Here is a 143,104-nt window from a genome sequence, read left to right as displayed (position 1 = left end):
CACGATGGCGCGTAAAGAAAAGCGGCGCTTCTGTCAAGAACAGTTGAGACAAGTCGGAGCAGAAGCAAGCAGCAATTATGCCCTTGAGAGGCTTTGATGACTTTTTCTGCACTAACAAATAATAGGGGAGGGTACCATGTGAAGTCTTGTTCTTTAGCCAGCAGCAATGCCTTCAATGAGGACTCTTTGATCCCTGAAATTTTCTATAAAGGCCCAATTTAAGTTTTTCAAGAACTTTTAAGTATTTTCTAGCGGTTTGAAAACATGACCAATAACATGTTACACAATACATACACAGAGATTGTTAACTCTCAAGTCAATTGTATTTCTACAGCTCATTAAAAAACAACTGCAACTGTAACATGGTGCTGTAAGTAAATACCAGACATAAAAAAACAACTGATGATTACAAAACCAATAACAGTAGATAAGTAAATAGTAAGTTGACATATTATTTTGTAATAAAAATATACTTCTTTAAAAACAAACTCCAGCAGTAGGCCTACTTCTCTTTGTCTGTCACAGTCCTTATGGTGGAAGCGGGTTACTAATTTGGTAGTAAGGAAAGAATATTTTGTTGTCATAATAGTGTAAATTCATTTTGATTTGATTCGATTTTTTACATTTCTATTGTACTGAATTTAATTCCTTAAAGCGGAAGTCAACCCAAACATATTTTTTTCAAGAATGTGTTCTATACAGGCCCACTAGTTGAAACAAGGCATTCTGATAAATATTGCGTTTGTGGAATAAAAATGAATCCACCCGTTTTTACCCATCTCTGGGGGCGGCTATTTTGTCACTTCTGTCGACTGAAAATGACATCACAACTGCTCAGGCTCAGGCAACAACTAATCACGGCTCACTTGTTTTCTGAAGCTGAACCATGATTGGTTGTTGCCTGAGCCCTGACTAGTTGTGATGTCATTTCAGTCAACAGAAGTGACAAAATGGCCGCCCCCTGAGCTAGCTCAAAACGGGTGGATTTTGCTGCTTAACTCATATTACACAAACACAATATTAATCAGAATGCCGTATTTGAACTAGTGGGTCTGCATAGAACATATTCTTGAAAAAAATGTGTTTTTGTTCACTTTTTCTCTTTAAGGGGAAATTAAATGTTCACTGGCATGTGTAATAATAATAAATTATTTACAGTTTGATTTTTTAAAAGAAAATACAATAAAAACAATAGTAAAATTGGTAATCCACTGTCATTATACAAGTATTGTCTATTTCATAGTTGTCTCTAATGTTTAATTATCCATCCATCCATTATCGATACCGCTTATCCTCACAAGGGTCGCAGGGCGTGCTGGAGCCTATCCCAGCTGACTTCGGGCAGTAGGCGGGGGACACCCTGAATTGGTTGCCAGCCAATCGCAGGGCACACAGAGACAAACAAACAGCCGCACTCACAATCACACCAAGGGGCAATTCAGAGAGTCCAATCAACCTACCAAGCATGTTTTTGGAATGTGGGAGGAAACCGGAGTACCCAGAGAAAACCCATGCAGGCACGGGGAGAACATGCAAACTCCACGCGTGCTAGCCAGTCGACCACCGTGCCGCCCGACACTTTTGTGGTATGATAAGATTTATTTTTAATTTTACAATTTTACATCAAATAAATTCAAAAATACATTTTCTTCTTCATCTTCGTGTTGTTGTTATTATTATTATTATTATTATTATTATTATTATCATTATTATTATTATTATTTAAAAGTAATATAAAAATAGTTCCATTGACTTAAGAATAATTTAATAAATACATTAGAAAATAGCAAAAATGCATATTTCATAATATAAAAGTCTACATTGATATAGTAATCTATATAATAATTTGACTTATTTTAACTTGTAGAACTTTTTTCTTAAATCAAAATGAAGTAGTACATTACTAAAAGCAATATTAAAAATATGAAAATGTCATGTTATATATCAATTTTGATGATTATTCTTTCTGAATGTACCATTATTACCGTTTTAAAAAATAATTGGCATTAAAATGTCCTTTTTTTTTTGTTATTTTTTTTCAAAAAATTTGTTTTACCATTAGAACTTTTGCAATTAGCTGGGATAGGCTCCAGCAACTCCCCGCGACCCTGTATAGGATAAGCGGTTTGGAAGATGATGATGATGACTTTTGCAATTATCAATATGATCACATCTACAACCAACTATTATTCTATCTAATGTAAATTAACGAATCATAAATTTCCATTATTTTGACCATTTTCCTTTACTTTGTTTCCCAGCCTCATAATGACAAGTGTGGGGTCAATTTTCCAATCCAAATTAAGTTCCCTTATTAACGTAAAGATTTAAAGTGCACAATGCAAACTGTAACTAAACTGCAACATCCAAGCATTTATGAGAATGTGAACCGTCCTGAGAAACCGCGTGCCGCTCCCGCTGTTCTTGGCCGTGCATCCATCCCTTTTGCATGTCTTTGCATGGGAGTTGTTGACGCTCGCATCAACATAGAGATTAGTCAGGCCCCTTGGCAGACGACTGACGCGTCGGTATGGATGTTGTGCAGACCGCAGATAGTGTCGAGCTCTGTGAGGGAGTGCGGAGGTTCTGCCAGGGTCAAGGCCAACAACATCCACAAATCTACCATGTTCTTTCTGGAACCAAAAATTGCTGTTGTGCCTCAAACGGGTAATTAGTAGACATCGTACAACATTCTTTTCCCAATGTCTCAAAAGGACACATCATCCCATGCGATAAACCGGGATTACACTGTGATACACTGGATAACATGCATGATTCACCAGAATTATTTCACATATTTGCTGTCTCCTGAAATGTCAGCCTTGTGTAGGTGGATTGGATTATATCCAGACTTCACCCCATACTTATTCAAATACATAACAAAAAGCTAAAAATCACATCCAACAGGTGTGTAGATCAGCGATTCCGCCAATGTGATGGGCCAGTCCGCCTATCTGCCTATGACGGATGCCCATTTTGTAGGCGATAAACGATAGACGGCAACTTTAAAATATAGTCGGACTACGCATGGTCGGAAGCCCATTTTTTTCCGCCGATGTCATCGTCTATTTTCGCGATAACAAACACCCATCCCCCACCACCAGCCCTGCTCCCGCTGGCCGATATTTGAAATGCAAGACTCACCGCGGTATGGAAGCCTCAACGCGCCCGGCGTGTCCTTTAAATGCGGCGAGTCTTCCGAGGTCCTGAAAGGTACATAAAAGTAAAAAGGAGAGGTGCTAAAAGGAGACGCATTTAGTCTGGCCGCGGTGAGGCTTTCGTTTCAAATATCGCTTTAAAAAATGCTTAAAAGATTTTCAAGGGAATGAGTGAAAAAAGCATAGTTTTTAACCTGGATTTAAAATCGTTTACACTTGGGGCTGACTTCACTTCCGATGGCAACTTAATCTATTTGCATGCAGCATAACAGCGAAATACTGCTTCAACATGTTTGCTTTGAAACCTGGGCTCCACTATTTGACCTGAGTCTGCAGACCTCAGAGCCCTACTGGGTTTATATTCAATTTGCATTTCCTTAATGTATTCAGGACCCAAACCATTCAGTGATTTATAGACCAGTAGCAGATTTTTAAAAATCTTTTCTAGAAAGGAGTAGTGAAGGTAAGGAGATGACTAGAAGGAAAAATGAGGGTAGATGTGTAGTTGGGCAGAAATTCAGGTATCCAAAGTCAGTTTGACTTAACAGCATCAACGTTGGTAGACATGACTGTCATGAGTATTACCACAAAAAAGTCTTTGGTTTGAAGCGACCATTTTAGGGTCCTTTTGTAAAAATATACATAGGTAGTATGTGCTGTTTTTTTTCTTCAGAACTCTAAAGCCAGTTTCAATGTGAAATGAACCTCAATCGGAAGCAGATGTATCGACACTCGGATGGGCTGACAACTGCACCTTATAAGAACATAAATCCAAGACATTCTATTCTGATCCAGATGTTAAACCTTGTCTGTCAACGCACCCCCACCCCCCATTGTTGCCTCATGTATTGTATGTGCAGCACATCGCACAGTTTGCACCTGTCCTACCAGCAAAGCGGCTGCATGCGATCTTTAAATGGGCTCATTCTCCACCTGAGACTACTTTCAACTTATAAAATGCACCAAAGTGGACAATGAAGCTGTTAAAAAAAAATTATTGTGAAATGCACTCCCCCCCCCCAACACACACACACCCAAGGGTTTCAGAAGTCAAACATTTACAGACACCAAAAATAAACTTCTTTTCCCCTCAGTCCATCATGTAATTACATAGCAGGGAGAGTTATCGTTTGGTGTATGTTTGCAATGGGAAGGGGTTTGCGGGCTGAGAGCTGGGGGCGACATTTGTTACAATATAATTAAAGTAGACTTGACTTATTGTCTTTTCAATGTAAAAAATAGATGTCGTTTTTGTGTTTTCATAGCTGTTCATATATGTTTTGTAATGCCTGTTCATGGAGTTGTTCATCCTTGGTGATACAGTTCATTCGGTTTTATGTGCGTGTTTCTCAGAGGTGGGGGACTCGAATCACAAGATTTGTCTAGAGTCAGACTGAAGTCGACAATTTTAGGTCGTGGGACTTGTTTGGCTGAAGCAGATGTAAGACTCTAATTTGACTTTGACATGGTATTCGTGAGCACTGCATATGGTTGTTAATCCCTGTTCACATATAGTAGTCGTTGATCCCTATTTATTCCGTTGTCATTCTTAGATATAATAAAAACTTGACCAGATGGTTCTCATACTTTCCTGTGCGAGGAAAGTGAAACTGAAGCGACCGCAGAACCAGACAAAGAACACGTCAAAACTCTTCTCCATGACTAGCACGTTTGTTTGTCATCTTGTTACTTTGTTCTTACTTGGCCGATGTCCTATTTGCATTAAACGTTTTAACATTCTGATTAGTGACTCACTTCAATCTGGCTTTTGGTAGCCGCTTGCATGTGTCTCCTCTGTAAACCTGTCAAGGAGATAAACTCCATCCCTCCTTCTTTTTAACTGGCAAATGTTCAGGTAACCTTCCACTCTCAAGTCGACTTATGCAATTCCTGTGCGAGAGAGGTATTTTATTGAAGTGGTCGCCTGTTTGCCCTCGCATTAAACGGCCCCAGGAATGCATCCCTGCGTTTGCTTGAGGTTGTTTTGATGTGCATTTACAAAAAGGAACTCATTCACAGCTTGCCGCGGGGAAGTCAATGGCTTCGTTTGTCCTAGCGGGTAAACACTCACCCTGAGGGAGGCCCTCAAATATGGACCTCGCTCCATCTTGTGTGACAATGAACAAATTGCCATTGAAAAGCACTTACTGTGCGATAGCGCGCCATTGTGCGCCCCTTGTACACAGCTGAGTAAATGAATGAATGAACCAGAGCAGTGGGGAGGAAACAAAGATGGCCTTGAACTGTACGAGGCCATGACAGACATGTTTGTTACACGTCACGATAACAGCACGCCAGAGAAGCAGGATGGACACAAACTAAAGTATTTTCCGGATTATAAGACGTACCTTTATATGAGCCGCACGCACTCTATTTAAAAAAAAGAATGAAAAAAAACATATAAAGCCGCACCTTTATATAAGTGCATCTATCTATGTTGAAAAATGTGATATTTACTGCATTTACAGAACGATTTTGAACTGTAAATGTACATGTACAGCATGTACCTGAAGAGATTCTTTCTTGACAGTGCCTTTTAACACGGCAGCAACTTTGCTGATTAAAACGATACAGAACCAAGGGAGAATGAAGTACTTATCTTCATTTCACTGCCTGCTACCAATCCAGTGTGTCAGTTAATGTTGCTCTACTTCCAAATACCACGTAATTCATAACCTAGTGCGTAGCGTCCTCGCCTGTTGAACTCCTCCACATGCAGTCACATCCTGTCAATGGCAATTGTTCTATATTGTATTGTAATTTCGGATAGAGCGGCCCTAGCGATGGAAGAAAAATCCACAGAATAGCCGCGCCTTAATATAAGGCACAAAAAGCTAGGGAAAAAGTAGTGCCTTATAGTCCGAAAAATACGGTACATGCCTGAAATGGATTCTATGTATTACCTGCACAATCAAATGAGATCCAATGCAAGAGATGTAAAAAACATTCCGATTTTTCCAAAGTAATGATGTTTTAAAAGTTAAGCCAGGACAGCATCAGTCACCAATGCGAAATTTGGCAGGCATGTATATTTTGAGTTGACCCACAAAAAAGTCTCAGGAAGCCAAGACAAACGAAGTCTGACATTTGGATTTGAAGAAGCCATTTTATTGGAAATCTATGTTGGATAGTGTCCCCAACGATTGTTTTGAAAATTCCGACCGTCGGGACAACTTCACTTATCAGTATTAAATTTGGTAGGCATGTCTATCATGAGTATACCCACAAAATGTCTCAACAAGCCATGCCAGAAAAATACAGGAAGTGTGACATTTTGGCTACTGTAGGGTGACTTTGGTTAAAATATACATTTGGTAGCTTCCGTTGCAATGTTTTCTAAATGTAGCTCCCAAAGATTGTCTCACTCTGCAACATGAAATTTGGTATGCATGTCTGAAATGAGTAGCTCATTCAGTACCAGAGATTGTCAGAACCTCTTTTACCCTAACGTTTGAAAAAATGTGAAAAAAAACATAAATAAATTCCTGGGATTGAATGGTTGGACTGTGAAATGACATATAAATATGTCTTGGGGGTTGAATGAGGTATCCACAAAAAGTCTCAAGAATCCATGCCTGAAAAAAAACTAAGCATCCATATTAGGGGCATTTAATGAAAATTTACTTTTGGAAGCATCTCCCCGGATGTTTTTAAAAAAACATGTTTCACTTTTCATAATGAAATCTGGTAAGCATTTCTGACATGACTAGACCCACAAAAAGTCTCAAAGAGCCATGTTGTTTCACGCTTAGACACTGACCTTGGTTCCTTACCAGCATGCTGTCATACCCTTCCGTCGTCTGTCATTCGCCTTTTTGTTGTGGGGAGAGAAAAATAGTAAACGTCTATAGGCCGCGGTCCGCCTCTAGTTTCAAACGCCCGTCCGTCGGCGAGTCCAACTAAACTTTCAACTTTCATATAATGGTCTCAAGAGATTTTAGGTTCTGACTGATTGAATGATTGAGACCCAGGAAAAAGTCTTAAGAAGCTATGCTTGAAAAGACACAGAAAATCTGCCATTTTCTTTTGGGGCAGCCATTGTAGTGAAAATATAGTTTGGTGGTATCTTTTGGTTTTGTGGGTTGTCAGCTTTTGAAGCTAGTTTTAAGATGAAATTTGGTAGGAATGTTAATCACAAGTACACCCACAAAAAAAGTATCACGAAGCCATGCTCGCAAAGACACAGAAAGTTAGCCATTTTAAGGTTATTTTGACCATTTTCGAGTATCCTTTTAAAGACTGTCTTGTGCTGCAGATTTTTCTTGATTGTTACCGAATTTGAAACAGATGAGTGGGTAGAGCCTAATGGCAAAGTTTGATGACTCACCATAAAACCCATGGATATGTTTTTTAAAATAAATAATGTTATGTTTCTTAGAGTTGTTCAATCCTGCTGATATGTTTGCTACTCCTTGTTTAGATAGTAGTCATCTGTACATGAAACAAAAACTTGACCAGATAGTTCTCGTGTAATCGTACCCTTAGATGCACGCAAAGTGAAGCTGAAATTAATGCAAGCTTTTTAACATTGCATGATTACAGTTTTATCAGAACTGAACAAAGAAGACTTTTCTCCTAACCGTCTTTTTTTATTGTCAAGTTACTTTAAATTTCTACAAAATACTTGTTGTTCTGATTCTGAGAACTGATTCGGCCCTGATCCTTCTGGTGTAGAAATCAAGGTTGTCTTGGTGATGCTAAATATAAGACTATTGCTTGTAAACACAACTATGGTACACATGGAATGTGCTTTTAAAGAACACAAAAAAAAAAAACACATGGCACAGAGTTCCATGCATGTAAGTCTGGATCTGATAGCTGAATCAAAACACACCCTGCAGTGACTCACCGCCGCTGGACCACTCCGGGATGCCTCGTGAGTGTGTGTTTTGTGCAAGGCATTCCCAGGTGGGGTGTGATTGTTAGAACTGTCTGTCATGTCTGTCACTGAGCTCATCACTGGTGGACAGAGATGGGAAATCCAGGTCCAGAAAATAAAAACCCTGTCACACTGTGGCAGGATTTTTACTTTCTTTCTTTCTCAATTCTTTCCAGACATGTTAAGAACCACATAAGCGAAACATTTCAAACAATATACTGTAGGTATACACACCTATCAATACACCAGATATATCTAAGTCCTTTTCAACATGCCCGAAAAGGGGTAGGAAGAAGTACAACCCCCTGGACCTGGATTTCCCATCTCTGCTGGTGAAGGTTCTGGCGGTCGGCATTTGACAGCATTTTCTCACAGTCGCCAAGCTCCGCCCTCCCTCGCTTTCTCCTTGCCGCCACTCTCACGGTGTCGGAGCGTGTGTAGGTGTTAAGGCCTCACATTCCACACGCTCATACTTCACGTGAAACAAGTGAACGCTTGCGTGACCAAAAAACACAATGCCACAATGGCTAAAGCTTCAAGCTGAAAGTCGCGCTCGCAGTGTTCTTGTTCACATTCATTGAAGCATTCGTAAAGATTGGTAACGTATGTTGATGCTTCAAGCTGGTTTGGCTACTTGTTACTAAATCAAGGAACCAGGTTTGCAAGGGCCAGATTTAAACTTAAGTCAAAAAGGATGCCACATGCATCGGTATAAGGCAGTAGAATCATTCAATCATTCCCAAACAATTCAATTCATTGGTGCTCATTTGAGCAAATTTCCTAGTAGGAGTTCACCAAAATAGGAATCACAATAATATGGCTGTTAAGCTGACTTTCTCTTCAATTTCATGCATGGTTCCTGCAACTTTTTTTGTGCATCCTGTTCTAAATATAGATGTCCAACCAATTTTGTGTCAATTGGTGAAACTTGTGTCTGGGGCTGATTTTTTTCTCACAATGGCTCTCACTTTCATGGCGGGTGCTAGTAAGTGAGTTTTGTGGGGTGGTCATGATGGGGACTCCTAAACCAAAGCAGGATAGAGATGCTTGTAAAAATTGGTGGGTTTTTGTTGATTGATGTTGATTCATTCATCAAAAGAATAAAATTAAAATTAAAATCAAACTCAACTCAACTCAACTTTATTTCTTGTTGTTAAAGTGCTCTAGAAATAAAGTTGAGCTGAGTTGAGAAAATCAAATTCATAAATATATTTGAAATTTCCATCCATCCATCCATTATCCAAACCGCTTATCCTCACAAGGGTCGCGGGCGCGCTGGAGCCTATCCCAGCTGTCTTCGGGCAGAAGGCGGGGGAAACCCTGAATTGGTTGCCAGCCAATCGCAGGGCACACAGAGACAAACATCCGCACTCACAATCACACCTAGGGGCAATTCAGAGAGTCCAATCAACTTACCATGCATGTCTTTGGAATATGGGAGGAAACTGGTGTTCCCGGAGAAAACCCACGCTTGTCGTTTTGTTGGCTAAGGAACCAATTTGGCAGCGTCAACTGAAGTTGAGCCTCACTACACACTGAAAAAAACGATTTTGACAGTGGTAAATATTACCCATGAAAATCATGTAAAATGTACCTGATTATTTTAGGCCAGGGGTCACCAACCTTTTCTGTGAGCACCTTCTTGGCAACTGATTAGTGCAAAGGGCTACCAGTTTGTTGCACACCTCGGAAATAACAAATTTGCTCAAAATACCTTTAATCATGCTGTTATATGTTACCATAATATATCTATAAAACGATATTCAAATATGTGAAGATATTGCTCATTGTGTAATGATTTCTCACAATAATTAGGAACCGGTAAATATTAATATGTAACACTTTATTTCTATAAATCTCTGCGGGAATTTCTACAACATTCCTAGGAAATAACTCACTATAAGGCAGTTGAATCATATGATTCCTCCCAGCTGACAATAATAATAATAATAATATAATTTAGAGTTAGAAAAGTGTACGATTTTGTAGCATAAGGAACCGTATTGGGTAACTTAAACATCTGTCAAAATGGATGCAACGCGCCTCATGATAAGGCAGCAGAATCACGTGATTTCTCTCAGCCAATCAGCAAAGAAATTTCATGACACCAAATAACAGCAATTAAAAAAGTATATAATAATGAAAGAATGTCACAAACATGTGACGAGAAATATCAGTGTCGACTGTATCGTTAAAGTCAAGAAAAGTGACTCTATTTCTGACTGTGCAGACAGTTGGGCTTGATTGTACTGTAATCTTGATACCACACTTAAAGCATTTCTGGCCCACCAAGCCGTCATGATTAAAAATGCTTCACATTTTGGTGACCCACTTGCAAAAAATGTAGGCCAACATGCGTCAGCTAACCGCCTTTTTTGACTTCTCAGGGTCTCCGACACTGTTTGTTTTTCTCTCAAGTGGACACGGATTGCATTCTGTTTAGCTCGCCGGTCGGATGGTGAGCATAAATTGAAAAGAAAGTTGTGTCAGTGTAATGGTATCATGATGTTTTTCTACCCAGTGTGGGAATGCCAAAATTGTAGCTCTTCTGCAGCTAATTGATCCAGCATGAAAACCTTCTCAGCCTTGTATATAGTGCCTTCTATGGTGAGTCACGCATTCATCGATCTATCCATCCATCTTCACAACACTGCGTTTCCTCCCCGGGACAGGTGTGTGCCATGTTTTTTGGCATGCCCCGCAGATTTGAACCAGTGAACCTTTTACTGCGTGGCGGCATTGCTAATCTAAGCGTCCGCTGTGCTTCAATTAAACACTCATTCTTCTTGCAAAATAACATAAACATTATTGATCTGAGACCAAAACTGGGATCAAATACCTAATCATCCAATCAGATTCAACTAGTGTTATCGATCAACCGTGTTCAACCGGTATTGACCAATGAGAACAAAGCCGGAAGTGCCCAATCAGATTGCTCCGCTGTCATTGATCAAGGAGATCAAGGCCTGAATTCTTGAATGTCATTGGCTACGTTTACATCAAAATTTGGACAAAATTTCTTTAATCCGATCAGAGTTCGGATTAAAATTATGATCGGATGCACTGTTTTCATGGACACTAAAAATATTGCTCCAATTAGGATTTACCTGTTCATGCATCACACTTACGATCGGACCAAATGATCAGAGATGGGCACTTTACCCTATTTTGCTAGTCCGTCCTCCGTCCGCGGCCTTGGCACCCTTCCGTCATCGTCCCTCTGCCCTTATTAATATAAACAATCGTCCTTGTCCTTTTAAAGCGCTTTTGTCCTTACATTCCATCAGCCTGTCCCCCACAGGTTTCATAATTCAGAAACATTATTTAAAGCTCATTTGCTAGCTAATTTCCTATTCACATCCACATGCCGGCTGGGAGTATCGTGAGTGGACCGAATTGTTTACAAGTGCTTAAGTCTCAACCAAGATAGCATTTAGCTAGGGGGCATCATGAGGAATATTTAAGATTGCGTTATAACGCAATACTACTGCGTTTTATTGCAAATTTTTCCATTATAATGCAAAACGTTTTCAGTTTGAATTTTATTATTTCACAATAAAATAATTATTGCAAAATAATGCATTATTTTAGGAGGAAAGAAAGAAAGACTTCCACTTCTGGGTCGTAGCTTTAAGTGTACCGCGTTGCTTATATGAGCATGAATGACGGTTTTGGAGAGATTTTTATGCTCTAGAGATGTCCAAGTCAAGGACATACTTCTCATGCAAAGGGATAAAGTATGTACTAAATCTTAACAGTTAGTCAACAAAACAAAATTGCTATACTACAGAAAATGGGCGTCCTGTGGCGTAATCCATGGTATTACATGTGTTCAACCCCTAGAGGGCAGACCATGCCTATGAGTATGGCTGTGACAGCAGACTATGCCTCTGAGTGTGGTATTGCAGAAGAGAATAGTGGTCTTCCTTTTTAAAAGAACCCAACACAACACGTCAGTTGGTATTTGGCCCCAATAAGGACGATTACAGGGATGGACAAAAAACCCACTTCCGTCCTTGCTTAGTACGTCCTTTTTAAAAAACCAAAACATCTCGTACTCCGTACTCCATCCCCAAAATTGGGATCCGTCTGAGAGAGACGGACGGACCAATCCTGAGACAGAATGCCCATCTCTGCAAATTATATTGACAAGCGTAGATTGACCAAATATACCAGAAATAGTAGTAGAAGAAGAAGAAGCCATAGCGATTTCTGTGTCAACAAACATCGCTGCATCCATTTGTACTTTAAACGTTAGTGTTATTTCGCATATTTTTCACATTTGCGCTGTTAGGTCGAGTTAACACTTCCTAATGTCTTACGGCCGAAACGTGTATACTGACGTCACAGGCATGCGTTGTAAAGACGGTCTGTGTTTTCATGCGCGCCGATCGACTATCAATCGACATAAACCATCCCTCTCGTTCTGAATTAAATTTTGATCCGAATAGGCTTGATCGGGTCCGAATATTCTGATTGGCGTGTGTACATGAAGAATTTCCATTTCGATCGACCTTTTAGTCTGAATAAATTTGTCCATGTAAACGTAACTATTGAACAAGAGATCAAAGCCTGAAGATTCAAAACACATTTATGCTTTCATTAATCACAAAAAAAAAACCCTTAAGCGGCTCATCAGATATATTTGATGTCATTGATCATCATCGATCAGATTGCTCTTGTTTCATTGATCAAAGCTATTAAAGCCTCTAGCATCCAATTGGATTATTCCAATGCTAATAGCGCAAAGCCTTACGCATCCAATCAGATTGATCTGATGTAATAGATGTAGTATTCAAAGCCTGAAGCATCTAATCAGATTGATCTAAAACAGCATCTGCATGAAAAAGGGACAAAAATAAAAGATCAAAGTGTCAAGCCTCTAATCAGCATGACCTGAGGTCAATGAAAAAACAAAACAAAAAAAAAAAAAAAAAAACAAGGCCTTTATGGTCTTACATTGATCCGGTGTTGCAAAAAGATCATAACCCCAAAATTACCAATCAGATTGTTTTGTGTCATTGATACGAGATCAAAGCCTTTAAACGTCCAACCTGATGATTTTTATGTCATTGAGAGAAAAAACATCAATCTTCAGCACATGACCTGATTGGTCAAAGAGATGGAAGCCTTCAGTGTCCAATCGCTTGATCCAATGTCAGTGATTAAAGAGATTATAGCATTAGGTGTCCAAACAAATTGATTCCTTGTTTCTATAATTGTCACAGGTTTCGTTCACACGACAGGCCGTGAAGCCCAATTCAGATTTTTTGTTAAATCTGATCTTTTTATGTACTTGTTCACATCTTGTACACACAACTTTTAATGTGAATGCATTAAAATGTGATATGACCCACAAGCGCACAGTGACGTGCAAAAAAAAAAAAACATATGTCACATGGCACAGTGTTTATGGAAGTGAATATGTTCCAGCATGTAGGAGCTCGTCATACCCACAGGTGAGCGATGCGGGAGGAGGTAGAAATATTTTGGAGAAATGAGGCGATGCTCCTTAATCTCCTTCATAAAACTTCAGCACATAATAAATAAATCGTCTGCATGGCTGAATTACTCCTATCACCACGCATGTCAACTTCATGCTTCATATTGCAAGTGGGACTAAATTCAAGTCAAATATAAAGACAACACTGTTACTCAAAGCAACTTCGCAGATTCACGGACGATTGTCACTAGTGTTCCTCCCAAGCACTCTCCCTCGCCCACACGGAGGAAATATTGGGCTTTTGATGATGTTTAGTACGGATGTGTGGAGATGAGCGTTCATACTGTAGATACATATCTCATGTCACATACATATCCGATTTATATCGTCATAAAATAGAGTCCCAGGTCGGATTTGAAAAAGTCGGATGCATTATTTATTTAAACTTTATCTATTAAGGCAGTTGAGAACAGACTCTTTTGCAGTACTGCCCTAGCAGTAGGCAATAGGGGGGCTCATGTGCGTTCTGCTTAATTCATATACGGCAAACACAATATTAATCCGAATGCCGTGTTTTGACTAGTGGGGGCACATAGAACATACTGTAAAGAACATTTTTAATTTGACCTCCTGCTTAAGTTTGATTTTATTGTACACCTTATTTGCATTATTTGACAATCTTTTATTTGTTGGAGAATTTACTGTTAGCAGTTTGCAGTTTTTCATATTTTATTTCAGTTACCGCATGCTCCTGTTTACACCAAAGAAAAACACTTTTGTGTTTTGCATTTTGTTCCCGTACTATGCTCAATGTAAACCCAACGGTAACCTTAAAACCAAGGTAGCTATTGAAGTCCATGTGCGCGTGGTCTTGATGCATTGGCGTGCAAATCTGAATCCCATTGTATCAGATCACGTCAATTTCAGGGAAGGGTGGGTATGTAATTTCAATGGGGACATGTGTGCCGAAATTAGAGTGCGGCGTGGTCAGGGAGGGCCGGGGGGGCACGATGGAGCCGGGGGCCTGTGGCTAACGAATGGCTGCGTACTGCGCTAACACACTGTGTCTTTCCACTAGTCGCGACGGGCGCTTCTGATGTGGCCGACCGCCGTGCCCCTGATGACGGGCTCGCATGTGTTCCTTGACCCTGACCATAATGGACACGGTTTAGCCGCCGGAACAAAATTACAGCCCCTCTGGAATGCTGCTGTTATTATTTTTCCCTTCCTCCATATGAAATTTCAATGTGCAGGCCATTATAAAACCAGAGCAGCTGAGCCAAATGTGCACGTAGGAGGCTAATGGATGATTAGCAAGGGCAGGGATGGCCGCGTGGGGGTGACGCATGTTGAATTAGATGAGAACAATCAACACATTTGACTAATTCCTTCCTGCGAAACTGCCTTCTCTGATAGGTTCCACTCCGTCTCAATTGTATCTGTCACTAACTCCCGGTTAGATGCTGAGGAAATGACTGCTAAGATATATCCAGTAACTCAAAGAGTACCACACAGAGTTTTGCCTCATCCTGAAAACACTTTTTCATCACAGCACTTTGAGCGGCCTGCTACTGCTGCTTTTGTACGAATCGTCACGACAATGAAAGTTAGGCAGGCAGTGAACACACCATATACCAATGCTTGGAAAGACATGACTGCACAATTATCTTTAAACCTGGTTGGAACTGGCAACAAATCCGTTTCTTTTTAGTAACACATTGGTATACGCACTTGTATAGAGCAATGCCTCCAGAAACTGACATTTAATCACAAAACAAGTGGTGCCGTTCGTTTAGCTGTCATGCAACACTCATATCGTTTTCATCCTGAAAAAACATCAGCACAACCAACGGCGGCTGCTAGAAACGAGTCAAATGTGACTCATAAATTGAAATTGCTTGATATATTTGGCCCGACCAAACTTAATGGGGATTTTATAGGCCGCTAAATAGAAGAACCGCATAGGTCAACTCTAAAAAATCTAGGCCAGCGTGGTCGCGGCATCTGCTTAAAAGCTTGACACCGAAGAGGCTGCACCCTTCGGGCAGCCTATGGTAGATGCTAGAACAGGTGGCGAAGCTAATTAGGCTCATTAGGATTGTTTTTTCTGAACTTTGAGAGAGGATTTTGTTTTTGAAGTGTGTAGATAAAGATCACTGAGATTAGCGCGGCTTGGATTCAAAGGGGTCATTTTGAAGAGGAAGGGGCGAGGGGATGGGAGAACCCCAAGGGGTGCTGTAGCTTTTTGTTGCTCTCACCTCACTTCTCCTGTCTAATCAGGTGTGTTTGAGAGGGGAGAGAATACTTCAGAGCTGATTGATAAGGTAGTCAGGACAGGTATGGCAGGTCATGGTAGGCAGGTAGTGGATTGGCTACATACCTTTGCTTTGCGAGATATGTGTCATTGGAATCAGTTCTGCTTTGAAACTGATTGTGACTCACCTTTTTTAAAATGTACAGACATATGAGGCTCATTAGTCACATGGATGGCAAATCGACCCCAAACATGGAAATATAGAGGTGCTAAGTTTACTTTATGCATATGTCAAATTCCACCATTATGGCAAACTGAAGTTCACCAAACAACATGTGAAAGAGACACCCTATAAAAGCTACTTAAAAGGGGAAGTCAACGCAAACGTTTTTTTTCAAGAATATGTTCTATGCAAGCCCATTATATTGTGTTTGTGGAATAAGTGTTAATGCACTCGTTTTTAGCCATCTCTGGGGGCGGCCATTTTGTCGACTGTCGACTGAAAATGACATTACAACTGCTCACAACGACCAATCACGGCTCAGATTCAGAAAACAGGTCAGCCGTGATTGGTCGTTGTGAGCAGTTGTGATGTCATTTTCCGAAGACAAAATGGCCGCCCCCTGAGATGGCTAAAAACGAGTCTATTTTGCTGCTTAACTTATATTCCACAAATGCAAAATTAATCAGAATGGCATGTTTCAACTAGTGGGGCTGCTGGGAACATATTCTTGAAAAAAATACGTTTGGGTTGACTTCCGCTTTACAGTTTATTAGATAGGGGATTAGGACATTTTACATCCATACCACGACAACACAAAACCAAACAAAACAACAACGACAAAAGAAAAAAACAACACAATAACACTTCACAAACAAATTGGAACCGATGTTGATCCCAGTTAGTAGATTCAGACAAATTAGAGGTACCTTGTAATTAATTCAGTTTTTAATTTCCTCCTGAAGATGGGGAGAGTTTGTAGTTGCGGTTGTCTGCAGACAGTATCATTTCAGTATGGGATATATGAACAGAAACGGTGCAGCAACACTTGCAGATAACTAATTTCACTATACGCACAGGAATATATTCTTTATCCTCTGTGATGACAACTAATAATCCTGCCATGCTGAGAAGCTGAGAGAGGAACTGACCTTACTTTACAGCAGTGGTTCTCAAAGGGGGGTGCCTGTACCCCTGGAGGTACATAAAGCCACTCCAGATGGTATGTGCATTTTAAAAATATATTTAAAAATAGTATCAGTGCAAAAAATTTGGAACAAATTTAAAATATTAATTATTGACATTTATCGCAACAATGGTAGTTAGCACAACAAAACAAAACGATTTGCTAAATTATTTTTACGTATCGGTATATCTTTAAGATGGGGGACAATACAGGGACAGTTAGTTCTTTAAACTCTTAATTCTTTGTTGAAATGCGGGAAAGCCAATTTTCACATTAGCAAAACTTAAAATATTTTGTTGAATTGCCCACCTTAAAATTTTAGTTTGTTGCCTTGAAATTTTGACTTCACTCAACATTTTTTTTTAAACAATGCACCGAGAATGACAAAAATCTTCAGTGAAGCACAAGTGTCTCAGTAAATGCAAAAACACTCAGTTCAGTGCAACCCTAAGTGAAAAGAATTCTTTTTATGTGCACAAATCTTTATTTATAATTAATGTAATTATACTTTTTTTTCCAAATAATTCTAGGGATATGACTACAAATTCATTTCAAAGTTGAATAAATCAGACACTCATAGCGCAGCACAATGTTGTAAATCATTTCATTTCACTGGGGAAAGATGATTTGAAATATGCGTGTTTTCAATTACGAGCACGGTCATAGAACAAATTAAACTCATATATCAAGGCACCGCTGTATTACACATTATACAGTTTATAACATACGGTGATGCCTCCAAAACGGATTTTAAAAAACATGATTACCAATGTGTATACTTTGGAACAGACCGTGCATGGATGCTAATGCTAATGTTTTCCAGAGCAGCTAGATTGAAGGGTTTAAGGATGTGTTTGGAATCGTTACTAATTACGTTTCGTACATACACCTACTAAATTGTCCTGTTTTGACCTGCAGTGCACTGCTGTACTGCCACCGGCATGTGAGTAAATCAGCTTGTGGCGCTTTTGTTACTCAACTAGACGTGACAATGAGCACACACTGCTGAAGTTCATCATCGAGGTCAACACTGAGCAGCAGTACCTGGAACAGTAAGCAATCAATGGGAAGAACAGATTAGCTGTTAAATGATTACACATTTTTTGTTGCTTCTTTACTATCAACTTGTTTTCTTTTTGCTGTAGAAAAAATGGAATTTCCTCACTTGTGGACTCCCTAAGAGTTTCCTGTTGCCTGTCAATCATTAACAGCACAATGATTTGCATTAACAATCCTTTCATGTGTGTTTAAGGCCCTGATACTGAATTGTGATAACACGTTCAACCAGGAAGCACATCCTGGGCCAATTCTTTGATACACTGGCATAATATAATGCGTTCTGATACAGGACAAGTACTTTGAGAAGAATGAGGGATACACGCAAAAGGAAACAATTATAATGAGAGAGATAAGAACAAGGTGTACTTTCTCATTCTCACACTAGAAAAAAACAATTACATAAAATAATCTTTCCTGGTTGAAATGAATGGAAAAGCCTCCTACTCCAAAACCCTGCAATTTTTGTGTTTGTGCTGTTTAAAAGGAAAACTAGCACTCTACAATTTTGTACTTTATTAAAACAGAGTAATAACATTTAAATAAAATGTAAAGTTGGCAGCATGGGTACCCTTCAGTCGTGTGTCATTCGCCTTTTGTTCCGTGGCGGTGGTGGTGGTGGGGGGTCAGTACCCATCTGTAGTCCTGTCCGCCTCTAATTTTAAACGCCCGTCCGTCGGCGAGTCCATCACTGACCACAGCTTGCGACAAGGATGCACGATTAAATCACTTTAATTATGTATATTTATGTCAGAGATGTAATAGGATGTGCTGATGTTGTAACATTACGCTAGTAACATGTTAAAAGCCACAGTTAGTCAACAATATAACAATCTTAACTTGCGACCACATACAGTATTTAGCCTGTTGGACTACAGCCACTTTTCTTTAGAATGTTATGATAACCTGAGAATTATTTTGAGTTGAGTTGTGAGTTGAAGTGAGTTCACTGCCGCCATACAGCACTCATATCTCAAGTTTAGCTCGCAAGTCAAAGCAAATGGTCTAAATTACGCCCCGTATCTCCAAAAACTCTTAAATTGGGCCACTTGTATCTCAGACAGCGCTGTATTTTTTTTTAACCTACTGAAATCAGATGGTTTTGGTATGCATGTCGCGTGCAAAGGAGCTACTGCCACTCTGCCAAAGATGTTGCATACAAGCAATTAAAAGTTACCTTTCTACAGTATAATACGTCTCCTTCAGTGGATGAATAAGCAGATGAATCACAAGCATCAGCGTTTTTCCTCCAATTGCACAACTCTCGACTGCTGTACAAATCCTTCTAAATAAGAGGAGGCAATTACACGTTGAGAAATGTGTGTGTGTAATTGCAGTGAGGTGCATTAAGTCTGACAGCACACGCACGGACTGTGGGCGGCCACACCTGCACATCAACAACACTTGTGAAGCCGCCGCAAGACTTTTAGAAAACGGTGCTAATTGAGGCCCCAGATTAACATTAAGGCACATCTCAGTTTGTGTGTGTGTGTGCATGTGTGTTTGTGTGTGTGACATTTATTGTCTAAAAGCTGTGCGACACGTGCAGCCTTTCTGTAACCGCTCGTCCCACCTCCTCACACCAAAAAAAAAAAAAAAAAAAAAAAAAAAGTGGGGACCCCACCTCTAAATGCACAGTCATCAAACCTGCTATTTCGGGGTTTGAGCGTCTTCATGTGGTTGGATTTCTATATTCGGCATCCCCTCACCCCGCTGCAAATTACACAGGAGGAATAATCTGCAGTTAGGTTATTATAACCAGCACAAAGTCAATTTAGCACCCCCCCCCCCCACCAACCCTCCTTCAAGTGTAGAGGATGCACCCCAAACGTCTTATTTGGGGCTCATCTGCGAGCGGTTACGGCACCAAAGCGCCATATGGCTGCAGGCTGGAAAATTAGAGAGCTGGCGGGTCCTTTTCCCCGCAAGCTGATTGGGTAAACACTCATGGTTTGTCAAAGCGGTGGGCTTCAAGTTGGGGGGTTGTGGAGGTGAGGGTGGTCTCGAGGCCTAGCTGGCTGGTCTGCTCCTTTTCAGCCCCATGTCCAATTTAGGGTCACAGGAAGCAGTTTGAATAACAGCAGCACGCGCCTGTTTCTACAGTGCCAAGCCATTGAGTGACAGGAGCCCCCCCATAAGCCTTCAAGGTGTAAACAAGTCCAAATGCATTAAGGTTGGGAGCGCCAGCTCAAACTTCATTCGGTCGCCTTTTTATCCGTGCACGACCCAGCAGCCTTCACCACGAGGTACAGTAAACGTATAGTGAAGTAAACTAAAAGTCAACATAAAACTCAAGTAAAGTTAAAATAGAAAAGCAAAAGTAAAGTGCAAAATAAAAACACGTCAATAAAATGTAAAGTCAAACTAAAAAAACAAAGGTAAACGTAAAAAGCAATAGTTAAAGCAAAAGTCAACCCAAACTTTTTTTTTTCAAGAATATGTTCCCAGCAGGCCCACTAGTTGAAACACGGCATTCTGATTCATTTTGCGTTTGCGAAATAAGTGTTAATCCACTCGTTTTTAGCCATCTCCAGGGGCAGCCATTTTGTCTTCTGTCGACTGAAAAATGACATCACAACGACCAATCACGGCTGACCTGTTTTCTGAATCTGAGCCGTGATTGGTGGTTGTGAGCAGTTCTGAATGCCGTGTTTCAACTAGTGGGCCTCCTGAGATCATATTCTTGAAAAAAAAATATGTTTGGGTTGACTTCCGCTTTAAAGCAATAGTGACAATTAAACAAGGTAGACAGTAAAACTTAAATAGATGAATAAAAAGTAATGGTAATACAGGAAGGAAAAAATAAAGTGAAAAAGTAAAAAGCAAAGGGAGCCAAAAAATTAAAGAGTAAAGTCAAAACTAGAAAAAAATTCAGTTAAAAGATTTTTATTAACCATCTGTAAGCAACTGTAAAGTAAAATCTAAAGTAAAACATTTGAAGTAAAAGAAAAAAAAGAAAAAGTAAAACGTCAAAAGCAAGGATTAGTTAAAAAGTAAAAGCAAATGGAAAGAAAACTTAAACGGAAAGAGGAAAGTTAAAGTAAAGTAAAAGTTTCATTTAACAAAAAGTTGACATTTTGCTCGGTTCTGTGTGAAAGGCAGAGGTGAATAAATGCTTCATCTTTTATTATGGCTCCGATGCGGCAGCTGCTCTCGACGGACATGATTCAAGGGAAAACCCTCCAGCGTTTGATGCCGCTTTTCATGTTCTCAACACCTAATCCCTGTCTCTTTCAAACCATTTCACAAGACGAGCTTTCAAATATGATGCATGGCTATGATTTTAGCAGGCAACAAAGCCACTTGTTGCCGCCTCGCTCGCACCCCGTCACCGCCAAGTATCCAAACCTTGGATTTTTGTTGATTGATTGATCTGCAATTACGTTACTGGAGTGTAAGTCGGACGGGGACAATGGTGGAGCAGCATTGGCTCGTGCGGAGTGACGCTGATGTCAAACACATGTTTCCCCCCGCAGCCTATGCGCGGAAATAGCCGGGCCTATTTCGAGGGCTGGTTAGCATGCAGGCTCCACAAGGCCCTGATGTTTGCAATCTGCGAGTTGCCACAGAGGGTTTTTACATGATCAGTAATTCCCACCCCCAAAAAAAAAAGCGGTCAGGGCCCAAAGAATTTTGCTTTGTTTTGCTGCTGTTGCCATGCATATGTGCTAAAATATGGCTTAGGCATTAGGACAGCACAAAGAAAATAAACAGACGTCAAGATCACATTTCCAGAGGAATGGGAAAAGAGAAAAATACCTACTTTGTCGGATGCGAGGAGAAACCAGAGGGCAGCCCGGAGGTCATCTTGTCTTGAGATTTCATTCTACCCTGCATAGATTGAAGAAACCTTGCGCTAGTAGTAGCAAAGCAGGCCCCGAATATAATACAGAAAACAGAATATAACTCATCCATTGTTTCAATCTGTCTGACATTGGGCAACACATTTCACTCAAGAATGCCTGAGGGGGAGGCAGAGAAGTGGAGTACTGTCTTAATCTCTGTTTTTATTGATTTGGTTTGGATCAGCTTTAGGTTTGTCATGTTTTCCCTGTGTAGGTTTTGTTGTGTCTTGTCTTGTTCATTTGGTTTTTGTTTCCGCCTGGTCTCATCAGCCCGGTCCCTTGTGTCTACCAGTCAGTTCACTCAGTCACTCGTTTCTTGTGCAGGTGTTCCTCGTTGTCTCGTCAGTTTGCTTGTATTTAGTTCCCTAGTTTATTTCTGTCTTTGTCGGTTCATTGCTTATGTATATGTCATCGATAGTCATGTTTCCACCAGTCATGTCTCGTGTCCTATTGTCGTGATTTTTTTTTTCGGTTTGGTTAACTTTGTATTGTGACCTTGTTTTCCTTTTTTGGGAATACTGTATTTTTCTTACTATTACTTGCTTGGGAGTATAGTCACATCAAGCAAAAAAATCATCATGATGAAGAAAAAAACATGTGTAAGTCCCATTTTGCGGGGAAATTCAATTTGACAAAAACTGAGACCAAGAACAGTAGAGCTCAATCACCGTTCCCTAATCAAGTTGACAGCAGCGAACGATTTCCGCTTCCAACTACGGAAAGGTTTTTTTTCCCCTTAACAAGAATCCCACATGGCATTGTGGTAAAAGGTAGAAACGGTTATTCCAACTTTTGTTGCTAGAAATAGTAAAGTCCTTGTAGTCCATGCCACATGCTAATCTAGCAAGCTATCTGGGGAGATGACCCTGTATTGTTATTTTTGTCCTGCTTCTATTTCCTCTTCTACTTTGTTGTGGCAATTAGCAAATACTTTTGGTGCATTACTGCCACCTACTGAAATACAGTGCGTGACAGTATTCAATGATTTATAATGATTCAAATCTGAAAATTCTGATTTGGCCACAAGGCAACGCAGAACCTCTCCAGAGTTAGAAGCAGGAATTTTAAATCCAACCGGAATTCGTTCGTGGCAGTCAACATGATTCGAGAACTGAGATTTTTGGAGTCCAGGCTCTAATTTTAAGATATTGTCGCTGTCCTGTGAAAAAAAACTAACGTCCATTTTTTTCATTCTTTTTACTTTTACATTAATGGGGTTTCCGCGTTACAAACATCCCATTAATGTTGAAACTAAAGAAAAAAAAAGACAAAACTGGACATGCGTGTTTTTCACAGGACAGCGACGATATATAATATACACCTGAGTATAAGACACAGGACCAGCCAAACTATGAAAAATATGTGATTTGTAGTCCGAAAAATACGGTAAAAACTTTTTGAGATCCCTCCTGCTCCCCAATCTTGCCTCCCTGCTTCCCTGCACTTGGGTCCTACAACACCACGAAAATCAGTTTGTGACAAAAGCACCCCCAGAAACACAACCAAACCTTCATATTTCATAGCTGGTACAATGTTATTTTCTTACTATGTTTGAGATTTCATTTTACCCAACAGAGATTCAACGCACCAAACGTGAGTTTAACCTAACCGTAATCCAAGTTTCACAGTAGGTATGGTCTTCTTTTCTACGTATGCTTAAGATTTCATTGTACCGCGCAGAGATTAAAGGGACCCAGAGCCGAATGAAGGATGAAAGCATAGCAGCCCGAGAACATAACCGAGCCTCCTCCATGTTTCACATTCGGTTCAGTGTTCAATTCTTTGTATCCTTGAGATCTCTTTGAACCCTTACACAGATTCAAGTCCCCATGTGCTGGATGTGCCTAAGGTTTTATGGCATGTTAATATTCATTTTGACCAACAAGTTAATTCACTGAGCATTGAGGGCACAACACATTTTGCCTGTGCTCTGTGCCCAAAAAGTAAAGAACACATTCACTTCTATGAAACATGGAGGAGGCTATAGATTATATTCTGGGCTACATTGCTACATGTGGCACACAGTGTCTTGAATCTGTGCAACTACAGTAATTGCATTTATTTTCTACATGAAATCATATATTTGGACAAACGGGGCTATCTTGGGAGCAAAGCATTTCCTAAACTATATAAAAGAATTTGAAGGAAATCCATAAAAGCTTTTGAAGTTCCATGCAACTGCCAGGTGTTCCATGCTATTCAGACTCTATTGTGGCCCCAGAAAAGACTCGTCCATTCCCTGGGCCCTCCAGCGACATTTATGTGGAACCTTTTGTGTGTCTTCTTTTTTTTCACAATTCATCCGTTTGGAACATGACAACTCACCTTTATTTGTTATAAGTGGAGATGTTTGCTTTTCAAACCTCAGGCTTTTTATTGCTCTATCACTTCCACGCAAACCTTCAGCGTGGCGGGGCATGTCGCAGCACCACTCCGAGGTGGTAGTAGTTGGCATATTTGTAAAGTCATCCCTTTTGTCTTTGGTTTGGATAAGAGCACTGGAGGATGACACATTTATTAACCGGCAAACAAACAGACCGCTAGCGAGCCGCTAGTGTTATTTGAGGGTTTTGTTTGTTTTGTGTGTTTAGGATGGCGTGACAGAATCCAGGGAGGCTTTCCAGGAATAACAAGAGGAGAACTTCCAGGTTCTCTTTCCTATATTAAGCTCTTTTTGAAAATAAATATGCATTTACATTTGTGCCAAAGAAGCCATTAGCATTCACCGTACTTATTTTATTTATAAGCATAAATGACATAACCTACTTTTTTTTTTTATATAATAGGCTGCTGTTCTATTCCACATCTTTGTTGAATTTTGTGGTTAAATATTTTCACGTTCGTGCTGAGATAAGCGAAGCAATCTTACTTTGTGCAGTACTATTGTTTAAATAATCAGACCAAAATTTTGATATGTGATATCCAATATATTTTGAAAATAGATTATTCTAGTAATTCATATATTTGTTTGAAATTATTTGGGGAATTTCTGACCTAACATATTTTCATGTTAACTCATTTGCTGTTAGCCTTAGCCTTAAAGGGACACTTGTATGAGCTTAACATTGGCACTTATATAATAGGTTTGTATGTAAAAGTGACATCAGTACTAAAATGCCCACCTCAAAAGACTCTGTAGTGGTTTAAGGGCTTTTTTTGTGATTAGGTTTATGACAAATTTCCCCGCCCCTTTTTGGGGCGTCGCTTATGTTATGTTTTAGGTCTCAGCTGTCCACGTCACAGGAGGGAGCCAAGCGTGGTAATATTGCTCGCTTTTTTTCAGTTCTGTTGTATAAAACGGCGACCGATAGCCACCTAAATGCAAATGCACATTACTACTCTTGTCCACTTCAACCTGGGAAAGTATAAAAGTCTTCTGCACAATAGTTTGGATTTATTGACATAAAACGTGATCTCATCATGATCACCTCCACAAAATCAAAAATACTGTGGCGATCGCCTCTCCACTTACACAGGCTGAAGCGGACAAGAGCATGAATGCGCACACGAACCCCGACTGGTTTATATTTCGGACATTTAGCTGCGCTAAACTCGTGTCAACTCCCAGGAGGGAGACGGCGGCCTGCAGCGAGCAGCAGGGCAGGCAGATTGGCACTTTATACCCCCACCCCCTTCCCTCCCCGGCTAAAGGTAGGATAACGGGACGGCTAATAGCAACAACTAGCTTCAGGCCGTTAAAACAAAAGGCGTTAGCATAACAACATTAACTCCTTACTGTCCGCGCAGCGTGTGGAGGTGATCATGAGCCTGTGTCTTCATGTCGCGGGGTTGCCTCCCAAGCAGTCGCGTGCGTTGTCCGACACCGCTTGCAGCCGCCAGAAAGCGTCAATGTTCAGCAAACAAAATGTTCCAGCGAGGAGGCTGACTGCACAGCCGAGTGTGGCTGCATTGGAACGTACCGTTGCGGCTGTTACGTTCCATGGTGTGTTGTCGGTCGAAAAACTGTGGCCATTCCTCATCCAAATAAATTTGCACGTCCACTCATTCCCACTTCAGTCTCTGTAAATATCCTGACTGGTGTTAAATGCCTCGCTCGTCCGATCAGCTAACCGTGATCAGCAAAGAAGCAGTGTGTTTTTTGGGGGGGGGGGGGTTTCAAGCAAAGAAGCAGTGTGCGCTCGTCCCAGCATAAATCTATGTAGCTCATGCTCACTTCCACATTACCTCATTCTCATAAATCAGCCACGGAGTGGTTAATTCTTTTGATATGTTGAAGTGGTCATTAGTAAGGATGTCCACATAAATTTTGGTGCCAATTGATCACCATTTTTGACGTTATAAGCAATAAAAGTACAATGATTTCCAATGGAGAGTTTGTAATCCGTCCCTCCAGTGACTCCGACCGAACAAGGATAGAACGGTAGGGGGCGCGGCCAATCTCCTCATTAACAAGAGGCGTTATTCATGGAGTCATTTCCTAATTCCTCCCAAATTTATTGATAAAATAGAAAATGACAACTCTTTCCATTTTCCTGATCAAAAAATATATAAAATGAACTTGTTAGTGAAAACATGGCCATCCCGGCCCCACCATCCCTTTAAAGGAATTATCTGCCTGTTATCTGTTCTAATTTGACACAGATTTATAACAGCCCTAAAATAATAAGAACATTTCTAAATGGAAATAACTTATTGGATAATTGCAAAGTGTAGTTTTTGGACTGAATCTGAAAACCATGTGTGGGAGCTCCGTGTGCAAACCCAGTTTGTCTTTTTTTTTGGTGTCTTTTTTTATAGTGTTTTAGCCACAGACATGCAAAAATAACACTGTGAAAAATGACTTCCCCAAAAAATGGACAATTTACCATTTATAAAAATAGAACTAAAATAATCCTATGGATTTATTTGGAGACTACTTGGGAGGTCCCCCAGCCGCCAGGTTGGGGAACTACCGCAGCAGCAGCAGCAGTAGTAATTCACACGGCGTGTGCTGACAGGAACGAGGAGGACACACGCACCAACTCCACTTTGCTGATCCAGCAGAGTCAGGAGCGCTTCTGAATTTCCAAGATGGAATTCAAGCAGGAAAAACTCTTGGGAAAACGTATTCGTGCCAGTTAAATATAAGGACGCTGGCTAATATTTACCTGTACGTGAGCTTTGGACCATCGTGCCCAGACACAGCGTTACATAGTCAACTGCTGAACCTATCTCTGTTGCTAACCAAAAACTGCAGAACCTACTGAGACATGCAACTTACTCTTGATTATTATATTATTGGAATGTTACCATTTAATCAGTTATCGTTAATAGGGTAAGATGCAACATTCTTATCGAGCTGCCTTAGCACTTTCGCTACTAGGGTTGCTATCTTACTTCATGCTAACTGTACCACCTGCTATCATGCTAGCAATTGACTACTTGTCATTACAATAGCAACATGACAAGTGGCTGTGGAATTTTAAAAAATATGTTAGTGTTTTAGCAGTTCTCATTTGAAATAAAGTAGTACCAGTACCTTACTGTTAGGGAAGATGTGAAATTCTTGTCGACCTTATCACTTTTTGTACTCAGGTATCTTGACAAACTTTTAGAATGTTAGAATTTTATCAGAAATAGTATCTGACTGCAGGGCAAAATGGAAAATCCTTATCAATCTGCCTGAATGTTTTTGTTCATCAGTTCCAATTTTGCTATATGTTAGAATACCAACAGTTTGCACAAGTGGTGCAGAGATTTCACGTGTGTGTCAAGGTCAGCTAAATTGAACACTCAGCTACGTGTGCGCTTTAAAGCAATATTGTTGCAAAGTCTGCTGGAAAGTTCCCCCAGTGCGGCCCAAGGACCACACACACAGTGTGCGGCCCCGCAACCGCTTCTCTCCGTGGGAAGGAAGTCAGTGGCAATCCTTCACCTGTCAACCGTCTCCAGGTGACTCATCATAAGCCGCCATGGCGTCGCCATCATGGAGGCAGCCCGCATACCCGCGAGGAGTTAACGATAGACTCGACTCTGACGTCATGAGTTGGCGTTGAGGGTTTCCCTCTGTTGCCAGGCAACGGTGGAAAAAAAAACCATGGTGTTCCTTTTGTTATCACGGCACACCTGTCCAACAGTGGTTACCAGTTGCCTCATGTATTGAGCAACTCTCATTATTTCTTTACAAGTGCTATCTGTCATAAAATCGTTTGTGTGTCGTCGCCGCGGCAACCAAACAAGCTCTCGAGGATGACAGGTGCTTTGGCTAGAAACTATGACTCATTCTCAAGTAATTTTAACAACTGCAAAGTATATTTTTAGTCTAAGCATGTGGGAAAAAAATGCCTTTTTGTTTTGCCTTACTTACCTTTGACACGTTTTGGTGTGATGTTATCACAAAAGTGTATCAGTGATGCCAAAGAGGAAACCATTGGACCATAAATCAGTGTGACATAATGATAGCGTAGTGATGGAGAGCTCTACATGGCGTTCATATGTCCAGGCTGCTCAGTCGTTTACTGCTGTGGATGTTTCTAGTCATCAACGGAATACAGTCATTTTGCCCCTGACATACAGTGGACCTAGGGAACAGGTGCAAATATGAAAGCAGTGTATAATTGACACCCATTGAAATGCATTGTAAATGTTTTGTATTTTTTGAACTGAGTGAAATGAGGAAGAGGAAGAAATGGTTGTACCAAAAAAACAAAGTAAAAAAAAAAAAATATATATATATATATATATATATATATATATATATATATATATATATATATATATATGGGGTTTTTTAACCTATATATATAGGTTGGCAATTCTGACAACAATACAGTAGACCTATAGCTCTTGCTAGCGTCGTGTCAAAAGCCATGCTGGGCAGGATTTCACAATTTGTTACATCTACTGATAATCAGTTTAGGTTCAAGGCTATGTTAGGCACAGACATGTGTATATATGCATTGAAAGAGATTGTATAGAAATACAAGCGACAGAAGTCATTTGTTTTTATGTGTTTTTTAGATGCTTCTAAAGCATTCAATAGGGTGAATCACCGAAAGATTTTTATGAAATTGGTACAGAGAGGTGTTCCCAAATACATTGTGCAGATTTTAATATACCGGTATGAAAAACAAACTATGCAGATTAAGTAGGGGAATAGTGAGCCCAGCCCATTTAAAGCGGCAGTCAACCATAACATATTTTTTTCAGGAATATGTTCTATGCAAGCCCACTAGGTGAAACAGAGCATTCTGATAAATATTGCGTTTGTGGAATAAGTGTTACTCCACTCGTTTTTATAGCCATCTCTGGGGGCGGACATTTTGTCTTCTGTCGACTGAAAATGACATCACAACTGCTCACAACGACCAATCACGGCTCACATTCAGAAAACAGGTCAGCCGTGATTGGTCGCTGTGAGCAGTTGTGATGTCATTTTCAGTCGACAGAAGACAAAATGGTCGCCCCCAGAGATGGCTGAAAACGAGTGCATTTTGCTGCTTGATTTATATTCCACAAATGCAAAATTAATCAGAATGCTCTGTTTCAACTAGTGGGCCTGTTGGGAACATATTCTTGAAAAACATGTTTGGGTTGACTTGCGCTTTAATGTTAGCAATGTAGTCGGGCAGGGTAGAATTCTGTCTCCAGTTTTATTCAACTTGTGTATGGATGAACTCTCAACAAGGCTCAAATCATGTAAAGCTAGTTGTGTGGCTGGAAATTTGCTTGTGAATCATTTATTATACGCTGATGATTTATTAGTGTTTAGTCTGAGCTCTACTGGCCTACAGCAGCTTCTTCACATCTGTACTGATTATGGTTCGCAGCATGACAAAATATAACTCAACAAAGAGTGTGGTTATGATTTGTAGGGCAGAGGAGGACAAACACATGAACTACCCTCTTTTTTATCTGTTAAACACAGTGCTCACTGTAACTGATAAGGTTAAATACCTTGGGCACATCACTCTCAATATGGCGGATGATGATGGTATTTACAGAAAATGTAGAATCTTGTATGCTCAGGCTAATATGCTGATGCGCAGATTTGGTTCATGTACTGATGATGTAAAGTTGACTTATACATATACAAGTCATATACACCCCTGTACACAGCCCACCTCTGGACTCAATACAAAAGAGCCAGTAGGTACAGGCTATAGGTGGCCTACAATGACGCATTGCGGGTGCTCTTGGGAAGGCCTCGATGGAATAGACAAATAAGATGTTTGTCTCTGCACGAGTGAACACTTTGCTAGCGGTACTACGAACTCTAATGCACAGTTTTATTTGTAGGCTAGGAATGTCTCAGAATGGAATCCTGGTACCACTCACAAATATTGGCTTTAGTGCAATTCGCTACCAGTCAGACATGTGGAAACACTGCTATGCCTGTCTTTTTTAAATGTGTGATTATTTATTTTTTGTTTGTGTTGTGTTTTGCCAAAATCTAAAAAGTTCATTTTATTTCTCATTAATGTACACTCGGCACCCCATCTTGACAGAAAAAAAAACAGTAATGTAGAATTCTTTGCAAATTTATATAATTATATAATGCAAATATCATATGGTCATCAGTATTCACACCCTTAGCAAAAAAGCTTCATATTTAACTCACAAGCTGTCCATTTCTTCTGATCTTCCTTGAGATGGTGCTGCTCCTTTATTGGAGTTCAGCTGTATTTAATTAAACTGATTGAACTAGATTAGGAAAGGCTCACACCTGTCTATATAAGACCTCACAGTGCACGTCAGAGCAAATGAGAATCATGAGGTCGAAGGAACTGCACAAGGAGATCAGAGACAGAATTGTGGCAAGCCAAAGTTTCACTTTTCAACAGGACAATGACCCGAAGCACACAGTAAAAAATAACAAAAGAGTGGCGTCAGAACAACTCTGTGACCATTCTTGACTGGCCCATTTTTTTTCAAGTTGTTTTCAAACGTTTGGATAAAAGAAGGTCTAAAAATGTCTGGCAGTGAATGAGTTAATGATGATCTGTAATTAATTCAGATAATTAATCTATTTTTAATATCACTTAAAATTGCTGAGAAAAGGCCCCCATCGTCTGTATGTAGCTGTATTTATGGTGGATATTGTCGCTGTCATGTGAAAAACACATCTCCATTTTTTTTCATTTTCTTATTTTTACATGAATCATGTTTCCGCGTTACAGACATCGCATTAAAGTGAAAAATAAAAGCGTTTCCAAAATTGGAGATAAGTGTTTTTCACAGGACAGCAATGATATCTTGTTTTCAATTACCCAGTCATTTGCCAACTTGAGGAACTGTTTGGCACATTTGGCAGTTGAGTCCCTGATTTCTGTTTTCACGACGATCAGTGCAAAATGAGTTGAAGTTCTACTCACCATCAATAAAGTGTATGGTCACCCCAAAATAACCGTGGTTGCGAGTTGAGGGCCAGTAATCTGCGGTTATAGCAATGCATCCCCAAATGTCAAGTTTTGTTTTCTTTTCACCGCCATACATCTTGCTGATTTTAGTTATCAGTGCAGTCCTGCACGGCGGTTTGTTTGGTCATTGGTCACCTCAATGAATCCTTTGTCTTCAACCATGTTGATCGGCCTGCAGTTCATCACTATTAGCTTTGCAAGAGCAATTCGGTGAAGTAACAATCGTGAGTATGTGGTTAATCGTTTTGAGTTTTAGTAGACAGTGCCTCAAATTTAACACTTACAAATGTTAAGAATGTTTTTCACTACTTGTACAGTTGGTAAAAGTTTTATGGTGCCCACAGTTTCACCCTAGAGCAGATTTAATTAATTCCACCTCCATTGTGTGCTGAAGATCACAAAGGGCCTCCGTTAAAACGTTACGACATGCCAGCGGAGCCCCTTATCACCAGACGGCGGCGATGGGAGCAGACGAGACGCCGTCTAATCTGTACGCCGCTATTAGCGGCCTCATACCAGCCGTTCCAGATGCGACGATACACATGCAAGACTGCCTATCATCTGTTTCACAACTGTCGTTGTGAGTGCACTCTACTCGCAGGAGCACCTCCAGGCGAGACAACTCAGGTGCACTTCAAAAAAAAAAAAAAAAAAAATATATATATATATATATATATATATATATATATATATATATATATATCTCGCAAATTATCTCATTAAGTTGACAGGATGAGTTACATGTTTTGGACACATATCCATGAGAGACATATGAAAGACAAAAACATTAACACTATAGTTAAACACCGCTCAACTGATTTGGATGTAAATAGCCGAAAAACTTAAAGCTGAAAGTCTGCAGTTCAAACATCACGTTTGTTTCATCTCAAATCCAATGTGGTGGTGTTTAGGCGAATAAGATGAGATGAGACTGTATGTTAGAAAGAATTTTACCATTTCTAATTCAAAACAGGACCCAATTACAGGGCAAGATGTAAAACCCCTATCTTTCAGTCTATTTTCAGCTGTTATCTTGCTCTATGCTAGCATAAAAAATGTTAGCATGCAAGTATTTGATCATTTCTTATTTGAAATGGTACCATACTACAGGGAAAGATCGAAGTCAGAAGATTCACCTAAAAATGACCTGTTAAAATGCTGAGTCTGGTTGGAATGGCAAATTTGACCTTATGAAAACACACTAGTATTTACTATATATATTTAGTATTTCGAAAATCGGATGATGGTTCTGTTGGCATTTTTTGGGTGGGTTGGGAAAAAAAATGTGGATTGTTTTGAATGTGATACAGCCTACAGAAAATTTACTCAAAACACCTTTAAATGATAGTAAAACAATATACTGCCAACTTGATTAAAATTTCCAACATATTTTCTTGACCCTTTAATTTTGTCTGCTACTCTCTCTGATTGGCTGACACTAGGGCTGGGCATCCCTCCACAAAAGATGATTTGATAAGATTCAAGGATGTAATGATTTTAAAATGTAATGATTTGGTTCCATTCAAGGGATTAACAGAGATGGGCAATTTACCCTATTTTGCTGTCCATCCTCCGTCTGCGACCTGGGAACCCTTTCGTCATCGTCCCTCCGTCCTTATTGGTAAAAATAATCATCCTCCGACCCTGTCCATTATCGTCCTTTTAAAGCGCTTCCATCCTTCCATTTCGTCAGTCTGTCCCACCCAAAAAAAAACAAATTCTGTGCATGACGCCGTGGGAGAGAGGCTGTACGGTAGAGGTTTCCATCCATCCATTATCGATACCACTTATCCTCACAAGGGTCGCGGGGCGTGCTGGAGCCTATCCCAGGGGTCTTCGGGCAGTAGGCAGGGGACACCCTGAATCGGTGCCAGCCAATCGCCGGGCACACCGAGACAAACATCCGCACTCACAATCACACCTAGGGGCAATTTAGAGAGTCCAATCAACTTACCATGCATGTTTTTGGAATGTGGGAGGAAACCGGAGTACCCGGAGAAAACCCACGCAGGCACGGGGAGAACCTGCAAACTCCACACAGGGAGGCCGGGGCCGGGATCAAACCCACGACCTCTGAACTGTGAGGCGGACGTGCTAACCAGTCGATCACCGTGCCGCCCGGTAGAGGTTTCGTCATTCATAAACATTGTCGATAGCCGATTAGGCTTACTATTTTATCCGCCTTGACAAAAAGGTGGCCAGACTGACGCCGGAAGGGTACACAGGCTCCAGACGGATGGCGATAAACTTAGTGGCAAATTTGAGTAAAATGTCCACCTCTGGTAACATCCATCTAAATCTGTCTTTGTGGTTTCTCTACTCAGGTTGCTAACTTGCTATAGATTAGCTTACTAAGTGTTAGCATGCTAGTGTTTGATCATTTCGCACTAGAAATAGGACCTGACTAGAGGGCAAGATGTAAACTCTTGACAAAATGCATGATAAAATGTTTCACGTGTGGAAATGGGTTTCCACAGCTGAAGAGTTAACAGATGCTACTGTTACAGTCTTACGTGGAATGGCCAATCAGTTCAATAGTTTGACGTGACAAAATAGTAAGTATAGGACAAAATTGTTGACGTGGACCTTGGTCACCTGTATATGGTGACTCATCATAACCCCCACCCCCCCCAAGTCCCTATTTTTAAGTCGGTGATCTCACTGGACCGCTGCACTGTGGTCCAAAATTTGAGGTGAGCTCAAAGGCCACAGTGTGCCGGGAGCATCCTGCGACCATTTGCCACAAATTGACTCACATCCTTTTTCCAGTTCGCCGGGCCTGTTTCCAGAGCATAAACTGGTGCTAAATAGACAATGATATCACATGTTGGGGGGTGGCGGGGGTGGCCGATTTATGGAATGCACCTCCATTAGGAGGCTTGGAAAAACCATCCTATGAGCCTCAAGGTGCTTGGTGGATTGCAATGCCACAGCAAGTGTCAGGTTTGTCTGGAGTTTAAGCGTTTTGGCTGTGGTCAAGTGGTTGGGAATGCAGCCTGTAGTGCCGCAGGTTTGAGTCCCTACCTAATGATTACTCCCAGGGCACTGAACTTCTCCAGTGTGTTACTAAAGACTGAATTTACACAACATGCTACAAGTAAAATCCTTATTCACCGTGATTACTGTTTTTTGTGCTCAAGCTACCTTGCTATTTTAGCACATAGCACGTATTTTGTCACATGAAAAATTGAACTTCTTCCATTAGATAATAAAAATGTTGTTTAGGTACATATTAAATATTGCAATATTATCGATATCACTATAGTCAAAACCCATATCATATATCGCATGTTTTTCCAATATCCATGCCCTACTAATTAGCCTTAGTGCTTTTTGTATCTTGCTATATGTGCATTTCACCCATCTCAGTAGACTAGCTTGATGGCACATATCCATTGAACCACAAGCTGTTCAGAGATGCTCATTTCTCATTTCACTAATATTTAATGGTTGTTGTTTGGCATAATTCCTTTCAGTGCGCTTAATGCATGTGCAATTTGTTTCAGGTGTTCAGTAAACAGTTACCGGTAAATTAGATATGGCTCACTTGAATGTAAAAAAGAATGAGTCACCAAATCAGAATTGCTAAGTTACATCTGCAATAAAGAAAAAGTTGCCTGATTTCGGGGTGTCCCCCAATGATGAAGGCAAGTGTTTTCTCTAAATATACATTTAATGATTTTACAGGATGTGGTTACATAGGGAAGGAGTTACAGATAAGGAATCACCATGCAACCGCAATATGAACGCTTCGATTTACTTTCTGCATGTTTGAAAGCTGACAAAAAATGGGGCAAAGCTGATGGCACTGTAACACAGATATACTGATTGGCTCACTTGTAACTAATAATAACACTGACCTCAGTGATATGTAGCAAATATATACAGAAAAAGAATCAACAAAGAGGTGTGTGATGTTTGTGACCTACTGATGACACTGCGTGTAAACATGACTCCTGCTTTAGTTGGCCGCGCATTGGAAAACTGATCGCTTTCCTCCGATGTACAAACTCGGCGTCTAATATTTGCATTGCCTGGAAAATGATCAAAACTAAGTCGGTCCTCTGCGGTCTCTTGACTGACACCTGCCAACGATGGCTCATTAGCCGCCGCCTCCACTGCTGCCGCCCGGCTTTCTCCCGCCCCGGCTAAGGCGTTGCCTTACTGCGTGCGGAGCTGGTAATCTGCAGGAGGAAATGGGACAAGACTTAATCTAATATATGAATAAATAAAAGAGGAGCAATTGTGGAGAAATCAAGTAGTGGGAGCATTCCAACTCGGGAGGACGGGACAACCAAGGAAATGAGATGTGGATGTGTGGTAATTAGTGAACTTAAAGACCCCACATGCAGCAACCTTTTCCGCATTATATGTGAAGGGGGGAAAAAAAAAAAACACTTTCACAGATTTCACAGGACGTTGCCTCATGCTGCAGCTCTTATTTTTATAGAAGTACATCAGTTCCCACAACATTGCAGGCCATTGCCTAACTCTTGCCTAATGCCTGCACATGAACAGTGTGTGTGTGCAGTGAGTGTATACTCACCTCCATTCTGGGTGATGTAGCGCACCCAAGGAAGAGCCTGATAGCCGCTCTTCTCAATGATCTTCAGGTAACGCACCTGCCGACAAATGCAAAGTGGTAAGAGGACCGGGTCACCAATCTTGTTCGCATTCTGATGAAGCGTTAATGTTCTGAACTGTAATTACTAAAGATTGAGAAGATTGGATTCTTTTTTTTTTTTTTTTTTTTTAAAATACTTTTAACTCCTTTTTGGTGGAATACTTGACACGGCCCCCACACACCCAGACTACCTCCAGCGAGCCCCCACAAATGTTGAGTTTGAGACCTCTGGCGTAGATTAAGCGTAAGTGTACGCTAGTTACCATTTAAAGTGGAAGTCAACCCCCCAAAATGTCTTTACAATTATATGTTGAATGTGCCCCCACTAGTCGAAACACAGAATTCTGATTACAATTGTGTCTGTGGAATATGAGTTAAGAAGCAAAATCCACCCGTTTTTATCCATCTCAGCGGGCAGCCATTGTGTTGCTTGCAGTCAACTGAAAATGACATCACAGTTGCTCAGGGCTCAGGTAACATTCACCTGTTTTCTGAAGCTGAGCCATGATTGGTTGTTGTGTGAGCCCTGAGCAACTGTGAAAAATGTCATTTTTCAGTCGACGGCAAGTCAAAATGGCCGCCCCCTCGAGAAGAATAAAAACGGGTGGATTTTGCTGCTTAATTTGTATTCCACAAACACAATATTTATCAGAATATCATGGCTTGTTTTGAAAAAATCATCTTCTAATCTTTGTCAACTGTGGGCTTCTGAAGCCCTTTGAATTTTTCTTTTGTGATTAAAGCACCAATCACAATTTTCTGACCGATCACCGATCACCCATCTTTAAAATGTCTGACTTGTTGATCCCGATTTTTTTTACATAACGAACCCAACAGCATACACTTTCAATGTTCCAGTTCATTGTAAAACATTGAACAGTACCTGTGAAACAATGCAAATAGGTTGTTTTAACTGCACAAAGTAGTTATCTCAAATAAAAATGAAAAGCCTGTTAGTCAGTTCACAGCAGAAGAGGACAGTCACTGACTTTTTCATACCTCTGCAAAAGGAGGTGGGATCGATAGACAAGGCCATTTTTATTTTAAGGGATTGGACGATCAATGATCCCCCAAAATTAAGGAAATCAACGCTGATCCCGATGCCGACCGATCGATTCGGTTGCACCTCTATTTAAGGAAAATACAAATCTTAACTGCGGTTTCACGGTGACTTATGTGCTGCTAACGAAGCCATCAAACCTACATTATCAAAAACACAAGCCAGATCATGGTTAACTGTTCTAAAACCGTAGCGGAACTAACTGTTTGGTGGCTTAGGCGATTAAAGGTATTTTTAGTAGTGTGTAGGACAGGAAAGGTTCTAGAAGTTTGTATGGTTTTGCAGGCTCAACGCTATTTGGTCCAAACCACAGACTTTCCAAGCCCTCAGGAGGACGAAGAGTTCATCTTCTTTAGGGAGTCTTGCGATACGAGCGCTTGAGGAAGCAGCGACGTGACTCACGAGAAGGGGGAAGCGGCTACAGAACCGCCGTTCGAGAGAAAGCGCTCTTCTTTGATATGACTGTCTTTTGCTTTTTTGGATGCATCAGCACAATCGCCCGTACGACTTACACAAGCCGTTAACCGACAATCAAGATGGAAAAGTGTTACCACACGGCCAGGTTTCGAGAAAAAGGCCCAAAAATAACCTTCCACCTAAGCACGATTGCACTTGGATGACACAGTGGAACTAGCTGTCACAATCACAACTTGTATAGAAAAGATTGCTGCTGACTGCATGTGCATGTAAACAGCACTCCTGTGCAGCAATAACTTGACCACACGTGCGCGCTCTCACCATTAGGAGTCCGGGCAGCACATTTGACCACCTTAAGGCTGACATGACCTTTTTTTTTTTTTTTTTTTGGGCGGGGGGGGATAAACCGCCATGTCTGTCACGCTGGCTTCCAGATGAGAGCGGGAAAGCGAGGAATTTGTTGGCGGATTGGCGGCAGTCCTGGGCCCTCTGGTCGCCCTGTTTTCCCTCGACCCAGCAAGGTCACAGAGCGCCGCGGCTTCTGGATTCACGAGGCATCGGGCTGGCACGGCGCGACCGTGTCCACGCAGTCAGCAAAAAGGCCATCAAAAAGCCACCAAAATACCATTCTCGCTTACGACTTTGTTTGCAATAAAGAAACGGCTTCTTTCTGTGTCGCTGGAGACGGCAAGGAAAACAAGTCACAAGCGTGAATGGTATTTTGGTGGCTTTTTGATGGCCTTTTAGCTGACTGCGTGGATCCCACGTTGCTCTGGCGTTTGTCCTCATGAAAAGGAGGGACAAAGATGACCCCAGGAATTTTCTGCCTTCAGAGCAGTAAGAAAAATGCCATCAAAAAGCCACCAAAATATCTTTCTAGCTTGTGACTTTGCAATATGAAAATGCCTTGTTTTATGTCGCTCTTCTTCATAAATGGCACGGAAATCAAAGTCACAAGCAACAAATTGTATTTTGATGGCATTTAACTGGCGTCTTTGCGACCAGTAAAAGTTTCAACTTTATGACAGGGTACCACAGAAGCCCAAAAAACACCCCCAAAAAGACACCAAATTACCGTTAGAGCTTGTGACTTTGCTATGTGCAGAGGAGATGCTTTTTTTTTTCCATGACGCGCTTCTATATAAATGGCACAGGAAAACAAAGTCACAGGCAAGAATGGAATTTTGATGGCGTTGTGTCGACTAGGTGAAAACATTTACGTCATGCTATCCCAATCCCACGGCAATCCAGTGTTTGTCCTCATGAGAGTGACCGTTGCGTTTAAAGCAATTTTGGCATTTAAGTCGTAACACCGGGACCCAACACTATGACGCATCAAATTGTCTGATTGCGGGATACCGTGTTGCTGTTACAGCAATATAGCGCTTAGCTGGGTTCTGCACAAGAGGTGTTACTGCTCTCGTGCTGTAATTTTGCACCAACAATGTCAAAGGGGCTAGCGTCGCCCATCCCGTCGAGTCACCTTAGCTGGTGTCAATTGCCACCTGCCACAAGTGTGGCATTTATACAAGCACTTAAATATATGATGTGCACTTCAATTACAATGCCCCATATGCATTTAGTGGTGCCGTTAAGAAGAACTTTCCCATGCTCAGATATTTACATGGCTTAATTAAACTTCACTGCCAATGCTCGCACGGAGCGAGTGAAGCGAAAAGCACAAGAAGTCGTCTGTTGCTGCCTTCTAATATAGACGCTTGACGCACGAATGGGACAGCAACAGGGGTGGCCGGCTGCACCAAAGTGCGATAAACGCTGAGAGAAGTTGAAATCAAGTCACCCAATCACATGATCGGTCACACTCATCCTAAGTGGCGCTTCGCACGTTGGCGTCTGTGTCCAAGTATGTGGACATCTTCATCAGAGCTCGCTCGTACCCACTTGTCAAGAGAAATTTGGTCAAAATTACAATTACTATTTACTATAGCGAAATTACTATTAATTATGATGATTCATGTTTACAGGTATACAAAAAAACATCCACGCCAACTTCAAAATCACGGCAAATGTGGAAATGCTGGATGTGGGTGATGCTTTAAGACACTCAACAGTCTCATTTTAGTTAAATGCTACCACTTTGCCCTTATGCATTCATTTCTTTACACTTTTTGATTGACAAGTCATTACAGAACTGCTCTCCTAATACTAAGACAATCAGTATAGTGCATATTAATATACAGTACATGCTAAACAATGTTTATATTATCCATATTTATACCTCTCAATTTGTATTCATTGTTTAAATATGACTTTCAGTTTCACACACTGTACATATTGGGTGTATCGCAGTGTCAATATTATGCTTGTCACTTTGAACAAATTGTATATAAATATTACTGTAGCATAACTATGCTATATTTATCCTATCACATACTAACAAGCAGCATCTCAATCTTCATTTCTCCCACCCTTTGTTGCTCTGATCACATTGAAATAACTTTTAATCACTGTTCAATGCCATTTCTGTATCTAATCACTGTTGGTTGTTTTTTGTATCGTTTGCCTCAAAGCATAATATACAAAGTCATTTTAACCTATTACTATACCATAGAAAAATACTAATGTGCTTGTTAAAACTTTTTTTCCTTGCTTTCCAAAATAATAAAACATGACCGAGGCAAGTATGCTATTAGGCTAATGATATCATTAATACGAGTGCATATGTGTGAATATTGCTGATGTGACAATGTAATTTCCCTCACGTGATGAAAAAAAAGAAGTATATACAGTATATCTATCAATGCATCATGTTGACCCTTTCTGGGTTCGCAAAATATCTCCTTTGTGTCAACTCTAAAATGGTAAAAACTCAGATTACATTTAGTGTGGCTGAACCTTGAACTTGCATTGTAGTGAGTCAACCCTGTTATCCTGTGATTTACAGCTGTTTACAAATGATTCACCACACACCCAAATGTCAACGACATATTCGTACTGTATAGAAATAGACCCTATAAAAAGATATACTTGACATTGGAAAAGTCATATTATCACCAGTCATATAAATTCAAGGTGTAAGTAAAGATATTATTGCACTTGAAGTCATGTTTGTGGAGGCCCACAATACACGATATATGTTTAGAATAAACAAATAATATAAAAGTTGTTCAACGGAGCAATTTAGGTCCCAGGAATAAACGCTGCCAAGGCCAAAGGCTTTGCAATCAGTGTTTTCTTTCCTCTTTACATACAGCATACTGTGTGTGGTATGATGGAACATCTTTGACTGGTATGGGAAAGTAAAACTTCTGCAACATCAGTGTGTATAAATATAAAAAAAAAAATGTACATTGTTGAACATTGGTTTGATCTGGAATGTAAATGTACAATTATGGAAACCTGAACAGTGCACAAACAAGTCTTTGCCAAGTGTCATTCGCAATGTGCACAACATGGGAAAATGCGATGTCGCGTTCCTTCTCGCCGCGTATAATCACGGGATGACTGTCATTATGCAGTCAGCGTGGCTCATCACAGCCAACAGTTAGTGGAGGAGGAAGCTCATTTGCATCATTGTTTTGGTGGGAACATTTGTCTTAGCATGCAGCATTTTTTTTATTTCCTTGATAAACACAAAGGCCAGTCAGACAGCTCCATCCCGAACTGAACTTTTGCGGTTGCTCGACTGCCTCCCGTTTGAATAGTCTGAATTGCAGTGTGGAGATTGTGAGGAACATGTGTTTTTGTGCAATGGACTCAAGTGCGGTGACCTTAAATGACTCATTATATGCTTACTATTTGGCAAGCTGGAGGTCACTGTCACTGTTATGACTTACAGCAAGTGTTAATTAAACCTGGGGTGGGCAACTGCGGGAGGGCTGCTGTCCTGCATGTTTTAGATGTCTTCCCTTCTCCAACCCACCTGATTCAAACGATCTGCTCATCAGCAAGCTCTACAGGAGCTGGATAATAATCCTGACCATTTGGCACTCCACGAATGGAGTCGCCCACCCCTGTGTTTAGAATAAGAGTAAAGTGGTACCCATGGAACTACGACTTTTCCAGTGGTGCGTACCTGGATGCCCGAGGTGGTGAAATAGGGGATCTCAAACTTGACACTGATCGGGGGCTTCCCCTCCTTATCTTCCGCTTCCACGCTGGGGAGGCCAAAGTGAGCGCGCATGAGATACTCCTTGCCGCCCTGTCACGAAGACACCAACATCTTAGAAACCAACACATCGCGGGTGAATAAAAAGCAGGTTGGTTTAGCCCCAGAATGACTCAGTGCAAGACCAACAAGCAGAATTCAAAAGTCATTTGCATAGCTCCGTCTTGTGAGTCACTCACGGGGAAGGACTTGATGGACCAGACGATCTCGCTGTTCTCAGGAACCCACTTCACACTGCCAACCGTGGTCTTAAACTTGGGAGAGTCAGCATCTGTTGGCACAGGAATGTGGATCTCCACGTTGTTGGCGGTGGAGCGCCGTTTGAACTGGCTTTTGGCCTAGGAGAGGTGGTGGGAACACAAGTGCGTAAACAAGCAGGTCAAGATGAGAAACCAGTTTGTCGTTTTAAATTTTGCTTGTCACGCACAGGACGACAACAGTTAATCATAATCACTGCGGTGGCGGTTCAAAGATGAGACTGATCTATTAATTACAGTCTAATTAGATAGCAGACTTACTGCCACTTCTAAATACAATCATGGCACGCAGAACTTTACCTTAATCATATACTCAATGCGACTGTGAGAGTGCTTCTCGATGACTGATTCAATCCAGATGAGCGGCTTCACCTGAGACATAACCAACAACACACACAGGTTATCATCTGCATGCAAATTCAGTGGATTGCATTGATCACCCTTTTTCTTGTTACACAGTCTCCATCTAGTGGGCGTCACACATTACTACAGCGTTAAATGACTTCTTGTTTTGTAAATGGGCTGTCACTTATATAGCGCTCTACCTTGGGTACTCAAAGCGCTTTACACTGTACCTCATCTACCTACTGATGACGCAGCATCAGGACCAACTGGGGGTTTAGTATCTTGCTCAAGGATACTTCGACATGGTCACCATGGCCGGGGATCGAACCCACAACCTCCGGGTTGGGAAACGACCACGCTACCACTGAGCCATGCCACCCCACAGTTGTAACTTGTTGGTGGAGTACTGTCCACAACAACAGCAGGGACTAATTTGAGCTGCATTTTCCCCTCTTCCAATTATGGTAAGCAATGGCCCGATTGGCTAATGTCTCTGATACATTATTTGATGTGAGTTTTTTTTTTGTTCCAAACATGCAAATCATTTAAATTATGTATGGACAAGAAAAAAAGAATAATAGTACAGAATGGATAATCAAGGCAATCGTAGAGAGAAAACATTACATGTCAGGGATGGGTTGGGAGGAAATACAATTTATTCAATGCTATCCTTAGTCCATAAAATATTCATAGTTACAGTACAGTGCGAAAATATTAGCTGAAATGTTTGATCTTTTGCCACATTTCAGACTTCAAACAAAGATATAAACTTAGATTTTTTTTTTGCAAAGAATCAACACCAAGTGGGACACGATCGTTAAGTGGGATGAAATTTATGTGATATTTTAAACTTTTTGCAAATAAAAAACTGCGCAGTATTAAATATGACCTGATTCTTATCTGTAGATCAAGTCTTTAGCAACAATTAGCCTTCTGGTTGACTTTGAGACGTGGTCATTCCGCAATTTATGCATTTTACATTTGCCACTGGAAGCGACGCACTTGGCGCTTGTCAGTTTGACGCATTTCTCCATAACAATCCTTTCAAATGTCTTTTGAAGGCTAGTTTCACTTGATGTGAATTGCCCAATTTACGCTGCATCCCCCAGTTGCAGTTTAGTGAACAACAAATACTTGGAAGGATTCAAACTTCTAAATGAAGAATTCAAACCTCAACCCCTTAAAAAAACATTGCACTTACGTGAGTGTTAAGGCGATATGACATGAGTTCAAACTCGCCGTCGGGTGGGATAAAGGAGATGGTGCGGTCGTTCTCGAAGCGAGACAGGCGGACGCACTGGTGAAATTTGACATCCTCCAACTCCACAGATTTACTCTTGCCGCCTGTAAGGATGGAAGCCACAACAGAGGAGATTTTACAAGAAAAGTGAGAACATCCCTGAAAGGTGTCAATGAAGTCAATTCTATAGTTTTTCCCTAGTCGGGATGGGAACGATAATCATGATAATCGAGTAATACAATGCACTGCTGTACCGGCACCTTTACGGAGATTCTTACCATGACCCCATGACAATATTTTGTCGATGCAATTTGTTTCGTGTTTTATTTTGTCATCTGCTCACTGCATGTGTCATATTAGTTACTGGTTTACAATGCCAACTTGAATGGTGTGAAAAGGTTTCATTGTAAAAATAAAACTAATGGTGTCCTAAGATTTTTGCACAGTACTGACAATAAGAGCCCGTTATTTATGGGAACTCACGTCCAGTGTTTTCAAACAGAACCTTGTCGTTGAGGCCCAGGCGCAACTCGGGCATGCCGGACAGGAAGACGCGCATCTTAATGGAGCCGACGATTTCGCTGCGCAAGACGTTGCCGTTGGCACTGACCTGAGGAGTGGAGGTAGCAGAATAAGATTTGCCATCTAGACTGAAGGATGTGGTGGTGCACACAGGAAGGCATCAGAGCAACTAATACACACATTGACACAAGGCTAAAACAATCAGTTCCTACCAGGAGGTTGACTGACTCGATGACATCCAGGAAGACTTCGTTTTTCCTGTACTTGATGCCCTCGGAACGCCACGAAACGGCATTGGTGACCGTGGCAGGTGGCCGCGGCGCGCCTGTGTCCAATTTGTGCCCCTCCTGAGTTATATACCTGACAGAGGGGAAACAAAACCACACGGGAGGTGAAATAGTCGAACAGTCTATTGTATGCAACATTGTATCATAGGATTTCTCACTCTTGCAGAATCTTGCTGTCAGTGGTCTGTGGGTAGCCAAAGTCCATCAATTCGTCCATCAGCTCGTAAATAATGACAAAGTTATCCCGGATGCTCTCTTCCTCCAGTTCTTTGAAATACTCGGAAAAAACCTTGAGGCATCCAAATGTCGCTTTTAAAACCAGGACACCAAACAACTGTTGCCTTTCAAAAATGTAAATCTTACCTGGACGATTTTGTACAAAAAGGAGAAAACCAAGGAAACACTGGCATTTTTCTTCGATGTTGCTACCACTGAGGCAATGAGGTTAAGAGATTTTAACCACAATCAAAGTTCTGTTGTTCTGATTATTTCTATTGTGCAATAGTTTATCGTGAATAAGTGGCGAGAGGAGGAATTGCATTGATGATGCGTACATTGCGTGCACGCATGACTTTTTTTTCTTTTTTTTAACTTTTGACAAAGGATTATTTCTAGCAGTTCTATTGATTTCTATTGTGAAAGGTGGTGGTTACATAATAGACCTACATTAATCATGACATGCACAATGTATACACACAATGGACCAGTTTGACTCTGTGTATTACTCAAATCGTTATTTGATTTCATGATGCAAGGTAACAGTTACCATAAATCACTGGCAAGTCACATTCCAGTAACTGTTTGACACGTACACTGCACACTTCAGGTTGTTACATTTAGAGTGAGTCTCGGCTATTCGGGAATGCCATACTGAGCCCTGCTGCAAACAGCGAAATTCCGCAAATAATTGACACCCCCCAGAAGAATTTGTAATTGCTTCTCGATGCCACAATATAGTAGAAGAGCTCTTCAAATGCAGAGGATCATCAAGCATCAACACCATTCCCTATGCATGTACAAAGTAGTGAACGACTGTATTCAGTAATGGCTCATCACAAACAAACCACCTTCACATGGAGCTCATCACTAATTAGAGAGCATATTAGCCTAAATAACACGCCAGCATAGACTAACGTGACATCTGACATGGAAAACAAATATGCCGAACTAGTATTTTACACAAAAGCTATTAAGTCATCAATGTGACCTTTTGGCATCAATACACAATGCTAAATGTTTGGGAATACAAGCAAATTTTGGCGGCTAAGTAAACTACACAAGCTATTATTAGCTGCATCAGTAGAAAAGCAGAAACAAACATTCAGCGTCATTTTTGACTGTGCACAAGGTACATTCAAGAGCTGCCAATACAGCAGGAAACCTACAAAAAATTACTCACAGAGAAACCTAAAAAATAAAAAAAATTAAAAAAAATTAAAAAAAGCAAGATTCCACCAGATGGTGCCAAAGTACTACCGGTACTTTAAATGCTTTTACCTGATCCAAAAAATAGTAAATAGATGAGTTTTCACTGAATAAAGGATGATAGATTCCCCCCCCCAAAAATCTGTACATATGCAAATTCCCGAATACCAAACTGTAAATTTCAAGGGATTCAATGTATCAACCCAAACATATTTTTTTCAGGAATATGTTCCCAGCAGGCCCACTAGTTGAAACGCGGCATTCTGATTAATTTTGCGTTTGTGGAATATAAATTAAGCAGCAAAATGAAAGAAAACAAGTGCAATTTGCTGCTTAAATTATATTCCACAAACGCAAAATTAATCAGAATGCCGTGTTTCAACTAGTGGGCCTGCTGGCAACATATTCTTAAAAAAAATATGTTCGGGTTGACTTCCGCTTTAAGCACAGTTCGAATGGCCTAGGGTGGTAAGCTTTGAATGTGTGATGCGGGGACACGGAAGGATACAGTAGAGGTTATTATGTTTGATCCACATGAAACGCACGCCACCGTGGGCCAGGATAGGAGACAGCGTCCCCTCCTCCTCCTTGTCCATCAGGAGACTCATGAAATGCTCGATTTCAGACATGTCCACATCGCCGCGGTAGTTCCGGCAAACCAGCACCTGATGGGAACATGCCATAGTTCATGAAGCTCAACACCTTCAGAGCACTTGCAGTCGAATTAGGAGAAATTTTGAATCAGAAAAAAAACAGACAGCATATTTGCATATTTGTATTGTGCAAGGTGGTGGTTATTATGAATTACTGACAAGAGAGAGAGATTTTTCAATTTTCTTTTCAATTGTTGAACATTTAAAATGGTAATTTCTTAAGGATGGTGTTTACTAGGGGTGTAACAAAAAATGGTTTGAACCGGAAAACCATTTTTAATTTAAAAGGTGCGATCATACACTATCGAACTGAACCATAATATATCAAACCGAATCGTAATCTCACTGAGTCAAACCGAATCGTTCCATTTTCAAATCGAGCCGTCCATGAATCGTCTCACACCTAACATATCGAAAACCGGATCGAATCGTCTTTTGTGGAGAAATGCACACCCCTAGTGTTTACATACGCCTTTTGACAAAAGAGTAACAACAGAGACATTTTTGCCAAAAGGAAAAACTATTTTCGTACTATCTCTCAAGAAAAAAAAAGTTACTTTTCTTTATTTCTGTGGAAGTTGATGCAAGTTAATGCTGGGGGAAAAATGTTTCTGGTGATCTAAAGCAAATCCCAGAAGTGGGGGAAAAAATAAGAGGAGAACACTGTTTTTGAATAATCATTGTCAATTGCTTTTTCTAAAGGTAAAGTTGATTTATTTTCTGGTATTCTTATTATTTTAAGGCTGTATTGATCAGTCGTGCTAGATAAAATGCACAATCTTATTTAAATATGAAAATGTTCTTGTTTCAGCTGTTGAATACCAGTGAAATTCACGCATTGATCATTTCGAAAAATGTGACCAAAAGCAGTTTTCATATATATATATATATATATATATATATATATATATATATATATATATATATATATATATATATATATATATATATATATAATGCGTGACGTTACTTATTGCTAGCATCCTGATGTACGAGAGGAAACAGCTGTCAGTTTGTTGGGGGTGTTTTTAAGCCTTCACATCCTGTAGGCTAACATTTGACAACGATATACTGTACAGATAACCGCCCTGATAAGTACTTTGCATAATTGTCTTTATTTTAATTCCACACTACATTATTAACAATAGACCGTTATCCACCTCACACTGAGCTGTCAGAAAGGAATGCGCTAGCACGGCGCCTAGCTGCTAGGCTAACGCTAGCCGGCTAACCGTTAGACAGCTCTCTTTACCTTTCCTTTCAAATCCAAGACGTAAACGGCGCTCGCAGACATCTTTTCAAAGATTTTTTTTCACGCCGAGCGCCTCGTCCACACCGCTTCGACTTTCCTAGATGATAACTTGTTCCGAGAGAAAAAATGATTTCGGGCGTTCATTCATAATACTGGGGAAAAAAACTAAAGTTGAGCGGCACTTCCGCTTTTTGTCGCGCCATTCAGCGCCTCCTGTTGAGTAGGAGGAAGAAGTGCAACACGGGGTAATAGCACATAATGTTGGGACGAGACCTATGGCGTTATATTTTTGCCAAAGTACTGGGGCAATGCACCTGTAAAAATATTAAACTTCTATAATGTCTTTTGTTTTACACAAGTTGTCTTCACGAGCGACCAAAGATGACCATTTCCGATGTTTAGACTTCGTACAAAGATGTTAGTCAAATTTGTGTGGTTATGCGCACAAATAGTTACACTAACATATGCCAGCGCATTGTAGCTACGCATGTATATATTCATATATAGAATTATAATATATGAATATATACGTCAGTGACCATAGAAGCCTGGTTAACCATGTTGGGAGAGACAATTCCCATATTCTCAGTTGCCTTTTCGTAATTTTACAACAACGTGCCAAACCATATGCTGCACAATGTGCTGGAATCCTTTGTTTTCGATTTTCTGACCATCATCATTCATGTGTAACGGATGCCATCTTGAGCTGTGTGATTGTGTAAAACCTCACTCCTCTGAGCTACCACTAAAGAGAAAAATGGCCGCTTAGCTTTGAGCCCGGGTTTAGCTCAACATTCAGCGCTCGCCGCTTCTAAGCTAGTGATGTGGTGACAGCGTGGGTTTGAACCACATGTGTGTGAACGGCGCAGGAAACCTTTACTAGGGATGTCCAATCACACTTTTTTTTTTTTTGCGCACGAGTCTGTATCACTACATTTTCAGGATCTGCCGATACTGATCCCAATCTGATCCCATGGCAATGTATTAAAGAGAGGTCAAGTCAAAAATGTTCTTTACAATATGTTCTGTGCAGCTCCACTAGTCTAACCGCAATATTCTGATTAATATTGCGTTTGTGGAATATGAATTAAGCAGCAACACCCACCCGTTTTTATCAGTTTTAGGGGGCATTTGGTCACTTGCTGTCGACTGAAAATGAACAGTTGCTCAGGGGTCTGGTAATGACGAATCACGGCTCACCTGTTTTCTGTTTTCCTGTTTGGCCATGTGACATTCGCAAGCTGATGCCATTGCACTGTCTCTGTTAAGTATTTCGATACTGCAGACATTATCATTGTTACATGACAGTAGTTTCACGTTAGCTTCCCACGACAAATACCAGAACGTTCCCCCACTGACATTGTTTACTTCTGGTGTTTCTGTCTGTGCTACGATATTTTGTAGTAAGCATATATGTGAACTTATATAGCGCTAAATCTCCACCATATGGTACGCAAAGCGCATTACATTTTTTTTCTATGGACCTCTGTGTACCTCCGGATTATTTCAATGCTTTTCAGCCCTTAAAAATAAACAAATAAAAAAAAAAAAAATACAATTTTAAAAATGTAATATTTTCCCTTCCCCTATTCCAATCAGCTGAAAATGATGTGATCGGGCCCGATTTCCTCGGTATACCCCTATCCTTTACACATGGAATGTGCTAATGTCTTTGCCCCTCCTAGCTTAGTGTCACCTCCTAGCTTAGTGTCACTGTTGAGCCACAGCTCAAAAGGGGCGTGTCATACCTGCCTATATTCATATCTATGATTATGCCAAACCAACTTCTGCATTCCGCAGTACAGGACAAAACACTTCCTTCTGGTTCAAGTCACTGGCAGACTCTTACAACAGGAGACTCATGGGCAAAACTCATGAAGTAATATTCTACATATATGACTTTTGTTTTACTGAAATGTAACTGTTGTTTAATTGTTGAAATGAGGGGCCGATGGCTGCTGGTATGTTTCAGGTTATTGTCCATCTGCACTGTGAAGTGCTGTCCAATATGGGCTGAATATGAGCAGTTTATTAATATTACCTGAAATGTGTCATTTGTCATCTTCCAAAGCGCTTTTCCTATACAGGGTCGCGGGGAGGTGCTGGAGCCTATCCCAGCCGTCAACGGGCGAAGGCAGACTACACCCCGAACTGGTCGCAAGCCAGTCGCAGGGCAATATTGCCTGAAATGCTTCAGAATTCATCCTGATGTTTTTGTCAGAAGTCACTTCAATAAAAGTAAGGGAACCGGTTCCATTGGCAGACATACATGCCCACGCCATGGCACTACCACCATGCTTCACTGATGAAGCGGTACAGTAAATTCCTTTTGAAGTAAAAGTAAAAATGTTTACTTTGAACCCCAATGGCCCTTGGCAAGTCTTGGTTTTTATTTTAAGCCTGACTCAACTCAGACTTTTTTGACGGTTGTGTTCTTGCCTCGTGGAAATAAACCACTGCTCACATACCACCTAACTCCCCTTCTACCGCGGTGCAATGCCAAGTATGGCTTTGATCTCTTTGATAACTGGGGGTGAAATTAGCTGGTTGCGATGAAGCCACCAAATTCCACTTGTCAATTTGTGTAACATATACATGTGTGGTGCATGCAGCAGGCACGTTGCCACATAAAAACACCACCACCCTTACATTGTCAACTTTGCTAAGCATTCGGATATGTGCCCCTTATGACCAGGTGATAACAGCTGTGAAGAAGATGTGAAGAAAAAGCAAGCCCCCATAAGACAGTAAAATCTTGGATTTTATTGTCACTCGAGGGGGCAGCACTTCTTCACTAAAATGGCAAATTACACTTCTCCATTCGTGGGTTATACCATCAGAAGCTAACGCTGGTGGCACTGCTAGCTAACGGCAATCTAAGAAGAAAAAGTGAGTCCCCAGACACACAGTAAAACCGATTGTATTTTCCCATACAGAGGCAGCACACTGGATGAAAAATGTGATGTGGGGGCGGGGTTATGCGCGCCACTGCCTATGTCACAATCTGGCGATATTCAAAACGGCTCTTTCAGAGACACGTTTTCAGAAATACGCAACTCACAAAAGACATATTTTAGTTTAATTTCACAATTGAGTAGGCAGGCACTTCAGAGCCCCAACTACTTACACTCAAGCCATCAAAAAGAATATTTCCCATAAGTCCCCTTCAGATTAATAGCTTCTTCTCTGCCCGTGTCAATCCAAACAAAGCATTATATTTTTGTACTGGATCTAGTTAGTTAGTGCAAGTGGTCATAATGTTGTGGCCTGTTTGGGGGAACCAATAAAAGGTTCTTCTTCTGCTCCAATAGTATAGTAGTTGAGAGTATACCGGTGTATGCTGTCTAAAATAACTTGCAATCTGATACAAAGGCGGTAACGCCATCCCTCTGTAGGTCTGGACAAGTTTTGGCGTGAGGAGCCTTTCAGCGCGGGACCTCCAGTGGGATGAGTGGGCCTCTTCAAAGTGACACATGTCGCTGCCAAGTTTGAGTCATTGTCAGAACACAACTGGGTGGTTGCGGGGACCCAAGCCAAATGTAACTCTATATATACTGTACCAGGGCTTCCCTAACTGAAGGGTGAGGGGGCCAAAATGAGTAGATTCCCAATTTGAATTGGGTTGCAAATTTTTGGCAACACTTATCCGCTCAATGTAGTTCTGTTCAGATTGGCCAGTTTTGGGGTTCTGTTTTGTCTCCTACAAATGAGCCACTGCACATTTGCTGAACTACAAAAACTTGACTAGTTGTGTGATTTCACATTTTGTATGGTAGAGAGGCATGCCGACTTCCCACAAGGAATGCGGAAAACAAATACAGTGTGGCTTTGCCTCTGGAAAGCGAACATCATGGCTAGAATTATGCTTCCAATGGCCTTCAAACAGTCGTACCTGGGCTCATCCGATGGAGCCAAGGCAAACTACTGCACTTTCTTAAAAAGAAAAGATTACATTTGTATTAATTGGTCTGGCTATAATACTTTCATGTGTGTTTTTTTTCTCATGTAAAGTCTCTCCCCTCTGCCTTGCTCATGTCTGGAGTCAGTGGTTGTCACTGTGTAATTTGCAGACATGTTTGTACAGATGAGCATGGGGGCAATGACGTGTTTGTTGACTCAGTGCACAGGTGTTACAGTGCTGTTGCTTTTTTAATTTTTTATTTTTTTTATTAAACTAAACATAAAGCACACTTGTTGACATTTTTGTGTTCCTCTGCATACTCACTCTCCACTAGTTTAAACTTAGCAAGACTCTCCGACGATATGTTCCCAAGGCGATCCTGTGGCTTTTGGGGGAGTTTTTGACCATAAAAGGAGAAGAGGAGTTCAGCCGAGCTTTCCTGTGGGAGGGTTCCCATTTCCAGCACTATGCATCTGATTCCCTTCTCTTCTCTCATCTGTTTCAAAGGCCTCTCCGTCTTCTTGCACAGATAACACAATAGATGGTGTGAAGTTGAGAAATATTTATCAAGTATCATTCTTACTTTGAAGGGTTTGTCAAACTTGTGTGGGTGTGTTCGTGTGCTGGCAGCCTCCTGAGCGACCAAATAAGGCACTGAGCTCATGATGTGAGTTTATGTTTGAGAAAGTGAGCTTGTGCCACTGATATTTATGACTTCATGCTTGGTTTGGAGGAGGTCCTCAGGCAATATTGTCGTCACGAATGCCTGAAAACCAAACTCAACACGGATGTTCATGCACGCCGTTGCAGAGAGAGTCGAGCTTTTGCAGTTTTTCCACATGCAATGGAACTGTGGACTACTTTTTTGTCTTCTAGTTGGCGATTTATGCAGTGCTGCTGACTATTTTTTAATATCATTTATATTGTACACACAGTATAATACAGCACTGTATTGTTTAGACGTCATTGATTCATGTTCAGCTGTCAATCCATATTTAGACTATTTATTCATACATGTAGTTTTCTTGCCACCTGCAATGCTGCTGTCTATCCTTTGCAGGTGTTCATTCACATCTGCACATAAAGCATGCTACAGTCTTTCATTTATATACTTTTATTCATATCAAGTTCTCAATCCATGATTGTATTTTGAGTCTTTATGACCTGTAATACATTTATGATATATTTAAAGATTTTTGCTTCATACAGTGCTGCTGACTATTCTTGCTGCTGTTTGCATTCACAACTGCATATATGTAATGCTATAGTATTCCATTTATACTTTGGATATTATTCATGTAGAGATGTCAATCTATGCTAATAATAGAGTGTAGACAATTTATTGATGTATATATATATATATATATATATATATATATATATATATATATATATATATATATTTTTTTTTTTTATTCATACAATGCATCAGACTATTCTTGCTGCTTTTCACATTCACATCAGAACATATCACATGCTGTATTTTATTTATACATTGTTATCAATGTAAATTTCTCAATTTATCGATACATACATAGCTTTTTCCGCCATACAATGTATCTGACTATTCTTTCTCCTGTTCATTCATTTTTACATGAATCATGTTTCTGCGTTACAGACATCGCATGTGAAAAGTGAAACTTAAAAACGTTTCCAAAATTGGAGGTAAGTGGTTTTCACAGGACAGTGACGATATACAGCATGCTATTGTATTCAAGTTATGCATGTTTAGTTGTCAATCAATTAGGGCTGAAAAGTATATCACGATACAAGTGTTTCATATTGGTCGATATCTATATGTATTGAATTTTTTTTCAACTATTGAAAATAATGACCCATAGAAAAATACATTTAGGTTATTTTATTTTAACATAATAGTTAACCTTTAGGGCGGCATGGTGGTCGACTGGTTAGCACGTCCGCCTCACAGTTCAGAGGTCGTGGGTTCGATCTCGGCCCCGGCCTCCCTGTGTGGAGTTTGCATGTTTTCCCTGTGCCTGTGTGGGTTTTCTCCGGGAACTCCGGTTTCCTCCCACATTCCAAAAACATGCATGGTAGGTTGATTGGACACTCTAAATTGCCCCTAGGTGTGATTGTGAGTGCGGATGTTTGTCTCTGTGTGCCCTGCGATTGGCTGGCAACCAATTCAGGGTGTCCCCCGCCTACTGCCCGAAGACAGCTAGGATAGGCTCCAGCACGCCCCGCTACCCTTATGAGGATAAGCAGTATCGATAATGGATGGATGGACTTAACCTTTAATAAGAGGTCAATGTAACTATGAAAGAGTGAAATAAACTGGTCGATATAAAGATTGAATAAACTCCATTTTAAAGATAATGTGCTTAGAAGGGCTGTGAAATGTTTGAAAAACCGTCACAATCTTAGTATTTCATATCAGTCAATATTGATAATTATTGATTTTGTTTTAAAACCATTCTTTAAATAACAGTTAACTGTTTTTTGTGCATCGCTATGTAGTGTAATGTGCAGTTTGTCCTCCATCAGTGCGTTGTAAATGATTATTTGCATTAGGTCTACCCCAAAGCAGTTGTTGACACATATATTAGCCTTCATTCAATGTACATCCAATGTAAGTGAACGAATACTCTCTAGCAGTGCATACATCATCGTTGACCAACCGTCTTAGGACTACTTTATCTTTTTAGACTCATTATTGCCGTAGTCCATTCATATTTTATTTGCTTGATTTTACCTTGAGTGCGATGCCGTGTCTGATAAGGCTAACTACTGCTAGCATGTCAAAGACAAGAACTCTTCTACTTGTACACCATGGCTCCATCCACGGGTTTTCAATAGGGTTATCATGCATTAATATAATTTAATTGTAAGAGTTGTACTGAGTCGAGTGGTCATTTATTTGAGCAAAGTTACGGCGCAAGCGTAGTGCACGGCTGCCGGGCCCGCAAACGTAGCGCACGCCCGCCGGGCCCGCGAGCATGCTCCGTTGAGTTAACAGCTTCTTCCTCGTTGGTTTAAAGGCCGCTTCTTCTTTGGTTTAAATGCTTCTTCGTCATGTTTGGAGGCAGAAGCACGCTGCCTACATCACGCACCATGCTGCGATCGGGTTTGTTTTTCTTTTTTCTATCGAACATTTTATCGAAGGCATTTTCTATTGGTATCGATCACGTGTCAATCGCAACACATATCGATATCGAATTATCGGCCTAGCCCTACGATCAATGCTTATATGTAGATTTAAAATAAATACATACATCCAGTTTTTGGCAACAGTACTGCTGACTATTTGTGTTACTTTTTACATTCACATCTGTGCATATATAGTATAGTATATACTATATACTATATACTTATACTATATACATGCTTAGTCCAGCCCTTTTTGAAAATTTGTCAGCCATGCAATCCATGTTTATGTAGAATTTAACACAGTCCTCATGGTTTCAGTCCGGATACAGCCCCAGAAATCCGAAGAACAAGCAATGTTTCCTGCTGGCTGAACTGAGGCCTGGCGTGATGTTTGAAATCCAATGTTTTGTGTGACGTAGGTGGAGAAATTGTTCAAATTGAATCTCGTAGGCGACGACATGGCGAATGCAAGTTGATATTGAGATATATCGCTTATATGGTCACTGGCCACCTTTCTTGTGAGCTTTATTTTTAGCTCAATGGCAGCTGGCACATACAAGCCGAAAGCCATCACACATGAACGCTAATGTTACACACACACAACATACACATGCACACACAGGGACTAACTTCCTGCTTGCAATAAATATTGGTCACTGTTTCTGTTCTCCCCTATTGAGCGAGAATATATGAGAAGCAGGACAATTGCCAACAGCTCACAAGAAAACATTTTGCAAAGTCCTTTTTGACAAATAAACTCCTCCCTCAATGCCGCTGTCTTCCCATCATGAAAAACAAGAAAGGGCAATAGTTAATTACAAAAAAAAATGGGTCATAACAGTAATTACTTATTAGTTAATTGTTGAGCTCATTAAGTAGCTGCTGTGTGTGCCATCCACCTGTGGCCAATAAACACCACCCTCAAATAGGTGCCACATTTTTCCCTATCGGGGGAAAAAATGCTTCAGTTCCCAGAGAATATTGTTCACAAACAATCACGAAAGAGTTAGTGGTTGAGCCCATCAAGTGTGTGCTGGTTTAGTCATCCATTTAGGATCGATAAATGACTCCCTCAAACACACTGAAAACATCTCATCACGGAATATAAAATAAACCCTGCAAAGTCAAAAGTCCTTTACAGTTACAGGAAACTGATCTAAAAAAAAGTGCAGGGCTGTAACAATTAGCTTCATTGCATTTATGTTTGATCTGAAATGAGATGGGAGCTTATTTTCGCTGGCACGGATTGTTTTTTTCCACCCGGAATGAAAACTATGTCTTTTCTAACCAACTCTGGTATTAACATCAATCTCAACATTCCCAAGCCAGAACACATGCGCCAATAGAGGGGGAGGGGGTGAAGGGAACAGTGGTCCAAATAAGGACATGTGCTGCCAAAACATCTCCACCACATTGCTCCTCCAGAAGCATTTGAAAAGTTTATATTAGGGAGGGAGGGAGTGTTGCAGAATATGTAGTACACTAGGGCAAGGGAGGAGGCAAAGAAGGAGGGAAGAGGGGTGGACATGTCGGGGCTGTCACCGGAGGACCGAGATTGTCTCCGCTTTAAATCACACACAGCTCTAGTGGACCTTCACTCTGTGCATCCTCCTCTTCCTCCTCCGAAGAGCTCTTCTCTCCTCCTCTCTTGTCACTCCTCTCTCTCTTCTTGCTCCTCAGCGCCGTCTGTTTTTCCCCCCTTTGACTGACGCGCGAAAGCCCAACAGACCCGTCACCATGGAGGCTATCAAGAAGAAGATGCAGATGCTGAAGTTGGACAAGGAGAACGCCCTAGACCGGGCGGAGCAGGCCGAGACGGACCAGAAGTCAGCGGAGGAGAAATGCAAGCTGGTGGGTTTGACTTCATGGTCAACGTATTCATTGTAGCATATTCATTGCAATGTCGTGACAGACAACATTAGAAGTAATGTTAGCAAAATCTGAGTGATTGATGACAATCGGGAAAAAAATGGGTAGTAACTGTAAATATGGCAGTTTATAGACACGATTGTTCATACTCAGATGTTCAGCCCGTTAAGTAGTTGTCTGATTTATAATTCACAAATGAAACGCCTGACACACTTTTTGATGTCTCCCTTTTCACATAAAAAAGTACTGTAACACTGTAACTGTAATAAATTCAGTTCACAGATGCTGTAGGTCACACTCAGACATTAAAACCGTCAAGTAATTTTCAGATGTGGTATCCACTTGCAAGAAATAAATGCCTACTTTTTCACATCATTAAGAGAGGTATTACCTGCAAGCACATCGATTCATACAAGCTATTGTTCAATGTTCATACAAGCAGTTGTCAGGTGCACAATCCACTATAAATTCTTCAAATAGATACCTCACTTGACGCCTCCCTTTTTGTAACTACAATTACTTCAGTTCATAGAAGCTGTTGTTCACACTCAAACATTAAAACCATCAAGTAGTTTTCTGGAGTGTTATCCATCTGTGAGAAATAAATACCCCCCTGAAATAGATGCCTCCCTCTTTGCAACAGTATGAAAAAAAATGGTATTAACTGTAATCGCTTTAGACTATGTGGTTCACACTAGGACATTAGGGCCATCAAGTAGTTGCCTGTAGTCTCGTTACGTCAAACAAATGAATTCCTCCCTTTTACAATTAAGAAAAACAGGTACTCACTGCAATTACTTCAGCTCATAGATGTTACCGTTCACATGGACATAGACCATCAAGTAGTTGCCCGTAGTCACATTAATTTCCGACGAATAAACACCTCCCTCAAATAATATTTACTGTAATTAGTCCAGAATCAAGAACTGACTCCATCAAATAGCTGCCGGGTGCCTCTTCCAGTTAAGATTGAAAAAAAAAAAAAAAATACAGGGAAAAAAGTCCTGAAAAAAAACACCTCCCTTAACCCTGCAATAACTTCAATTATTCAGTTCATAAACACTTGTTCACACACAGGTATTAAGCATATAAAGTAGTTGTTGAGTGTCTCATCATCTTAAGACATATCAATGTCTCCCAAATAAAAAATGAATGCCTCCTTTATATACAGCCCCCCCCCTTTTCCCATCAGAAAAAAGGCTAGTAACTTTAATTATGTTAGTTTATAGAGACAACTGTTCAAACACAGACATAGCATGGAGCGCCCATGCCGATGAGTCCATCAAGTAGTTGCACAGGGCTTCACCCACTTAAATAAGGGCCTCCCTCAAATAGATCCTTCCCTGTTGCACTTGTGGCCAGAACTGCAGAACCCAGTGAGGCACGTAAACGGCCTCTCAGATTAATTACAGTGTGGAGACTTATCACATTTTGTGAACGATAAGTGTGGCGATTAAAGCTCCTAGTAGAATGATGTGTGTGCGCCTCCCTTCAACGAAAGGCCACTCGATAGGAGCAAAGTGGAGCATGGAGATGTAAGATTATCCCAGAGGTGGCTAAAAAAAGACAATTACTGCTCTGTGGGAGACGGTGTCAACACGGTGGTGTGCCAGGAATGACAGAGAGTCACAAACAAAGCCAGGAGCGTCTATTAAATCAAGTGGAAGCCCCCCTAAACTCCTTAAGGGAGCACTCAGTTGCCCGCCGAGCTCGTCTTCCACATAGGAAAGAGTCAGCATGAAATCCTAGACGATGGAGTGTTTGTTTGCGATTTCTTAGCTATTCTTGGCCAACCTCGAGTGTGCGGCAGTTGACAAAATACGCCATCAGTGTCCACCAGCTGCAGTTTAGCCACGTTCCACATAGAGGGACTACTCCAATGGAGCCAGACCCCACCAAAGTCCTGTCATCAAGCCACTGGATGTTCTGCCATGTTGGCAGTGTCAAGCCGCAACAACTCTCTAAACCAGAATAGCACATTGAAAGGGGTGCAGACCTCCACCAAGGCCAAGACGATTGGCCATTCCAGCTCTGGAGGTGCAGCTCCATCTGGTGGGTCAGTGCCCTGCTCGGCCCCTGATGTAAGTGGGATGAGCATTTTTTATTACCGTTTTGCCTAAAACAGTGGCCACCCCTCTAAAATAATAAAATGCCTCCCCCAATTAAAATAGACACCTCCCTTTACCTTTTCTAATCTTGACAATAACTGTAAGTACAGTACTTCAGTTCATAAATGCTATTGTTCGCACACAGCGCAATAAGTTAATGGTTGAGCACATCAAGTAGTTATCGGATGCCTCATCCACTAAAAAAACATACAAACACCTCCCTCTAGTAGATGGCTCCTTTTTCTAATCAGGAAAAAAAGTGGGGACTATAATTCCCTCAGTTTATAGATACTATGTTGGACATTATAGAGTCCATTGCAAGTAGCAAGTAATAAACGCTCCCTAAAATAGACACCTCTTTTCCTATCAGGAAAAAAACGGTCGGTAGCAACTAAAATAAATGCCGTCCTTAAACAGACACTTCCCTTCACCTTTTATCCTAATAATGTTAAAACAATTTACTTCAGTTCATAGATTGCTATTGTTCATACACATGCATTAAGTAGTTAATTGCCGAGTCCAGTTGCCTGGTGCTTCATCCTCCAAAGACAAATAAATACCTCCCTCAAACAGATGCCTCCATTTTCACATCAGGAAATAAAAGGGAAATGAATTACAGTAATTAAGAGTTTTCTGCTCAGCCCAGGATGCCTCATCCATTCAAGATGAAAAAAAAACCCCACCTCCCTCAAATTGACAGATTCTTCTTCCCGATGAGGAAAAAAAAGTAAATGTAATTACTTACGAGTCAACTGCTTAGCCCATCATTGTAGTCACTGGATGCCTCATCCACTTAAGGCACATACATGTATAGTTACTTAAGCATTAACTGCTAAGCAAATCATATATCCACTTAAGATATATAAATAGATGCCCTATTAACTCAACACTACAGACATACAGTAACTACCCACAAGTGATTAAATGCCCCCAAGCATTATTATATTGTATAATTTAAGCTTCTGACATCTTCCAAAGCAATTTCATTCAAATATATAAACACCTCTCCTCATCTACAGTTGATTATATAAATGCTACACTATTAAAAAATGTTCACTTCTGCCTATCTCAAACCCCACAAAAATCATAAATTGTAATATCGAGCTATTATTGTTTTACATAATTTATTTTAAAAATTGCTTCACCCCAAATAGACACAATTCCCCGCAAGCCATTACAGTACAGTATTATGTTATAAGATTTCAACTTCTGACATAGTACTTCCCCCAAAAAAGTCATTTTATTCCAAAAAGTCTAATAATATGAATGCCTCCCCATCTACAGTTGATGATATAAGTGCTAAACTATTACCAGTCATTGAAGAATTTCCACTTCTGACATTGACAATGCATTAAAAAAATATTAATTGTAATATAAACGGTAACGGTGTTTAATGTTATATATTTAAAAAAATAATAATAAAACTCCTCTATCTGCAATTGATCAAACACAGTATTATGCCTTTTGTGTAACAGCACAATGCAACGACAGCGCATTTGGTAGCAAGCAACCCTGCTTCTTTTTTTTACCTCTTCCTCCATTATGACGTGATGACAGGCGATTCGCTCTGGTTTCTTTCGCGACTTAGCGATCCACAGTAACACCTGACTGCTTTTTCAGCTGGAGGATGACCTGCTGGCTCTGCAGAAGAAGCTGAAGGGGACAGAAGATGAGCTGGACAAATACTCAGAGGCCCTAAAGGACGCTCAAGAGAAACTGGAGCTGTCGGAGAAAAAGGCCACGGACGTGAGTTGGCCTGATGTGATGCCACCCGAGGCTCATTTTTCACATGAGGGAACACAAAGTTGCGGTTGGCTGACAACATATCGAAGGCCTTGGAGTAGAAGTATCGGATGTGAACGCAGATGCTTGATTTGAAACAGAGCTTCTTGTTAATCTGATTGGATTATTGGTTCTTTTTAAAATTCTAATTTTTACAGTCACATATATACAATATGTACGTCGCGTGAATGCTCAAGGAATCATGACACTTCATAGTTTATATATATGAAACAAAGGCAATTTTTAAAAGAGCTTACATGGAAAAACGTGCAAGCACACTAAATAGTAATAATATGAATACAAAAGAATAAGCACTTACAATACTGTGGACATAAAAAGTCCACGCTCCCCTGCTCAAATGCTTGGGTTTTGTGGCATAAATAATCTATAATATATAATGTAAATGTATATGAACAATAGGATCACGATTTGATCCAATTCCGATTCAGAGGCCCACAATTCGATTCAATTCCGATCAGGCCTATGATTCGATTCGATCCCGATTCCGATGCATCACTACATTGGCTTAATGGTACATTTTATAGTCCATGCAAAACACTGGTACCTTTTTAAAAACAAAAAACTCAAGAAAGAACAATGATTTAGATTTCACACTTTGACTTCGCTGTGCTCGTATGAGGTTTTGCTTGTTCCCCAGCACAGACATCTGACGTACAAACACACTTAATCACTTGCGCATGCTTTTAGTTTTTTATTTAAACCTTACATATCGATTAATACCTATGAATGGATTCAGACTCTTTTTAATATGCCAAACGATGCATCGAAAAAACAATTATTGTTCCCACCCCTAATTAACAATATAAAACTATGTCAGAATAAATCACAGATTAAATCACATTCACACGGAAGACAGCGCACACCTTGCCACCATGGCAAGTGCGTCTAATTACCCCCGAATAACGTACAGATGTTCTCATAAGCTTTTGTTCACTTTTTTTTTCCTTCTCGCATAAGCCTGAAAGTTGTGCACAAACACTGGCTGCTATTTTGAACTCTTCATAATTCCCTTGACTAAAGGCCCTATTCGATCTGAGGAAAAAACAGCCACAGAACATGATGCTGCTGCCACCATGCTTCACTGCAGGTATGGTGTTCTTTTGGTGATAAGCAGTGTTGTGTTTGCTCCAAACATTCGTTTTGGAATTTAACCTCAGTTTCATTGCACCCAAACAAAATTTCGAAACACATCTGGAAAATGTGTTATGGTGTTTATTGGCCAATTCCAAAATGTACGTTTGCTGCAAACACAACAGTGCTTGCCACCAAAAGAACACCATAGGGAATGATGGTGGTGGAATGCATTAGGGCCGTTTTTCTTCAGCTGGAGCTGCGCCTTGGACAAGGTAGGGAGAGTTGTGAACCAGTGTTCATTTTGACAACTTATTTTGTTTTAGTTATAGTCTTTTGACTAAAATTAATTAAAGTTTTAAACTAGTCACCAGATTGGATTTTATTAGTCCAATTTTAGTCGACGAAAATAAAGAGCAATTTTAGTCGACTAAACTCATAATTATAAGTAGAAAACAAGTCAATGTTTTCCTTCAGCATAGATTTCAACTTTTATACAGAAAAGTACAACACACCAATTTGTAACTGTACTTTAACACGCAAGACACATTTAACACAACTGTGTCATTATTAAACTTTGTTTCAATGAAAAATGTTGAAATGACTATATTATGCCATCTTAAAACTTAACAGTTAATTTTCAACTACTCTGATTGGCTGACAACCAGTTCAGGGTGTACCCCACCTACTGCCAGAAGCAGCACGCCTGCGACCCTCGTGATGATAAAGCGGCTCAGATAATGGATGGATCGATAGTTTTCAACTAAATAACTGTTTAAAAACAATGCTGGTAACAACCACAGAAAGCAAACAACAATTACTTACTTTGGTTCATTTTAAGGGAAGAACGTTGTGCTAATGTGACTCTTTGCGCTAATGAGGCACTTTGCTCTGGTACATTTTCTCCTATTGAGGTCATATATGTCACTGAATACGGCAAAACCTTGGGAAGCTAGCATTGTCAACAGATCCAATGCTAATGGTGTCAAACTGCTGTAATTTGTCATAGCGTAACATGCCCGCAATTCTTTTCAGTTCTCCACAATTTAATGCCACAGCAACATAAGCAACGGCAGCAAATTTGCCAAAGAGAACATTTCGGGATGTGTATTAAAAATCTAATTTGTCATGTTCTTTTCACGCATGACCGTTGCTCTGCCAAAATGTTTTACCCCTGTAAAACTTCCTACTGTAGGCCGATTTGACAAACTAACCCTAACCTCAACCTTAACCCACCTCACTATCGGCGTTATTGGTAGGAAGTCTCGATGGGTAGGAAGGAATTTCAGGATACGAGGCAGAAACGATGACGTAAGGGTGCCCAGGTCGCGGATGGAGCACGGACCGTCAAAATAGGGTAAAGTGCCCATCTCTATATAATAATTGATTTAAAAAATCAAAGGAAGAATAGAACAACTGACTCTGTCTCTTTCTGTAGAGCGGGTCGTCCAGTGACCGAAGGGTCGCTGATTTGAAGATTATTGCTCACACATTAAATAGATTTCAATTTGTTTGAAAAAAGGAAAATAGAAAACAATTACACTAAAATAAAATAATTCAGGATACAGTATTGGCTTGAATACACACTTAGATATACAATCATGCACAAACAAAAAAACAATTAAAAACAGTGACTATATACTATTATATGTATATATAATCATGCACAAACAAAAAAACAATTAAAAACAGTGACTATGTACTATTATATGTATATATAGCCTCAAATACACACTAAATAGTGAACATTTATTGTGGTTCGGGTGAAAATTTAGTCCAATCTCACTTTTAGTTATATATACAGTATTGGTTTTTTTTCTTAGGCATCAGCCTAACTGCTCCAGGTGGCTTCACAATGCTTACCACTTCCTACTTATACTTACTTAATAGTGTAGTAGTTTCAGCATATTGCCTTGGAAAAAACTTGATAAGATTACACCACAACAAAATGAAACAAAATTCATCCATCCATCCATTATCGATACCGCTTATCCTCACAAGGGTCACGGGGCGTGCTGAAGCCTATCCCAGCTGTCTTCGGCAGTAGGCGGGGGACACCCTGAATTGGTTGCCAGCCAATCACAGGGCACACAGAGACAAACATCCACACTCACAATCACACCTAGGGGGAATTTAGAGAGTCCAATCAACTTACCATGCATGTTTTTGGAATGTGGGAGGAAACTGGAGTACGCAGAGAAAACCCACGCAGGCACGGGGAGAACATGCAAACTCCACACAGGGAGGCCGGGGTCGGGATCGAACCCACGACCTCTGAACTGTGAGGCGGACTTGCTAACCAGTCGACCACCGTGCCGCCGAAAAAAAATCCTTTTTTGTTATTTTGATCAAGCCTCCCCAGCCCCCCAAAAGGCAAATTAGTAAAGCACAAATCGTGTTCTTGTGCTTCATACCTCAAACAAACAACAATAAGAAGGATTTTCTGTCTTTTTATTTGTGAGTACGGGGCAGCGTAAGCGCTCCTGTTGAGAGTACTTGGCACTTTTTGTCTCAAGTGCAGACAAAAAGTGGGCCAGCCTGCAGTTGAACAGGAATGCCAGGAATGCGGGCTAAAGCAAACACACTGCACAGTCCAATGAAATCAACAGTTGAGCCTTATTTGGAGCAGACATTACTTCTGCTGCTCCACTCTAACACAATTCATCATAGTCAATAACATTGAATTCAAGGTTGAGATGTTCCCTTTTATTGAGTTGAACTTGCTGATGAAATAATTACAAAACATGATGTTCATAAATCCTGGTAAAATTGATGTATTTTAGGGGTCCCTGACAACATGCCCCAAAATTCACTCAGGACCAACCCCCCGACTGCCCTTGTAAAGTGAGGAAAAAAGTAGCCCCTGACATCAATTGTCAGGCCAATTGTTGTTTTAACTTGCGAGTGCAAACTTCAGATACTACATGCTAACGGACTAGCATGCTAATACGATGCTAACATATAGCAGCAATGTTACCCTTTGAGCAATGGATATCAGAACACAAATGGTGCAGCAACACATGTAAGCAGATCATATAACATTACTCTATATTCTTTATCTTTTATGAATATTTGGAAGAGGTGGCTAGGGAGAGGGAAGTCTTGGCTTCTCTGCTTAAGGGTTAGGGTTAGGGTAATGTAAATGTATTGCACATGAAAGTCGAACAATGCACTGAAATAAAAGTTTAAATTAATTGTACTTAAAAGTTAAACACAACTGAATTGCACTTGGGCAGTGATTCACGAAACTAGGGGTAGGCTGTGTACCACTAGTGGTTCCAGCATCGCATTGACAATTATTGTCCTAAATAGATGCTTAATTCTGAAGCTTTTTTGCCTTCGATGGCCAATACAGGCAGCGCACAGCCTCAAAGTTGCCGACCATTTCAAGAACTCACCATGAAAAATGGGCGTGAGGGCTTATTTCCTCATTCGCTCTGTGGAGGAGGATGACAAATAAATGTGGGAATAAAGCAAAAATGAGGAAGGAAAAGGAGTGCGGGTGAGTGGGTGAAGGGCTGAGGGTTTAATGCGTTGCCGCCTTATGGCAGCGGGCCCAAATCATTTGACATTCCACAAAGCTGTGGAGGGTTATTAACCAGACACCCCACTTGAATGAGGATTACAAACCTTCTCAGACAGCCGTCACTCCAACGAGACAATAACGTCACTCCTTTCCCGTGTAATGAATCAGCTACTGAATCATATCAGACGCCCCTTCCCAAAACACACCCCTTTAATCAGAACACAAAAATGCATTCGCCATATAAGTCCACACTTGCCAAACTATTGCACACTCACTCACACAAAAGGCGGACTTTGCTCACCTTTGCCTTTGCGCATGCTCACACCGACACAAAAAAGAAAACTTCCTCCCCTTTTGCGCCCTGTGACGTCACCCAGACCCAAACTCTTCTCAGGATTGGAGGAATTGGCCATAAATTTCCGTGCATAGCCTCCCTCCTCCCTCCCTCCTTGCACATCTCCACACTTCCCGCAACGTCCCTTATTTCCTGCTCGGGGAGGAGCAGAAAAAGCAGAAAGAAAAAAAGTTTTCCGCAAGAAAAAAGAAGTTTTTGTGGAAGGCATATCGGCTGAAAAAAGTCGACTTTTTGGGGCGCTTGGAGGCTCGTTCTTGCTGGTTTCTCTGCATTGTTTGTCGGGGAATTCGAGGAGAATAATGGAAACTGTGAAGAAGAAAATTCAAGCCCTGCAGCAGCAAGTTGATGAGGCGGATGAACGCGCAATGGCCGTCCAAAGGGAGCTGGACACAGAGAGGGAGCTGCGCGAAAAAGTGAGCTTTTCGCCCTAGAAATGAATCTTTTTATTGTATCATTTTTACTGTTCACGAAGCCTCACCCTAGAAAGACCACTATATTCCAAAAAGGATGATGCTTTTATCTCGAAGTGTTTTTTTTGTGTGTGTAGCCCCACCCTATAATTTGTTTAAACACTTTATTTTTAATTGTAAATGAGTTCTGGTGTGAAAGATGAAACAACAGCCTCGGACCGTTTCCTGACTCGTTTGGGGTGTGTTATCTAACTGAAAGCTGCACTCTCTTCAGTTCGAATGTATTAATCAATGGAAGAAAAAAAAACAGATGGAACAGCACTGTGGGCACTTAGACGTGTGTGCAATGTAACGTCATGAGAGAAAAGGTCGTTTGGAAATTCCTCTGGTGCTGTTAAGTTAAATTAGGGTGAATTCCATTGATTACATTTTTGTAACTTTTTTAAACAACTGATACATGTTTATTTTTTTGTATTTTTAATGTTCTATATGTTTTATAAAAACGCATTTTTATCATTATAATTATGTTGTTAACTTATAATGTGATTATTATACTATAAATGGTATGCGTCTGTTGTTGCAGGAATTGTTAAAACACATTTGTTTAAATTTTAAAATTCAATTCCATGTGTATTTTCTATTCATCTATCTAATCAGTCTTATCTACCTATGACCTATTCACTATCTATCAGAGGTGCAATAAATAATCAACAGCTAATCGATTATCAAATTAATTATTTTGACAACCCATGAATCATTTAGATGCCGTTATAATTTAATATTGCACAAATGCTTGGAATTTCAGATTTCTCAACATTAAATATCTGATTTCTGTTGTGCTCCTTGAAAATGGACTGGAATTTATAGCATGTTGAATCAAAATAAAATATTTGCTTTTACTTTGGAAAACAATGTCAATGGGATAGAAATGTAAACGATTCATCATTTCATCAACAAATTATTTCAAATTATTTTCTCATACTTATAATAAAATTTCAAACATTTTATTTTCTCATTTCTACTTTTAACTCAATTAACAATTTAATCTTTTATAATGGTATTGTATTATACATATAATATTTAAAGGGACGATGTTTAGAATATTTTGATTTTTCAATGATCATTCATTTTAAAAACCCACTATTCATTTCAACAATATGCAAATAATATGCTCTATTACATCAACATAATTATTTTTATATAATCGTAGGTGAAGTAATCTCTACTTATATTACATAGGGCGCGCCTCCCCTTAATGAGGCTGCTATGTTTCGCTGCCATCTTTGTGCTACGAATTCTCGAAGGAGACAAACTTTGCGAACGTAGTCCCTAAGCATCATGACTACTGCACATGTAAAAATGCAATTCATTTACTGCATGACTTGAGGGAATACTGGAAGTCATTTGTGATTACATTTTTCTTGCACCACTGCTGAAGAAACTATTGGTAGGCTTGCGACGTATGGTTGTAATCTATTTGTTGATCACTAGATGGCACTGAATTCTACACATTGTCCTTTTAAGAAAATGTATACTCTTTATTTTTCGAAATAGAAATCTTATTTGTTCATTAATGAGTTTCTCTGTTCTATTTGTATAGTTCATTTGTTTAAAACAATGTTTTCTTTAATACCATTTAATATTTTGGAAAAATCTACATTGAATATTGTGATTGTTTAATTTTAGATTTAAAACACTTCAAATGTTGCATGGTCAAATATCCAACATGGTACCTGAAAAATACCCTCCCATTCAATGTAACAGGAAGTGGCCATCAGACTGTGTTATCAGCGCCACAGGAAACAGACTGCGACAATGCACCATCCCTAACATCCAGGGTAGGGTGAGGAAAAATAGTAAGTGAGCGAGGGAGGGCTGGTGGGAACAGGCATAGAGACGCCAGCTGTGCCTCGAGGGTTACATCACCAGCAGTCCCGTTTGTAGGCCATCTGTAGTAGGTCAAGCTGTAGAAATGCCAAATAATGTCACTAATTTCCATAAAACAAACAATCGCCTGAGGAAGAAGGGGGGGGGGGGGGGGGGAGTTCTGGGTAGTGCTGGTGGTCCCCGCAATGTCCTTCGGACAAAGCCATGTTTCCTGTTTCAACTCTGACTCTCTCTCACTCCGTTTGCCGCTATAGGCGGAAGGCGATGTGGCGTCCCTCAACCGCAGGATCCAGCTGGTGGAGGAGGAACTGGACCGGGCCCAGGAGAGGTTGGCCACGGCCCTACAGAAGCTGGAGGAGGCAGAGAAGGCGGCGGACGAGAGCGAAAGGTGATGCCTGGAGTGGGACTACTTTACCCATAATGCCAAAACACTACCAAAAAATTGTGGTGCGGTTTTGTGTATTATCATTTCCGTCTCTTTTCTATAAAAAAAACTTTGCAGCACACCTTAAGCTTGTTTCCTCTTAGCATACGGCTCACAAGATTAGCTTAGTAAGCTTTTTTATAACATTTTGCATTTGCAGCACATCATAAAAGCATTTCCTGTTAGCATTTGGTTAACAAGTTTATTTCTGTTAGCTTTTTGCATTCTTAACACACCATGAGCTGACATTAATGCTAACAATGATTAGTGTTCTGTGTAGACAATGATACATGATTGCTCCACAGTGCTGTATGTGTTCCTGTTTATGAAACAGAGAACTAGACGTCTTGTTCCACCAGTTTGTTGCATTTATTATTATTGTTTAATGTTATTTTAAAAAATGCTAAGTTTAAAATATAAAGGTCTAATTGATGCCTGCCGCCATTTGCAGTTCAATAGTAATGGTAATGTTGTAAGAATATTCCGTTAATTTGCTTTATGTTGGTCACCGTCGCCCATTGCAGGGGCATGAAGGTGGTGGAGAACAGAGCCATGAAGGATGAGGAGAAGATGGAGATCCAGGAGCTGCAGCTCAAGGAAGCCAAACACATCGCAGAGGAGGCCGACCGCAAATATGAGGAGGTACGACAAGCAGATTTGCATGCTTTGTTCATGTAGGTGTGTGTATGCTATAATTCGTGTGTGTGTCAATAGGTGGAGAAAATATGCTATAATTCGTGTGTGTGTCAATAGGTGGCCCGTAAAATGGTGATCCTGGAGAGTGACCTAGAGAGAGCAGAGGAGAGGGCAGAGGTTGCAGAAGTGTAAGTGATTTTGATAATTTTGGTACTGTTAGGGTTGCAACAATGAATCACTTAACTCATTCATTGCCAGACATTTTCAGACCCTCTTTTACCCAAACGTTTCAAAAAATTTGAAAAAAAATATGAATAAGATCCTGAGATTGAATGGCTGGACTTTGAAAAGACATGTGAATTCGTCAATGGCAGTAAATGAGTTAATGGGCAACTAGTCAATTATCAACTTAATCGACAACTATTTTGCTAATTGCTTAATCAATTAGAACCACTGTTTAATTTAAAATTCCAAATCCTCTAATTTACTTTTTCATAAATTTAACATTGCCTTTGGAATACTTTACTTAAAAAAAATATATTTAAAAAAGAAAAAAAGATTGCCACCGCTGATTTTAAAGCAGACTCGGTGTAAGGCATCAGAACGAGTAACATTGTTGTCTCCACCCCCACAGGAAGTGTAGTGACCTGGAGGAAGAACTGAAGAATGTCACCAACAATCTGAAGTCTCTTGAGGCTCAGTCTGACAAGGCAAGATTTTTTTTTTTCATTACAACCACAAAGCACAAAGGCTTGGATCATTTTCTAGATGTGTCTCATTTGCAAATCAGAAAAGCGTGCACATAGAGGAATTTGTTTTGGATTTTTAACATTTGAGTCACAATGGAAGTAACCCCCTGTATCTGCAAGTAAAATGGTAGCTAACGTATGGAATAACAGGCTAACAGGATTTTAACTTTAGTCATAGCTTCTTCATTTTTGCGCAAAAGAAAGAGTCCTAATGTCATTCACTAAGAACCGTGAATCAGCCCCCAAGCTAACATAAAGACAGACAAGTTAATGTAATTTTGACTTCATTTAAAGGAATTCATTTTCTGGTCTGATACGTGATGGAAATATTCCCCCAGCACAGAGCTCAATTGGTAGCATACTTATGCTATTCTCCACGAATTAGGAAGTAGCTCACAAGCTAACATGGACAGAGCAATTTGTGTCTTTTTGAATAATATAGGAACTCTACACTCTATTCTTCCCAATCTTGAAGAGCCTGTATAATGCTATTTTAAGCTTTCCACAGTGATCGTCATATTATTTTGCCCCTCATTAAGATTTGCACTATTGAGTTAACAGCCCTGTTTCATATGGATTCATTCAATGCAATCTGCTACCTCGTTCTTGGCAGACTGCATACTGCTGTTGGCAAAAGCAGCCCCAGACCGATCAAAACGAAATTCGGTGGACATATCTATCATAACAGCGTGCATATAAGAGTTTCAGGGATCCCTGGCCGGAATTGAACAGGAAGTCAGCTATTTTGATTTGGGGCAAATTCTGAGGCTCACACTTTGTTGCAGGAATTTGCCCAATTGAGCTCCAATTTGAAATAGGTATCCAAGATAAACGGGGAAGGCTAAGTTGCGAAGCATTTTGCCCATGTCATCAGATGTGGACAAAACATGGCGTAATTTCGAGGTGCATTTTGTTTGATGTGTGTATTCTTCTTTGCAGTACTCAGAGAAAGAAGACAAATACGAGGAGGAGATCAAGGTCCTGAGTGACAGACTGAAGGAGGTCAGTGAACGGCGGAATTCTTCTTTCACTAAGAAGTCCATTCTGTCTGTCTTACGTGGTCCTTTCGCTTTTTTTTTTTTTTTTTTTTTTTTAAAGGCGGAAACCCGTGCAGAATTTGCAGAAAGGACAGTGGCCAAGCTGGAAAAGTCCATAGATGACTTGGAAGGTTTGTCTTATTCAAACGTTTCTTTACGTGGCAGTTTTCCCTCATCTTTTTTCCCACCTCTTAACCTAACTTGTATTTTTCCCTCTTCCTGCTTTTTATTCCCCTCTGGTCCTGCTTTCCTATCCGCCTGCTTTCTGACCTTCAGATGAACTGTACAATCAGAAGCTGAGTTACAAGGCTATTAGCGAGGAGCTGGACCATGCCCTCAATGATATGAACACCTTGTAAAAAAGAAAAAAAAGCCTTCAGGGCACAGCTGCTGATCTGTTTTCACTTTTGCTCTTTTTGTCTCCTGGCCTGGTGGCAGCAATGGTGGGGAAGTGCCTTTTCTCTCTTTATAGCTCTCTTTTTTCCTCTTAAAGCTCAATAAAGCCGTCTTTCATTTTACCCTGTCTCCTGTATTTCTGCTTTTCGCAACACAGTCATATTTGTATGTTGAACTTTTTTCTTTATGACTGTGATCTTGTCATTACATTGAATATCTGACCCCCTCATTTTCCCCCATTGCAGATAATCTATCTCATGCAAAAGAAGAAAACATAGGAATGCACCATGTTCTGGACCAAACACTGCAGGAGCTCAGTAGCTTGTAAAAACGCCGCAGAGAAGAAGCAGTTCCGACAAAGTTTTGTAAAAGAGAAAACATTCCATCCATTGCATCCCTTTAAGCCCAACAATTTCCACAACGAGAGTAACCCATTTAGTCCTTTTTATATATTTATGGTTATTTGTTTTCCTCCCCGTCCCCACTTTTTATAATGGTTTTGGGTCCATATGATATCAAATTTTGGTGCTGGACAATTTTGTTGAATAAAACCTGACATGGGTGACAATCATGTTCTTGTTGTTGTTGTTGTTGTGCAGATTTTTTTTTCAATAATAATAAGTGGTATTGATGTTGAAGTTGTCTTACAATGCACAATTGCTCTTTTTTGTGTGTGTGTGTGGGGGGGTGGGTCCTAATTCCCCCTGCTGAGATTATGACTAGTACATTAAATTGAAAAATAATAATAATTCAGTGCCCTGCGATTGGCTGGCAACCAATTCAGGGTGTTCCCCGCCTACTGCCCGAAGACTGCTGGGATTGGCTCCAGCACTCCCCACGACCCTTGTGAGGATAAGCGGTCTAGATAATGGATGGATGAATAATAATTCAGTTACTCTCTTAAATTTCTTCTCCTTACTTTGTCAAAATAGACTTTTTGTAAATCATGACAACCTAAAAAATATATGTAAAGAGAGAGAGGTGAAGTCGACTGCTATTGAGATTTTGATTAATTGATTGATATCTTGAGGATTTATGAGGCAGAACCTATGCCAGGTAACATTAACAATGATGCAACAGATTCAGATAAAGATGCTTCCTTCCCATCCTTCGCCTTATTTAGGAGAATAGTTTGACGGTGAATCTAAGAATGAGTCATGGCAAATGCGTTGTGATTTATGCCAGCCAATAAACCAAAAGCTTCTGCCATTAGAAAAATTCTCTGTTGAATCTGGAAACAAAACAATGTTTAAGATTTATTCATTTAAAGAGGGGAACACATAATTGACATTTCAGAGGCTGTTACTTAATTGAATAAACGAATCGACTCTTTTTATGTACAAAGTGTGAGTACTGTACTTTTGCCACCTGTGTGTGGCATTGAGTTGAGTTGGTTTAAAGTAAAACACCCTCGTTCAATGGTCCATAAACTGCAGTTCTCCTCCAAGCCGTACAGATGTCGCTGTTGTTTATCTTGGATACCATCGACGTTCTTGTACTTCGCCGGGCACGGCACTTCCGCACTCAATATCAACAAGTATGGCGAAGACGTACGATTATTTGTTTAAACTTCTGTTAATTGGGGACTCCGGGGTCGGAAAGACGTGCGTCCTGTTCAGGTTCTCCGAGGACGCCTTCAATTCTACGTTCATATCGACCATAGGTATATATAAAGTTTATTTGAATTGGCACGTTTGAATAGTGCGCCCACCGGTTTGGTCTATTTGCTGGCAGACTAATTGCGTTATGTGGCATTGACAATTGGTTAGGTGTCACTAGTGTGCCCTATGGGTTATTTCCTTGGAGCTCCGTTAGAAAATAAACATTCCGATTGCTATTGGCTACTAGCTGTCAGCTGTTATAAAGTCAGCGCGTGCGGTTAGCTACAATTAGCTGTCGACGCTAACGCCAAACGTCAGACACGGAATGATTTTGTCACCCAATATTCCATATACGCGTGACATTTTGAAATTGTTTATAGCACTAGTTTGTGACTGTCGAGCTAAAATAGAGAGCAAGCTATCTGCTAAGATTATTGTGTACTATCGTCCCTCTAGGCATAGATTTCAAGATAAGGACAATAGAGCTCGACGGCAAGAAGATCAAGTTGCAGATATGGTAAGTTGAGTCTCGTGATACTCGTGCTTCTTATTTTGTCGAGAATAATAAATTCCTGCCTTTTTTCATGGATGTTTACAACAACGTAATATTACATGTTTTACTACCGACCACATTTTATCAACAGGCGTGATGAGATGCATTTCATTTAATTTGCCCCTAAATTATGTATTTACTACAAAAACTGTAATGAGTTTGCTTGTCTATCCATGCCACCGACGTAAAGTAAAGTTTAATTTAATGGAAGAACATTTAAATGCTCTTCCAATAGGTGGCAGAAGGTACAAATAATCTGTGTATCCACCAGTTGCCATTCATGCAACACAATAATAGCTTTGTGTTCAGTTAAACAGGGATAGATTTCACACCAAGTATATTTGTGGACACATTCAGACAAGTTCATCATTATTTCAATAGTCAGTTTGTAACATTTTTGTTTGCTATCTCGTGACGTTTTTTTAATGTAATATATGCACCTTGGGTCAAGAACGGTTGGGAAACCCATGTTGAAAAGTGAAAACACATTTTTATGTTGTTGTTTTTTTACCCAGGGATACAGCCGGTCAGGAGCGCTTCCGAACAATCACAACAGCCTACTACAGAGGAGCCATGGTCAGTATGTGTTCAAGTGGACATATTTATGGAAATTGCTAGTACAGGATGTCCCCAAGGTATGAAACAATGGGTTCCAAGAGGCAGTTTTTAAGATCAGTTGTTTGGAAATCTGAACACATTAAATTTAAGTTTCTAATTGCTATTTAAGGCCAGCCAGGCGTACAAACCCACCTTGTTCCGAACACACCCCTCAACTATGGCTGCACGATATTGGAAAAACATGCAATATGAATGTTGACTATATCGATATTATTGCGATATTTAACATGTACCTAAAGAAATGACATTCATTACCTAATGGAAGAAGTACCTTTTTTTCATGGGGCAAAATAACCAAGATCAATATGTTCTTAGCTATGCATATTGCATAGGCCATTATTGCGATATCGATATTTTTTCGATACATTGTGCAACCCTACCCTCAACTATTAATTCCAAGGGCTTAATTATGTCAAGAAGCACCACAGTAGTACCGTATTGTACCTTACCTTTAGAGTGAAGTTGATTGACGTATGTAGATGCCTATTTTCCTATAAAACGCACCTGAATAAAATCCGAACAGCTAAATTTAGACATCAAAACAAATATGTACACACACCGTTTCATATTAATAATCGCGGGTCTCAATGTTATAACATGGGGTATTTGCAAAGAAAGAGGTCGAACAGATGGATTTTTGAAAACCTTTTATTTACCTTAAACACTGGTAGACAGTACACTAATAGATTTTCCAGTGAAACCCCGCTATTCATGTTAGTGCCTAGGGACAAAGCCTTGACGTGAATAGCGAAAATCATGAGCAACCGATGCTTTCCCTGAAATTGTTTTGTATTTGTCTATATTAAAAGTTTAAACTGTTGGCTCTTAAACTGGAGTGCCCAGTCCCCTCCGCTGAAACAATTACTCCTCCCTACCTTAACTTTTTGCAGTTTGAAAGCTCTGGTATGATTGTGCCGTGTCCCATAAATCCCTGCATTCACACTGGATTTCCGACTAGCGACAATCGGAGTGATGTCCTGTTCACCTTTTTTGCACCGAGTCTGAGTCACTTTATTTTGAGTGTCACCCGATATTGAATCCTAATCCGATAACTCGGCACTGTATTTAAGAAAAAAAGGCTGCAATTCTTGATCCTCTCTGTATTTTGATGAACGTGTGTCACAGATATATTATTAAGACAGCTGGGAACTATTTTAAATTGGGGAAAAAAGGAGTACCTTCAAAAGTAAATGCAGCTTTTGTTTTTGAGCCTCATTAACCTTAGGTACCTATCTCCACAGGGAATCATGCTCGTCTATGACATCACCAATGAGAAGTCTTTTGAAAATATCAAGAACTGGATAAGGAACATAGAGGAGGTATCCATTCCCTTTCCTTCCTTTCTAACATTTTGTCAAGAAAAACACCAAACAATTTTGATATTCCTGATTTTTTTTTTTTTGCTGTAAATATGCATTGCTCTTGTTAGATTGTATGGGAATTCTAAGATTCACTGATAAAGTACCTCATCAGAGTTTAATTCCGTAATGTAACCGTATGAAATGTGAAAAATGTGATTTTTATTCCCATAAGAATTTTGGCCTCACTCTTGTTCCAGCATGCATCATCTGACGTTGAAAAGATGGTACTTGGCAATAAATGTGACATAAATGACAAGCGGCAGGTGTCAAAAGACAGGGGCGAAAAGGTAAGAAACAACCTAAGAGGATATACAGTGATGCCTTGAGAAAAAAATGACCCGACTTTCAAGTGTTTTGACATACGAGCCGTCATTTGGCCGATGGTTTGCTTTGACATAAGTGTGCAAACTTGAGATGCAGGTTCTTTATTGTAGTAGTAAACTCAACTCACTTGACAATTAGCAGCAATTTGGACTATAGTGAACAGTTCATTCCACTCCCAGTTGAAATTTAAGGTAAAACTAAATATATAAAAGAATTATAAATTGTGTATTTAAAACAAAAAAAATACATTGGCCTAAAGGATGGTTCGCTCGCTTAATGCTTAATCATAAAATGAAAAAAGCCATTGACGTGCAAAAGGTTGCCATTGATAGTCGTGGTTTTAGAGCCCTCTAAGCAGCAGATGTGTAGCAACTTATATAGGCAGATAATACTATAACAATACTCACAGGCATATATTCTTTGTCATTACAGCATCTTACTGAGTCACCTTACAGTAGCAGTAGAAGACTTATAATTATTCGTATATCTCTGCATGACAGTACAGTATTATACTGCCTCTTGGTGGCCAAGACGGGCACACCAGAAGGAGCAGCACAAATAAAAAGGCACTGCATCATTAAATCATGATGCACAAACTGTGTAATTTTTTACATCGTCTTCAATTATGAATTTTATAAAGTGCACTACTATACAGTGATAGTGCTGTTTTTCCTTATTAAAAAACACAAACGCTAACAATTCAATGGGGAAAGATGATGTGTTTTAACACGCATCTCAAGGCAAGACTGTATTCCTTTTTTGTTTTCTGTTGAGGGATATATCAGAAATCATCCTGATGTCATTCCATGCAATTACCTTGTAGCTTGCTTTAGAGTATGGCATTAAGTTCATGGAGACGAGCGCGAAGGCCAACATCAACGTGGAGAGCGTAAGTTCCAAACCTTCTTTGACGATAGTAATATACATTTATTGCATATAAATCCGATACCATGTCTATTTGCAGGCCTTTTTGACACTTGCCAGGGACATCAAATTAAAAATGGACACCAAAATGGTAAGGAGAACCGTTATCATACTCAGAATGACTGTTTTCCAGCATGATTGTCATGATGATTTACATAAGACCAACATTTAGTAGGCATGTCTGTCATGAGAAGAACTATAAAAAAAAACACTCAAGAATCCATGCCTGAGATTAGACACGAAGTCCACCCTTTTGATTTGACGGTCATTTGGTGAAAATGTACATTCAATAGTATTCCCCAGGGTATATTGCCAATTTGTCTCCAACGCCATTTTCACTTCAACATGGCATTTGGTTAACTTTTGGGTATTTTCAGATTTTCCTGGGAATTTTTCTCCACTTTTCCCCTGTTTTCCGTGGGGAAAATATGATGAATATTTATCACTACGTATACATAGTGATCAGAAAGGTGAGCAGTGTGCCGAGAGTCTACTGACAGAACACAACCACCAGTCAGCGGCTGACAAAACAATAGCGGCACTACATACATACATATAGTTTTGTTTTTATTTGCGACACACGGCATTTAAGTTTAAAACAACGCTTAAAATGCCGGCAAATAGCAAAAATACAAAATTAATAACAATCTGCGAAATATCGGGAACGTGAACCCAGAACCCACAATGAAGGCAGCTTTACTGTATATGCCTAGGCTATAAGTATTGTTAGACTTTCTGTCTACATGTGTGACTGTACTGTTTGTGTCAATGCTAGCCCATCTATGGTGTTTTGCATCGTGTGTTTTGTTAAACTAGCACACACACCTAATGCAGAGGTATGTGTAATTCGATTTGTTTTGTTTAGCAATGGCAATAAACAGCTTGGAGCCTCTTTTTTGAAGAATTATTCACTACCTGCCAAACTGTTGTTTGTTTTGATGTGAGTTGAGCTGAGTTTGCGGCCACCATCTCACACTTGTATCTCAAAGTCAAAGAAAGAAAGAAAAATTGTATCTAGGAAGACTTGTCGGGGCACTCGTAAGTCAAGGTACCACTGTATTGGTTGTTCAAGGGTTAATGAAGTTCTGATCCACACTGACCAAAACTGATATTTTTTTTAAGCTTTGGCCGAGGTCTCCCATGATTTTCAAGTACATTTCTGATCATTGTTGATCATTTGTGTTGCCTCAGGAGGGGAACGCACCTCAGGGGAGCAGCCAAGGAGTGAAGATTCTGGAGCCACGGAAAAAGAGCAGCTTCTTCCACTGCAGCCTCCTTTGAGGACCGCCGAGGCCTTTTTACCGAAGAACCTGCTCGAGCCCAAATAAGACTGTTGCTTGCCTGGGAGCACTTCCTTTTGTTTCCTCTCCTTCATAGCAGTCCGCACTAAAGCAAAACCGCTTCTTCAAAGCGCTTCCAGATGGACAGTCATCGTTTACAGGAGATCTCTGAGGTTCAGGGGGAGAACACTCGAAGGAAGACAACAACGAGATGTCGCACAAATAACAGGCTTGTACTGCTTTTTTTTTTTTCCTTTTCTTTTTATTTGCCATACTTAACCTGCTCGCCAGAGGGGGAGTCTTATTTGAGGGTTTTTTTTTTTCCCTCAGATACATTTACAGCCAGAAACTGACAAGCTTAACCCGTAGTCAAACAGTGCCATTTGGCAGTTGAGTATAAAGCACGTTTGAATTCATTGATTTGGTCAAAGGTTTGACATTTTGGTGAAAAAGTACATTTGTTAGTAGAAAATTCAGCCTCTTAAGCCAGTTCCACTTTGTAATGTGGAATTAGGCAGACTTGTTTATTCTGAGTAAATCCACAAAAATATGTACGAAAATGCACAGGGAGTTTGGCATTTTAGGGTCATTTTGGTGACTTGCTAGCAGTGTTTTAAAATTTCAGCTCTCAAAGCCATTTTCACTTTAAGTGAAATGTAATAGGCATGTCTGTCATTAGTAAGACCACAAAAATGGCCATTTTGGTGATAAATGTACATTTGGTAGCAATGTTTTGAAAATGATGCCTCCAAAGCCACTTTTACATACTAATGTGAAATTTGGTTGTTTGTCATGATTAGGACCACAAAAAAAGTCTCAAACACACAAGTAGTCTCCAATGTTAGTTACTTAGAAGGTGCCATTTTAGGGTGATTTTGGTAAAAATGTTTATTTGGTAGCAATGTTTGGAACATTCATCCCCCAAACCCAGTTTCACATACTGCCATGAATAGCAGAGCTGGGCATTTTACTAAAAATTCACGGTCCGTTTATTGCCTTCGGTTATGGAAATTCACCTCCCAAAACTTTATTTTAAGATTTTCAGAGCTGATGACATGGACAATAAAGGAAGGAAACAAGCGACAAACCCCCCATCCCATCGACCAAAGCTCAAAGCAGAAAAAAAAAGTATAATAAAGGGTAAACATGTAGAAATAAGTACATTGCATCACATGATTTATAGCACTCGAGGTCGGGACATGATAATGTTCAACAGATCAGCTGGGAGCATGTCGGCAAAAAATAATATACCGGTAATAATATAACAAGAGGGAATTCTCAAATCCGGTTTTAATTAGCAATATGAAATTTGGTATGCGAAGCAGCCATCTAAGGGCAATTTTGGTGAACATTTACGATTTGTCCAATCTCCCTGTAATTTTATGAAAATTCAGCCCCCAAAGCTAGTTTGACTTAAGATATACCTACCAAATTTTGTTTCTCTCATGAATAGACCCACAACAAACTGACCCTTCAAAAATGTACTTGTTTTAGAGAGAGATTATATTTAAATTACAACCAAATTTGAACTGTGCCTATTATACAGGTGGGTGGTGCTAAATTGTTGAAAAAAAAATAAGATTGATGCCTCATCACCAAGCACAAAATTGATAATTCAGATAGACAGCTCCCGTCTTAAATTCTTATCTTTACATATTAGGCATTGCTTGCTGGTTGCTTAACAAGCATTCGACTTCCTCGACTAGCATGTTTAACAGTGGCGTCTTTCACAGGGAGATATCCCACATAGTCGACTTGAGAGAATTTTTGTGCTTTTGCAGAATAGCAGCAATTTCCTACCCTTTAAGTTGGAAAAATGGCCCAGTCAAAAATGGACCTTTTGAAAATGGTGACTTTCACAGCCTGTGTGAAAGGCGTACTTGCTTGGCTCATTCACGGCCTGCCCGGTTGAAATAATGGACCTTTGACTTCTATAGCTGTCAATTGCAGTAACTAATTTAGAAACGCAATAAATTCCTGCTTTTTGGGAAAAAATATGCCCAGCTCTATAAATGTTTTAACTTGGTTTCTGATTTGGTACGGTGTCAAGCTAAAATGACGTTTCTGGCAGTTTGAACAAAAGAACGCCCCTTTCCCCCCTTTTCAGCTCTCTTCGCACTTTACCACAAACTCCATTCGACATATCTATGGCGGCCTATTAGGAGTTTTTATAGTTCTTATAACTTTAGTGAGTACAATCAGTACAGTATTTGACTGACAAGCTTATCTTGGTTTCTGCTTCATCTATTTATTCAGAGCTCTTTTTTCTACAGTATTATTTGTAAAACTAGATAAATAAAAAATGAAATAAAATTCAAAGGCAAAAGTACTGTTTTTGTTGGACAATGATCGCAGTCTAGCTTCGTTAATATTTTAAAGAAGCACTTATTAGGTGTTAAAATGCAATCCAACGCAGTAGCTCTACATTATTTATATTTTAGAATATGTGCTTCCATCAGTGTCAGAGCTGCTGTGTTGGAAGCCTTTTGTGCATACTTAACAAGGTCGGGCTTCTCTTTATTTTATTTTTTTGTCCTCCGTTTTATATTCTTGACATTTCAACAGACTTCAAACACACACATCTTCTCACTTCATTCCTGCACTTTTTATCCTGCATCTAAAATCACGTGTGTGTCCATTTGTCCTTGGAGTTCGGTGCGGCTGTGCATTGTGAATCTTGGACCTGTATGCGTGTGTGCTTTTATTAATGTTTTTCCAACGTTGAGCCAAAAAATGGTACACTGGTCCAATAAATACAAGAAAAAAAATCAATGCAATCAGAACACTTGGCGTTGGGAAGTTGTTAGTCATAATACATTTCTTTCTCAGATTGTATAACTTTTACTCACTTTATTTTGTACTTTTAAACTTTCAAACTAATAGTTTAGAAGGACATTTTTTGTTTTTCTACACGAGTATTTCGGCCACATTGAATCGAAAAAAAATTACACGTATACAGTCATCCCTCGCTATATTGCGGTTCACTTTTTGTGGGTTCAGTCACTCAGATTTTTTTTTTTTTTTTGAAATTGTATAACACAGTACAACTAGTTAACTAACTACCTGTCTCCGGTAAAGTAAACATGGTTAGCTAATTGAATATAGCCTACCGCTGCTAGTTAGAACAAATTGTAATACATAAGGGGTGGTTTGGATATGGGGGGGAAGAAAACAGCCTCTGGGGCTCTTTCAATCGCTATTTTCAACAAATGGTAACAAAATACAATGAACAGAAGCACATGCTGAGCGTACCTGCCGGGAGCCTCAACTAACACCGTCACTGAACATCAGAGTTGCTTAAAGGGAAGTCCACCCAAATATATTTTTTTCAAGAATATGTTCTATGCAGACCCACTAGTTTAAAAAGGTCATTTTGATTAATATTGTTTATATGGAATATAGCAAAATCAACTCGTTTTTAGGCATCTCAGCGGGTGGCCATTTTATCACTTCTGTCGACTGACAATTACATCACAGTGATTCAGGGCTCAGGTAACGACCAATCACAGCTCACCTGTTTTCTGAAACTGAGCCGTGATTGGTCGTTACCTGAGCCCTGAGCAGCTGTGATGTCATTTTCAGTTGACAAAATGGCCACCCTCTGAGATGGCTAAAAATGGGTGGATTTTGCTGCTTAACTCTTATTCCACAAACACAATATTTATCAGAATGCCTTGTTTCAACTCGCGGGCCTGCATAGAACATATTCTTGAAAAAAATATGTTTGGGTTGACTTCCGCTTTATGCTATAGCCAGTATATAGACTGCCATTTGCTTATCGTCATTTGCTATGTGCCCCACCACATGCATACAAGTGGGTCCCAAAAAATTTGAATATCGAGCGAAAGTCCATTTATTTCAATATTTTTTTTCCAAAAAGAAACACTTGTGTTTTATTATTTCACCAAACAAACTGAAATATTTCAAGCTTTTATTTGTTTAAATTTTAATGAGCATGGCAGTAAAATAGAAAAAGCATTTCACAAAATCAAAATATCATGACAAAGTTCAAAGTTCATTGTAGGCTCTCTTTATACTAATCTTGTCAACTAATTAACCCAAAACAACTGCAGAGGTTTTCCTCATCGTTTAGTCTGTCTGGTGTTTGTAGGTTTTAAGTGCTTTGACGGTTGTGCAGAATACCATCCATATGGAGAAAAGGTTTCAAAAAGAAATTGCAAAAGAACCTGGATGCTCACAGAGTGCTGTATCAAAATGCATGAACAATTAACATTTTTCCCCCACAGAAAAGAATAAAATTGAACATTAAAGTACATTTAATAATACCGTTTTTCTCAAAAATGTTTTTTATACAGACTGCACAAAACTTTTTCATTAGATTCTTACTTTTATAAAAATGTTGACTTTATTCTCATAAGATTATTTTACAAAAAACTGCAATCTTCTTTTTATCTGGAGACCATCTGGCTTTATTCTCATCAGTGACCTTTTTTCCCAAGAAAAATCAGGCTTTGGTCTTATAAAATCAGTTAAAAAAATGCACAAACCTCCCCAAAGCTGACTTTAAAATATTATAATCTTTTATCTTGAAAATAAAAATCTGACTGTTTTGTAAATCGATTAGGATTTTTATTCTACAAAATGCAATTTTTTTATCGTAAAAACAAACCAATTTTTTTTTTCTTTCCCGTGTGGCTGTCAAACTCCTTGGATAATGTCTCTGCTCTTACTGGTGCTTTAATACTTGTTCAAACACACTATTTTTGTGTTTTATGAGACACACATCCTGTGTGAACAGGATAAATATAATCATTTTTTGGGCTTTGTTTTCAATTCTGACATTGTGCATTTTTACAGTCATATTTTCATATACATTTCATATATTGTGAAGTATATAGCAGCGAATATTCTAATAAAGAGATCTACTTGTACTGTACTTTCTACTTCCAATTTGAAAATGTGTATCTGCAGTTTTTAGCGATGTCTACTTTTTTGGGGGATCAATAAATAAAAACAAAAAACAAGCAAAGCATACTTAATGCTTCATTATTTCCTCTTTCTGTCTGCGAGTCAGTGGAAAAGTCAGAAAGTATTCCCACAATTGGCCTTAATGGCTATAACAACTGGACCGGCGTAATCTGCCAGAGATTCTGGCCCAGTTTTCTTTTATAGTAAGGTGTAACTGGATCTCTCATATACAAATATACAGTTTATATATAAAATGTTCCATCTGAAACATCCTCAAGCAGAGATGTGACGACTCCTCCACTTCCGACATTTGTCAGTATTTTAAGTCAGTTTCTTTATATTCTTATGTGGAAGGTGCTGTGGACACAAGATGGGATAAGGGGCAAAATCACAGATCTGTAGTACATTAAGTCAGTCATATAATTGATATAACACATTTCTGAAAATAATTTACCCCTTTGATTAAAGAATTTAGCATTTTTTGTCACGCTTTGCATCAATTGAATGGCCATTCTGCTGCTGCCCGCTAGGGATATGCGGTATAGACGGTATATTCAATATAAGGTATGAATTTTGAAGGTAGAGATTTGTACCCTACCGTCCAATCGCGGTAATGCATGTTGATTGTGTCTTTAAATTCCCTTCCGTGCACACCGCTCAGCGTGACAGAAATGCACAAAGTGTATCACCTCCCTGTTTTCCACTTTTGAATGCTTGTTGCACACTGTTTTTCCGCTACTTATGAGCTGTGGCCGAGGCTCGTAACGTGTCTAAACATGATACGAAGGGGAAAATAATTCAGAATAATGCACACAGACACTTAAGCCCAGAAATGACGCAGAATGTCACCACATACATCAGCTGAGAGGTTTAAAGTATATTTATCATATATTAAATATTTAAAATAAAATAACTTGTATTCGTCCCACATTGGAGACATTAACATTGTTTCAGCAGCAGTAGTGGATACAGGAAATAGAAAAATAGCATGCCAGTGATGTTTGTACTAAAAGTACCTTGCCTAAAATAGAAACCTGAAATATCTGTGGTTTCAATATTCAATGCAATATATCAGCAATGTTTGTTTTGAGTGCTGATTTGACGTTTGAGGTCTCATGGGCACAGTAATTTAAATGAAATAGAGAAAACTAAACTGAAGGCCAGTACTACATTTTTCATTAAATGTATCGCCAGTATTATTTTTTGTTTGCACTATTTTGCACTTTTGACCACACACACACACACACCGCCGCCCCCACCCACACACACAGTTGTGAAGTTTAGTTCGCTGCACAATATTTTTGCCAGACCCACCTGAGGAAGTCCGGTGCCCGGATGATCATATGCTGAAAGTCCTCCAGCGACAGCCGACCGTCGTTGTCCATGTCGGCCTCATCCAGCACCTTCTCGCATACCATGCGCACCTCGTCCTCTGTCAGCTCATTGCGCGTCAGTTTGTTCAATGTCTTCTCCAGGTCCGACTTGCAAATAAAGTCGTCGTTGTTGAAATCTTCCGAAAAACAACGGAGGCACAAAGTTGTACAGGTCAACATCTGTTGCAGCTACATCCTACTCGTGAAAATACCCTAATGTTAAGTTGAATTAAGACTCTAAATCCCCTTTCACGCTGCACTTGCTCAGTGTGAACATAGGGCTGAGTATCAATTCAGATTTCCAAAATCGATTCAATTTATGTTTCACTTTGATTGATCTTTGCTTCGCTTAAAGATTACACGCTGTATCAATTTTACTTTCATATGGAAGGCATTCTTAGAAGGAGCAATGCTGTAAATAGAAACTTCTTGCTTGAACTGAGTCCATTAGTAAATATATGAATATTTATATTAAGAATTTAACCCAAAGCAGTTACATTAATCATCTATGTTTTATTGAACATAACCTGATCAAAACAATATATCATTTAAATCAATTCCAACCACAGGGCAGGCTGTGTAAATAAAGTGGCAAAACACACTCCAAACTTACAAAAAAAAATGTGGTTGTTTAATTTCACCCTCGTATGTGGGCAGGAACTACAAAAATCTGCAAGCATTTAAAAAGTCAATTTTTAAAAATATGTCCCCTTAAGATTTTACCGTAAATCTTAAAAGCATAGTAAGCCTTGAGATCCCGCGGTGCCATCTCGCTCAGAACAGAGAACATGTCCAGGAAGTCGTCCAGCGTCATGTTTCCTTGGCCGTCCTCGGAGAAAACCTCAGCGATCCTTTGGCGGAACGGGTTGTCCTGGACAGCCAGACAATGCTACTTTACACGATTAGCTTTGTTGGAATCACTGTTTCTTATTACAGTACAGTGGTACCTTGAGCTGCAAGTGACCCAACTTACAAATTTTTGGAGATATGAGCTAATTTTTTATTTATTTTTTTGGGTTCTGTCTTTCGAATGCACACTTGAGATACTAGCGCTGTGTCATATTTAATTAGTAAATACTCTTCAACAAAAGAGGCTTCAAGCTGCTTATTGCAACTCTCGGTTAAAGTTTACTGTCAAACTAAAGGTAAAGCAAGAGAATTACACCTTGTGTACTTAAAACAACCACATAGCTTAGCCTTTAGACTGGTATCGCAAGGCTCATGATTAGCATTTATGTGGCTGTATGTTATAAAAAGCAGGGGATAGTTGAACACAAGCAGGGCATGTAGAAACAATATAACAATACTGACAGTCATATACTGTGTTCTTTATCCTCTGTGAAGAATGACTATGATTCCCATTTGAGTTTTCGGCATGACAAGCCCCTACTTGATTGGCTGCTGCACGCAGGCAGAAAAGTAAAGTGTTAAAGCGGAAGTCAGCCCAAACATATTTCTTTCAAGAATATGTTCCCAGCAGGCCCACTAGTTGAAAGAGGGCATTCTGATAAATATTGCGTTTGTGGAATAAGTGTTAATCCACTCGTTTTCAGCCATCTCTGGGGGCGGCCATTTTGTCTTCTGTCGACTGAAAATGACATCACAACGACCAATCACGGCTGACCTGTTTCCTGAATCTGAGCCGTGATTGCTCGTTGTGAGCAGTTGTGATGTCATTTTCCGTCGACAGAAGACAAAATGGCCGCCCCTAAAGAGATGGCTAAAAACGAGTGCATTTTGCTGCTTAACTTATATTTCACAAACGCAAAATTAATCAGAACGCCGTGTTTCAACTAGTGGGGCTGCTGGGAACATGTTCTTGAAAAAAATGTGTTTGGGTTGACTCCCGCTTTAAGTATGAATTGGCCTTCAAACTGCCCCAAGTGGCCAAGGCGCGCACACCAGAATGAACAGCATAACGCGTATTTAATTGAATGAGAGAGTGTGACGAAAATGGCTTCATCTTATTTAATTATGTCATTATATTTTTATAAAGTCTAAAGGTGTGCTATTTTCTAATTTAAAGAAAACAAACAAAACATTTTGGAATGGAGTGTTTTGAGTTATGTGCATGTTCAAAGCTCAAATAAAACTTGTATCTCAAGGCACCACTGTAATTGTACAGTATATTCATTCAACAACTTACCTTTAGGCAATCACAGGCAATTGCTCGGGGCCACAAATGTTGAATAAAACCAAAGTTTTCTTAGATTTGAAGATGTTCTTATTTTGTCAGCCTTAATTCACACACAAAAAAACCATCAAAATGCTTAATCTCAAGAAACATGAAGTTCATCGTTTGCCTTGGTGGGCAACATAAAATAATGTGGTAGGTCGGATATGGCCTCTGGCACTTGAGTTTGACATTCGTGGGTCAAAAAGAAATTAGCCCCTGACACCAGTTACACTGAACAACTCAGAATTGGGTAGCTGTGTCTAACATAACAGCACGCATGAAAAAGTCTCATAGACCCATGCATGAAATTGAACAGGAAGTCTGCCATTTTGGTTAGAAGCAGACAATTTGGAAATACCAGGGGAATGTCCGAGACAAATTGGTAATGTAATGTGGTCAAAACATGGCGTCAAATTTTGATGATAATTTAGAGGATTTTCCATGAAAAAGGGGGTGCGCGAACCTGTTCACCATGTCGACTCGAGACCTGAGAGGCTTTATCATTAGCTAACATTAGCAATTGTACGCCAGCCGCATTCTTCGATTTTTGAAAGGAGTCAGGTGACAGGCGTTCTTTTCAAAGAATTCTGTGGATGAATTGGTCATCAATTATGGAGGCAGACGGAGGGACGGCGGGGTTGCAGGGAGTGCGTCTCGCTACCTTCAGCTCGGGCATGCTGCCAATTAGCTCATATGGTAGCTTCACATCTGGCTGCTCGGTGTAGTCGAGGGGAACGAGTTGCGGCGCCAGATCGTGATAGCGATGGAAGAGTCTGAAACCCGTACCAAACACCAGCTACATGTTACTCTGTTATCAGCAGAGATGAACATTATGATTGACAATAGCAGCCAACCTTAACTCACCTGAGAATTTCTTTCCTTGTAAAGTATGTACAGTCCTGCAAAAAAAAAAAAAAAAAGCAAAATCATGGGTTGTTCTTAGAAACTTCCCAGAACACGATGATAATGTGTCTGACTTGGTGAAGCAGCATGGGGTTCAAAGTTAATTTAAAGGGAAAGTCAACCCCAGGACTTTCTTTCCAAGAATATGTTCTATGCAGGCCCAAGTCTAAACATGGCATTCTGATTCATATTGCATTTGTGGAATATGAATTAAGCAGTAAAATCCACCCGTTTTTGTCCATCTCAGAGGACGGCCATTTTGCCACTTGCTGTTGACTAAAAATGACATCAGAGTTGCTCAGCGGAAGTTGGTCAAAGTTGGTTGACGGAAACGCTAACGGAAGCCCGTTTAAAATTATAGGCGGACCAGCCTATAGGCGATTACTATTTGGTCCGGCCGGACAAAAAGGCGGATAGACGGACGGAGGAAGGGTACCCACCCACGTTGCAGACGGAAGGCATTAAATGGACCAGATATTTTTAGTAAATAGCTAGCTCTGCCATTAACTCTCCTGTTGTGTCAAACTTAGCTCTTTTAATGTTGAAATAAATGTGAAAACTGTAAATATAAAAAATATATTAAAATGTTTTTATTATCCATCCATCCATCTATTATCCGAACCGTTTATTCGGTTGCGGCCATGCTGGAGCCTATCCCAGCTGACTTTGGGCAGTAGTTGCGGTACACTTTGAAGTGGTTGTCAGCCAATCGCAGGGCACACATAGACAAACAAACATTCACACTTACAATCACACCTAGGGATGATATAGAGAGTCCAGTTAACCTACTATGCATGTTTTGGGATCATTATTATACAACATAGCTATTTTTTTATGACTGAACATGCAGCAGCTCACACTGATTGAAGTGATACAGCATTGTTATTTTGAGGGTAAAATTAAGTAAAAAAAAAGAAAAATACTTTAAAATATTTATTAATAGTTCTAACAGTCTTATGTTATTTTCTTTTAACTATATATTTTTTAAAATTTAGTGTTTATTTTTTGGATGCTTTAACATGCTGCAGATTACGCTGACCCATGAACATTTTGGGATTGACTATCGCTATAACATAGTATACAGTATTTTGAATTTGTCGCTGCCAAATACTCACATTCATTTTTTATTTTTCTGGTAATAGGCAAACTAGAACGTTAAAACGTTTTTCTCCAAGTTAGCACGCCGACTACACCAACCTGGTAGGCATCAAGCTGCCTTGCGGTGAAGACAGTCTGCTTATTCCCCATGTCGGAGCATGCGGACGCCCAGCCTGGGTTCCATCGTCGTTGTCGTAGGGCACCTGGTGGGCACTGACAGATATGAAATGGCGGGACAAAAGGAAGCCAGGGCCTGAGGTAGGTGAAGCGGGGTGGAGGGGGCAGATCAGGTGTCGGGCCGCCGTGGGGCCCCCATTTGGTGGCCCTTAATAACATGGTTTCTCCTCCGTTGTGACTGGCAGCTCCTTTTGAAAGGGAACAAGGGCTGTCGTCCAGCATCGTGCCAAAAGCTATCAAACGCTCCTTTGGTGCCACTCCAGGGCCGACGCCTCCGCCGGCGCTCGGGTTACGCTCCACTCAGACGCCCCTTTCATGGCTACCTAGCTGTGCATAGTGCCAAGATGCCAACTATCGTATGTTATTGACCCAAATGTCTAAGTTGCCTTTGATCTCACGTTAATTGTGCAAACGTTAAGTCGCTATTCCAGTGACCAGGAAGTCGGTGAAGTCGATGTTACTGATGCTTGACCAAAAATATTATGGCATCACGATGTTAAATTTACAGCTATAAAAGTTTTTAAAAATTGAAATATTTGCGTCAATAAAATCCGCATTTTATTTTTAAATAAAATATCAAATATTTTGTACATTCAGAAACGTGTGCCATGTTAAGTTTAATCAAATAAATGTTAACATTGTTTTGTTTTAATTCTTCTTTGTAGGTCACAGTGTCCCATCACTGGTGAGATATTTTTACAACACCCCAGTGGTCTACCCATGTTGACCTTGAGCCTAACAAGTACCGGCTGGCACTATTTTTACATTTATTTTCAGGACAGTGCACGTTAATCAACAGTCCTTCGTCTCACTCACTCCTCCGTGCGTAACTGCTCAGACCTCCGCTCCCTGCTTTTGACAAGGAGAAAAAAAAGTTAGTTGGAAGCAATTAGCTTCAAAAAGATGGCTAATTTATGCAACTCTATAAGCAGACAATCATATTGTGTCCTGATTAGAAGTCCCCTAAAAAAAAAAACTGACAGCCAGTATTAGCGGTTATTGAAACTTTGACTTTTTAAAACCAAGCTAAACCGTCAAACCGGTAATCGGCCTATGCCTTGTCGCCACATTGAAAGTTTTGGGGTTTCAATGTCTGGTGTGATTACATAAGGACACCCTCAGATTCTAACAGCGCCCACTGGTGGTAGAAAGTAGCCCTGATAGTTTCATATATTCACTGTTCTGCATTTTCAAATGTACTGATTCACAGGTTTTTGGGGTGACTCTATCTTGTGCTGAAAATCTTGTCTATTAGTTGTTTTTATTCTAAGGCCAACGCAATAAAATTATTACTTTTGAAGCTTCTACTGTGTTTTTTCACTTGTATTTCAGACCTCTTGCATTGTTGGGGGCCTTTGAATGCACTTTGTGCACCATCAAAAGTGAAAGTTTATGTTTGTTTTTTATGTTTCCTCTTTCGCCATCAGATATTAATAATTGCCTGTGTCCTGTACTTTGCTGTTAGAATTTACCTGTCTACACTACGATTTAGTAAACAGGTGAGTTTCACGACTTAATACCATTTGTTTATAGTGTTTATAGATGCATGTTGCAGAATCAACTTCACCGGAAACTATAGATAATGGCTGGATTACAGTGGTTAAATTATAGATAACTGCTGGATTAGATTATCCATCCATCCATCCATTATCCATACCGCTTATCCTCACGAGGGTCACGGGGGTGCTGGAGCCTATCCAAGCCTTCTTTGGGCAGTAGTGGGGGGGGGACACCCTAAATTGGTAGCCAGCCAATCGCAGGGCACACTCAGACAAACAAACATCCGCACTCACAATCACACCTAGGTGCAATTCAGAGAGTCCAATCAATTTACCATGCATGTTTTTGGAATGTGGGAGGAAACCGGAGTACCCGGAGGAAACCCACGCAGGCACGGGGAGAACATGCAAACCCCACACAGGAAGGTCGGGGCCGGATTCAAATTCAAAACCTCTGCTGAGTGCCAACCAGTCGCCCACCATGCTGCCCTATTATATTATCTATTTCATCTAATCCTTTATGGCGCACAACTAGAATGAATGAATGAATGCAAACCCCCCACAACACAGTAAATAAGCACACAATTGAAAATTGTTTAATCCAATTTTTTGTTTCATTTTTTATTTGAACTGTTTTATTTAAAAATATATATTTATTAAACATTTTTATCTTAAAAACGATCTTAAGTTTGTTATTCAAACCATTTTTTAAATTTGTTTAAAAATGTATATACAGCCTATTTTAAAAATAATTATAACTATGATAATCAGCAGTTTTCTAAATTAAAAATATAACTACAGTATATTATATAAATACATGGTTCTGACATAGGAATAAGAAGGCATGGTCAGTTACCGTCGTACTTACTGTTTTTCATTTGATTGTTTTATATTTATTGCCTGTGAGTGTTTTTCATACAAGTATTTACTGCAATCGTGACTAAGTATTTACTGCAATCATGACTTTTCTACCACATTATCTTAAGTTAGTGATCGACAAACATACATTCTGACATAAATTGAGGATCCCCCGTTATCATTTTGAAGAACTTTTGTACGCGTGTACACAATTTATTCTAACATAATTACAACCGCAAACATAAAATATGCACATTTACATCTTTCACAGGATATCACTACTGTCATATATTATAATTTATACCTATTTACATATAATACAACGCCACACGTGATGAGGTTATGAGGGTCGGAGTGTGGGGTCAGTGGCAGCCGCAGCTCCCCGCCACCATGTCGTTGTACTGCTTGAGCACCACATTCTCGTCGTCGTCAAAGTAGAGCAGGTTGATGGAGAAGAGCTTGTCGGGAACGCAGCACGGCGTCTCGATGCTCTTGATCAGTTTCAGGGCATTGATGATGGACTGAACAGTGGCATGGTTGGTGGGCCTCATATTCTGGCCAAGCGGGAAGGGGCACGAGCCCTTGCAGTGATAGGCGTTGTAGCCCCGCGGCGACACGATCCAACCCGACCAGCCAATCTCCTCGAAGTCTACATACAGCGGCAGGCGCCGGCAAGGCATGGACGCGCCCTCTTCCTCCGCCCACACCGCCACGTGGCCCAGGGAGCGGGCGCTGCGGGGGTGCTCGGGAGCTGCCATAGGGGATTCGGGCAAGATGGCGGTAATTTGGGTATTGTCTGGATCTGTCAAAGACAAAATATGTATTCAAGATATGCTACTCATTTTGCAACATCTTACCCCTAAAAATGGATTACAGATTTTTTTTTTAGAGAGAAAATGCACCAGAAATGTGCATGTACATGCGGCAAAGACTCTCCATAACTTCCACTGACAACCCAAGCTAAACTTAGCTCCTCCCCAACATAAAAAGCTTGACTCTGAGCTCAGATGTTGGACTTCAAGAAATTTCATCAAGGCAATTCTTACATGAACAGGGCTTTGGCGCCATTTTGTAGAATTTTAAGGGGTTATACAAAGAGCAAAACGTGAATAACAAAAAATATGAATAGGTGAATTCATGAAAAGGTAAGGCAAAGATGACAAACTATTGGTGTTGCACTTTCCAAAAAATAGGAGATTTAAACTGTTTCAGCAATAACACATGCCAATGGTATTTTTAATAACATAATAACTCACACTGATAATCTGCTTTTTTGTTTTTTGTGTCCTTATTCAGACTGACCAAATGGTTATTGTTAGTGTTGCACTTTCCTAAAAAGAAAATATGTACAATGTTCAGAAAAAACAAATGCCAATGTTTTTTTTCCTAGGATCACAATTCCTACTACCAAACTGTGTTTATCTGGAGCCTAAAAAGAAGACACATTATTGGTGTTGTATTTTTCCAAAAGAAAACACATTTTCCTTCATTAAGGATCATTCAATTATTGGAGGATTTAATGCTAGTGTTTTTTTTCCCCCATTTTAATTATCACTAAATGTGTTCCTGTTCACACAAAGGGAAGTACCTTTATATTTTGCATTTTCTTACCCTACTGTACCCAAAGTGAACTGAACTGTGGATAATGAATTCTCAGGATGTTAGAACCTTAAATTAATACTCTTGCAAAACATCATGAAGAGTTCAATAAGGCCCACTCCTAATACTGAATCAACGAGCGGTATTAAATGTCTTCTAATTCAATGAGCGGGGACCTCACCTGTGCTCTCCAGAGTGGTGGACCGTCGACGTCCGTCGTCCGTGAACAGCACCAGCATAGGCTGCTTGCTCTGGTGGTGGTTGCGTCCCGAGGCGAAGCGGATCAGCTTCAGGTCCATCTGACTTCCCCCCAGAGTCTGCACCACCACATGGAGCCCCAGGTTGCTGCCCTCGTCCACCATCCATGAGCGGACCTTTCGTGGGGACACGGGTCGAGGTTAGTCATTTAAAGGAGATCGGTCATAGGTAGATTTCGACTTTGGGGCGTGTGCGGACACTCACAGCTTGAGTGATTGTAAACACTTCCCAACCATTAGAGTGGACTGGGATGAGTCGAGAAGACAGCAGCTTCCTCTCTTGCGTGTTGTTGGTTTTGGTGGTGTCCAGCAGCTGGTAGACACTAACCTGGAGATTAGCTCAGTTAGTTCGCCCCCGCACACATCCACCTAAGATGTTTGCAGAATGTCATGTACCTGGCAGAAGTGATGTCTGCTGAACATCAGCGCGGCCTGAGGTCGCAGCTTGAAAAGGTGGAGCTCAGCCGTGAGGATCTTCTCTGTTCTGGCGACGGTGGACAGGTTGAACCGGAACTCCACCTGCTCGCTTCGCACTGCAAAGAGAAGATAAGAACCCTACTAAAATCTTGAAATCATGTAGATTTTGCAAAATTTCAACCAAAAATCTTCCAAAAATAACTGTGGGTGTACTTTTTTGTTGTACATTGACCCCCCGCTTACTCACGGTTTGGCACACGAAGATTTGCATATTCGCAGAATTTTTTCATCCAAATTTTGTTGACAGTTTTTCCATATTTGCAAAAAATTTTGTTTTTAGGGCATCAGCCTTAAAGAGACATATTTAAGACAATATTCCTATGTGTAGTGTTTTGCAAATTTTTCAGGGATTTATGACAATAAATTAATGATTCTCAAAGTGTGGTACATGAGCTGTCTGGAGTGGTATGTGAAATAATAATGGAAATAAATAAATAACTAATAACTAATCCCAAGCATTTTGGGTAAAAAAAAAAAAGATACTCTACGGTGAATGTTTTAGTTCATTTAACCACACTGCAGTTGTATTTTACTATTTTTTCTTTTAAGTAAAATCCACTTGTTCTTAACCTTTTAGAACTGTTTGTGATTCCGTTTTGTTGTATTTTTTTATTTAATTTATAATCAAAGTAGGCTGATCAAGTTTAAGTATGATAAGATTAAGTGCAGTATTTTATTATGCTTTAATTATTTTGCTGACAATAAATCAAACTGTTAAAAAATGATCATAATTTTGAAACGTACAAAAGAAAGAAAAAAAATAAATGTGCATTCATAAAGACACAGAGCTTACGTTGGTACGTTAAAGAAAACATTTCTGAATCATGTTCAATTTATAGAGTGTAAACAGAAGTGCGCACATTTTGTGACTTACGCTTGTCAAAGAAGCTCCGCACGGTGTTGCCTTCCAGCAGGTAGGGGTCCTTGGTCACGCCGTCCACGTCGGCTACTGTGTTGTACAGGTCCAGCATGTATTGCGGCGGCTGCTTGCGTCCGTGCGTGACAGCTGCGGGCGGGTCGTCCATGCCGAACACCGCCAGGAGCCGCTTGATGGCGGCCGAGCGGACCTCCTCCGGCCCGGTTTGGGTGGATTCGGTAGCGTAGGGCTCCTCCAGGTAGTTGAGCGACGGCCGCGCCCGGAGCACCGTGCACGCTGAAGCGACCAGAAGCACAAGCGTGAACATCTCGCAAGCCCTAAAAAGTGAGTTATGAAGTGAATAGTCAATACTGTCGGGGGCACTTATTTATATCTTCATAGCGCACCCCCTCCTCTTCCTTCTCACTTAATCTCATGGTAAACAGCAGTAAAAAAAAAAAAAAAAAAAAAAAAAAAAGATGCTATTTGGCTGCAAATGTAAATCACCCATCAGCAAATGTAAAGGGAGACTAATGGCGGTGTTGACTAAGGTGTCAAGTCCACCGACTGGCCGCTATTGTCCTCGAGTCTGGCAATAAACGCTCAAATCAACTTAAAAGTGGAAAAGAAAGGAGGAGGGTCAGAGAAAAGTTTTACTCTGTAGTTTTTATACGTGGAAGTGACGACCCCCACCAACACCCCCTTTCGAGGGAAGTGTCCCCCTGCCAATGGATCCATTAATTTGGAATAATGGAAATCGTTTAACTAGTGTTGTTGGCTACACGTCCTTTTCCTCTATTTGCATGACTGCTTAGCGTATTGAGTCACAGCTGGTACATCGTCTCGACGCGGCTTTAATTTCTTGACACGGTAGGGGGCGAAGCCGTTAACTTGCTTGTGGGTGGAATCATTTTAGGCACATGTTGGTCGATTCTAAGCGGGCGGAGGCAGGCGGGATCAAAGTTGCCCACTGCACAAAACGACGAAGCGGGCAAACAATCCATAAAAAGAGAACACTTGTTGGATGTGTCACACAAACGTGCCGTTTCACACATCTCGATATCAAAGTAAGATCCCTTTAAATAAACGCGTGTGTTTGGACAAAGGCATCACAACTCGAGTAGCAATGCATTATGTTCACAGTTTAAATACTACAGCTATCAAGCTAGTTAGTGGTCTGTCTAACTATCGATCTCCATCTATTTATTAGTGCAGGTGGGCAACTTAACATTTTTTCATCAGTGCTACTCGGGGGCTACATAGGACCTGACACTTCCTAACCAGATGTATGACAAATATTTAAATATGTACAAAATACGTGCAAAATACTTGCTCTTAATGCATTTCATATTTGAAAGTGCATTTTTCAATGCATGTATAAAAGATCCACTATTCTAATCCTAACCCAACACAGGGTTTGAATAAAGCAAACAAGATAACCACATACTGTCAGGGGCGGAGCGACATTATAACCAAGGGTGGCCATAACCACCCCTTGTCACTCTCTGGCCACCCCTACAAATAGCGGCAGATTTTGCTACCTGTGATGTTTCAGCCATTTTCACATGGATGCAGTGTTCTTAAAGCCCTTGATGCTCAGCCGCGTTATGTGTAGTAACTATCAGAGCTGGGCATTTTACTAAAAATTGAGCGTCCGTTATTCGTCTGCAGCGTGGTTACCCTTCCGTCGTCCGTTATTCGCTGTTTACCAAGAGAAAATAATAATACCCGTCTATAGGCCGGCCCGCCTCTTTTTTTAAATGGTCGTTCATTGGCAAGTCTGACGAAACTTTCACTTGTAATTTTTTTTTTTTCTGTGCACAAAGGACTCTTTTACATAAAAACTTACCATTCAACTAGACGGCACAAACCTGCTTAACAACAAACCAACATTAAGCGCAAGAACTCATTTTGTACTTTTTTTTCCACAAAAATAAACTCAGTCAAATTTGATTGTTATTGCAGTGCTGCATTTGTCCTGCATACCATTCCACATCGGCAAAAATTATTAGGCCTTCTCACGTTCTAGTATATTGCGCAGTCAATGACCCAGCGTGAGCGTAACTAAGACATGTCTGCCATCTAGTGGTGATTGGTGATATTACATCTTAATACTACAGTCCATCCCTGTGTATTCGCAGTTCGGCACCAGTGGATTTGCATATTTGCAGATAGTTTTTTCTTTCTTTATTTTCCAATATTTTTTCATAAGTGTTCAGTATTTTTTCTCCTTTCGTCTTATGGTGTTTAGAAAAGGGGGTAAAAAAAAATGTCAAATACAATGCACCATGAAACGAAAGCTGCTATAAAAAATGGCTCACTGCTACTTCCGGTGTCTTACTGTAAGAATTATTTCTACATCAGAGAAATCAGGAATAATGTGGATAGCCCCAACCCCCCCCCCAAACACACACACACATATGGCTCAGGATCCCCTAAATGTCCATTAAATGAAGTATGTTTTGAATGTAAATGTTAATTGGATGAAGACATAGCTCATTATATAAGAAAAAAAAAACGTTGTAAATTTTGTAAATTTCAGCAGAAGGAGCCCTGAGAGGTTTTGATGTTTAGACATTTATATTTTGGATAAGCTGGTATTTTTTTTGTTGTTGTTTTTTTTTAATGTATTTATTTTTTACAAAATTTAAAATGTGCAAAGATTATAATTAAAATGTCATTAATTTATAAATGAAAAATGTTTCTTTTCATAGGCAATGTATTTTTCTTTTTTCCAGGGACGCAGCTAGCCAGGAATGCATCTTAACAATCACGACGGCTTACTACTGCAGAGGCGCCACGGTAAGCACAGAATGTTATGGGAAATGTTATGGAAAAATGTAATTAATTGTATACAAATGCTGCGACACCCCGCCTTCCAATATCGCCAACATACATTTCGAGGTTAGCGGCGTAGCATGGTCAGGCCACAAAAGTGCTGACTGTTTTTCCTACAAAGATTGTCATATTTCCCGCAAAATGCTTCCTATTATTTTAAAATGGTACAGCTCGATCAAGATTTGCTCTTGAGTTAGACTTGTTTGCGTTTTAATGGCAGTGTTACACAAGGAGCTGACCCACAATTAGCACTGCAGCATACACATCCTTGTCATTCTTGTGACTTCATTCATTTGCATCCATCTCTTTCTTGTTAGGTCATGTGTTGCAGAAAGTGTTTTTTTCACACAACCACAAATACTGCAGTCTCACTCATGGTGTGCATTCATTTGACTTGGCTGATAGCAAGGTTTAGTTCCCACTCACTGATTGTGTGAATATGAGAGTGGGTGGTTGTCTGTCTCTGGCGACCAGTTCGGGTTGCATCCAAATCACTGTCCTAAATGGATTGCTAACAATAAATGGCGACGCTTATTTGCCGTACGCCATCTAATCTGGGCGTTGCATGGCATCAAAATTTGATCATCATTTGGATTTGCATAAAGGGGGTGTGAGTGCCTCTTCTTCGATACTTTAAACTTGAATTAGTATTGTTGATTCTACTGTGCATTTTCAAAAGGGCTGTTACTGCAAATAATAATAATAATAATAATAAAAAAACTTGTTTCAAAAAACGAAAGAAAAACATTATTTCTTGATTAAGATACAATGCCAAATGATCGTTATTAACTCAAACAGAAATTTAGATTGCTCATTCCGTTGTAAAATGGTAAAATGATGGTGAGCTCATTCATACCGAAAGAGTCCGAATTAAAGCACTTCATGATGCTTGACGCTCCCTTTATGACAGGGAGTTTAATGCATTTTTTAAGCACTGTGAGGATAAGAGGTTTGGAAAATGTATGTATGTATACATTATAGACCAACATTGGAACATTCATTACAGTATTAGATTTATTGTTAAAAATTATCAATTTCTACATATATTACATATTATACAATAATACTTTAAGGGTGTCACGGTGGTCAACCGGTTAGCTCATCTGCCTCACAGTTCTCAGGTCGTGGGTTTGGATCTGGGCTGCGACCTTCCTGTGTGGGGTTTGCATGTTCTCCATGTGCTTACACGGGTTTTCTCCAGGTACTCCGCTTTCCTCCCACATTGCATGTTAGGTTAATTGAGGATTCTAGTTTGCCTATAGGTGTAATGGGATTGGTTGTTTGACTTTGTTTGTGTATATGTGCCCTGCAATTGGCTGGTCCAGCACATCTGCAACCTGGATGAGGATGAATGGATGGATGGATGCATGGATGGATGGATGGATGGATGGATGGATGGATGGTGTGGCTTGGCAACCATGTCACTTGCACTTCTATCCAGGAGGGGGCTCTGTGTCTGTGTGGGGTTTCAGGTTGGGCAGTGGCAGGAAGTGATGGACAGGATGGTGCTAATCTTGCCGTGCTGGCTGAGGAAGCTGTGTCTCTTGTATCCCTGAGGCACACACAAGTTGGATTGTTTGTCGGCCCACAAGTGGCACATTTCGGGGTCCGACGGACTCCTGGAGAAAGGGGAAACGATGTCACTCACGTGCCAAAACATTTCATTTACTGACGGGATCTGCACTTAACTCAGTAGACTCACATGAAGCTATCTGCCACTATCTATCTTCAAGTAGATTAAACAGTCGATGTAAAACTATATTAAGAAAATACAAAACTGTGTAAAGGATTAGCTTATGATGGACTTATTCGGTAAAGTTTTTAATCACTACTTCCATTCTTAAGATGTTAATATGTTAAATGGCAATGATGAAAAAGTTATAGTTAAACCAAATTAAATAAATAGGTATTTGAATAGTATATGATGAAAAAGTTATAACTATCCTTCCATCCTTTACCCAATCCGCTTATCCTCAAATCAATTAAATAGTAAATAGTATGAATAAAAACATTAATATTGTGAAATAATTCACATTTTAGTTTATTTTACTCATTTGAAATATTACTATTATTGATCAGCATAGTTAGTATTTTATCCCCTCCAAAATAATTAAATAATATAAAGTTAAAATGATGATAGCTTTTTTCCACATATATAAAATGTTTCAATAAAATACTGCTTCTGGTTTTAAAAGTTGCTAATACTTTAGTGGGCACCCTATAAAAGGTTAGATTAATTAAATGGGAATTATTATATTGTCACAGTATTGGTACAATGTAGTTTAAATAATAATTATTTTTTGTTTAAAAATGGTAGCTCATTATTACACACACAGTGGAACACCACTATTTGCCACCTGAGATGAGATGGATTTTACTGCTTAAAGCGGAAGTCAACCCAAACATATTTTTAAGAATATGTTCTATGCAGACCCACTGGTTGAAACGCAGCATTCTGATTAATATTGGGTTTGTGAAATATGAGTTAAGCAACAAAATCCACCCGTTTTGAGCCATCTCTGATGGCGGCCATTTTGTCACTTCTGTCGACTGAAAATGACAACACATGCCCTGAGGGCGCAGATAAAGACCAATCATAGCTCACCTTCAGAAAATATGTGAGCCGTAATTGGTCGTTATCTGAGCCCTGAGGGTCTGTGATGTCATTTTCAGTCGACAGAAGTGATAAAATGGCCGCCCCCTGAGATGGCTAAAAATGAGTGGATTTTGCTACTTTACTCATATCTCACAATAATCATATAGCCTTGTTTCAACTAGTGGCCTGCATAGAACATATTCTTGAAAAAAATATGTTTGGGATGACATCCTCTGTAACGGATATTCCACAAACGTACCGTAATACTAATCAGAATGCCATGTTTAGACTAGTGGGGCTACATAGAACATAATGTACAACAGAACATTTTTGGGTTCACTTCCTCTAATGTTCAAGCTGTGCGTAATGTTACAGTGGCTTACAATAATATTACATCTTTTTTTTTAGAAATAAAGCATCTTTGTGATTTCTGATGAACACTTGCCTGGCCTACTACGCAACTATATTTTAATGTCGGTCTTGATGGTGACTTGGAGAGCTAAATATGCAATATGGTGGGGTAAAAATTTGACTGGTTTAAACCAAAAATATAACATAAACTATGTTCCCATTATACTTGGGAACAGACTCAAACGCTTACAAACATACTGTAGAAACCCTACTTTGCCACAAAAAAAGAAGTGTGAATAGGCTAATTTTTCCACAAATAAGGGGTGGAGGGGTAGCCCCAAAAAATCAGCAAATTGGTGAATTTGCAAATGCCGAACACTGAATACTTTTTCAAAAAAATAAATGTATTACCTAAAATTGAAAACGAGGTTAAATTGTAAGTATTTGAATGAGTGTCCTTGATGAGGACATGATAGTAGCTTAGTGTTGCTCAGACAATCCACACATTAATGCAGACGAAAGTTCATACCATGTTTTAAAAAAAATATATCATTTTTTAACTTATTTAGTGCAGTCCTAGAAAAGAGCAGGGGTGTTTAAAAGAACATTTGTTGTTTGTGGAGGAAACTTAAAAGAGTCTGCTTGAGACGGTGTCAGAGTTCACAAGCAATTGTGAAGTGATGGCCGTTGGTGTGTACGTAGGCGTGTGTGTCTGTGGCAACTGTGCTCGTACGTACCTGAGAAGGCATCGGTTTCCTGTGGTGCAGCCTCCCAAACATCTGCCCACGTCCACTTCCTGTCGAACATTAGCAACACACAGAGACGGGCCGTCATCTCACAAACATTGACAACGTCGTTTAGCGTGGCCCGCTGCTTTGATTTGACACCTGCAGGGGCCCATTTGTGTTTGCCCACTATGCTCACACTTTCACCACTGAGCCCCCCCAGACCACCCCTCAACAGACCCCCCCAACACACACACTCACACATACACTCACATACACAAAAGGAGCGAAACCAATGAAGCTTTTTATCCACGAGGACAACTTTAAGAAAAAAATATTGATAGCAGACTTTTATATGCAGTGGCATTGCTTAGAACAGGAATGGATATTCATTAAAAAAATCCAGAGTTTTTTTGGCAGACATTTTCTGGGGTTCACATTTTGAATTTAAAAGTATTTTAAAGGGTGTTAAATGCCTGAATTTTATGGAACAATTACACTTATTATGCAGTTAGTTTACATAACTTTTTATAAAATCATATATTCGTAAGATTTAGAATCAAGATATTTTAAAGAGTCATATACTGTATGTGCTACTATAAATATAGTTCAAACTATTTGACTGTTTATATTAACAACTTACTTTATTAAATAAAAAAAGGGAGTGTATTTCACTATTTTTACATTTTTCAATATAAAAGTAGTTTAGTTCTTTCACTATATGTTTTTATTTTTAAGAATTGTAATTTGTCGTTTTCTTTGTTTAACATTATACTTTTTAAAGGCTTGACATTTGTGCCAATTCTTTTTTTTAGGTTTAAGTTTAAGTTTTGAAAAGAAAATACAACGTACATTCCAGTTTTTGTTTTCCCAAAATGGTCTCAATTATCAAAAGTTAAACTTGCAACAATTACAACTAATCCTTAAATCCTTACAAATTCTTCATAATTCATTTTAAATGAATGCAAATGCAATTTTCGTCATGGCCACATCATAGTTATGGCTTCCTTTGGAGGACCGTTATGATGGTGAACCCAAATAATATGATATGATATGATCGCCTCATATTACATATACGAACACAGCAAATTGATGAATAACTAGTTTTCAAATCAGAGGCCAGTAAAAACGGTTTGTTCAAATATTAATATGTTTATTTTAAAAGGGGGATGGGCAGCAAAAAATGTTTGCAATATCTCGATGTTTTAAAAGTGAAGACAATTTGCAATTTTGTCATTTCAGAAGAGACATGAAGTCGGTGCACATAAGTTGCTTTTGCGGGCCACATAACATGTATTTTTTTGTTGAATGTTGTGTCATGTTTATTGTGTAAGAGTGTTCTTATATTTGACCAACGTTGCTTTAAAAAGGTGAAAAGTTCAATTTATGGACTTTTAAAGACTTCTTACATACGATGAGTATTTCCAGTACGTAAATCTTGCCATCACTGTCCTATCAGCTCAGACTCCGATCATGGGTTCCCCCCAATAGTAAATGAACATGAAATCAATATTCGTCATGTTATTTGCTTTTCCACATAGAAAAGCTCCAGGCTGCTGCTTGTGGTTGTGGCGCGAATAAGCAATAGGAAGTCAGGAGGCTGATGAAGTGCTGTCTGTGACACGCAGGCCATCTTGAATAAAACTACTTCATTAGAGTCTAGCACCCACACAGCAGCAGCATTTCCTCTCAACTTGTGAAAACAGAATTACAAATAAGGCTACTTTGCATGTGCTAAACTATGGAGTCGGTACCAAAGATTTTCCAGGTAAGCCCGTGCATCGCTATTTGATTTTCAATTTAAGCGTACCCTAAGTCTCTCCTCCTTGACGCCGTCGCCGTGGTGCACAATTTCGTAGTAGTACTCCACGTAAGGGACCCGGTAGCAGCTCTCCTTCAGCTCGCAGGCCGCCACCGTCTGGATCACGTCCACTTTGTTGGGGGTCTCCACCAGGGCCGAGTCAAATTTGGTGGGCAAGCAGGAGAATCCCTCTGTGGAAAAGTCGCATTACTTAGCATTTGAACAGATCTCATTAATAATGTCCCCAAAAATACCCAGTTGGAAAATAATGCCATTATTTCTGAATTACTTTGGTTGACATACACGAAACAAATATAAACCATATTTTCATTTGTTATTGTCTCAAAATGAAAATAAAGCTTCAACCTTAATCTTAAGGGTAAGCAGTTCCCACTTCATGTGGTCAAGTATTGTTTTTAATGCTATCATTTAATGTAGACTTTTGTAAATAAACTACATCCCATCGTGTATTTCCATAGTTTGGGGGTTTACAACTCATGAGCCATATACATGGCCCGCCATGCAACTCTACAAGTAAAACTTTATTAAGAAACACACCTATTGTCAGTAATAAACAATCATATTTTTTTTGCAAATTTAGTATGACTGTTGTTGAATTTGGAGGGAGAATTCATTGATTAGTCAGCATTAATCATATCGAGAGGTGCAACAATTAATCAACAACTAATTAATTGATAAATTAATCAACAACTACAACTGCCTATTTTCTGACCTGTTCCGGACCAAACCAGTAACTGAATCAAAATCCATTTGTTGGTTGACAGCATTCATCTTGTCTTGTGCATTTTCCGCACGGTCAATTGGAAATACTGTCCTGTTTTTGGATGAACCGATGGAATTTTTTATCATCCGATTCATGGATTAATGAAAAAAAAAAAGACAGATTTTACAATTTTACATTATAACTTATACACAATATTTTCAATGAATAATGTCTTAAAATTGATTAAATGAGAGGTGTGTCTGACATATAAAAAAAATATGCTTTCCTATTTTAAGAGCTGGGAATTTTACTAAAAAAAACGGTCCGTTTATCGCCGACAGGCGGGTTACCCTTCTGCCTTCAGTCTATCCGCCATTTTGTCCGGCCAGACTAAATAGTAGTCCCCTATAGGCCGGTCCAACTATAATTTTAAACGGGCTTCTGTTTGAGTTTCCAACTAACAACTTCGACATACTATGATAGACGATTACAAAGATGGAAATCAATTGGCTTCCAACTATGCTTAGTCAGACTTTTTTTTTTTGGCCAAGTAGTTGAGGCACGGCATTCTGATTAATTTTGAGTTTGTGGAATATAAGCAGCAAAATGCACTCGTTTTTAGCCATCTGTGGGGGCGGCCATTTTGTCTCTGTCGACTGAAAATGACATCACAACTGCTCACAACGACCAATCACGGCTCAGATTCAGAAAACAGGTCAGCCCCTGAGATGACGCCCCCCGCGGGAAGGGCAGCCACCCCCCCCCCCCCCCGATATTATCTCATTTAAATACGCGCAAATATCACTGGTACACCGAGACTCATTATGCTTGGCAGCGCAGTTGGTGAAGCATTTGACCAGCTGCGCGTGCTTTGTGAATTAGGCGCTGTTTGCTCAATTTTTACCGATTAGCGCCATGCAAAAGCCATGCGGTACTTTTAGCAAGCACATTGTTGTTGTTTGTTGATATTGTTACAGTACGGTAAGAATGACTTTGAATCATTCAATCAATCAGGCTAACGACAAGAAAAATTACTTGAAAATATCTATATAAGCAAATTGTAATTCAAAGAAAGAAATTCACAACGGATTGCAAAAAAATGCAACTAAATGATAGCGTTAATTCATGAATTACCTGGCGCTCCCTTGGACTGCGAGCACCCGCCCACGTCCACTACACTCTCATAGGGCGTCTCTGAGTAGAAGGTCCTTAGTGAGGGCACACGCATGCACTGACCCGGATGAATCTCGCAGTGGCACTCCTGGATCACCTCCACCTCACGGGGGCCTTCGAACAGGAGCACCCGGTCCACACGCATGCCCGTTGGCTGGCACACGTAGTTCACGCCACATGAGGACAGTGGCGGTTTCTGAGGCTTTCCGTCTTCCGGTGCAACCGGTCCGTGCATCCTCATCTGGTTCGGATGCCGGATTTGAGGTTAGAGTATGACATTGGCCAAAACAAGAGTCTCTCGAGGCCACAAAGGCTAGACATAGCGCCCCTCATGTGGTGGTTTAGGGTTACTGTACCTACTTTTTTGCTCCTGAGGAACTCCAGCATGGATGCGTGTTGCACAAGGTCCTGTGCTCCAACCTCGTGGGGCGGCCTGGCTGCTGCCCCTCCGCAGTGAGGCCTGCACATGCCCACGTCCACGCTGATGGGACTGCCTGAGATGTCTGCAATTAAAAAACAATACCAAAAAATTTGAATTTACATATACGGTTTGGAAATGTGGTTCTCAACCTTTTTTCAGTGATGTACCCCTTGTGAAATATTTTTTCAGCCAAGTACCCCCAAACCAGTGTAAAGGATTTTGGGTTGAAAATAAATAAATAAGTGCTGCGCCATCAATGTCTGATTTATTAAACTTTGGAGCTCCATTTGTATAGTTGTGTATAACTAAAGAAAGAAAGAAAGAAAGAACTAACTTAAGTATAAAGATGTGTGTACATAAAAAATATGATCAGCATAAAGTGTCCTCTTTTGTAATCATAGTAAAGTTCTGTTTTCAAAAAGAACTTATCTTACCTTAATCTTAACATTTTCAAGTGATTGACAGGTGATGCTATGTGGCATATGACGGGTTGGGTTGAACAATTCTGGTATGGGGGAGACTGGGTTTTTAGGAGATTCATTTTATATTCTTGCATTTTCCTAAAATGTTTACATACTGTAAAAATGTATTTTTTAAAAGGATTTTTGCATGGCTGCTACTTTTTAGATTTGTAAATGAACTTTTCAAATATACTGTAATTTACTGTAATTTACTGTATTTCAAAATCTGCCTTCACTTATCCCCAATGTTACATGTACCCCCATTTGAGAACCACCGGTTTAGAATAATGATGTATGGATAAGGAGGTCATGATTTTTACCTTGACCAATGTAGACAAAGTGACTTTGCCGCCGGCAGCACATCCTTCGCGTGAACAGGTTCCGGTGGTCTTTGTGTTTGTTGAGCACCGCCGCCACTGCAAAACAACAATACAACTTAATACCACTTAACTATATATATATATATATATATATATATATACATATATGTATGTATTAAAAGAACTAAATTGAAATAATTTAATAAAAATTGTATTAAACTTAACCATTGTATTAAATTAAACATTACACAAAACAATCAGCAAAAAAGTCATCTAAAATTTACAATTTTATTGGAAATCCACAAAAAAAGAAAAACATAAAAATAGTGATAACTAAAAATGTTGTTGAAAATTACAAATTAGATAATACATTAAAATAAACATTGAACATAATAATGAAAAATGTGGCTGTAGGTTCATTTAAATTCTACAGCAAAAATTACACCAAAATCTAATATATAAAAAATAAATAAACACATCAATTTTTGTTTTAATATGGACACCACAAACTGTACAGGAAGTGACAATGTAATTTGGTTGACAACTTCCTGTTGACTCCAGCTCACAATTTCCACGCTGGTTCATTTCGAAAATCTGTTTGCTGGGCTTATTATATTGCACTCCAAATTTCCTTTGTGCACTGACAACAGAAAGGGGCCAACCCTAAACTGCTCCTATAAAAATGCAAATAATACAGTCCAAAAAATCTTGCACAGTTGAAAAATCGAAATCCAAGAGGTCTAGCTCAACTGTTGACGGATTCATTAATTGAAAAATCGGTCTGCCTCTCTACTACTTGTATCCAAGGAGAGTATTTTCAGGCCATTCAAATAGTAATCAACTGCCATTTTTTGCCCCAAATTCGGGCATGAGGCACAAATCCTGGCCAACAATGCAGATGCGGAAGTAAACGAAAGTCTTATTAGTACGCCACAAAGCAAACAGCACTACTTACATGTCATGTGGAGTGCACACAGCAGCACCAGGCACTGTCGGGATACGACCATGGCTTTAAATTCCCTCAAACTGCTCCTCGGCTCGCCAGACCCAGAGTGTCCCTCTTGCCCCAACAATGCCTCTGTTATATATACGAGCTTCAGCCTTAAATGCCACTGGTGCGGAGTCAAAAAAACAAAACAAGTAAGAGCTAATCAAATTTCCATGCTTTTGTAGAGGATGCTTGTCCTCCTGCAAGCCACTTCAAAGGTGAACTTCCGAGAAACAAGGCCGGCGTCCGCTTTTCCGGCATGCGTGTGTGTCAAGCAAGGCCCCAGCTCAGCCTAATGAAGTGCCTTAAGAAGCCCCGCGACCATTAAACGTGTCAATCCAAGGCATTAATCAACTTTTATCTCAGCGGGGGAGGTATTTAGCACCTCTGACTTAAAACAAAAACCAGGCCAGGATCAGCGTGGGGGCGCCCTGGGCCTCACCTTCCCGGACTGCCCCCAGCACCTTTGTGTTTATTCAGCGCGGCGACAAATGGTCCGGGAGCTGGCCCCTTTTTCAGAAGCGCAGCACACTGGAAGATGATGTGCTTCACGTCACTGCATTCCTTGTTTTCTACTTGCAAACAATGTATTTCTTTTTGGGGCCAAAGGCCACAGTATGACAAACACAGCCACATGTATTTTATCTCCAGTGGTCCTTTTATGTAAGTAGGTTACTAGGTAGTGGTTAACTTACAAATCACAACACAAGACAAATATATGACTCCAAAAACAGCAGGATTATATATTAAATGACTGCATTGCCACTAAGAATTGAATATAAAGTGTATATTAAATTGTGCTTCTGGATACACAAGTAACTCAAACTTGACAACTGAAATAAAATGATAACAAACAGCGTTTGAGGTCAAGTGAGTGTTTCGGATTCTGCTTCCTTGTCACTTGTTTCTAGGTAGAATTTGTGGGGCATGATAAAGTGCTGGCCATCAGGAATTTCGGGAAAATGTGTTGATTTTCCCGAACGGCCGGTCTATTTTACGGATCGGTCGAAGCGCGTGACGGCTGCCCCCCTGCCCTCCACCGCCATCACCGATTAATTTTCGTTGTGTGACGTCTGCCGTACAGCACTTGTATTATGGCTATTTTGTTGCTGTTTGTAAAGTGCTTTGTTACAGCTGTAGCTGTTGTGAAATGCGCTATATAAATAAAAGTGTATTGTATAAGAGCAGGAAGTCAGACAAGTAAACATCTGCTAAAACTAGGGCTGCCTGATATTGGAAAAACATGCAATTGGCGTTATGGTTGTTGTCTATAGTGACACCGATATTATTGCGATATTTACAGCATGTACCTAAAGGAATTACATTTTTATTATCTAATGAAAGAAGTACATTTTTTCATGCAGCAAAATAAGCAAGCTCAATGTGTTCTTAGCAAATGAATTATAATTCCCCTTGATAATATCCAACTATTGGGTGGCAATGCACATCTAAGTTTGCATCTGACTGGTCGGACTGATCAGTCAGATAAAAGCATATAATTCCACAAGAAAATGATTGCATGTCTTTGCGATATGCTATTGCATAGGCCATTATCGCAATATTGATACTTTTTCAATATATTGTGCAGCCCTAACTGAAACGAAATTTATTTATTGCATCGCTGCTTTGTATTTAGTATAAAATATTTTTATTTTTTAACCATATTTTCTTGTTGGCCCTCATGCAAAATTGCCCTGGTTCTAAAAGGCAGAGAGCATTAGTTTTCTTTTATTAAATTAAATTTGACCGCCAACTTGCGTGCTAATCGAGTGTTAGTCCGTGTTTGATATGCTGATGTGATCCCCTCATTTCTGCGGGGATCAGCACCCAGACACCTTGATCATGGATGAGTTTCGCTTGCGGTTTGCTTTTCAAAATGAATCATGGCGGCGATTCCCATCCTTGTAATCACGATTATTAAAATACACTAATGATTTGATTAAATTAGTTGCCTTGTCAAATGCATGCCATGCTACTGCAGTTCACCCATGAAACGGTCAACATATTATTTGTACTAGGATTCCTGTTTTCTTTTTTCTATATACTGTATATTTTCTATATATATAGTATACACTTTTTCCCCAGACCTGTTTACATCATATTTTTTTAAACTAGATTTGGAAATATTACTTGAATTTTATACGTAAGTTTGTTATTATTTAGTATATTAGTACTTCTAGTACTTTTAGTACTTTTTTTTTTTTTTTTTGTGGATAGGCTCCAGCATGCCCACAACCCTAGTGAGGTTAAGCGGTACAGAAAATGGATGGATAGATGGATAATTTTAAAAATAGATATTAAATAAATGCAAACTTTTATTTTATTTTATCTGGGTTATTTTATGGATGTTATCATGATATATATTCTGTATTTATTTGTATCTAAAAAAAATACATTCCAAATACAAATAAATGAATAGAATATATTTACTTGCTGGTTGCTTTTTATAGCATATGGGTTTTATAGTTCTATGTATATAAATTGTTTTTAAATATAATTACATTTGAAACATCTAAATAAATGTAATATTTATTTTTATATGTATTATATATTATTTTGCTTTGCAGCTTGATTTATATATTATATGGATTATATAGTTATACATTTTGATTATTATTTTGAATAGAGAAAATTAAATTCATTACAAAAATGTAAGTGTTTCTCAATGTGAATTTGACAGTAATGTATATTACATGTATAAAATATGTATACATATATGTATATAATACTTCCTTAACATATTCAAAAATATGATTTGAGTTTTATAGCTAATATTTGTATTCTATTAGGAGATAAATACAAAATACATGTTTTATTTGTAACATAATGATAATACATTCATATGAATAATAAGATAGTCAGAGTCAAATATACAATATAAATAAACATATCTCTGAAATACTGAATGAAAATGCTAAAATCATTGCCTTAACTCATTAAAAAGTCAAAACAGTCTTATTCATTAAAATATTGAAACAAAAGGTGCTTTGTTATTTACGTCCTTATACTGCTGTCATTACCATATCTCAACTTATACATTTGTCAGGGGTCGGCATGGCTCAATGGTAGAGTGGTCAATCCGAAGGTTGTGGTTTCAATCCTCAACCCTTGTGACCATGTCGAAGTGTCCTTGAGCAAGATACTGAACCCTCAGTTGGTCCCGATACTGCGTCATCGGTGAGGAAACCGTTTCAAAAGTGCTTTGAGGACCTAAAGCACTATACAAGTGAAAGCCCATTTACCATTACTATTAAATTTGGGATATTGTATTGTTACAGTTTAGATGTATTGTGTGCAGGGTTACGACACCTTATAATGTTGTCGAGGCTTGCGCGTTAGTGTCATTGTGAATTATGATGTTCAAATCTGCACATACTTGCAGTGTCCTCATCACGTGCTGACATGCTCACCAGGCTGGAGATGATTGGCTTATCCACAGGCAACATGTACTGTAAGTATAAAGCTTATAGCTGATCAGGTCTTTGCAGTCCAGTGGCATGTAAACTGTCTGGAGTCAGGGCGTGTGTCTGTCTGGTGTTATGCTGTCTTGTGTCTGGGTCACTGTGTCAGCGAGTTACCCTTTGGACCGGGTGGGACAATTTGTTGAAGTTCTTGAAATTCTCTTTGTGCCATATAATGAGCAAATAAATGGCTAGCTGTCCATTTATAGGTACAGATATTAAATAGTTCCCCTTTTGCATTATTATGAAATATTTTAATGTCATATTGATTTAAATCTAAATAAATAAATACAATTATACCCCGAACAGTACAGTGGTAGAAATAGACACGTTCTGACTTTGGCGGATAAACTGCAGGATCTCCCCTTGCGGATGATGTAGTCAGCCATGCATGTTATGTGGACAATTAGAGACGGCCTTGCACCTATGACCATGCGTCTGTGTGTGACCCACCTCCACCCCGCCAATAGTGACGAGGTTGCTGATTAAGTATTTTTTAAATGATTTTTTTAGATGCATAATGTTTACGATTTGTTCAATGATTGATTTCTACAATGATTCACGGCATTGTCCCATCCTGGTGTCATATTCATGAATGAATGACATCCACCACACGTCCGCTGAGCGCCAATTCTGTCTGCCTGCGCCTTGATTAAACATAACAAAAGTGTGTTACACCACATGCGTCGGGGGCGAGGCATCTCTGTGTGCCGGAACACCCAAAGAGGCACAACACGGCCCAAAACACGGTAGACTACACTTGCCGGCACCAAAATAAAGATGTGCCCGCTTTTACGCCGAGCGCAAGGCCGCCTGACTACAAAAATGGGGCCTTTAATGTAAAAGTACAATCGGAACATGAATATACGTTAAAATACCACAATTGTATCAATTTGAGTTGGTATTTTCCATAGTGAAAGTTCACAAATTGAACATGGAGCCACACTTGCTGTCAGTCTGCCGTGGTCCAATCACTTGCAGCACATTTTAAAGACAGCAAGGATAAAGAATAATCCCACCGGTGTGTTTTACAGACTCCCTCATTTACGTTTGGAAGCCTCTGCAAAGCCTGTCTGTGGTCTGTCTGCGTGGGAGGAGCCCGGATTACAGCCCTTGGGACATTACGGGCCACCATATCATCCCGCCACAGCGGAGGATGGCGAGCAGCGACGACAGCAGCACCTGAAGATCTTCGCTAGATATGGGAAACATCACCTGAGCGTGCTGGCTTACCCATGCGGTCGCTTTTACATCAACTACTTTGCAACCTACTCCTATGGGAACAAACGCCTATATGGGATAGTAGTCATGTATTTGAACAAAAAGAGCAACACAGAGCGCAACAGGAAGAACACGAAGAGATGTAAGTGCATGTAAAGTGATGAATTTGTGTCTTAAAGGTCCAACTATATGTTCCTCTTCTTCTTAGGGGGTCGCCCCGGCCAACACCCGGAGAAGGTGTTCAAACGAGCGTCCCGGAACATCGTAGAGAAGAACCAAAAACCGGATAGGAAGGAGCTCAAAGCCGAGCAGGAGGTAACGCGGCACACGACGTTCTCCAAGGCATCGTACGACCTGAACCACTCGGAGAGGGTGATGGACGAGCTCACATTTGGACGGCGGGTGGGCTTCTACGAGCTCAGAGGGGAGATCGGATCGGGGAACTTTTCTCATGTCCGACTGGGTATACATGACCTGACCAAAGGTGAGTCAGGCTTCAGTAGTGTTAGGCATTAGTTGATTTTACTTGATCCCTGCAATACCCTTTTCACACTGCACTTACAGCGTGCCGTCGATGAACCCATTCATTGTGTATGTGGTGAGCGGCGGGTACCATAGAATGGAATGTTGCTGGGGGCGGCGCAGGGCTACAAAACGACTTCTGCCACAATGGCAGGGTGTGGCGATTTGAAAAATGTGTGTGAGAGCGACCTCTCTGTGTCATCAGAGAAGCGCCTCCAACACGAGAGAAGCTGGCGGAGTGATTTAATTGCTATTTTGGCGAGCTTATTTGTAAGTAAGGCATGTAGCCTTAATAAAATGCAGTATCTCAATTTTCTTCAGCTCTGGGACACACGAGAGATGACCTAAGAAAACCTTGCGCCTTTATTCCTTAAAGCTGTCTTGGTGGAACTGCAGCTCACAAAGAAACTGATAAAGATGAAGTGATTGCAAAGAGGAAAAGTATGATGATAACCATACAACAGGAAATGGGTGAATTAACAGTGTTTTTTTTTTTTCTTTCACAGAAAGAGTGGCGGTGAAAGTCCTGGATAAGGCACGCCTGAACAAGCGCTCGCAGGCACTGTTCGCCTCGGAGATCTCGTGCATGGAGAAACTGGCGCACCCCAACATCGTGCGCCTGTACGAGGTGGTTGAAACCTACAAGAGGCTGTACCTGGTCATGGAGTACGCCAGCGGAGGGGAGCTATTCTCCCGCATCTGCACCAGGGGCCGCCTCTCTGACCTGGAGAGCAAGCTGGTGTTTGCTCAGTTGCTGGCCGCCGTCAAGCACATGGTGAGTGTCAGCACACATCGTACGACAGACACAAGAAATAATACCAATGTATTGTTTCTCCTTTACAAGGCAATGACCATATTTGCTATATAACAATATGGGATTTCTCCCTGTCACCAAGCGAAGAAAGGTAATGAAGAGAAGGAAATGGTTAAATTCAAGTTTTAGAAATGGCTAGTTGTACCGATATATCATAAATATAGTAGAATTGAAAGAAATTATGAATTAATAAGTGGGGTCTTATAAAGAGTACACACCCCGGCACTTCCTATTTAATTCATAACGTATTTGTCCACTATATTTTGTGTTTTTATTAGCATTATTTGTATTCATCATATTTTTTTTTGTTTTTCATACTATTTTTAAAAATGGCTTTTAATGAATAAATTACATTTAATTTACATTATGTTGACATTTATTGCATTTTTTGTCTCGTGGTGTTATTATTATTATTATTATTATTATTAATATTATTAATATTGGTAGTAGTAGTATGGTAAGAACATTTATACTAGTTTTCAATACATGTGGTATGATTTTATATTGATGTATTTCATATTTTTTATGCTTTTTAGTTTTCCTTCATCTAAATTGGTATTTTCCCCCTTCTAGTGCTAATCATATTATATATTATATTTTTCTTAGTCTCATGTGGTATTATTACTATATAGGATTTGGTATTACTGTACTTTTTTAAAATTTTTTCTTTGGGTCAGTTTCTATTTTTCTAAAATGTTTTATTGGTTTGCTATAATGAATAATTAATTGAATCAATCTGATGATGATGATGATTATTGTTGTTATTATTATTAGTAGTAGTTGTAGTTGTAGTAGTAGTATTTCTGATTGGTTATCAATACTTACAATATATTCTTTTTACCGTTGTATAGTGTTTTATTTTTTCACAATACATTGAATAATATTAATTAATGTAATATAACATTTATAGGGAAAATACCACAATAAAAGTACAGAAAAAAGTATTAATAAAGGATAAAACATGAATAATCATCATCATCATCATCATCATCATCATCATTTTTTTGCAGTCAGAAAAAAATGTTTGGTTTTGACTTTGGCTCCACTCTTAAACTCATCTTTGTAAAGACTAACTTCATGTCCTCTTGTGGCAGCACGACAGCAACATCGTGCACCGAGACGTGAAGGCGGAGAATGTGTTCTTCACCAGCTCGTGCTGCGTCAAAGTGGGCGACTTTGGTTTCAGCACTTGGTGCCGCCCCAACGACGTGTTACACACGTTCTGCGGTTCCCCACCGTACGCCGCACCCGAGCTCTTCGGGCGCTCTGGTTATGTGGGCCGCCACGTGGACATGTGGGCGCTGGGCGTTCTGCTCTACTTCATGACCACCGCCACCATGCCCTTCACAGCCACCAACACGGGCAGGCTGAGGCGCTGCATCCTGCAGGGCTCCTACAGCATCCCCTCCTACGTGCCGGCCCCCTGCGGGGAGGTCATCCGGGGCCTGCTGAGACCCGTGCCCGCCGACCGCCTCAGCGTGGCGAAGATCATGTCCTGCGAGTGGTTGAGGGGTGTCGACTACCCGCAAGCGTACCTCGCTTGCCGCCCGACACCCGTGCACCTGGCTGGGCCGTCCGTCGCGCTCGGGGCCGACGACCTGAGCGTCAAAGCGGCGTTGGAGGAGCTGGGCATCACGGAGCGCCACCTTCTGGACAACGCGCCCGGCCTGAGGACCCCTGTCACTGGCGCCTACCGCATTCTGCTGCACCGCGTCCAGAGGAGGATGTCGGCCGAAGCGGCGGGCTACGGCTACGTTTGCATGACGGAGACGCGCAACAGACTCAAGCGGCTGGACAAACGCACCTCTGCGGTTTGTATCGTCATGTAAGCGCTGCATGCTTTCAGACTTCTTTTAGCTTAGTGTTCAATAGGGGGTAAGTTAGTGCGTGTGAGATTGGTATCAAATAAACACATTGGATTTAAAGAAACAGTAGCAAATTATTGATTTTTGGCTCCCGGGCTCCACCCATAGATATGAATGTGGTATTAGAATAATAGCATAAATACAGGAGGGACAGGACTTACGAATGACACCGCTTATGAGTTTTTCAAGATACAGGTCGAGCGCGAATAATTGAATGACACAGTTTGTATTTAGAGGAAACTAACAATTCAAAATACTACTGGCATGCTAACGGTTTGCATTGATAGCTGCAATTTTCGAAGCGACAAATGTTTGAACACAAATGGTGGAGTAACACACGTAGACAGATTATATGACAATATTCTTAAACAACCAAATCACTAAGTAATAAACACGCACATAATTCATTTACACGGCGTTTGAGATGCTAAGCAGGTTTATTGTCACAATGCTTTAGCAAGTGCTCGTGCTACAGACATTTCAGATTCACATTTCATGGTTTCCATTTGCACATAAACACTGTTTCGTCATCTAATGGTCACGTCATAAAAAAAAAGTCCAGTCAATGCAAAAAAGTCAAAAGTGAAAGTAAAAACGTGGGTGTCCTTTTCTCCAAGAGGGTGAGGTCTCACTCAGCTGGACAAGCGACTCCTGTGGCGCTGCAGAAAACAAACAAGGCACAGTTTCACGATGCACTGCATAAAAAAAATAAAAATGAAAAAAAAAAAAAGCTAAAAATAAAAACCTTTAGGGCGGTCTTCTTGACGTGTTTGACGGCGTTCTTGTCAATGCTGGACATCAACTCCTGCACCCACGTCTCTTGCGGGTCGCTGCAGTACACACGGCCTTTCCGCATGGTGAAGCTGCAAGGATGGCACAGGAGGAGAAGGAATTCAGTGGATGCTCGACACTTTTCCCATTTTCCAAAGGGCAAAAAACACTCACATGACAGCGCGGATGTTGCAGCCTCCGTCCGTCTCCTGAATTCTGTACTTGACCGCACGCTCCTGAGTCCTTTTGCCGAGCTCTTTCACATACGTCAGGCAGCAGTCGTCGTAGGACACTGAAGCAGATAACACGTTTTGCATTGTTATGATTATTGTTATGAATTGATGCACTCTGCTCTAGGCCCTTTAAAAGGTGAAAATCAAGAATTAAACATACAGGCAATTCTTGTCATTTAAATGAAAACACATCTGTGCCCCTTTGAGCACTTATTAAACTTAAACATAACACATAAATTGTTTCAATTGAAATATTTCATGCAATATACAATGTAACATTATGGAATACAGTATTTGTTTAAATATATTAAGAAATCTGAATAATATACTTGAGTTTTTATTTCAAATTTCTGGTTGCAAGACTTAACTTTAATACATGTCAATAAAAAATGTACACAGATATTCCTAATTAGATATTTGAAATCTGTTTTAGACAAGGCAGATTTATTTCACAACTTTCATACACAAAGGCAATTCAAAGTGATGCACAGAAAACAAAGGAGAGTAAACAGCATGTAAAACAATAATTATTAAAATCAGAATAAAATACGCCCCCAAAAACAATGACTAAAATAATGAATAAAGCAAAATAAACAGCAAATAAAGGACCTAAATAAAAGACTTACAGTAGCCAAGCTACACTGCAACAGCCCATTTTACTTTTTTGTTATCATAAATGATTTTACTTTTGAATTTCTGATTCGGAGACTTTATTTTACTTTAGTTTAGGTTAGGGGTCACTGATGTGGTGCTCACAGACACCAGGTATCCCGCCTGTTGAAAAAATAGGTCAAGAGTATTTTTTTGTGCGGCAATTAAAAAAATTAAAATAGTGCCACTTATCAATGAGCTAAAACAAAATCAACATTTTTTTGTTGCTACACTTGCATTGGTGTACTGTGCCGGTAAATTTGGTATTGACAGCATTTTTTTGAATGCCTACTATAGTTCAGAGGTCATTATTGAAGCGCATGACCAAACTGTAACATTGGTAGAGATAAGATAGCGAGTGCAATGGTGATTCATCCCCTAATAATTTGAGCAAATTTGTCAGCCTTGTAGTCCTTTGCATCAATCAGTACTCAAGAAACGACCTTTCACATGCAGGAGAAATTGTGATGGGGCGAGAAAATAGCTGGAATCAGGCCAAATGTTTTATATTCCCTTGCTCAAGATACTCCTAAAACAACAATAAAAGTGAAGTCTACTTGGATGTAAATAATTCTGATTTGGATTATCCACAATTGAATTCCAGAAGGAAGTAGTGAAGGCTAAATGAGGACATGTCCCGCCTTCCCCCAAATGGGCAATAAACAGCAACCCTCATTAACCTTCACTTTATCTCCTGTGGTATGTTAAGTGTCACCATAATAAAATAACAATAACCAGCTGGAGTGTTTTTGTCAGAGCTGGGCACTTGACCCTTTTTTCCCGGTCCGGCCGCGACCCTCCACCCTTGACCTGGGTACCCTTCCGGCCGCGACCCCCCCTACCCTTATTCATCCGCCATGCTTAGTCCAGCCATTTTTTAAAATGTGTCACCCCCCCACCCTTCCGCCCCAAAAATGGGCATCCGGCCGGGCCGCAGGGTCCGACCGGTCCGGCCCAGGGACGGACTGCCCAGCTCTGGTTTTTGTTGTGTTTTTCCTCACCTTGTGCCATTGCCTGACTCAGGCAAGATAAGACCAAGAGGATGAGTGGCGTGTCGAAACGCATGCTGCACTCGATCAATTTTAGGCTGCAGCTCTGCAATCATAATAATCAACACAATGAGTAACGCGTTTATTTGTCCACCTGCGAACCTTTGGACGCGCTCGCATTGCTTTCAGGAAACACTTGAGGGAAAGAGGCAGGAAACGTAAGATTGCTTTTTTGGGGCTCTAAAATAATCCAACCACACTCTCAAAGACATTTTTTAACGTTGGTTAAATTACACAAGTGTAAAGATAAATTTGTCCACACACTCAAACCGATTTTTAACAATCATAAAAGTCATGCAAGTATAAAGATTAATTAAGCATGCAGCAATGTAACATTTTTCACTGTCACGCAGGTTTAAAAAATAAATAAACACTTAACCCCATTCTAAAATCTAATTCTGGTGAACATTTGAACATTTTTAAGCCGATTTAACACACCCGTGTAAAAATGAATTTACCATACACTTTTTAATTTTTTTGTGATTGCCTGAAAAGTGTCAAAATAACTTGATGATTAGGACATTTTTAACAGTCATAAGTGTACAAATTTAACCACACACTTCAAAAAATGTTCCGCACTTGTAAAAGTTCTACCTGTGTAAAAATAAGTTGACCATATGCCATGTTAAAATTTGTCACAGTCATACAAGTGTATAAATATGTTAACACCACTGTCAGACTCAACTAACAAGAGATATAACGTGACTGGGAGGCCAGTCACCTCACATAAAGTCATTCTTTAAATCCCAAACAAGTGTAAAAAAAAAAAAAAAAAAAGAAAAGTTGACCACAATAAAATGCAGCTGTGTGTGTGTGGCTCACCTGTGTGTTGGGCTTGCAAGTAGCTGATCCGGTGTGTGTGTTACCTGCGCAGGCGAGGCCTTCTTATAAGGCAAAAAGGGGGCGTCTTGCCAGGTGTCCTATTTCCGTAAAAGCGACTCACCTTTGTACCCCAACTCATTTCTCTTTCACTTTCTCAGAAGATGTGTTTTTTTTTTTTTTTTTGATGACAGACATGTTGGTCGAATACATTTCTTGTGGTGACCTGCTGTCTGCCGACATGACATTATTGATTTAACTTAACGAGGAAATAGCTGTGTGAATGTCTTAGTACAACAAGTGAAGTGATGAACGACATGTTGGCAAGACAGCTTTTGGGACTGTTTCAATGACATGTTGATTTTTTTTTCCCCATTTGGCATAACCTGAATGACTGACAGTTTTTAAAGTACAGTAATTGAATTTTGCATGATCTTTTTAAAATGACCAAAATGTTTTATAATATTGTATCCCATACAGTGTGAAATTATTGGAATGTTTGATTGGCATCGGTACCAATGTACAAACATAGTTTGTACTGTATTCCACATACCTGTGTAGCAACTGGCAAGATTGATTGACAGTGGTTATTGATATGAAGTTTTTTTTTTTCATTTTAAAATTAAAAATGTATTCAACCAAATACAGGTTCTGAACTGTATTCAATTGAATGTCAATTTTTTTCCCCCTCAATATTAATAATGTATAAATATGGAGGGTACTGTATTTCATGGAATTTTAATGATGTATCTTTTTTCAACAAGAAAAAAAATGTGTGAATATGTAATATATTTTATAGAAATTTCGATTTTTTTTTTTTTCATTTACTGTAAATTTACCTCACTGGTAGTTTGTGGTTGATTTTTGTGTTAACAGCATCTGAGTGTGTGGCCTGTCAAATTGGCATGAAATGAAATGTTGCCCTGTTTGCCCTTGTTAAAAAAAAAAGGCAATTCATTTCCACAGTAAAGCAATAAATTGGAAACAAATCATACTGTGTCAACAAGGGCCTGACTGATGACAGCCTGTGAGGCCTGCGCTTCCCTGAAAAACGTTTTGACTATTTACGGCGTTCATTTATCATCAGGTGCAGTTTGCGTCTGTCAGCCTGTCAGCCTCGTCTTAACTTTACTGTAAATGCTCACCAAAAACCTCCCACCAAACAAAAAGCCTGTTTCCTGTCATCAGCCATACTGGAATGGGATGCATTTCTTTTGATGTTTTTTTTCTTTAAGGGTAAAATGTACAAATACAGGCTTTTCCCCTCCACATAGAAATGTCGATATTCTTTTCCCTTACGTGGCATTATTACCATGATTTGATTTTCATTATTGTTTGACATAATTATTGGCATTAATATTTTAATGATTTTTTTTCTCAAGTGAATAATTTATGCATGTTTACTGTATTTCATAGAAATGTTAATTTAATTTGCCTCTGTGACATTATTCACATAGTTGATGAGCATTTTCCCAAGAAAAAAATGTATATATGCACTTATATATAGATGTTTCATTTTTCCTATATGTGATGTTATTGTCATGAATGATTGACACTAAATGTTGACATTATTAATGAGTATTTATTTAATTTCCATTTATTTAATTGTTTCTTGAGAAAATATGAATATATAGTGTCTTTCACAGACATTTCGAATTCTATTTTGTTTTTATTTGCCTGTGTGGCATGATTTGCGATTGATTGGATGGACATGACTGATGAGGGATTGATTTGTTTCTTATTTTGAAGGGAAAATTATTAAATACATACTGTAGATTTTCTTTTTTTTAAGCACTTTGGGCTCCGTATGGTGTAGATAAAGTGCCATATAAATGCAGTTCATTTACTATTTGCCTGTGTGGCATTATTGACATTAACTATGTGAAAGACTGATTTAAATGTTCAAACTGCATTATGTGACAGTGGCTTGAATGTTGTTTTATTTCCCCCAATTACACAGTTCAGTTGTATTTAACCTTTATGTACATTGCATTTGCATTTATCTTTTAGAACTGTTTGTTTTCAAACATTTATTTATTGTGGTACTTATTTATTTGAGGTGGTACTCGGTATTAAAAGTTTGAGAACCACTGAAAAAGAATCCTCATACTGTGTTTCATAGAAATGTAGATTGTTTGGATTTTTGTGGTGGTATTTGGACGTGTTATCGGCTGTGGTCATGGCATGATCGATTTTGTTTTCGATTCCTGATTTGATGAAAAATAAATAGTCGAAAATATTGCAAATTTGAAAAAAATGTACGCAAAGAAGAGAAACATTAATGCATAATTTCATAGTCACTGACCCAAAATGATGAGGTACAACAGCACAATACAACAAAAAATGTATATGTATCCGCTTAATGGGTCTTGAGTGTCCAAGATGGATATCTGATAGCGCCGCTGTCTGTTTGCACTCCCACCGGGTCTCAAGCGCAGCACTTAAGCCCAACGAAGCGTACGTGGAGCTGTTGTCGTCACAAGAGTGTCGTTCCGCTTGGTCAGGATGAACGACGCCATCCGCTTGTTAACCTCAAATAATCTTCTTGTGGATGAGTCTCATGTTGATTGTCCGTTGATGACAACAGCGTTTTGCGAGGCTAAAATGCGAATATTTGGAAAACGATAGTATTAGTTCACCATCGGCCATATGGCGGGACACTATATACTTTCTAAAAACATTCAGTAGCAACATTAATTAGAATGGAGAACTGAACAATCTGTGCATTATGATTTCATGCTTCACTGACATTATTCTCGTTTTGGTGTGTGTACCTTGCCTATGGGCTTGCATAAAACGGACATTCATAATAAAAGAAGATTTTCGCAGCTAAATGACTCAATAAGCTGCAGTAATATTTGCCTTTTTTTTAAAAAGAATTTATTATGACGGTTCTGTGGGTATTGTTAGTTTGTCTGTCTACATGTCATTAGCCCAATAGGATAATTGAATAATTAAAAAAGTTATTTTTTAAATTACTGTCACAATAACAATAAAAAAATCTATGAATAGATTTGTTAAAGATTTTGTCTGTGCCTTTATGTCTGTGTCGATTCTCAGTCATCCAGGTCATGCTAATTGGTGAAGGTTTGATCAAGGCAACTGGACTTTTCTTGTTTGTTGAATTTGTTGTTTTGCTCTTGTTTTCCAAAAACGTTCAAAAATGACTTGGGCATTTAACATGGGCCTTGTTTTATGTTTAAACTTCTACTCGGAACAGAAGAGTTTGAGGCCCCCCAAAAAATGTTGCCTCTTTTCAGAAGAATTGTTCATTAACTGCTGCTTGTTGTGAAGTTCCCTGCCACTAGCTCTCCTAAATGATTTTTTTTTTCTCACCAATCAATACAACAAATCGGCTGAGGAACGACTCGTATGTTTAAAAATTCTCAAGTTGGGTCATTCGTAAGTCAAGATACGAATGTTCTTTATACAATACAATAGTTCCTCTGAGATTGTAGTAGGGTCTAAGCCCATCTCCCCATTGAATTTGGTGGGCACGCACAATTTCTTCATTTGGTTTTATTTAGATAGCATTTTTGGGGTGGCAATTACTTTCGCAGAGCAATTGCTGCAAATGTTAATAGCACAGTCTTATTGTCCCGCTCTTTTGAGATCAGAATGATTCACAATAGCACCTGCAAACTCAGCAAAGCAGAAGCCAAACGATGATTATCTGTTCTTATCAAGTGCATTATCAAAATATTACAGACAGATTAATGGCGACATCGCTTTATCGGGATTTGATGGTCCACGCCGACGGGGTTTGGATGCAAGCCAAAGCGTCATTACTCATTCCCGACAACACAACATTGTTTTAGTGCCATGTTGACTTTGGTGAGGCACGCATCCGCAAAGAACGCATCTAACCCGCGGGCATAGCTGGCCATGAGTGAAAATGTACTTTAGTGCATTGTGTGCACAAAGACACTGACGACACACAAAGACAGAAAATTAAATAAAAGTCAGCACGGGTGAATAAGGGAAACCATTAATTTATAATTAATAAAAACAATTATAAAACAGTTCCATTCTTATTGGTCAAAGACGTAGTAACACATTGCAAACTCAGGCTCCCCTGAGGGGCTGGAAATATAATTATAAACTCAGTTGTGCTGTTATTGTTATTTTAAAACAAAAGCCATGTTATTTTATGTCGTTTTGTTGAGTTGAAGTTAGCTACTTAGCAAAGTGCGACTTGCAAAAGGTCACATATCATTCTTAGCTATGTAGCTTGTCGTTAGTTAGCCAAGCGTGAAGAGTACCTGGTTTGTTTGTTCGTTCATTTGCTTGTTAGTCAAGTATGCATAGTGCAGTGTTTTGTTAGGTGGGTAGGTAGGTAGGTAGGTCGGTAGGTAGGTAGGTAGGTAGGTAGGTAGGTTGGTTGGTTGGCTGGTTGGTAAATAAACTCTCAAACTAGTTAGCAAGCTAGCCCACAAACTAGTTGACAAACTAGCAGGATGAAATATCCTAATCAAAGTGTTATGTTTTTTTTAGGTAGTATTTTTGCTTGTTTACTTTGTTTGGTGTGTTTGTAGTCATTTGGTTTGTTTGTGAGTTAGTTAATTTGTATTTTGTTGAGCTAGTTAGCAAGCTAGCCAACAAGCTAGTCAACAAACTAGTGTGAATAATGCAAGGCAATTAGTTAGTTAGTTAGACAAACACTGTCAAACAAGTCAGCAAGCTACCCTGGATTGCTTGTGGTAGTTGGCCACAACAACAAAAGTCTTGCAAGTTCACTTGGAGTTGGAAAACACGTTAAAACACAATCATCCATCCATCAATGCATTTTCTAAAGTGTTGTCCTCACGAGGGTCGCGGTTGAGATGGAGCCTTTTCCAGCTGACTTAGCGTCAGAGATGCACCCTGCACTGGTTACCAGTAAATTGTAGGCTATATATAAAGACAAACAAACGTTCACTCTTATGGACAATTTAGAGTCTTCAATGAACCTATCATGCATCTTGTTGGAGCATGGGAGGAAGCATTTGTAAACTGTGAAGCAGATGTGCTAACCATTAAGCTACCAAAACACAGCTAATAATGGTACAATGCATTAAAGCAACACTGTCATGTCAGTTTTTGTTGATTATGGCGGCGCCACGTGGACAAAAGTGGCAGTGTTTTTACAAAAGTTAACCACATTTCCCAGCGCGTAGTTTTTGAGCGTAGTGTCGAAAAATCCGGAGCTTTCGCTGGCCTGCAAGTTGGGCTGAATTGCATTTCTCTTTCCATTGGCTGTGTGAAAGATGAATAGCGATGAGGTAATGAATCAAATTTTGTTCAAACAATACTTTTGTGTTTTTGTTTGTGTGCCAGGGTTGCTTCCATCCTCCTCAAAGTTGCTTAGTGCCAGTAAAAAACGATACAGAACCCTCTGAGGCATGACAGAAGTCCCATTCAAGCACTCGTAAGTCAATATTTCATCAAAAGAGTTGTGAAAATGTTTTATTAAGGTTGATTTTCTGCCCTGTGCTGCTTTAAGAAAAATCACCATTTTATGTATGTGAAAAAAAACTTTGTTGGTTGGTTGCAGAGTGAGTGAGTGGCTACGTTTACAGGGGTGGGGTGAAAGTTTCGTTGGACCGTCGTTAAAAATAGAGGAGGACCGGCCTCTATACGGGTACTGTCCCCCCCCCCCCCGGGAAAATGACGGGTGACGGACAATGGAAGGTTACCCTCGCTGCTGACGGATGATCGAAGCTCAATTCTTAGTAAAATGCCCAGCTCAGTGAGCGAGTGCGTGAATTGCGTGATTATGATCTAGTGGTATTGTATATTATTATTATGAGAAGCAAAAGGTCATTTTTTGTTCATTTCTTTGCAAGCTAATTAATTAATTTTTAAATGTTTTTTTCATATTTCATTGTTTTTGTAGTTTTGTTGTTTTATTGTCATTGACAAGCGACAATGTAACAAAATCCTATTTAAGAAACGCAAATACGGCATGCTACTCCGAAAACACACTGCAATGGCTCCTTTAATATTTTTGTTTATAAAAGGGTGAATTTGCTGTCAGGTTTAACCCTCTGGTATTGCACTGATGGATGGGAAAAGAAAAGATAAAGCGTTACGGTTCCAAGCACTAAAGAAGCAGAGGATGAGGCAAGCGCTGAACACAAGCGGCAGCTTGTTGTGGTCACGCCTGAGGGAAAATGTTAAGTATCATTCTTTCTGGAAGCCTTTGGGGCCTTATGGCTTTGCGCAATGTCAACTCTTGTGAAATGTAATTTTTGGATTTGTTTGTTTTGGTTCTCTTTTTACCAAACATGAGCAATCACAGACTCTTTGTATGCGTGTGTGCGTGTGTGTGTGTGTGTGTGTGTTTGCAGGGGTGCGTGGGGGTGTTTTTTTTTTTTTTTTTTTTTTGTGCATGCATATTCAGCACTTCGCACTTTACTTTGTCACCATAAAGAACTTTACAATGAGACAGTGTTCTTTCACATTCCAATTTATTCACGGAAAGAGTGCTTTTTTCCCCATTCATTAAGCCACATTAACACACTGCTGTTAATAATAGTGGTTATTTTTTTGTTTTGTTTTGTTTTATTTTTAAATGTAGATTTTTTAATAGTTTGTGGCATTTCTCATTATGAAGGTGTGTGTGAATGGGTGAATGTGAGGCTTTGTAAAGTGCTTTGGGCACCATATGGTGAAGATAAAAATGCTATATAAGTGCAGTCCATTTACCATTATTTCCAGTCACTTTCCCTCTTGATTACATAAACTTGGGAAAGAAGTTATGTTTTTGAGATCTTCTGTGTTGAGTTATAATAATATGTTGTGCAAACTGGCCGCATTTTTTGATGCGTACAATGGATTGTGTAAGGGTAGCTAATAAAGTGATCTACCTAGAGGAGACAAACCCTCAGTTTCTAAAATGTCTCCCTCTTGTGGATAACTGTGAACTAAATTTGTACAATTTAAACCTGTGCAATTTCATCAGAAGAAGTTAATGGTTTATTGTTGTTTTTGCTACGTTCCTTTACTTTTTAATTTTATTTTTGTATTTTTTTAATTGTATAATTGTTCATGTTTGTATTATTTTGTTTTGTTGTATTCATCATTTAATTTTATTTAGCATATTATTTAGTATTTTATTGGAATGTTGCTGTTTTTTATTATTTGTGTTTGTTTTATTGGATTTATTTTCACTTTGGGGAAAAATATTCATGATTGATTATTTTTTTTACACTGTTGGTATTGGCACATTACTGTTAGTTTTTCAACTTTTTATTTTTCAATTTATTTGAAATTTTGGTGTTGGGGAATTGTTTATTTATGTTTATTTATTTACAAATGTTTTTGTATTTGTTGGTATTTGCATTTGTTTTTGTTGGTATTTCATTTTTATATCATTTTTTCATTTCAACTCTATTTTCATTCATTTATTTTTAGCTTTTGTTTGTTAAAGGTTCCTAAAAAACAAATACAGTCATGTTTTCACTTCCTAATTTTCTTCTGTGAAACAATTAGCAGACAAACAATTTACCGATAGCAGATGAAAGCGAAATCTCTGCTTGTGTTTCCTAAAATATATACAGTTACCGTCACAATCTGCCCCTCCCTCTGATATTAGACCTCAAGTATTCATCCCGTCAGTGATCTGTGCATGGTTCCGAGACCTCCATTGGAGGCGTCTCCTTCTTTTGTCTCAGGTGTGTGGCTGCTTTTGCTTTCCAGCTCCTCAGGCTCCTAAGTGGCCGTTTGTCTTGATTGCCATCCATCATGAGAGAGAGAGAGAGAGAGAGGGAGAGAGAGAGAGAGAGAGAGACAGACAGACAGACAGACAGACAGACAGACAGACAGACAGACAGACAGAGAGACAGAGAGAGAGAGAGAGAGAGAGAGAGATCATTGTGACAACCAAAGTGCCTAAGGAACAACAACAACAAAAGTCTTACAAGTTCACTTGGAGATGGAAAACACGTTAAAACACAATCATCCATCCATCCATCCATTTTCTATAGTGTTGTCCTCACAAGGCAAAAGGCAGGACAAAAGTGGTCTTAAGGAGGAAGCCTCTTTTTTGGTAAGCGGGATATAGATTTGACAGTCGTACGCATAGCAGTGGAGGGAAATGCTGTGTTTTCCAAGGATGGAACCCAGGGGCAGCAAATACAGTGAGAACCAATGGCCCAAAAATAGAACCCTGTGGAACACCATACGATAGAGGGGCAGAGCGGGACTCAGAAGAACCTAGGCTAGCAGTAGGCAGGGTACACACCAAATTGGTTGACAGCCAATCACAGGGCACACACAGACAAACAAACATTCACACTTACAATCATGCCTCGGGACACTTTAGAGTGTTCTATGCATGTTTTTGGAATGTGGGAGGAAACCGGAGTACCGGAGTAAGAAATCTATCTATCTCCTCTATTGCACCAAACTGACTAAAAATCTAGTTGACCAGGTATTCAGAAGTGGTGGCAGCACTCTGGTCCTGAATGGCATAAGCCTCTGGCCACTTGGTTGGGAGGCGCAGAGGTCAAAACAGTGCATATAGAGCTCCACGTCTTGACGACAGCCAGGATCGTAGAACTGGGAGCAGAGGCGCTGAAGTGTCTTGCTGCACCAAAGTGGCCAGCCCCTGCCAAGTCATGGACCAGCTGAAGCACCTGCGTCCTCAGCTTGCGAAGGACGAGGAGCTCGAGGGCAGGCCAGGCTCCTTCAGTGGAAATGGAGAAGATTGGAAATGGAGAAGACTAGACTGGGATGACAGGGCCTTTGTTTCCAAGTCCAGCGTGGAGACAGCTTCACTTATGACAAAGAAAATAAAGACTTGCGTGGCTTCACCATTGCAACAATATTTTTAAAAAGGATGATAATTACATAGGCAAGAAAACAACAATAATAAAGGTTGTGTTGGTTGAATTATATAATTAAAATAATATCATTGGCTTAAAAAAAAAAAAGGTTAAAAAATAATATCATAACCAGCTTCAGATGCATCTAAGTTCTAAAATATGTTATTTCGTCCAAATAACCACTTGAAAGTGTGTCAGATTGGATCAGGGACATTGTTTTTGTGTTTGTTTGTATGTTTGTTTGTTTGTTTGTTTGTTTTTGCTGTGGCGCTCAGACGAAAGCAGACGAAGGCCGACGAGTGCAGACGCAGTCAGACGAAAGCAGACGAGTGCAGATGCAGGCGGGACGCGTGAGCTCGTCGACGGCGGCCGAGTGAACGCTCTCTCTCCCGGCCTGCGCCTGTCTTATCTGCGCGGTGGCTTGTGGGTGTGTGAGCGTCGAAGTAAAATGGCGGACTTGGCGAACGAAGGTGAGTCGCTTAGCCGTATGTAACGGGGAGGGAGGGGAAGACAAAAACATTCACTGCTCCCTTCCGAACTTCGCCTCTCGCTGCGTTTGCCCTTCGGGCGAGGACGTTAAAATCCATGCCGGCGGCTTCTTCGGCGCCGGTTGGAGTCGCACGAGTGCTTCCCGGCGTTTCCTAGGCTACACTGTTAGCAAACAAGCTAACGCGGCTAAAGGCTGGGGATACGGCTAATGGCTGGAAGGCGTCGGAACGCCCTCGAATGCTAATCGCACAATGCTAGCACCCGGCTATTTATAGCCAGTGTGTTATGCCTGTCAGACAACGCAATACACACTTATCAATTACTTGCTCTTTCATCGCCGTTATAAGCATCGCTTGATGTGTAACCAGGTACTACATGTCAAGTTGAGTCCGTGTGTGTGTTCTTTACGACCACCTTTTTTTGCCCCCCGCTCCCCTTGTTGTTAGCGGCCGGCTGCGGGTTCGCGAGACATGCGTTTAGGCGGGTAAAGTCGCCTTATACTGGTTTATCTGTCTAAGTGACTAAATGTTCCGACTTGGGATTGCTTGGCGTTACGTTTGGCGTGGGGTGCCAAAAGTGTCGCTAAAGACGTATGTGGAACCGTCACAACCGGAGCGATGCTCGACTACTCGCCCCTCTACAATCGCCGTAACTGGCTGGCACCGTCTATTTCCTGGATGCCGCCTGGAAGATGTTCGTGTCAGTCTATAAATTAAAATGCTATACAAAAACTTGCAAAGAGGTACTGTTGATAGCATTGCAGGTCACAAATACACATGCTATGTCGTTGTGTTTACGAGAATTTTTGCTGTGCTAGTAATAGCCAGGAATATAGGTGTTAATCTTGACACTATTTCAATATTATGCTATTTCTAATTGCGTTTATTAACGTGGGTGTTTTCCATTATTGTATGCACCAACACTCGATGGCTTACCATTTGAAAGCTTGTTCTAAAAATCTAAAGCTGATTGATCATAGTCAACTACAATATACTGCACTGTGTTGTTTTTGCAATACTGTGTGTGCACCCGAAAGCAGTAATCATGTTGCTGTAGTTAATTAACTTAAAATCAAATTTGGCAAATACACGCCTCTACATGTAGTCAACACAGGCCAGGCTTTGTCTGTCATAAAAATGTTGGTTTAGCTCATCTTAGAGCCAAAGAACAATATTAACATGAGGAGCTTCGTAGTCTCGTTTAATAGTTCTAGTGATGGTGAAAAGAAGTTTCATGGTTATTCATTTGCTCCTTTGGCGCCATCAAGTGGTCAAGGAGACCAAGCAGTAAAATGTACAGAATAGAGGGTGAGGCAGGAGTGGATTTTCACTCCCGTCTCATCCCACATCCACAGAAAAAATCCAATCCCGTCCCAGTCCTGGACCATAGTAAAAAATATGAAATTCTGTTTCATCCCGCTCCCGGTGAAATAACTTCCACTTCCATGCTGCTCCTGTTCAAAATGACTCTCACTCCCTTATAGGGGCGGGTATCTATGGGTACCTCACGATTCGATCCAATTACGATTCAGAAGCCCAAGATTTTATTCACTTCCGATTCATAGGCGTATGATTCGATTCGATCCAGATTCCGATGCATCACTACATTGGCTTACCTTTTATAGTCCATACAAAATACTGGTACCTTTTTAAAAACAAAAAACTCAAGACAGAACAATGATTTATACTTCACACGTTGACTTCGCTGTGCTCGTAAGAGGTTTTGCTTGTTCTTGTCACGTATTAGCTTAGCCTAGCACAGACATATGACGTACAAACACACTTAATCACTTGTGCATGCTTTTAGTTTTTTATTTAAACTTTACATATGGATTATTAATACCTATGAATCGATTCAGACTCTTTTTAATATGCCGAACGATGCATCGAAAAACGATTATCGTTCCCACCCCTACTCCCTTACCATTCACAATAGTGACAAAACGACAATATTACTGTTTTAGAAGTAGGTGTGCAGTAAGTACTAGGGCTAAGCGATTAATTGCATTTGCAATATAATCGCGATTTGAAAAAAAAACAACAACAAAAAACAAGATTTTGTAATCGCAAAGGCTGCAGTTTTGAGAGGGGGATTCACCGAACACTAAGCTAACGCTACTGTGCTAGCTTTCAGCTTTCTAACATGCTTGATCCTTTTCACCTCACATAGTTAGAACTTCCCGCGTGTGGGGGAAAAAAAACCTGTGTACGTGTGTTGTGATGTTTTGGCTGCCGTCCTATGTCGGAGCGTGTGTGTGAGGAAGTGTCTGTCATGGCTGTCGGGTGCGTGCCGCTGTTGTAAGAGTTGACTTCTATTTACGTGTCTCCAAAGTTTGAGCACACACATGGCGGAGACGAAAGTGTGCGGCTTCTTGAGCCACGACAAATAAAAATGCATCTGTGCAAAGTTGTCAAGAGGTAAAATATAAAGAGGATGAATTCGGCCATATTTTTCGAGCCAAAAGAGAGATGAAAAGATGTTAAATGATATGTCGCCGTTGTGGTAATGCCCGCTAGTGCCTGATATGATGTTATAAGTAGGCATTATCTTACTTTTCCTACCGTGTGGGATGTTACCAACTGGAGTTTGAGTAAGTTTTCATTTTATACATGTATGTTTTATTTACTCATCTATCTATATGATAAGTTGAGTGAGTGATTAAGAAGTGCAGTTCATGTTTACATATCATGAAATGAAGGGACGTGTAGGAAGTGGTAGAGCCACCGGAGTCCACTGACACTGGCTCCATGCCAGTGCAAATTTAATGAATAAATACAATGAAATCAACACATTCTTGCCTTTTTAATATTTAATATTCAATCGTTTGTTTTTTAACCACATGATCTGTCATCATTAATTATTTTACTAATACTACCAATATAGATCTTGAAAAATTCTAACAAAAAGGGAGCTCCCACGGTCATCAGCATATCTTCAAAAGTTAAATGAAAACTTAAACAATAGCTCCATGTATTTTCTACAGTAAATAAAGTCCTCCAAAATTTTAAAATGACAGAAGTGTTAAAATTTCACTTCTCTTCGTTTTGATTTTAAACAAAGACAAATAGTGCAGAGTGTTCCCACCGGCAGTAGACTCTCTTATAAAGTGAACTGAACATTTAAATATCGATTTATTATCGGCCACCGGATTTTTAAAAAAGGCCAATGCAGATATTAGTCAAAACACTGAATATCTATGCCGATAATCGGCCATGGCCTATAATCAGCCTATCTCTAGTTTGAAGTGGCCATTTCTGACTAATTCTGTACTATGACGAACTCCTACTTCAAGGGAATTTTAAAAAAATGTGTCCAAATCAGAGGCAGAAAGCCAAGACCAATGGGCGATGCTAATTCACAGAGCTTTTGTCTATGCTGCAGAGCATTGCGTCAAAGTTGTATGATCATTTCAATGATTCGCTGTGTAAAGGGCTTGTTCATCGCTGTTCGGATAAATTCAGTGGTTAATACTAAGGCTGCAAATTAACTATTGTTCTAGTAATTGATGAATTTGTAGATTATTTTGTTGATGAATTTGTTTTAATTTCCAACGTTTTTTCCACAACATGACATTATTTCAAATTAACAGTGCAGAACATCCACGAACATAAATTATGATTCCATTACTGGTTTGGGCCTTAACATGTCACAAAATAGGCAAACATTTTGATCATTATTTTCTAAAGAAAAAGCAAATGTTTTGTTTTGATTCAACACAAAGATAATTGGTATGCTTTCATGGAGGTCTACAGAAATCAGATATTTTACTGTTGAGAAGCTGAAATTTCAAGCATTTAGACAATTTGAAATTTTAAGTTAGCTAAACGATTCATTGATTATCAAAAATAATTATCGATTAATTTGGCAATTAGTTTTGGATTAATTCTTGCACCTCTAGTTCGTACCTTTTTGACAGTGTGCATATAACTAGAGTATTGTCATCTTTGCCAAGGCAGAATTGCTGCCATTGGTTCTCATAGGACGGTGGGGGACTGGTTAGCACGTCCGCCTCACAGTTCAGAGGTCGTGGGTTCGATCCCGGCTCCGGCCTCCCTGTGTGGAGTTTGCATGATCTCCCCGTGCCTGCGTGGGTTTTCTCTGGGTTCTCTGGTTTCCTCCCACATTCCAAAAACATGCGTGGTAAGTTGATTGGACACTCTAAATTGCCCCTAGTTGTTATTGTGAGTGCGGATGTTTGTTTGTCTCTGTGTGCCCTGCGATTGGCTGGCAACCAGTTCAGGGTGTCCCCCGCCTACTGCCCGAAGACAGCTGGGATAGGCTCCAGCCCGCCCCGCGACAAACAGGAAATCTACAAAACCTCAGTCTGTTGTTAGATTTTCTTCCTTTGCGATCGTGGGTGGCATTGCTGTACCCCCTAACACAGCTACGGTTCACCATGTATACCTATTTCGTCCGTCTAACAACAGTAGTCACGTCGCCTCCAATGCGCTCCCAGCATGGCGCCTACCCCGGTAGTGACGTCAGCGATGACGCGCCTTGCACGGGCCCTATAGCAGATCCTTGTTTTTTACCTTTCTGATTCTGCCAGTGAACAGACCGACCAGAGTGCCGTATCCCTGAAAACGTGCGTTTGCAGAGCCGCATACTGTATATGTAGCTGTAGAACACAACAAACCACAAATTTAAATATTAGAAGCAGCTATTAGTGTGATGTAGTGCAGCTTGTACACCACCGCGACTGCAATAACATGTTGCTACCAGTATATTCTGCACAGTTACCCAATGGTGCGTTCTAAATGGTCATTTTTTAAGCAACTAAAGTTACCATAGGCAATTGAGGATTATCTTTGCTGCTTATACTTTTATTAATCCAGTGTCAAACCCCAGATTTTTGTTTAGAATAACAACAATGCTAGAATGAAATTCACAAATCCCTCCAGGGTTCCTAGCGGGTCATTAAAAGGACCAGTGGATATCTACGATTGAAGGAAACTTCCAAATGGAAAATATAATGCATAGCCTGAGAATTCAAGAATCACAATTGAACAAAAAGTGGGGGGGGAAAATGACAATATGTAGACAAATGCGATAGACTGACTGGTGAGACAAGGATATTTTTGTTTTTATTGTTGTTTGATTTTGTTTATGGGTCACGAGTCAAGTTTGTGCTTTTATGTACAATTGTTTGAAAACTACTAAAATGACAAGTGGGGAAAAAGCTGCCTCTGAACATTTGAAATTTGACCACAAAAGACCCTCTTCTACCTCCTAATAAGGGCAGCTGAATGCATATGTATCCTTGTAATATGAAAGTTGCCATCACATGCTGCCCCCTGTTGATAAGGAGTGTGTACAACATGGTCTGCTTGGATGATTGATTCAACTTTTTTTTTTTTTTTCTCTCGACAGACAAGCCTGCCATAGCGCCCCCTGTGTTTGTTTTTCAAAAAGACAAAACTCAGAAGGTGAGTGCTTTTTCAAAGATGATGAATTACTATTTGCAAGCGAAAATAAGAACTCCTTTGAAGAAGGTGCTTAGCACATTCCTCACCAGTGAACTATAAACAAGGCTCCACGAAAGGTCTTCTCAGGCACATATTTCAATTTTAGTCACCATTGCTCCCAATGCTCAGTGTTGTAAATTTGCAAATGACAAATTAAAGGATATTTTTAACCTGGTACGATTATGTTGTTTTTTTAACAAAGATATCCCTGTCTTGAGATTGTTTGAAGCTCACTATGGTGTTTCTTACAGCGATCTGCAGAGGGCTCAAGTGCAGAGGATGGAGAAGGTAAAATCTCCCATCTAAAGGGGCAGATGGCTTTGCTAATGTTATCAAACTATTCATTGTCTTTGCACTTTCAGATTCAGATAAAGACGAGACAAACTACTTTCCTCCAGTAAAAAGGGAGAGGACATCATCATTCCCGCCACTACACTCGGGTAACAACATTGTTGCTGTTTGCTAGTAGCACACAAGAGTTGATTTGTATGCTGAGTCTTTCTCACAACTCCTTTGCAGTTCCCAAGAACAATGTTTTCATGCCCCCCAGTTTCTGCCAGTCTCCTACTGGGAATTCTGACTCTGAGCCAGGTGAGCTTTCTCGGTGACTTCTTGTTTTTTATTTTGAACACGGCCCTGATGAATGAGACTAGGGAAAATGCTGCGCTAACCCATTGAGGGACATTGGTTGTGATGGTTCCCTAGTCATGAAAATTGGCAAGGAATTGTGTTTTTCAAATAATTATGGAATCTTTGCGTTTTCTTCATAGTCACGGTTTTATGACCGTTACGCTGGGATTGTGAACTATGGGATTTGTACCATAGACTTCCTTTCGAACCAAATTTCTTGACCCAAGTGAACTATTATTTTGCCAATGTAGATTTTAGAATGTTGAATTGTAGTGTATTCACCAAAAAGCAGTTGATGCTGTTTGATTAAAGCTGGCATCTAAATGTGTAATTATGGTTATTAAAATTGGAATGTAAAAAAAATACATCTTAATTTTAATAAATCATCTCCATGAGGAACAAAATGTATCAAAATATTGGTCTTTCACAATTCTATTGCAGTTTAAAGGCCACATGCATTTTTTTTTTCGCAATTTAAAACAGTCTGCAGGTGTCTTAATTTTGTCTAAATGCCCCACGGATCAAGAAATACAGCCCACATCAGCTCACTGAAAATCTGTCTGTTTTAAGGAGGTCCTGTCTCATGTAAATTGGCCACTGCTAACCCTTTGATGCTGGCGTTACCAAGACAACGGCAGGAGGCAACTTTTTGAGCTCAGTCTTCAAAAGTAGACACAGACAGCATGGGTTGTAATTTTCACTCTTAGAGGCAGCACTTCAACACCAAGCTGCTAAATTATACTTGTCACTTGGTATGCAGATCAGTGTATGTGGTGCATCCAGAGATGACAAAATTAACATTAGCAGTCATTAACAGTCTCAACAGAATGTTTTCTTAACAGGGCATAAGGGCCACAGCTTGTATTTTTTTTCTCTTTTGTGTCTGCTGTGTCTGGATCACTGCCACATTTTAAGACTCATTTTGAGCCAGTAGAATAAAAATGGAGGTGGTAACGTTTGCTTGAATTGAGGACAAGCTTATAAATGACTGCGAGTGTTGCCCTGGTAACAGGCCCAAGCGGCTCAAAGAGGTGCAAAAGAACAAATTGTGATGTAACCGATGTATGTTTAATGTTTTTGTCCCAGAGGAGAAGCCAGTCGGGTTCCGACTAAAGCCGCCGACTCTCATACACGGGCAGGCGCCCAGTTCAGGTTTGTGCTGCATGTTGCCTTAAAGCGGAGGTCAACCTAAACATATTTTTTTCAAAAATATGTTCCCAGCAGGCCCACTAGTTGAAACACGGCATTCTTATTAATTTTGAGTTTGTGGAATATAAGCAGCAAAATGCACTCGTTTTTAGCCATCTGTGCAGGCGGCCATTTTGTCTCTGTCGACTGAAAATGACATCACAACTGCTCACAACGACCAATCACGGCTCAGATTCAGAGAACAGGTCAGCCGTGATTGGTCGTTGTGAGCAGTTGTAATGTCATTTTCAGTCGACAGAAGACAAAATGGCCGCCCCCAGAGATGGCTAAAAACAGGTGCATTTTGCTATATTCCACAAACGCCAAATGAATCAGAACGCAGTGTTTCAACTAGTGGGCCTGCTGGGAACGTATTCTTGAAAAAAAATATGTTTGGGTTGACTTCCGCTTTAAACCACATTTCTGCCAATTGGTTCACTCCAAAATGGTATGAAAATAATTAGTCAACTGTGGACATGGGGAAGGGAACAGTATTTGTGAATTTTGTATTATCTATCTAATTTGTTTTGAGTTGCCAGTGAATGGCAATGCAACATCCCAGATGTAATGGCCAATCAAAATGTATCACGACGTTTGCCAATGAAAATAAACATTTCCGGATATCGGCGAGATTCAGCCGCTCGCCACTAAGCTGTGCCAATAAAGTACATGCAGTGTATGTATTGTTTTACTATAAAATACAGAATTTCGTTTGTAGATCTGGGTGAAAAAGTGAAACATGGAGAGTCTTTGTCGTGGAAATGCACAAATGCAATCAATGAATTCCTCTAAAATAGCCCCACTCTCTCTTTTATTTATTGCTTGTTTCCTCTCTTTGTATTATGAAATATAGCCACAGCAGCCAAGTCAGTCTGCTTCTTAACAATTGTTTTACATTACAAGTGGTTGCGGTTTTTCCATTTTATTGTATTTGTTGATTTGGGCCTGTAATTTTTTTTTTCCACTGTTATCTAAGTCCAGTTGCTTTGGGCAACATCGCTTGGTGGGCGGCGAGATTTACTAACCTTTATTACCAAATGGGAAAACGGAGGTGCTTCTCTGAGGGAGGCGTTTATTTCCTTTAACTGCATGACTCAACTGGTGACTGATTGGGACATGGCGTCTGCTAGGCAGGGGCCATAATTTGGGGAAATAGAGTCAACAGAAAATAAGATTGACACATCAGAAAAGGTTTCCAATTCTCTGTTGACCAATCAACAAACAGCAGCGTTTAGCTCCACCCTACCGAAGCGTAGCAGTCCGTCCAGTAACCGTCCCTTTCATTCCTCTTGGTGGAAATGAGGCTTTTACATATTAATTCAAAGTAAGAAAGAAATGTTTTGAACAAATTTTGCATGGAAACTCATCTTCTGAGGGGAAAAAAAAGCAAGCAAGTGCGTTTGTTCTTGCAGGCGTCCCAAGTCAGAAACCGAAAGAGCAACAACGCAGTGTTCTCCGCCCTGCCGTTCTTCAAGCGCCACCGTCTAAATCCCACACAGAATCTAGTATGTATTGTTTAAATCACATTTTCCCATGTGCTGCAATGTCATTGTTACCTTATTTGACATCTTTGCACACACTTGGTTTGTTTACAAGTTTTCTTTCTGTTCAGACTCCACATGTGGAACCAATGGCGTGAAGAAGTCGTCAGACGGCCCTTCCGTCCCCCAGTCACTTTTCCTGAACAACACAGAGCACTCAGCCACCCCGAACACGTCACTGGTACCTTGGCATGCACATCCTAAGATTCATTTCTCTCGGGTGTCAGTTGTGAAGTTTTTTTATTTCTTAATTCCTGCTCATTTCAGAAACATGAAAATGAGGAAGACGGCCCAAGCAACGTCAAAGATGAAGGAGTAAGCGAGAAGGAGGAAGGAGATGTAGCAAATTCTTTTGTATTTGGTCAGAATATCAAAGACAGAGCAAAGGTGGGTTCCCGTGAGCCACAACCACCTCTTTCAGGTTCATAAAGTGCGGTACACACACCTTTTTTTTTTTTTTTGGTGAAAGACCCCATACATTACTTAAGAAGATGCAGTAGTTGTCATGTGTATGTCTACTGCTCTTATAGTGCATCCAGACTGTCAGAGAAAAATAAAGAAAGGAGCATAATAATAGGACGACTAAAAGACTCCTGGCTAACTGCTATCTTAACTAGTAAACTTGTCATTTTCATTGTGGTGATTAATTTAGGGGACAAGTGTTCATTCAACACAATCAGTTGCTCCTCCGTCTGTGTCTGGCAACAGTCGCGATTGGCTGTGAAATTTAAGAAAGGTTTAACATTTATGATTGTCGGCACCGACCATTTTCTGAGCAGAGCGGGGAGGAAAAATGGCGCACCACAGGCTAATCGCTAAGGATAATTTTTCAGAATCCAACAATGATATCATCCAACCATTAGGCTTTTTCTGACTTTGATCATTTTATGAAATGCGCTATATAAAAAAAATTGTATTGTATTGTATATGGCATGAAAATTAGGCCTGATTTTTTTTTTTTTTTTTTTTTTTTTTTTTTTTTTTTTTGTGTGTGTACTGTATAAATGTACCTCATTTTAGACTTGGGTCTTTGAGGATGTTCGGAATTATGAGTGATTCCTTCTGTGTCTTCTTTCCAGTTGGACCAGAACAGTACAGAAGAAAAATCAAAGGACCACCTACCAGGAGACTGTCAGTCAGAGGGAACCAATTATTTCTTGCAATACATCTCGACCCCAAGGTGCCTCTGGATGATTGATTATTGTTGTTGCTATTACTATTGCATAAATTCATTCATCCGTTCTGTCTTTTCAGTTCAAATAATGCCACAAACAGTGCAGATAGTGGGACAAAATTTGTGTTTGGGCAGAACATGTCTGAACGAGTTTTGGTGAGTGGACGGCTTGTTTGCATAGTCAGCCATGTTGGACAATGTCTAAACTTGGAAGAAAAAAAATCCCATGTATCTGTGTGTCCTTACCCCCTGCCCCCATCCTAGAGTCCTCCCAAGGGCGAGACCGCCAGTGATGATAGTAAAGAGGTTCCAGAGGCTTCAGAGCCCCCGTCACAGGAGGCCACCCCAGAGATTGGTAACTGTCCCCCCCATACGCGACAATTTATGTTCTCGTTAAGGGTTTTGGGACTGCAAAAATACATCTCCAAAAAAGAACATGGCGTTGTGGTCCCTCGAGGGGAAGTTGAATTTACAGGCAGCCCTTGGGGAACCAACTTTGATCTGTCCTGAAATTCGCTCTGTAAGCCGGTTTCCAGCCTGTTGCTATCCAGTACCCAAGCCAAACTCAGCGACTAGACCAAACCAGATTGGTTTTTATTATGTATGTGCATGTGTGCGTGTGAACAAAAATCGAACTGTGGGGGGAAACATACCAAGTTATAAGGATTCGAACAAGCTGAGGCTAACTACAGGTGTGACACGGGTCCCCTTAGATTTCACACCTGAAGTCTCTTTTACACAATGGATCCTGCAAAATGGCCTCACATCAGAAACAAAACAGAAGAACCTTAGGGCAGACTGATTCTAGGCCATTCAAAACGTGCTTGACACCTACAGTCTGGTGCGTTGGCCTTGTGTGTGTGAGTGATCGATAAACTTTCCATTGTCTGGTACGCTTGGAAGAAGTGGCCATGACCCAGCGCAATTTGACATCATAGGCATTTTATACAATTACTGTTAAGTAGCCATTCAGTCATCCCTGATAGTTGGTACAGTACCTTGCATAATACAAATAAATATTGTACAAATATGTTAAAAAAAATAATAAGTCCCCAACATGCACAGGCACATGCATGCTTGCACAATAGATGTAAATTTTCAAAAGTTCATGATACATTAGCTCCCACACATACGTATGCATGTGTCATGCTTAAGTTATTCAGGTGTTAATGATGAACACCACCTTCCTGAATAGAATAGAAATGAACAGACTCTGATACTCGAACAGAACTACATGATGCAGAACAGTGGAAGGCGATGTGAAAGTGGCTACAGAAGAAACTGCAGGCAATGTTGGATAAAAGGCATCTGTTACAAGCAGGATACAGTAAAAGGACTTTCCTGGCCACCTTTTGTTTGAAGTTTGAACTCAAGAGTGACCTTTTGAGTGGTTTGTAGTGGCTGTTCAAGCCCTCAACGTCAATAGTCCAACTTGACACTGTACTCTTCTCAGCATTGAACAGCGTGTCGGAGTCTTTGGAGGAGTCTGCCGCAGCCTACACCAAAGCCACAGCCAAGAAGTGCATCTTAGAGAAAGTGGACGTGAAAACCGGGGAAGAATCAGAAAGCAATGTTTTACAGGTACCGTAGAGCGTTATTTTGACATTTTGGCGCCTCCACGAGATGCTCAACTGTTGAGTTTGCCTTGTCTCGAAATTCAGATGCAGTGCAAGTTGTATGTCTTCGAGAAGACGGCACAGTCGTGGATAGAGCGAGGGCGGGGTCTACTCAGGCTCAATGACATGGCGTCGACGGACGACGGCACGCTACAATCGCGTTTAGGTAAACTCAAGCAAAATGACATGTAGCCTGTCATTGGCTGTTGAGCTACATGTTTGACAGGACGCAGTTGATGATGTGATGGCCAAACATGGTCTTATTTTGACTCCCACCAGTGATGAGGACCCAGGGCAGCCTCCGGTTGATCCTCAACACAAAACTTTGGCCCCAGATGCAGGTGGACAAGGCAAGCGACAAGAGCGTACGGGTCACTGCCACAGACACAGAGGACCAGGGGGTCAAGGTCTTCCTAATATCGGTATGTTTTACCAAACAGCTTGATTCTGTTTAGGTGCCAAGGAAGTAAGTAGTTTCACCAAAGTACAACTTGTTGGGTTCAGCTGTGCACATGTACTTACTTACTTACTTACCAGGGTTCTAAATTAACATCTGACAAATGTGTGTTGAATTTCATTTTGGCGGGTGTTGATAAAAACTTGCTGGCCAAGTTGGCTGGTAATGCATGAGGCAATTGTGTCAGTCAGATAGATGAAGGGTTGGGCTTGATGCTCCCCCCCCACTACAAGCCTCAGACTACAGCGCGCTGAACTTCAGTGTCACAATCAGTGAATAAAAAAAACAAGTCTATCGCCAACACAGTTAGCACTTTGAGATTTTCCTGAAATGCAAAGTGCATTATAAATTAAATGTATTATTATCATAAGCCAAAAGTCAATGATTTTTCAAGATTTGGTGTGGTCCTAAAAATGACGACTGATTGGTTACAAACTTGTTCTGTTCTGCCTTACCACTCAGCATAGAAAGTAAGAAGAACTAGTACAAGGCAGGCAAATTGCACGGGCCGTGTCAAATGTTATATCAGTGCTGCGAGACGCTTAAAATGAAATGCTGTATTTTGGAAACCCCGAAAAGAAACAAAATCAAGAATCGTTTGGAACCGGAATCGTCCTTGAAATTCACATGATGCCCAACCCTTCGCTGTGCTACATGTTGTTCTCGGTCATTTGTACCCCAGGCAGTGACCAATATGTTTGAAATAAATACAATGCCTAATACTACATAACGACGTTTAATATGGCCATTGGCTGCGTGAATGCCTGTATTTCACACGAGTCTTGAGTGCAACGAGCGCGAGAAAGTTGGAGGTAGATAACAGTGGAGCTAAAGTAGAAAAATAATTGGCTGGTGGATTGTAATCGGGGTTCAAAGAAAAGAGGCCGCGCCCCTTTTTGCGACAATGTCAAAATTGTGTGGGTCCTAGCAGTCAGAGTCACAATTACAATACTTATTTGCATGAAAAACACTTAGAGGCCATAACAAACCATGGAAAGCAATTACTTTCCCTGAGTCCTGTGGTGGGCTTGTCCTCGGGAAGAGACGCAAACTAGTTCATTGTGTGTCGTTAGTAACGATGCAACTGCGTCAGGTGAGACTGACAAACCAAAGACCCGCTCTACTGGCTTTTGGTGTGGCCAGCAGATGGTGCTATTTTAACCTAATTGAAGCATGCATAAAAAAATCCACCACCTTTGTGCCTTGTTACTGAAATGGGAGAAGCTTAAATGTGCAGAGCGTCCTTGGTTTACAATGGTCCTGATATATGAAATTTCACGGTTATGAATGGCGCACTACGCAAGACGTCATCACGCAGCACAAGGGAGAAAAAACTCAGTTACTATCAAACTTACTGATTTTCATTTGTTGTATGTTGTTGTTTTATGTGACCTAGAATTGCTTTTGAAAGAAATATTACTTGTAATATTGACTTTTCTACTGCATTAGAATAGCTAAAGAGGACTTCTGTACATACAAGATGTAATCTGGACCATAGGGGTGGAGTCATCATTTTATAACAATTCCTTTTGTAAGACATCGATGCTACCTGTTTTATGTCGGATCACAACTACTGGTAGTCCATCACGAACTTATGCGAACACAGTAGTAAAGTAGCAATTACAGTAAATATTTGTTTTAAAAAAACACCCCTAGGATGCAATATATATTGCTTGACATCGGCGTAAACCAAGAACCCCCCGTGCTGTCTTTCAGTTGTCCACCAGATGTTGCTACTTTCCATCAATCAAAGCATGCATGCAGCAAAACGTAAAATATGAATACACAAAATATTGATCTCCTCCCTTTGTGTTCCTCAGGGTAGTTCCAAGGATGTAGGTCAGCTGGCGGCAGCGTTGCATCACCGGATTTTGGCCCTAAAGAGCCGGGCGGAGCAGGAGCCCGAAGCCCCCGCGACGGCCATCCCCGAGGCCGAGGTGCCGCAGTCCAACGAGGACGACAGCGACGAGGAAGGCGGCACCTCCGCTTCGGCCTCAGCTGCTGCGACGAGTCAGTGACACTACTTTAGTCCTAGTCCTTTTTGCACTAATATCCCTTCTTTAACCTTGGGTCCATTTTGTCCATCTGCAGCTAATTCAGAGGGAGGAGAGAACCAGACCGCGGGAAGCACATAGCGCCACCCCCTCAAGAGAGCCCGCAGAGATGTCACTTTGGAGGCACTTTTTCTGCCGGCATCTCCACGGACACCCCCTTCGACCAACGTGGTCCCTCCTGACCAGTAACTTTTGGATATTAGAAGTCTAGCTCCAGGAAATAACCTTCCCCCCCGTCCACCCAGTGCCGGAGTGTCTCCCCTCCCACCAGCCAATCTGCATCATCAATGGAGTCCTTGCTCCTCTTCCTCCTCCTTTTGTGTTGGATTTTCTCCTTACGTTCCCCCTCCCTTGCCCTGCTCTCTTCCCCCACTAGCAAAAATAAAGACTTCAAATCTTTGGTTTGGGACTTTTCTGCTCATCATATTGATGAGCATAAAGGGTGGTTTTCCTCTACATTTTAAAGTATGGCACATGTTAAGACTGCAGTTTCTACTTCGGGACCTTTCTACTTCAATGTACAGCCGCCCCCCCACTCCCAACTTCCGCGTTCTCCGGATGCCACACCAACCTGAAGGGCACCCGCTTAGCCCCACATCTGGCAGTGTGTTAGACCAGTCTATACCGTCAACCAACCCCCCTCCCAGACCAGCCCTAAACCCCCCCCAAAGTTGATCAGTGCATTTGGTTTTGGCAACTGTAATTTATTTTTTATTTTTTTGGGGCGGCGGGGGTGGGGGCGTCATCTTGAGGCATCTCAACGTTTGTGCTATTTGTAACGGCTAGCGAGAGTCCACTCAACTTGTCATTAACAGCAGTTTCCTTTGATTTCCTATCGATCTATATTCTAGTGAATAAAGGACTGAGAAACCATGCAGATTTCTGTTCATGTGACGACTTTGAAGGGCAGAAGAATTCTCCTTTTTTTCTTCACTTTTTTTTGTTTGGAGTCAAATTCAACTGTCAGTCATCCTGCATGTTATCATTTGTATTTCTTTAAAACATCCCAGGGCTTTAATGTTGATATATTTTTATTTACATTTTGGAAAACATGTTGGAATGAGATTGTGTGCGTGTGGAATCATTGGCGTGACAACTCTACTACCCTTTTTTTTTTTCCCCCCCCAAACGTCATGTACATTTTTGAATATATCATTTAGTGGCGCACCATTTTTTTCTCATCATCAGTTCCTGCTCCCTCCTTCCTCACCCTCCTTTACAAAATAAACCTCTGCCATAAATGTGTCTTTCCAAATGTGATTTAATGATCATGTAATAATAGTCTTCATGTTAATGAATGACATGAGTAAAACATTCTGATCTTGGTTGTTTTGGATGCTACCTTCAGATTTTGCAGGTTTCTGATAAAACGTAACCCTTGTGCAACTGTGTCTAAAATTGGAGCCCATGTATAACTGCCAAAATATAACTTGACACTTTGTTGAATAGACTGCTTAGGGCTGTCAAAGTTAAAGCTTTAACTTTGTAGATTAATTTAGATTTAATGCATCCTGTGGCGGCCTATAGGCTCCACTTAGTGGGTGCAGCCAAACTTACAGGAGTCACTGGTGCACAGATGGACAAAGGTATTTTTACTTAGTTTTACTATCTTGACAAATGTAAAGTGTCTTGTGCGCTTTGAAAGCCAATTCAAGTACCATATTAGTTGTATGTCTTTGGCGTATCATCTCAGAGCTAAATATCCTGCTCAAGTTACCTCCACGGGGCCTGGCAAATCTCATGGGCAGAACTAAACCTGTAAGTGAAAGGTTTTGAGAATTGTTACGACGAGAGGAATGCAACAACGTTGCTTGTGAAGATGAGTCAGTTTTGATCTTTTTGTTCCATTGTATTTTACAAGAGAAAAATTGTAGGATCAAAGAAAGCTATAGAACTCTTTAAATTTAAATATTTTATTTTACCTTAATTCCAATGTTTAACTCAAATAAATGTTGGTTACAAGCTTTTTAGAATAGTATAAGTAGAACATTTTAATTATTTGTGATTAATTATGGAAAATTGTGCAAGTAATTAGTTCAAACATTTTAATCGCTTGACAGCACTAAAAATTATACAATTGAATTTACAGGTGCAGTGGTGCCTTAATATGAAAGACCCAACTTACAAGTCGTTCGTCTGATATATTTTTTTTCCCCTGCTTTGACTTGCAAGTGCAAACGAGATGATTCTGATTGATTCTGATTCTGAAGAACACTAATTGAGAAACGGCTATATGACTAGAGCCCACTCCTTTTCATCGTGTGATTCCAGAACGTTTTGAAGGACAGCCGTTTGGAAGAGGTACCGTATTTTCTGGACTATGAGACGCTACTTTTTTCCTAGG

General features: G+C 40.0%; 9 protein-coding genes across 12 annotated transcripts; 4 read left to right on the top strand and 5 right to left on the bottom strand.

Annotated features, from left to right (window-relative positions):
- Nucleotides 1–34,835: 34,835 nt before the first annotated feature.
- Nucleotides 34,836–47,599, bottom strand: LOC147140831 (AP-1 complex subunit mu-1). Its single transcript, XM_086043606.1, has 12 exons — nt 47,393–47,599; nt 45,996–46,152; nt 44,426–44,493; nt 44,221–44,351; nt 43,988–44,135; nt 43,737–43,863; nt 43,215–43,357; nt 41,969–42,040; nt 41,591–41,749; nt 41,319–41,444; nt 35,728–35,803; nt 34,836–35,365 (listed from the first exon to the last, which is right to left on the bottom strand). Exons 1-12 carry the CDS (start codon nt 47,432–47,434, stop codon nt 35,343–35,345), a joined length of 1,272 nt encoding a protein of 423 aa, XP_085899732.1. The 5' UTR covers nt 47,435–47,599; the 3' UTR covers nt 34,836–35,342.
- Nucleotides 47,600–55,928: 8,329 nt separating this feature from the next.
- Nucleotides 55,929–71,243, top strand: LOC147140830 (tropomyosin alpha-4 chain-like). Of its 3 annotated transcripts, none has more exons than XM_086042637.1 (9): nt 55,929–56,252; nt 59,999–60,124; nt 67,685–67,818; nt 68,379–68,496; nt 68,608–68,678; nt 69,125–69,200; nt 70,179–70,241; nt 70,338–70,407; nt 70,918–71,243. In XM_086042637.1, exons 1-9 carry the CDS (start codon nt 56,139–56,141, stop codon nt 70,998–71,000), a joined length of 855 nt encoding a protein of 284 aa, XP_085898763.1. In that variant the 5' UTR covers nt 55,929–56,138; the 3' UTR covers nt 71,001–71,243. The 3 variants fall into 3 exon arrangements, with proteins under 3 accessions (XP_085898763.1, XP_085898766.1, XP_085898764.1); XM_086042640.1 differs by lacking the exon at nt 70,918–71,243 and adding an exon at nt 70,553–70,828 and having other exon boundaries at nt 55,987–56,252; XM_086042638.1 differs by lacking the exons at nt 55,929–56,252; nt 59,999–60,124 and adding an exon at nt 65,222–65,546.
- Nucleotides 71,244–72,163: 920 nt separating this feature from the next.
- LOC147140829 (ras-related protein Rab-8A-like) lies at nt 72,164–78,922 on the top strand. The gene is made up of 8 exons (XM_086043596.1): nt 72,164–72,335; nt 72,730–72,790; nt 73,342–73,402; nt 74,686–74,763; nt 75,003–75,092; nt 75,953–76,018; nt 76,094–76,144; nt 77,245–78,922. Exons 1-8 carry the CDS (start codon nt 72,212–72,214, stop codon nt 77,332–77,334), a joined length of 621 nt encoding a protein of 206 aa, XP_085899722.1. The 5' UTR covers nt 72,164–72,211; the 3' UTR covers nt 77,335–78,922.
- A 3,675-nt stretch (nt 78,923–82,597) lies between these two features.
- On the bottom strand, nt 82,598–87,962 carry LOC147140828 (calcium and integrin-binding family member 3-like). The gene is made up of 6 exons (XM_086043495.1): nt 87,912–87,962; nt 86,676–86,710; nt 86,473–86,584; nt 84,359–84,506; nt 83,577–83,772; nt 82,598–82,619 (listed from the first exon to the last, which is right to left on the bottom strand). Exons 1-6 carry the CDS (start codon nt 87,960–87,962, stop codon nt 82,598–82,600), a joined length of 564 nt encoding a protein of 187 aa, XP_085899621.1.
- Nucleotides 87,963–90,620: 2,658 nt separating this feature from the next.
- Nucleotides 90,621–94,033, bottom strand: admp (anti-dorsalizing morphogenic protein). The gene is made up of 5 exons (XM_086044067.1): nt 93,554–94,033; nt 92,599–92,735; nt 92,408–92,530; nt 92,127–92,319; nt 90,621–91,148 (listed from the first exon to the last, which is right to left on the bottom strand). Exons 1-5 carry the CDS (start codon nt 93,861–93,863, stop codon nt 90,709–90,711), a joined length of 1,203 nt encoding a protein of 400 aa, XP_085900193.1. The 5' UTR covers nt 93,864–94,033; the 3' UTR covers nt 90,621–90,708.
- A 3,424-nt stretch (nt 94,034–97,457) lies between these two features.
- Nucleotides 97,458–106,404, bottom strand: pnhd (pinhead). 2 transcript variants are annotated; one of them, XM_086043407.1, is made up of 7 exons: nt 105,901–106,404; nt 104,946–105,041; nt 104,104–104,246; nt 103,705–103,984; nt 101,856–102,037; nt 100,058–100,116; nt 97,458–97,992 (listed from the first exon to the last, which is right to left on the bottom strand). In XM_086043407.1, the coding sequence occupies exons 1-7, from the start codon at nt 105,950–105,952 to the stop codon at nt 97,842–97,844; spliced, it is 963 nt and encodes a 320-aa protein (XP_085899533.1). In that variant the 5' UTR covers nt 105,953–106,404; the 3' UTR covers nt 97,458–97,841. The 2 variants fall into 2 exon arrangements, with proteins under 2 accessions (XP_085899533.1, XP_085899534.1); XM_086043408.1 differs by having other exon boundaries at nt 103,807–103,984.
- A 4,156-nt stretch (nt 106,405–110,560) lies between these two features.
- Nucleotides 110,561–114,009, top strand: LOC147140825 (serine/threonine-protein kinase NIM1-like). Its single transcript, XM_086044066.1, has 4 exons — nt 110,561–110,757; nt 110,824–111,099; nt 111,644–111,912; nt 113,046–114,009. Exons 1-4 carry the CDS (start codon nt 110,703–110,705, stop codon nt 113,778–113,780), a joined length of 1,335 nt encoding a protein of 444 aa, XP_085900192.1. The 5' UTR covers nt 110,561–110,702; the 3' UTR covers nt 113,781–114,009.
- A 225-nt stretch (nt 114,010–114,234) lies between these two features.
- ccl25a (chemokine (C-C motif) ligand 25a) lies at nt 114,235–117,428 on the bottom strand. Its single transcript, XM_086043186.1, has 5 exons — nt 117,343–117,428; nt 116,473–116,566; nt 114,762–114,879; nt 114,562–114,679; nt 114,235–114,475 (listed from the first exon to the last, which is right to left on the bottom strand). Exons 2-5 carry the CDS (start codon nt 116,534–116,536, stop codon nt 114,449–114,451), a joined length of 327 nt encoding a protein of 108 aa, XP_085899312.1. The 5' UTR covers nt 116,537–116,566; nt 117,343–117,428; the 3' UTR covers nt 114,235–114,448.
- A 9,021-nt stretch (nt 117,429–126,449) lies between these two features.
- ranbp3b (RAN binding protein 3b) lies at nt 126,450–141,635 on the top strand. Its single transcript, XM_086043801.1, has 17 exons — nt 126,450–126,616; nt 132,006–132,061; nt 132,352–132,388; nt 132,463–132,540; nt 132,620–132,691; nt 133,817–133,882; nt 135,331–135,423; nt 135,531–135,640; nt 135,727–135,846; nt 136,539–136,639; nt 136,714–136,789; nt 136,898–136,988; nt 138,087–138,214; nt 138,295–138,415; nt 138,529–138,671; nt 140,527–140,716; nt 140,798–141,635. The coding sequence occupies exons 1-17, from the start codon at nt 126,595–126,597 to the stop codon at nt 140,839–140,841; spliced, it is 1,548 nt and encodes a 515-aa protein (XP_085899927.1). The 5' UTR covers nt 126,450–126,594; the 3' UTR covers nt 140,842–141,635.
- The last annotated feature ends 1,469 nt before the right edge of the window (nt 141,636–143,104 follow it).

The sequence above is a fragment of the Filicampus tigris genome, chromosome 10 (genome assembly GCF_054856515.1).
Source record: "Filicampus tigris isolate MCC_2025a chromosome 10, RoL_Ftig_1.0, whole genome shotgun sequence".
NCBI lineage: Eukaryota > Metazoa > Chordata > Actinopteri > Syngnathiformes > Syngnathidae > Filicampus > Filicampus tigris.
The sequence above is the reverse complement of the archived record's forward strand: the minus strand, read 5'-3'. Positions and strand labels throughout refer to the sequence as shown.

What these genes read in the sequence shown, in the direction of transcription:
- LOC147140831 (XM_086043606.1), bottom strand. Translation starts at nt 47,434, where the DNA reads ATGTCTGCGAGCGCCGTTTACGTCTTGGATTTGAAAGGAAAG. An exon ending in GACAGCAAGATTCTGCAAGA is followed by an intron (nt 44,136 to 44,220) that starts GTGAGAAATCCT and finishes CCCCTCTGTCAG; the next exon opens with GTATATAACTCAGGAGGGGC. An exon ending in CATATCGCCTTAACACTCAC is followed by an intron (nt 42,041 to 43,214) that starts GTAAGTGCAATG and finishes GTTATGTCTCAG; the next exon opens with GTGAAGCCGCTCATCTGGAT.
- LOC147140829 (XM_086043596.1), top strand. Translation starts at nt 72,212, where the DNA reads ATGGCGAAGACGTACGATTATTTGTTTAAACTTCTGTTAATTGGGGAC. An exon ending in GGATAAGGAACATAGAGGAG is followed by an intron (nt 74,764 to 75,002) that starts GTATCCATTCCC and finishes CTCTTGTTCCAG; the next exon opens with CATGCATCATCTGACGTTGA. An exon ending in CAAAAGACAGGGGCGAAAAG is followed by an intron (nt 75,093 to 75,952) that starts GTAAGAAACAAC and finishes ATTACCTTGTAG; the next exon opens with CTTGCTTTAGAGTATGGCAT.
- LOC147140828 (XM_086043495.1), bottom strand. Translation starts at nt 87,962, where the DNA reads ATGGGGAATAAGCAGACTGTCTTCACCGCAAGGCAGCTTGATGCCTAC. An exon ending in GCAGCATGCCCGAGCTGAAG is followed by an intron (nt 84,507 to 86,472) that starts GTAGCGAGACGC and finishes CTGGCTGTCCAG; the next exon opens with GACAACCCGTTCCGCCAAAG. An exon ending in CGGGCACCGGACTTCCTCAG is followed by an intron (nt 82,620 to 83,576) that starts GTGGGTCTGGCA and finishes TTGTGTCCACAG; the next exon opens with CACCTTCCACATAAGAATAT.
- LOC147140825 (XM_086044066.1), top strand. Translation starts at nt 110,703, where the DNA reads ATGTATTTGAACAAAAAGAGCAACACAGAGCGCAACAGGAAGAACACG. An exon ending in TATACATGACCTGACCAAAG is followed by an intron (nt 111,100 to 111,643) that starts GTGAGTCAGGCT and finishes TTTCTTTCACAG; the next exon opens with AAAGAGTGGCGGTGAAAGTC. An exon ending in TGGCCGCCGTCAAGCACATG is followed by an intron (nt 111,913 to 113,045) that starts GTGAGTGTCAGC and finishes CTCTTGTGGCAG; the next exon opens with CACGACAGCAACATCGTGCA.
- ccl25a (XM_086043186.1), bottom strand. Translation starts at nt 116,536, where the DNA reads ATGCGTTTCGACACGCCACTCATCCTCTTGGTCTTATCTTGCCTGAGT. An exon ending in TGCAACATCCGCGCTGTCAT is followed by an intron (nt 114,680 to 114,761) that starts GTGAGTGTTTTT and finishes CCATCCTTGCAG; the next exon opens with CTTCACCATGCGGAAAGGCC. An exon ending in TCAAGAAGACCGCCCTAAAG is followed by an intron (nt 114,476 to 114,561) that starts GTTTTTATTTTT and finishes TGTTTTCTGCAG; the next exon opens with CGCCACAGGAGTCGCTTGTC.
- admp (XM_086044067.1), bottom strand. Translation starts at nt 93,863, where the DNA reads ATGTTCACGCTTGTGCTTCTGGTCGCTTCAGCGTGCACGGTGCTCCGG. An exon ending in GCAGACATCACTTCTGCCAG is followed by an intron (nt 92,531 to 92,598) that starts GTACATGACATT and finishes GCTAATCTCCAG; the next exon opens with GTTAGTGTCTACCAGCTGCT. An exon ending in CACCACTCTGGAGAGCACAG is followed by an intron (nt 91,149 to 92,126) that starts GTGAGGTCCCCG and finishes TGTCTTTGACAG; the next exon opens with ATCCAGACAATACCCAAATT.
- pnhd (XM_086043407.1), bottom strand. Translation starts at nt 105,952, where the DNA reads ATGGTCGTATCCCGACAGTGCCTGGTGCTGCTGTGTGCACTCCACATG. An exon ending in CTTTGTCTACATTGGTCAAG is followed by an intron (nt 104,247 to 104,945) that starts GTAAAAATCATG and finishes TTTTAATTGCAG; the next exon opens with ACATCTCAGGCAGTCCCATC. An exon ending in GCAGTCCAAGGGAGCGCCAG is followed by an intron (nt 102,038 to 103,704) that starts GTAATTCATGAA and finishes ACTTTTCCACAG; the next exon opens with AGGGATTCTCCTGCTTGCCC.
- ranbp3b (XM_086043801.1), top strand. Translation starts at nt 126,595, where the DNA reads ATGGCGGACTTGGCGAACGAAG. An exon ending in AAGTGCAGAGGATGGAGAAG is followed by an intron (nt 132,389 to 132,462) that starts GTAAAATCTCCC and finishes TTGCACTTTCAG; the next exon opens with ATTCAGATAAAGACGAGACA. An exon ending in TAAATCCCACACAGAATCTA is followed by an intron (nt 135,424 to 135,530) that starts GTATGTATTGTT and finishes CTTTCTGTTCAG; the next exon opens with ACTCCACATGTGGAACCAAT.
- LOC147140830 (XM_086042637.1), top strand. Translation starts at nt 56,139, where the DNA reads ATGGAGGCTATCAAGAAGAAGATGCAGATGCTGAAGTTGGACAAGGAG. An exon ending in CGGAGGAGAAATGCAAGCTG is followed by an intron (nt 56,253 to 59,998) that starts GTGGGTTTGACT and finishes CTGCTTTTTCAG; the next exon opens with CTGGAGGATGACCTGCTGGC. An exon ending in AGGGCAGAGGTTGCAGAAGT is followed by an intron (nt 68,679 to 69,124) that starts GTAAGTGATTTT and finishes CCACCCCCACAG; the next exon opens with GAAGTGTAGTGACCTGGAGG.